Here is a 140681-nt window from a genome sequence, read left to right as displayed (position 1 = left end):
GATTATGGAGAACCTTTGACAGGGTTTGTGATGAAGGAAATTGAGGGGTGTGAGAGAGAATCATGTTTTTTCACTGCAAGAATCCACATATAGAAATTTGAAATACAATCTTATTTACAGGCTTTGTATTGTACAAGAACCTCTGAATGTTTCACCATTACAAACTTTCTGTTTCTGTCTTTCTTTCTGTTTTTTGTTTTTTTTGCAACAATAATGTTCTAAGGACATCTGGTTGGAAAGAAGAGTTTGAGGTGTAGGATATTTGAAATGGGATGCCACTGAGAGGATGGCGAGCCCCCCTCCCCCCTCCACACAGATCACCTTTCCACTACACAATTTGGTTCTAATGAGTCCTAGTTCTAGTGTAATATTGTACACATACACAAAGCTAAGAACACCAGTATTCAGTGTAAAACGGTGCTATGCTTACCTGTACTGTATGTATGTATGTATGTATATCCCTCCTTTTGCTCTTGAACTGTGCTCCTTTATCTACCCCAAAGTCAAATGTAATAATAATCAATATTTTAAAGCAAAAATGTTTGCTATTATATCCCCCCTCCCCCTCTTGGTCAATTTGAAAATAAAAACAGTTGCAAATATTATCCATGACATATGTCTGCTGCAATTTTGTCCTGTTTTGCTCTGTTGCCTGTGCTAGTCACTGTTGGATGGATTTCAATTATTATTATTTATTTATTTTTAAGTTAAGAGCCACAACTACTGGATAGAGTTCCATTATATTTTATGCAGACATCCAGGTCTGGAATAAATGTAGTAATTTGCTTATCCCCTGTTTCAAGATGCCAAACTGTTAATTTGTGCCGTCCAAATACCTTCACAACCAGTATTACATTCCCATCAACTTCAGTACGTAAGGACCACTTGCACAGTCTCTTTGTGTGAAAAACAGTTGAATTGTATTTTTCAAACATATCCGTCAGCTCTATTATATTTGCCATATAGGCTACCTACAGTACCTGTGCAATAAACTAGTTTCCCAGGTAGTCTACTACAGGTCCTGCTGCAGACTACACATTTAATATCTCAGAACACTGAAGAACCACGTTCAAGCACTAGAAGATATGCCACAGAGGAGCACACTGTACAACTACCACCTACTATTTCTGCTAACCGCCAGTTGGCCATAAGTTTTCCAGATACTCAAACGGAGCCGATTGTCCAAGGATGGCCAACGAAACCAGTCTTCACTTTGGTGAACCCTCTTGGCCATGCAGTGTTGTATGGATTCATGTCCAACCAAAAGCCCAAAGTTTTTTTGGAACAACACGGCAGCTGAGCCACAATCTACAGATGTTATGTAACCATCTGAGAAGAACACAGTGTTTGGTCTGTTTGCCTCAAGTTGTGAAGCCACAAACAAGACAAAAGTCAAGGCAGAGACGGAAATGTCAGAGATGGGGTGCTCTGGTGGGTGAGGGGTTAGAGAGCATGTCTCATATGGCACGTTAAACACCATGTATATCTGGGAAAAGAAGCAAATTGTCACATTTTAGAAGCAGAAATTAACAATGTTCTTGAATCTTAGCTTTGCAAATTGGCTGAAATAGTTTATTATTATAAGAACTATAAGAAATGTATTGTAATATCAAAGGTCTTTGACTTATCTATTTTGTAGCTTTTCAAAGTTTTAAGGTAAAATATCCTGTGTCTTGTAAAGATAAATAAGAGTGAAAATAAGAGGACACTTTCGAGGTGGTTCTACCGTCACAGGTACTTTATTATCACAAGTCAACCAACTGTATCAAAACTGCAAGAACCTCAAAACCAGTGAAAGCTCTTCTCTGGCGGTCATCTCCACAACAACCATGTCACAACCAAATGCATTCAGTATTAAAAAAAAAAAAATATCTAAAGGCACATCTCTATTGTATTTGCATTGCATACATGTTTGACATACATCAAGTAAAAAGAGCACACAGTCAGTCCTAAACACCAGGCCACAGTGGCTACGCTAAAGAGACTAAACTAAAGCTACCCCTAAAATATACACAGCAATACACCAATTAGATTTTATAAGTCACAGTATTCAACGCTACAACACACAGGTGGTAATCAGTGTTTCTGTAACTTATGGCTTTATTTTATTTTTTAATCAGGAGATATCGCTTGCATGCCACCTTGCTATGGCTCATTTAAGACTTTTGGGTCTCTTTTCTCGAGGCCTGTTAAAACCATTGTTAAGGTAGGCTTGGGGGCGACCTCAGCTTGCAGTAAATGAAGAATTTCAAAGGAATAGTTTGACATAGCGTGATATACACTTAGTTGCTGAGTGATAGTGATGAGTAGATGTCACAATAGGTTTCTTAAATGTGACACTGCAGACAAGATACATCTTAGTTTAGCAATAAGTAGCCTACACCTATCAGTGAGCTTCATCTTTTCCTTATCATTATTTGAACTAAACCAAAAAAATATTTCTCTGGCCTCCTGACTTAGCTAACTGCCTGCAGGTCTCAGCTCCCATCAACAAAGCACACAAGTGTATTTCCCAAAATACTCTTTAAATGGAAAACAAGTTCTTTGTTCTTTGTAGCTTTGACACCAGGCACAAACTCAGTTCATGCCTCAGCTCAGTCCAATATCACTTCCCAAGGTCAGGTATTTTCTTGTAGTCTCTGTTTTCACCAAAGCATTTTACAGATGTAATCCGAGGCTGGTTGTGAGCCAAGACTCCTCCTCCTCCTGCTGCTGCTGCTGCTGCTGCTGCTGCTGCTGATGTATCTGATGGGATGCAATGCTTGAGTCTACTTTGTATAGATGTGCAGTACGTGCACCTAAAATACCTACCACAGAGATCAATGGGAAGATTAGATAGAGGCCAATACTAAGAGCCCAGTGTAGGATTGTATATACAGCATCTGTATGCGTGTGTGTGTGTGTGTGTGTGTGTGTGTGTGTGTGTGTGTGTGTGTGTGTGTGTGTGTGTGTGTGTGTGTGTGTGTGTGTGTGTGTGTGTGTGTGTGTGTGACAAGAAGGTCAGCACTTGAGAGTTAGTTTGAGTGAATGTGTTTGTTGTTAGTAGTTTACAGTGTATTTGGCTCTTACACTTTGTGCAGTAAAAGGACAGAATGATCAGGGAGGTAGGGGGGTTGTGTATTTCATAGCATTGTATATGTGCATGTCAATGTATGTGTGTGTGTGTGTGTGTGAGTGTCAGACATAGTCCAGGAAGACATCAGCTGTGCTCTGCAGTAAAGGCTGGGTGGGTGCTGTCGTACTGCAGACAGAGCTCAACCTGCGTGATGGCGCCCTCTGCTGCTCAGGATGACCTGGAGTGTTGCTCAGCATCAGGTAAACCTGAGATGCAACACACACAGATTTTTAAAATCCTGCTGTTTCGTGTCTGTATTATCTACACTGTTATTCTTTAATAAGGACAAAATGTCAAGTTCAATTCCAATTCTATTGATCCTTATATACTTACGTTCTTGGTTTTTTCAGAGAGCAGTAGTTCAGTCCTCTCCACCAGTTTCCTGAAGGAAGGCCTTTTCAGGGGGTCGTGGCTCCAGCAGGACAGCATCATGTCGTACCTACAGAGGTTAGACTGGGTTTAGCTTCAGAGGAGATTGCGGTGTCCTTTATAAAAAACAGACTGTATGCAAACAAGTCCAGCCAGTATAAAACTAAACAAAAAGTGTGTAAAGAAACCTGTTTTATTACAGCTGTATAGCTGCTACAATCACACCTTTCTTTTCCTGCCTGCACATTTTGTTGTACTGATCTATTTGCATGTGGCCACTCAAAATTCACATTAATATAAGAGCAAATATTTTCAGAAAAGTGTTTTTGTTCATACCGCATATTTGTGAGCAAAGATGCCCAAAATCTTCAGGTCAATTGGTGATAAAATAATGTTGACAGCATTTTTACCTATATCCTCAAATAGAAATACTCACATTTCAATGGGAGCAAACTCAGGTCTGCTCATTCTGTGGCCCTCTTGAATCATCCTATAAAATGCTGCGCCCACCTGCATCCCAGGGTATGGGCTGCTACCTGCAACACCAACAGAAAATATACACACGCTTTAAATAACTATTTTTGTTGAAAAAAAAAACAACAACCATGGATTATATAATGCTTCTGATTCCTGGTGCTACATTATGTATTAGATTCACTAAGTGATGTTGCTGCTTGGGAGCATCATCAGAGCCTCTAATAAGGCCCCAGTCAGCTCAAATGGATGGTAATAATGGCTCAAGCATTATGAAACAGATGCACCGGCACTGCTCTAACTGGAAATGTTACCCAGAGAGAAGATTTCCCAGAGCAGGATGCCGTAGGACCACACGTCACTCTCGAAGGTGTAGACACAGTCGAAAATACTCTCAGGAGACATCCACTTGACCGGTAGACGAGCCTGCAGGAGGAGCCATAATTACATGGGTAATCTTCCCTTGTTGTCACTGAAAGAAAACATATGTATTCTACAAAAATGCTGTTAAGCATTAGCAAAGCTTTTCCACAAATGAGAATGTTTATTATTTTCCTCCTTCCAGTCAAATAATGCTTTGCATGTACATGTTACGCACATAGGCTACTACAGTATATTTTAGTATTCAAAAATAACCTTGAGATTATTTTGACACACATATTGTTCATACATAGTCAAGCTCACTGCTCCATTATTTGGAAAACTGCTCAGGAACAGTCGAGAACATGGGTGGCAATTTTCTATTTCAGGGATGGAGGGAAGGAAGGGAGGAAGGTCAGAAAGAGAGAGTGACGGACTCACATTTCCCCGGAGGACATAGTTGGCGTCAGTGGTGATGTCTCGTGCCAAACCAAAGTCACAAATTTTTGCCACCCTGCCGTGAGTCAGCAGAATGTTTCTGGCAGCAAGATCCCTGTGAATACACTACGCACACATGCACAAAGGAAACACAAACAAGGAAATGAGTGCTGACTTTGTAACCAGTTTCATCAGTGAATGAGTGACAAGACAGTACACACATGCAAATGAGGCGAGTTAAATTTCAAACACAAAAGCCAAACTGACAGAGCTTTTAGCAAACACAAAAATACACAGGAACAATATGACACAGAAAAGAGAATTTTAAAAAAGTAGGACAATGGACCATTTTTTTCAGTATTTTTCATGGAGGGACCATGCTTTAACAGGAGGACAGGGCACAGACATACGTGTTCTGTTTGTTTATCTTCTCATAGTTTATTCAAGAGTGATATTGGTTGCAGGGTCAGGGAGGAGATGCAGTTTAGGTTAATACAGTTTTGCTAGGTTTGAGGCGTGCAATTAAAAATGCTTAAATTAATTTGGCCTTTTTTCATTACAATAAATTGGATTCTATCATCAATCTGTATTATTAATCTGTCAAGTTTATTATGCTTCAATAACATGATGCATTGTAGGTACCACAGCACACTTCTATTCATGTGGGGGTCAGTATTAGATGATATGAGGTCATGTTGCCTTGAATTAATATTGCTAATTGTTTTTTATGGAGAATACAAAAGTGAAAACTATTTTCCTACCACTTAAATAACATAAAATATATTAAGGTACAATTGCAGGGGAAACATTTTGTGTAATTAGTAGTCTGGACTTGTGTTATTTAATAAAAGTAAAAAAAAGTATAGTTAGAGAAAATCAACCAATGGCAGACAAGAAAGCAAGAGACTTTTAATTTGGCTGAGTTTGTCTGTTCGCAGTTTAAGATCTGCAGTAAATGCAGCGTCACCGTGTTAAGTTATGACCCTATAAGCATTTCTGGCCGACATTGTACTGCCTGTTGGCGCTAAGCCATAATGTGATTTATTAACCAGCAGCGGCATGTTTAGATCCCCTTCATAAATATTAACGCAGTCTGTGAAAGCCTTACGTTCTTGGAAGTAATGTACTCCATTCCTTTGGCAACCTGGTAGGAGAAGCTGAGGAGATCTTCAGCGTCCAGCGACAGCTCATCAATTTCATCTAGACAAGAAGATTACATTGTCAGCTTTAATGCGAGAAACCTGGGTTTAAGTAGACATTGATGCAGTGTTGCAGTGTTGATGGGAAATGCACAGTGAGAGGTTTTCTACCTGACTGAGAAGGCCGCTCTTTCTCAGAGGGTCGCATGGGCATATATCCTGTACCAGTCAGCTCTCTACTGCTACACAATCACACACACAGACACACAGACACACACATGCAGGTATTACATTTTGACATGGTAATCAGTTTTTAATAGCACTATTAAGAAGACACACACACACACATACCTTGTAGGCTCATTTTGGTTCAAGACGTTGCGATAGTAACCATCACCAACTTGGGAATTGAGGAAAGAATTTCTTTTTCTGCGCAGGAAATTGAGAAGGTCGCCATAGCAACAGTATTCAGTGATCACCAAAATTGGGCCTGGCAGGATAGAGAGATAAAAAAGAAACCTCACTCACTGGTTTTGAAATCACATGACAACAAATAACAATGAAAAGGAAACAGAAACTGAAAGCTCTAATGATGAGGCAACAAAAGAAGCAACGGGCACCAGTTTGTGTGTGTGTTTTAAAGCTGCTCTCAAAATTTTGTGTTAAAACATATTTTTACATATCAATATCAGTCAATATCTTCAAATAATGTTTTTGGCACAATGCACATCTTCAGTGTTTCTCTGCAACAACTTACTCATGCATACTGGATTAGAGTATCATTTAAATGCTGCATTATAATCAATGTGAAGGGCCAGACAGGTAGATAATATTGATAAACTGCACAGTTAATTTGCGACCAGTCAAAGTGCATCACATCTTCATATCAATACTGACTGCCCAGTATCTGATTTCTAATAAAATGAACATATTGGCTGAGTGTAGCAGCAAGTCAGTGCATGATCATATAAATGTCTAAGTTTTCAACACAATCATGCAAACAGAACTCATTACCATAAAAGAGTCAATAAATAAATAACATAATCAAACTGGTGCAATAGGTTTGCAGGTTCCACTGTTTGTTGCCGTGGCTCCTCCTCTCACCTCCGATGGTGCAGGCTCCCAGCAGGTTAACGATGTTGACGTGGTTTCCAAGGTAACTGAGAACCTTCAGCTCTGACATCAGCGCCTCCTTCTCCGTGGAGTGAGCATTGGCTGGGATGACATCATCAGATCATTTACACACACACACACACATCCATTACACTGGTAAAAATACAAATACAGCACTATAACATTAGTCCATTAAAAGTCACTGTCACTAATGTTTTACTCTATACAACATTAGAGGGTTAATACTGATGCATCAATTAGTATGAACCACTTTTATTGGAACTGGTAAAGGCAGAGCTAGCTTTAACTACTTTATTTGTGTCTTGTGAGATGATTACTATCTTAGAGAAGAGGGACACTTTTTTATTTTACTTTCTTTTTTTTTTTTTTTTACCTCTTTAAGCCTCTAATAATTATCCACATTGAATTTTTGCAAGAAAAATTACTGCTGACTACTTACATGACAAAACACTGCTTTCTGGCTCAGTGTGTAGTTACTTTTTAAAGTACAGTACTTCAGTAAATACAATTAGCTTTTTCCACCAGTGTATGCATTCTTTTTAATGTTGTTAAAACACACAGACTCAGAGACAGACAAGCAAACTTACGTTTGAGCATCTTAACAGCGACAGTTGTAACGGTGTCTGCAGAGCATAGTCCATATGCTGTGGCCCTCACTACCTTTCCAAAAGCCCCAGAACCAAGGGTTTTACCTTTAGAAACAAACACACACACAGTTAACAATCACACTAGCTTGCCTACGGATGTGTTTTCTCATATGTAAAACGGCCTTACCGAAGCGTAGTTTTTGTCGAGGAAACTCCCATTTGGAGTCATACGGCAGCTGTGTGGGATCAATGTAAATGTAGTTGTTGCCGTGGATACTCTCAATGACCTTCCATTGGATTTGAAACTTTGGTTTCTGTTGAAGTTGAGAGAGGAGAGAGAGCAGTGATAGGCCTATACATAGAGAAAGTGAGTGCAGATGTGTTTCCTGGGATTGTTTGTTGTATAGTCCATGACTAGATGTTTGTGCTGCTCACATATTTGGCCTTTTCTCATCACTCTTCTATTCAATTTCAGATTACTCAGTGCACTTTAGTTGTCAGCCCTGGTCTAGACTTTCCTCTGATGATCCCTGTGTGAATTCATAAACTAGTTCTCAAGGAGTCTGACTCATCTGAGTGCGATAAGAGCAGCATGCTGTGGGGGCAAATTAATGGCTCGAGTCGTGATCTTGGTGTCAAAAAAGCCTTTAGCAGCAGCGTGTCTGCACTTTGAATGGTTGATTGATTCGTTTCAGATTCATTAGGACACATTCATATTGATTAAAAGGACAGGTTTCTACTGCTATTTGAAGAATATCGAATATAGCACAGAAACAAGTCTGATCTCAACAAGCTGTTTCTAACTTAAACATACTCAACAAGATGGAGGCATGAGTCCTTGGTAAAGGAGAGTGGGCCCTTTGCCAAAAACTACCAAACCATTTGGAGATTTATGTGAGTTAGGAGAGATTTATTACTCTTCCTGAGATTAAAACGCTTCTTCATTTCAGTAATGACTGTGTGATTTATTTTCCATCTTACCTGCATGTACTTATACAGCAGCACCAGCAGAATGAGGCTGAGTAAGACGCCAGTGGCCACCATGCCGGTCAGGAGAGGAGTGAAGAGTTTATGGGGGACAGTGCGTTCTGAGAGGAAACACACACCGATGAGCCCACAATCAGACCCCACACGGGGATTTCAAGTATACCCCACACACACACACACACACACAGCATCCTCTCCCTCCAGAGTTAAGACAGACAGCTGCAGCAGTGGTGTTTGTTTGTGTGACAAGGATTAGTGCGTCTACGCTACACCATATAATCCCAGCCTGCATAGTCAGCATACACTAATCTTAATCAGTCTGTACCCAGTAACCACACACCAGGTCTGTGCAGACACAGTGTCAATGGGTTTGTGTGTCTGTGTGCCTTTGTTTACATATGCAGCCATCTTTATGGTATGGTACAAACCAGATAAAATCCAAACACAAACTTGTGTGTGTGTGTGTGAGAGAGATTTTACAGTATCGTACCACTGATGAGGAAAAGTGTGTAGGCCTCTTCTCCCTCTGTGCTTGCCACACACTCCAGGGTGTGGTAGTGTGCGTGCTCCTTAGTGACGTTCAGTCGACTCTCCACCTCACTCTTACCAAACGCAGACTCTGTCACCATGGTAACATCCGGAGACTCCAGTTGGGTGACGTTGGGCAGGTGTGAGCATCTATTGAGAGGTTATAAAGTTCCTGATTACAGCAGAAAATAACTTTTTTTTTTTCTTTTAGTCATACAAAGGTGATTTTTTCTGTCTCTTCACTGACTGTTCTGTTTAATGAAGATGATTCCCATCTGATCAGGTCTAATCACTTCACTCTTTCTAAGTTTCTAACATCAATAGTATCCTAAATCAGAGGAGCAAGATGGCGGCAGGGTGACTTTTTAACATCCGTCTGGGGACTACAGATGAAAAATAGCCTCTTGGCTAATTCTGGCGCATTTACAGTGATGTTATTAATGTGCACTGTCCCTGTTTTCAAATAAACGTATTATTATTAAATCACACAAATGTGCTTTAAAAAGTGAGATGGCCACTCCAAGGCGTCTCCTGCTGCACCTCAAAACACAGTTATGCAAATGAGCACTGATATGTTCTGTAAACTTGAGCTGACAAGTTGAGAGGACTGCACTATTCAATGCCACTGAACCCTGTATCAACAAACCGGGTGGAGCCAACGGCCAGGTTTGACATATTTAGAGAACAGATAAATAGAGAATCTAACAAAGCAAGATAAATGGGATACAACAACATACCTAGTGTGGGGTGGCGCACAAAAATACCAGCTGATTTTAGGGACTGGGTAACCTGCAGCAATACACCGCACCTGTCCATCAACAGGCCCCTCCTGAGCGATGATAACAGGCTTACCTTGCAGAGACAAAACAGAGAGATTTTACAAACATGTTAAAATAAATACTGTATCCAATAGATATGAACGTAAGGTAGATTTGTGTTATTTTTATTCTTTTTTTTTAAGTATATTTTTTGGGGCTTTTTTGCCTTTAATGTACAGGAGAGTCGAGAGAGAGACAGGAAATGGGAGGCAGAGGGGGGGGGGGGTTGACACGCAGGATAGGGCCGCTAGGCACGGGATTCGAACCGGGGTCGCCTGCAGTGAGGACTATAGCCTCAACACATGGGGCGGGTGCTCTACCAACTGAGCTAAACACCGCCCCAGATTTGTGTTATTTTTTAATGGCATGTGTCGTCATTTTCCAACGTTCCAACGAAATTGTGTTTTAACTAAACACATGTGACAGCTGTGAGAGTACTTACTGTTGACGTACACGTGGAACGACTGGTCGACTGACGCATCCTCATGATTGGCTGAGAGCTTATAGATGCCGCCCTCTGAGCCGAGAACCCTCACTAGTCTCAGCTCAGTGATGTATCTGATGAGAAAAACATACATTTAATAGAGTTTGTGTGTGCACGTGCACATGCACTTACAGTCGTTTGCTTTGACACACTTTCAACTTACTGTACCTGTACTTGTGGTGATGGATGGTGATGACGTGCTCCGTGGTGTTGAGGAGCCGCTTGCCATTGTAGGACCAGAACAGGGCGCTGAGTGAAGGATAGGCATCAAACTCTACTCTGAGAGTCAGGCTCTCCCCCTCTTTAACATCTGCCTGGATTGGACCTGGACTCCCTAACATTGTGATGAATCCCTGATCTGGAGAACAGGAAGTTGTATGACTAAAGGAAAACATTCTTGATATGTCCGTTTTCTGTGTACTCCATACACTTGCGTCAATTTCATTTAATATAAAAAGCAACAACTATCGTATGTGTCATTAGTTCAGTTCAGCAGGGTCCATTCACTGTATTAAGGCATATTTTTCTTATAGATGTACTGTTATCTACCATCTTAACCCCCCTCCACGCACATTTACATCTAGAAGCATCCCAGTACAACTACAGCTAGATCTACTCCAGATTCCTCACCAGTTTGTAACGTTTACTGACAAATACCTCAGTGATGTATAATTAGACTTGTGAACTTTGCCTGTTATGCCTCAAAAACACAACACATATGCAGGACTCCTGTCATGTAATCTCACAGTGTCTGTCGTTTGAACAGAACATTTTCACAGATGTGACTGGAATGACTCACAAATCATTTAAGTTAATACAATAACTGGTTTACAATAACTCACTTTGAATCATGATAAATGTTTCTCTGAGGCATCCACTCACTAATATAGAGAAGATGCAAATGAAAGATGATAACTTCTTGGAAAAACATTTGTTCTGTGTGTGAATACTTGGCTCCATTCTTTGTACAAATTTTTCCAGATCACATTGTTGACAGTTTGTCTTCAGTCTGGTTGTTGTCAGAGCAATGAATGTCCATGAATGACCTCAGTGCATGTTGGGAAGCTTCCAAACATACCTGCCTGTATCCCTATGTTGTATTTCATTCTTTGTAACATTATGAATTTAGAAACCACTGAAGTATTTTTCTGTTTTGTCTCACACACATGCACAAAGGTACATGCACATAATCCACTCACCACGGATGTCCAGCTGCAGCATCATGACACTGGTGCCTCTCTCATTGTGGGCATAGCAGCGGTAAGTGCCTGAATCTGACTGGTTGACAGCTGGGATTAAGAGCATGATGGCTCGTTCATAACCACGTGAGCCAGGCAGGATGTGTGAGGCCTGAGATTCACTAGTATGCTGTGGAACATACGGGTCAAAGGTGAAATACAACACAGATCCAGTGCTTTACATACAGTATACTGTATCATGCTTTACTTAAATGTGCTTAAACAATACTCCAAGTTATTATGTTTTAATGTTGAATTGATTAAATTCACTTAAAAACAAATGTCGGTGGCTCAAAATTACATGTTTAGGTGTATTTTCCATGAAAGAAAATCCATTTGTTACCTTAAAATGGCTTGGACGTAACTCTACACCTTTGACCTCATTTAGTATTTGCGCTACCATTAACATGCAAATTAGCCCTACCTCTGTATCGCCAACATAGAGTTCAAAACATATGTTTTTCTACACTTTTTACGTTATTGTAAGTCTGTCCTTATTTACTTAGTCCAAGTCTATTTTCAAAATAATTTGTCTTACAAATGCCAGAAACAGTCTTTAAGCATGTAACCCAGCATAACTGTACAATATAATGTTATTAATAAAATTTGAAATATCAATACTACTCAGTCTTTTGCATGATTTCAGTTTAGATATTTAACTGTATAAAAATATATGAAAGAAAGACAAGAGTGTTTCACTTTTAACCATTCAGCCACCCAGAGGAGCAGCTGTCTGTTTTGCACACTGATCCGTATACATCTGTCTCACCGCTGTTTCAGGGACGTCCCACTTGAGACTGAAGTCGGGGTTGACGTTGGTAGAGCTGCAGGTGAGCTCAAACCGCTCTCCTTTCCTCAAGATGACAGTGTCTTTCTGGGACAGCGTGATCACTGGAGGTACCACTGGAACTGGATCAAGAAATGGAAAGGTGTCGGTATAATAACTGGTGAACCTGGTCGAGCTCATCCAAATCAGTACACTCATAAAAACTCTTTCTTGCTCTGAATGTATTTGCTTCCAGGACATTTGCTCCTAAAACAGTCACAGTAACACTTGGGTGACTCGGGTCATGACCTTTGCCCTTCTCATTTATTGTTATTTTTTGTTTTATTCCTATAATCATTGTATTTCTCTTTTAATCAAAAATGTTGCTGAAGAAAAACTTATGAAGCAAAAAATTACTACAGTAATGAAATACCTTATTTGTATGCTGTAATGACTGGGCCTGCAGTCCTGCACAAACACTTGCTAATACACATTTATATTCACATGACAGTGCACACAAGTATAGTGCTTGCATACCCATGATTAATTCCCGCCAATAAATCCATGCTGACGTCACTTCAGTGGCTGTGTTTGACGAAGGCTGCAGTAATTCTATTTACCCCAAACACGGTTTTCATGCACCGTTACCAAGCTTTGTTCAGTATGGGACTCTAATCCCTCTACTCCTCCCTCATGTCTCCTTTCTCCGTCCCTCTCTCCATCAGGCGTGAGGACACTACCCCATTACTCCTCCCAGCCTGTCTCTGTTTGCTGTCTTCCCACTGCAGACCAGACTGAAAATACTGATGCAGTGCAGGGCCAGAAATGTGATCAGTCTCCACTGACGTCTACTTAAACTGCTTTCATATTGTAAAAGACCTAAAACTCTTCCAGCATCTGCAATGTAGATGGTTAGGTAGTTTGATTGCTGTCTGATGGCTTCCATGATGATAATGATGTCTGATACTTCATGGCCTCTAATGTAGATGTTCAGCTGCTAGTGGCTCTTACAACGTCAGTCTGTCTGTTGGTCAGTTGGTCCGGCTCTGTGGTCCAGATTGAAATATCTCAATAACTATTTTGTGGGGCCTTTAATGAATGATGCATTAAAGGCCCATAAACCCATTCCCTTAAGATGAATAAACTAAAATAATATTTTCATCTTAGTTTAAACCGCATTGTCCTCAGTGGATCAATCCCTCTGGCTTTGAAATCCCTTAACATTATCTCATGCACGTCCATAACATTAGCTTACAACTAAATACAACTTTTAAGCAATTTCTTCTTTTTATTTGTCTTTTTTTTTTGGTTAAAGTCTTGGTTCCGTATTGACACTGTGAAAGTATCAAAGAGCTAAGTCCACAGAGAAATGTACACAGCTTGCATTTATAAACTGAGCGGAGCCATCAGGACTTCTGTAACTTTGTGAACTCACAACAAAGCAGCTACTAAGTATACCCTAAGCCCAGCCCTCCCGGACCCATTGTCCGACCTTGCAGGATTTGGTTTCTCTGAATGTTTACCTGAGAGAGGTCAATTACATCTTCTAATGAAAATGAAAAATGGCAAATTAAAGTACCTTGGTATTTTAAATTATTATTTTTCTTGTGAGATTCATTTGAACACTCCCTGTTTTTCATTTTGGAAATTAACGTTAATGTTTTTTAACATGTTTTAAATGTAAGAAACAGCTGCTACAGCTTTACTACTACAGTAATTGGCGAGTGTTTCTTGCTTAACGGACTGGCTGCCTTTTGTTTACAGAGTCAGTTTTAAATGTGCTCGTGCCCTTTATAGATCCTGTTTAATCTCAGATGTCAGTACTCTTTCCTATTCAGTGCCACAAAGCTTGAACTTGGAAAAAGGTCAAGACAGATTTCAGCCTGAGGGAGAAAACACTTCTGGGACAATTTGAGAATTTGACTTACTGTTTTTTTTGGGTTTTTTTTTACTGGGTTGTGCTTTGGTAACATGGATTTTTGGTGACTCTCTGATTTCACCTACTCGTTATTATTTCTACTTTGTTGTGCCAATTTAACATGAATGTGTGTCTCCCTTGAAAATGAGATCTCAATGGGATCTCATAAATTAAGGAACTGAACTGAAAATGAACCAGCCCGAGCTTTGTGTATTAGTGTGTTTACTGCAAATTAGCAAATGTTGCCACAGTAACACCACAACTCAATTAGCACAGCAAACATAAAGCACTTTATACCTGTTAAACAACAAACTGCCGTCAACGTACTGACTTCACATGTGATTTTTCATTCCTCCACACACAAGCAAGTTCTCGGACACACTGACCACCCACTGCCTTTGTTTTAAACATCCAGCTGCAAGGTTTTGAACAATTTTGGTCTTAACCCCACTGTTTACTTTGACACAACTGTAGGGACATAACTGTAGGGTCCCCAAAGCATCAGAAAAGGGAAATGCTTTGGCTTTTATTTCCACTAAGACCATCACTCGGAGCAAAGAGCTGCTTTCAGGCTGAGAAACAAAACTATCCTTTGTGACACCACACTGATATAACAGGCACGCCTTTTTCTGGCTATACAAATTGTCTGTCAGTGCAACAGAAGCCTTTCTCTTGCTTAGTTTCTCACAACAGCTTCACATACTGTACAACATTCAATATATCTCATTTCTTCCCTTTTTATCTTAAATATCTCCCACTAAGCCGTAATTCAGCAACATGAATCCGGCTCTGGTAACACTTTACAATAAGGGCCCCTTAATTAACGTTAGTTAGTACATTATTAAGCATTGATTAACTGTTTACAGATATATTAACAATCATTATTATGTATTACTTAGGATTAGGAAACACATTAATTAATGTAGCCTATTAGTAAGCAGTTAATTAATGTTTACTACTCAAAGTTAGTTAATAAATTATTAAGTAATAATAAAAGTTGAATAATATAATTAGTTATCATTATGTATGCCTTACTCAGCATTAATTAACACATTAGTTTATATATTAATGTTTAATAATGTACTAACTAACGTTAATTAAGGGACCCTTATTGTAAAGTGTTACCTAGTCTTTGACTAGAATATATTACAACTCTGCCCTGGCCATCATATTTCTTCCTTACCAAGTCGTACGTCCACGGTGTATTGGGTAGATGTCACTTTGAGTCCACCGAGCTGCCCCACACATATGTAACAGCCCTCATAGTCCTTTCTCACGTTGCTGATGATGACGCCTCGCTGGAGGTTGCTGTGGTAACTCATACCGAAGGGCAGAGATTGTCCGTCACAGGTCTCCAGAGCCAGGAGAGTGACCCCAGGGTCAGTCACAACACAGGGGATGGTGCAGTTCTCACCTGCGCGCACAAGGATGTTGTTCACTATGGTGCGCTGGAAGGCATGCTGGGGGTCTGAGGAGAGGAAAGAGAGACGGATATTTGGTTTAATAAATGTCATTTGATGGATACACACATGTACAATCACAAGCTACATCTTCGTCAACAACCCACCTTTCACATAAACATAGATGGAGCTGTGTTCCAGCGTGCTGTTGTTGACACACACATAACGACCCATGTGGATGGCCTGCACTGACGGCACCTTGACGTACACCACCCCACCCTCCTCCACCTCTCCCTCCAGCCTGCGAGGCCTCTCCCGCTGCCACCTCAAGCTGGATGGGGCGCCAGGCGTTGTGGTGTTGTCATGGCAACGCAGTTCCAGCTTCCCCCTCTTGGGAACAACTATGTGGGGACCGCTGGGCGAGATGACTGGATCGCTCCACACTGGAACAGAGGGCAAACAGTAAGGCTGATGAAAGGCTACGGCTGAAGCTTGTATTGGGTTCGGGTAAAGCTCCAGTGCAGATGAAAAAGAGCAAAAAAACAGGAGGGAGTGAGTAGAGGAGCTTAGACTGTAAAATAGTTTTAAAAAATAATGAGAAATTCTCATCAAAATTTACTTAAAGACCAAGATGGTGTAGGAAAAGCAGCAAAGCCTCACAATAGAGAGGCTGTGACGAAACAGTGTTTGGTAGCCTACTTTTGGCTCAAAAAATGACTGATATGATAAATGATCTTTGAAAGTTTACTTGAAGATTTCAAGTTGCACATTTTTCTTTCAATCAGCTAATCAATTAATCACTTCAGTCCTATACAGGGGGTAAAACAGGATAGAGTGCCTAATGTGATGGTTAAATAGAATGGTACGATTGGCACAGAGCCCCTGAAGACAGAGTGCTATCTAACCACGATGGCGCAATTGAACAATCAATAATTATGAACTGTCTACCCCCTGAGTAATCATGCATTAAAGGCCCATAAACCCACTCCCTTAAGATGAGTAAACTAAACATTTCATCTCAGTTTAAAACTCAACAGCTAACCCCCTCCCATGTTTTTTTTTCTTTCCATTTTTTGTGCTGTTTTCCACATGATAGGCGCCATTTCAAGAGCAGGATTTTCATGTGACTGTTGTGCCTTCAGGCCTGGCAAAACTGAAACAGCAGGGAGGAGACCCAATGTGGGTGCAAACAGACTCCCCTTTAAAATACCAATCTATCTTTAACAATTTGTGTTTTGCAACAGTGGGTACAGGTTTCATGTGTACATGTAGAGGACCCGGTCTTGGCTCCCTCACTATGTTTTTGCATAAAACATCTTTTTTTCTGCCTCAATTTAGCCTATGTGAAAACATTGTTCAATTTTTCTTTATTTAAAGGAATTCAAAAGATTACAACTAAAATAAACAATGGACTAGCTTTACTAGAAGCCTCTTATAGATATCATATGTCCTGTAGAAATAGTTAACAATCTAACAAACAATTCAAAAACTAACCTCATGTTAGGGTAAACTGACTTGGTTTTGAGACTTCAATGAAAAATGTCTTAGTATTGAACCTTGTCCTCTATGTTGTTTATGTTTACACTGTTGCATCATGGGGACTTGTCTTTCCTTTAGAGACAAAAAGGACATCCCCATACCAAGAGTTATTACTTTTTACGGTGAAGTCATGTTAGGGTAAATGTTCGTGTTATGCAGGGACTGTACTAGCCCAATTATGGTTTAGGAGTGAGTCTCTGTAAATTAAGTGAGCCAGTGTCTGTGCATGTTTGTGTGTGTGCGTGTGTGTGCCTGTGTGTAGGATTTAAAAAGGATTTTAAAGATCCAGTGGTTGTATGAAGTTGTAATTCATATTCATATGTTTCACATTTTGGGAGTAAAGAACAAACAAACAAATGTTTGCTGTAGATTCAGAGAGTCATCTGAGTAAAAGAGAGGTTACACTCAAAACCTGCGGCTGTTGTATGACTAAACAAAAACAGCGCCCATCTCAACAGTCCGGGGCTGTTGGATGTCAGAGAGCTGCAGGGCTGCAGGGCGTGTTGGCATTGAAAGATGCGCCTCTTCTTTGTTTCTTCTGCCTAAGATAAGGCGCACAACCTAATCCCTTTTATTTTGGTGGGATAAATTATTGATCGTCCTCAACACAGCCCCACACTAAACGCTCAGGCGTTCACACGCACGCACGCACGCACGTACGCACGCACACACACACACACTTGTTGCCTGCCAAGACTAGAGCAACCCAAAGGCATCTACAACACGTATACCTCGAAACACGGTTATGCAAATGAGCCCTGATATGATCTGTAAACTTGAACTGACACTGCACCGATTCAATTCCACTGAACCACGTGTCCACAAACTGTATGACAGAGTATTTCCTTGCTCTACACCTGAAAAACTAAAACATGCGCAGATACGGACTGGTTTTTATTCTCGGCGGGTTCCACCTGAGTTTGGTCTAATTAATGACATAGGCTACAGACTTTAATAGTGGCATTGGAAAAACACATAGGAATAACTTCTGTACATGAAAATACTTAGGATATAGGATATAAAAGGACTTCAACACAAAAGCAGAACATATAGAAATATATAGATTGTACATTTTAGCACGGGCAAACACATTTACAATCATCATAAACTCTCTAAGAAAACTCGTGTAGGCTATCTAAGACTACGATAGCAGTGACATAATTGATAAGGTCCTAACAGAGTCACTGTGGGAAACACAGACACACCACCAGTCACTAAAGCGACACAAGGTTGTAAGGTTGGAGTGTTTTTCTTACCTGTTAGAGGCAGCAAAAGAAGATGCGAGGCAAACACAACCCATTGACAGCCCATGATGAGGCGTTTTCGGAGCCTTTTACTCAGCTCCATGCGCTTCAACCATCCTGCGCCTTTGACAAACACACAGAAAACACTAGATCCCCAGATCCCATCCACCGCAGTAGTAACACAGAAACAGGTCCCGCCACAGCGATGAGCGCACAGCACAATGATAGTTTGCACAGCGTCTCCCCCTGATGGAGTTGACTGGAGCTTAAAGACACAGTGCAGCGCGGCCTCTCCTCCCTGCCCTGGATCCCTGCCACTCCTCTCTTCCTGCCCCGCATTGGCTGGAAACCGGCCAAGATGATGAGTCGGTCTTTACCGGGAAAAACACGGCTCTTCTCTATAGCCACCTTCACCGTTTCTTACGCAGTGCGAGGAAGAAATTTAAAGAAATCATCAAAATTTGAAAGTGCTGATTAGCTGTCCTGATCACTGTAGAAATCCACGACGTTATCACAAACATTATCATAAAGTTTGTTCTGTTTTTTTTTTAATGCCTAATGATCTCTTCTCTCTTCTCACACTTCTCTGTCCTGTTGTGATGATGGCAGCTCACAGTTGGCAGGAGTTTCCTTGCAGAAGCTCAGTTTGTGATGCACTCCACAGTCTCAAGTTTCCCAGCTCTAATCAGCATTATCTCAGATGTCTCACTTTTCCCCAAGATTTAATCGAGTTTATATCCTGTAAGAGTCAGTCAAACACTCAGGCTGCAGTAGTGGTGATGTGCTGCAGCAAAGTTTAGTTCTGCAGCATTTCATATAGGCTAACCAAGCTGAGAGTAAAAGGTTTGCAAGTTTCACAATCCCCAGTCTGTCTTCTGTGGTAATTCAACCTGTTCACACTAGGTATGAAATTCAGTGGCCCTGAGATCTCTACACTCCAACTTAAGAAAACACATGCAAAAGCACAAATTTGATACAAATTTAGAAAACAACTTCATCAATTTTCTGCAAAAACTCAGGACACAATGGAAGTGTTTCCAGGGACACAAAAAAGTGATGGACAGTGGGGTGCACTTTTGTTAATGATCCTTGAGTTTGCAAGTTTTGAAGACAGCTATCTGTTAGTGGTGTTTGATAATAAGGTGAGTTTGTTCAGTTTATTGTAATGTCAATATCACATGATTAAGATATCTATTATTTCTAATATGAACTGTTAGTTTAGCATTAGTCCATGGCCAGATCCATCATTGTTTGGAGCACTTGTGTTGTCAAAGTGATTAAGTTATTTTCAACATTTTGTAGCATGTGTGCATAAAATTGGTAATTCACATTATAAAAACACCATGGGAGCCTTAGCCACAGATAAACATTTGATAATACATTTTTGCACAGATTTAAGACTCCTTTGACTGGAAACACGCTGAGAAGGGATCTTAATGAGCAACAGGGATAATTGCAGCAAGAAAAATCTCACAAGCACAAACCTTTTCTTTAATTCAGTTTCAGTTCACTCTTAGCCTGGATAGTGCAATGTACTTCACCGAAGCCCTTTACATTTAACAAACAAAAACACTTCTGCTTGATTTTGTTTTGGTGCCCTCTGAAATTGTCAGAAAGAGGCAAGCAAGACAACTCTCACCAACATGCCTGATTATGAACTCTCCGTGTGTCTCTCTTTTTGCACATCAAAAGTCTAAATAAAAGTTATGTTAAAACCCCCAACCTCTGCACACTGTCACTCACTTGCATGCTCTTTATTTGGTCATATGCACTCACTTTTGTTTTGCTTCCAGACCTTCTACTGAAGCCAAACATCAATCCATCCGTTAGATATCCCACTTATGTGTAGCCTAGAGAGTCACAGTGGTGGTGGGAGGCTGGAGCAAACCCCAGCTGACATTTGGTGAAGGCAGGTACATCTTGGACAGGTGGGCAGTCTATCACAGGCCCACATACAGTAGGGACAAACAGTCTCAAATGCTCACATTGCAACCAAAACAATACAATTAAATACAATTATGAGGGTTGGCTGTTGTAACAAAATCAGAGGGTAAGAGCTAACTTTAAATAGGCTACTAAAATTATACCAGTGGCTCCAACACAATCTGTGGTTGACATTTAAAATTAATTTCAGCATTAATTTGCCAGTTAAACCACATAATTGTGTTTAAAGTCTGGGCCAGCTCAGCTCTGCATGTTTAAATGTGGCTGTGTGTGTTTGCACAGATATGGTTATTTGTGTGTTGTTTCATCTCATGGTCTATGTGTGTGTGCTTCAGTAGCTCCGGAGAAATATGCGAGAGTACACTGGGATCATTGTGTCTGTTCTTTTTTGTTTTTTACACACATGATTAATCTCTCACTGCAACGCCCTCCAGCTGTTTATGGCTTTCTCGGCACATGATGGCAGGATGAGGCTAAACAAACTAGAACAGAGGCAGAACATCACATTTATTGATTTTCTTCTTTTTTTATTTTTCAACTATATCTGTTCAATATCACCAGGGCAGGGGAATAACTGTAGGGTATAGTCACTCAGTTGACTTCCTTTTATGCAAAGAGGAGGGATGCTTTTTTATATTAAAAAAAGAGAAAGTGGAACCAAAAGTTCTGGCAGATGTAACCTGTCCTTGGGTCAGGTTGGTCAACATAAGATAACAAGACAATTTTCATGGAAATTCTGGGAAACAGATGCAGGATTAGCCGAGATTATGATAAAATAATCAGAAATATGCAACACTCTTTGGGGAGTGGGGATAATGTGAGTGGGGGGAAGGGGAGCACCACCCCAACCATGTGCTTGAGAAAAAGTGTTTTCTCAGACTCCTCTGATGCCCCATAGGGTTATTTCATGTCCAAGTACAACACAGTAAAAGTTTTGTTGTTTGTCACACAAAATTGTGTCGACTTCAAAATGTGGTTGCACATCTGATCTAAAAGTTCATAAAAACATGCACACCCAATTTGTATCTTGTATCTTGTCTGGGTGTTAAAATTAAGGAAACAGGTTTGTTCAATTTCTTTTTGAGACACAATAAAACACAGTGTCTTAGGAACCTGAATTCAGAGGTGCTGACTTGGTTTTATTATCATCAGATGCAACTACAGGCTATCTGTCTACCACTGTTTGCAATCTTCATAGCGTAGCTAAACTTTCTGTCTGTAACACACACAGATATGAGAGCAGTGACAACCTCGTCCTTCAGGTCTCTTCCAGAAACAGAGCAAGAGAATTTCCCAGAATGTCTGAGTTTTTTTTTACTGACAGACTTAAATATTCTGCACCCAGACAGAGGAAACCTGCGCCTCAGGGTGTCAAAGAACTGTACACCTGTTGGGCAGACCACAGACCAGCTGTCCATATGCTCCATGAAGATGTCACTGTGTTGTTGTGTCTGTTTGTGCGTTCATCAGGATCATCCATATGCCTAACTGTCCACTGGGTTCACATGTCATTTGAGCACTTTATATGCCTTTGCCTATTTCATTATTCATCACTGAGGTGAACGTGTATAGCAGATCTGGGCTGACTCACTGTGTGACTTGGTGTGTGTGTGTGTGTGTGTGTGTGTGTGTGTGTGTGTGTGTGTGTGTGTGTGTGTGTGTGTCTGCTCACAGCATGACTAACTCAGTGCTTTTAGACAGATGAGGACAGCGGTCTAACAGAGGGCAACGGGGGTTTTATACAAGAAAAATAGCCACTTAGATTAGATTACGTAATGAAAAACATTCCTCCCTCCCTCTCTCTCTCTCTCTCTCAGTCATTCTCTTTCACCTTCCCCTCTTTCCCCCACCCCCCTCTCCTTCACAATGACGCACATACACACACACACATACACACACACACACACACACACACACACACACACACACACACACACACACACACACACACACACACACACACACACACACACACACACACACACACACACACACGCGCATCCTAACTCAATCACCTACAAATGGAGCTATCTTCACACCCTCTGGCAGGCACGCACACTTTATCTGCCTGAAGGCACCAAATCACGGCAATAATACATTACACACACACACACACACACACACGCACGCACACACACATTTCATCTGAAAGCATACCTCACCATTTCTCCCTTCAGTGATTGGCCAAAAGATCAGCATAACCTTTTTTCCCCAGATGCAATCCAACACTTGTCTCTCTGCTGACTGGGCATTATAAACCTGATATCTGTCCATTTGTCTTTCCTATATACAGTCAGTACAGTGAAGGTTTTTTTTTAACCCACTCTGTGTGGTCATTAAGTGTCCATCCATGGTTCACTTGTGGTGTTTCTCATTTCAATTATGACCCATTGAACAAATTGGACTAAGAGCTCGGTTATAGAGAAAAAAACACTTCTTCAGAGGAGCATGATGAGGCCTGAGATTCACTCTGATGGAATTTACTTTGACTGAATCCTAATTTCAATATTAGGCTACAACTAAGATATATTTCCTTTTTTGCAACCTTAAGGAATTTTTCCACAACTGGGAAAATATGCATCTGCTTTCTGGCGGAGAGTTACATGGGGAACTGGTCCCAATCTCATGTTTGTTTTACGTAGTAGCCTAATCTGCACAAAACCCAAAGTACAAACATGGCAGTTTTCTGTTTTGGGCAATCATGTGCCGCACCAAGTTTTTGGCCAGGCAACTTCCTGGAGTCTCTGCTAGTTGCCCAGCAACCACTCATCGCCAACAATTAGTGGGACGAATAACAACCTATAAAACCTTGTCTTTTTTTAGTCTTTGGTGTTTGTTCTGATGAAATAAATGAAAAGAAAACATATATTTGTCAAGGCAGAGCCAGGCTTTAAGCTGACCAGACAGTTTAACACTTGCACAGTAAAAAAATCTCCACTTCTCCAAAATCTAGCATCTTTCCTGCACTGTCAAACCATTGCCTTAAACTTTATTTTAAATAATAGGCTAGGCCTATATGAAATTGTGTGGTGAACTTCTAGTGTAAAACAACAGAGCAAAGTCAATTATTTCTAACTTTTAGTCTAAATTTTAAATCAGCAAAAAATAGCTAGGCAATGCACATTTACAATTAGGCCTAGGCCTATCCCATATCTGAGAATTTATCTTAAAATAAACATAATTTACACAACAGATGGATCTTTGTCCTGCAAAACAATGGAGCACAGCCATGTTCAACTGTCACGTATGGCATCACACTCTTGAGATAACCATATGTTTGATCCACAGAGATGATGTGGATTGAAAATGTGCCAAGGCACATAGCCTACAGTCCTATCTGAGTAAGCTAATATCAGCGTGTGTAATTACTGATAGCCCAATGATCGCCCTCTGTCTAAGTAAACCTGATTAGCATCGACTAGGCTATAAGCCGCCCTAATCCACCGTAAGGAGAGAGGGATGGACGCAGGGACGGAGGGGGGCCAGAGACAGACAGGATGATACAGGGGCTGAGGACGGAAGGAATGAGAAGGCAGCAAAATACGTCAGAGCAGGTCACAGCCTGAGGGAGATAGGAACAGCACATGAAAGTCAACTTTACTCTTTCCATAGCTGACTACCCTTTTGATCTCTATTTTATCATCCTTTTTTGCATGGTCTTCTTCAAAAGAAGTGGAGAAAAGATGGAATATGAATGTGATGTTAAAAGGTTGACTAAAAGACAGACAGGAGTAACAGAGACTGAGAGAGAGAGCTGATGCTGAGGGAGACAGGGTGAATAAATGTGAAGAAATAAATGTGATTCGTTTTAACCCAGACACCATTTAGCATCCCTCTCTCTTGCAATAGCGTTCCCTGCATGTAAAGTGTACGTGCATTTAAATGTGTGTAAGTGAGCATGTAGTGTCAACACACAGAGATCCACACACGTACAGTACTTGATATGCACCATGGTGTGGTCCTTATGCAGACAAAAATCAATGCTTACTCACAAATATAATATTACCACTGTGTGTGTGTGTGTGTGTGTGTGTGTGTGTGTGTGTGTGTGTGTGTGTGTGTGTGAGCATGTAGCCTACATATTTCCCAATTGATTAGTTCACTAGCCTATCAGAAGATCATGTGTGAATGATGTCTATGTCTGATAATAGCTAAAAAGGAAGTGAACGGAGAGAATGAGCAAATCCACACATTTCCTTGTCATTTACTGACAGAGTTAAAGTGGACCCACTTAACTGGCCAAATGCCATAAATGCATTAACTATCCACTTTGCATTAAGAGGCAACTCCATGTGCAAACAGAACCACAGCAGCAATCACTAAGATTATGATGAGTCATTTAAATTCCATATACACTGTTACAGCAAGTTTTGTGTAAATAAAAGATCTGGGTTCCTCTGCTACCACTCAGGATTGAGGGAGGACAAAATAAAACCATTCCTTTCATTTTTGACTTGACACCATGACTTATATTTTGGGTTTGAACTGTGGTTGGTTTTATTATCATGGGTAGAGTAATGTGAGTTAGAAATAAGGGAGTCGTAACAACACCAATCACCATTTAGATTCAGGAAGAATATTGTAAAAACAAAAAACTGCTTAGATCTAGTATAGTAAAATCTTCACTATATAGTACCTGAGGGATGGAAAAATTAAAGAGAGAGTAAATTGAAAGGCATTGATTGACTCCAAGCTCCAAGGCCCACATAAACTGACACAGGCAAGTGAACATGTGAACACTAGGTCAGAAGAAAACACTCCTCATGGCCCCTAAGTCAAGGTTTGCAACCAAGGATAGATGCAGTTACTTGGCACCAGACCTGCACTATGGGAAAAGTAGTAGCTACTGTTCACACAATCAACCCTGGTACTATTTAAAATAAAATAAAAAATACATTTTAAAACATTTCTAATTTTTTTGATTAATGAGTGATTAGTTATATGTGGGCTTCTTTATCTAGTTACCCTTGCTTCACAGTGTATTATTTCATTATGTGATGTTGCCTGTGTTAGTGCTTTGTGTAACTGGATCATAACTACAACAGGCTTGTGAACATGCTTGAAGTAGCCTATTCTATCTATGCCTATAAAGGTGTATTAGATAAATGAATCCATGAAGAAGAAAAAAAGGTTATTACTCATTTACTTTTGCACTTCTGTAACAACAGTGAAGCTACGTTACGTTACCTTAAATTTATTATTGGTTCACTTTCCACACTTTGGGGCTGAAAGTAAGTGGACAGTGACTCTCATATTGTAGAGCAGCTTAGCTTCCATCATTTCCCATTCTTTCCCATAATCTGTAAATATCTGTATCAAGGGCAGGGGCTCATGAATATATTTACCTATACTTAACCACACAACACAACATGTATGTGGTCAAAAAACAGATAAATAGAAAGACAATCTTGATTTAGCGTTACCTTAACATAGGCCAGGGTGTAGTGTGTCTTGTCCTCCAGGGGGCGCTGTGGTATTTGACGCCAGGAGATGTTGACCTTTGAGCGCGACGCCAACAATCTCTTCCGGGGCCAACTCTGAAACGCAGCCAGGAGCTTGAGATGAACCCATGAAGTTATAACTTTCCGTTCATAAGTCAGTTTTCCCCGCTAAAGGGAGAAGTTTCACGTATATATTTAAATAAGTAGGAGTTTTGTTGAACATAGTTCTCGTCGAAACCTCGGTGGGTTCACGGCTCCGTGTCAGCTCAACATGTCTGCGGAAGAAGCGGACAAAACAACCACCACTGATGCCAGCGCCGGGGATGAAGAGGAGGAATGGCTGTATGGAGGTACAGACAGAAACAGCAGCTGCCTGCAGCGTCTTAATAATTAAAAACCTCTCTCAACCGACAGAGACGTGAGTCAGTGGCTGGCTGTCGTCGTAGTGAACCGCTAACTGACAGCACTGTCTGTTAGCATGAGGAGGCTAGCAGCTAGCAGCGCCTTTTGCAGCTTTGTGAATTGCTGCAACAACAAAAAAGGGGGGGGGGGGTAACTTTTCCCGTAATTATAACAGAGCATCCAGGGTAAAAAAAGAAAGAGAAAACATTTGCTCTGTTGTGCAATGGATGATTTCGAGCCCCGGTTAAACATACAACAACAGCCAAAGCCCTTGCAAAGGACATAAACTGGAGGAAATAAAACCTGCTTTTATTTTGTTTCAGATGAATCTGAGAGCAAAGAGGAGGATGAAGAAGCCAAACTAAATGCTGCAGTCAGGTAAGTTTATATTAAATACATATTATGAGTGATAGATAGTAGTGTCTATACTTTTGCTTTTTATTTTGACTTAATTCTCCATAAGTTTCCCTTCTCTGGCATTTATGAAGTACTGTGTCTGCTAATCTAATGGAAACGTACACTGTTTTGCAAAATGCAACGATAGGCTGACTGGTTTCATTAAATGTAAATGTAAATAAGTATTTAATGCATCTAATGCATAAGAAAGGCCTGTTTTCTGTGTTTATACAAATTGCAGCTATGCATAATGCTGTAAGAACAGCAGATACAGTGACTTATTTGCTGTCTGTTGTGTAGTTGCAGCTTTTAATCCTGTTGTGAATCGCCATCATGATTATGTCTTTAAATTAATTCAGTTATAAGTGAAAACAAACCACAACTTAACATGTTTATACTTGAATTTTAGATCCTGTGCTTATCAGCTTCTCAAATGCTGTTAAAAAGAAATTATCACTAGATTTCTTAAAACCCATTTCAACAGTGGATGTGGGCGTATCATGTTTTTCCATTCATCTTTTTCCAATTATTTTTCACTTGTGTTGGTTGAGGATGTACGTCGTCTATAGCCTGATACAATTTCATTTATCAAATGTTTTGTATCCACAGTGCGTCTGCTGATGCTCCCACGGAGGATGCTGCTGCTGCACATGCTACAGGGAATGGAGTGGCCTCTGAGGTAGGCAGCGTAAATGCGTTGGTAATGGTCATTACATAGTTGAAGTGTGTGCTGTGGTTGTTTTGTTGCTGTTGTGTTTCTGGAAGCACAGACTTACTCACCGGACAACTTTGGCATGTCAGGCCACAGGTGAAGGAGCAGGTGAAGATGTGGACAGTGACAGTGACAGCGATGATGACGACGACGATGTCCGAGTGACCATTGGAGACATCAAAACTGGAGCACCACAGTACACGTAGGTCTCAGTTAAAGTATGGCACTGTGCCCTGACTATTTAGAGGAACCTACAATTTAGAGGGAATTTAAAGTTTGCAGCTATTGAGTTTAAGCAACAAAGAAGCTTAATATTAAAGCTAAACTATATTTTGATATTTTCACATTTCATGTTAAGTGTGTTTTCTTAAACAAATTCTTTAAACAATACAGGCATAACACAGATACTGCTTTTTCCCTTTTAGACCTTATGGGGCTCCCCCTGTAAATCTCAACATAAAGACAATAGGCTCCAGACCCTATGGACAAGGTATTGCGCTCTTTTTATTTTTCTGGATAAGTTTTGCCAATGCAATACCCTCTTTTTCTTTGTCCTCTTTTGAGTTGTTCTCTTCAAACAACCTATGATATTATACACAGAGAGTAGTGAATAGTTAAGTTACAATGTATGTGATGTATATGTCCAGTAACGTGTTGTGCTGTTTATGTCTAGTGACCGCAAAGCTGAAGGGAGTGGATCTTGATGCTTCTGGAAACATTAATGGAGTTCCAGTGCTGGAGGTGGACATGGAGTCCTTTGAAGAGAAACCCTGGAGGAAGCCAGGTCTGTGTTTGCGCAGCTAAATTCTTCAAAAGAACAAAAACAATGAAATTACTTCAGGCACAGCATTCAGGTAAGTCATGGACTTAACACAGTTTTCTTTTCTTGTTTGTTGTGTTTGTTTCTGTATGTGTGTAGGAGCGGATCTGTCAGACTACTTCAATTATGGCTTCAATGAAGACACGTGGAAGGCTTACTGTGAAAAACAGAAGAGGTTGCGTATGGGTCTGGAGGTCTCTACAGTCGGCTCGGTGACGAGCAAGATCACTGTAAGAAACTCTGCTGCTCACATCCTTCTTGTCCTTTTGTTTCCTCTGATTCTCTCTCTACATTTCACTAGCTGTTTTCTGCACAAGCCCCTCACTACACTGACTTTCAAATCAACACTGTCTCTTCTATGATGAACATATCATGCATATTATTATTGTGCTGTTTCTGTCTCTTTCGTAGGTTCAGCAAGGCAGGACAGGCAATGAGAAAGACATATCCAGTTTACCTGTTCACACCTCAAAGCCAGACTTCACATCTCCTGTCAGCCTGTACAAGTCTGCCACCAGTCAGGTCACCAGGTAACACTTCAGCTTTTATCTTCACTTTTTAAGATATCTGCGCATAAACACACATTCAGTTTCCACTAGAAGTGTACAGTAGATAAGCCATCGTGTGTCTTGGCAGTAGAGGGCTGGATGCAGATTAGCAATACACACAAGTAGCTGGCCATCTCACGAGGAGAGGATACACTGTAGTCATGGCTGGTCTGTGTGGCAGCACAGTTGAAGTTGATTGTTGTTTATAGAAGGAAACCGCACAGCAAAAACATTTCATGTGTTATTTTTTGTTTTAAATGCATCATACTTAGACAAAAACACAAAAACACACCTGGCCACCTCCAGGTTAGCAGGTCCTTTAGTGTCCGTGTGGTTTATATAGGTCACCACCCCATGGGCTGTATGTATGTGTTTGTGTGTTAGGGCCAATGTTACTCTCATCTCCTTTACCCTTGTCCTTTGTCTCAAAATGGTAGGATCTCTCCCCCTCAGTGGACTGGCCCGCCTGTTCAGGACATGTCCTATTATACGTAAGTGGGCATGGCCTTGTCCCAGCAAGGTTAAAATGGGCCTGATGGGAAATGTATAGATGTTGAAAACAGCGGGGGCCTGGCGTTTTTCTTGACCATGAAACATGACCACAGAAAAACTCCCGGTGCTACTTCCAAGGCCCTGTAGATGCTTTCTTTCTCACCCATGTGTCTTCCTTTTGGGGCTGGTTGATGTGCATGTGTTATGCCGTAGAAAGTTTTAGAAAGAGGAACAGAATATCATCATGTCGGTTATGTGCATCTCTGACACGTCTCTGTTTTTGTTGGTCCATTGACAAATGTTGAGTATTACTTAAAACTAAATATAATCAATTGACAAATGCTGTTTCATTATTGCAAATTATGACCAATTTTTTTTCAGAAACACTGAATGGTGAAACTTGGTATCCTTAAAGACCCTTTGTTTTCTCAAGTCATCACCTTATGGGATGTTTAACTGTACTCTTCAGTGAACTCAACTGTTTTTGACACCTTCTATCACTGACTACACTAGACTACACTAGAAACAATTTAAAAGTTGAGTTGGCCTGATAGAATGGCCGATATATTTAGGGTTTTTTGCATTAGCTGCATTAGTTTAGCCAAAATGATGCGTCTCCACCACAGCTCCGCAGCGGGGCTGGCCATGCTGTGTTGCTGTGGTCTTGCTCAGCAGCAGGTCCAACTTTAGCAAACCTATGACAGTCAGATCCCCTTAGCTATGTCCTCAGCAGCTAAAACTCATGTGTCTGTGTTGATATTTTGAGAGAAGACTCTGTTTTTTAAAATTTTTTTATCTCAGTTTCTCAGTATTTTTGGAGTTCAGTTTCACTCATGTTGGTCTGTTTGTTTAGATGTCATGGTATTTTTTACTGCTCACTGATCAGTGGTCAGTGGGATCACAGCGGTGTTAAATTCCTACTGATACACACCAAACCTTTCTGCTGTTGCAGCTTCATCTTAAAAGCTTTTACCAGACTAGTGTCCTTTGTCTCAAAATAGTAGGATCTCTCCCCCTCAGTGGACTGGCCCGCCTGATCAGGACATGTCCTATCATACGTAAGTGGGCATGGCCTTGTCCCAGCAAGGTTAAAATGGGCCTGATGGGAAATGTATAGATGTTGAAAACAGCGGGGGTCTGGCGTTTTTCTTGACCATGAAACGTGACCACAGAAAAACTCCCGGTGCTACTTCCAAGGCCCTGTAGATGCTTTCTTTCTCACCCATGTGTCTTCCTTTTGGGGCTGGTTGATGTGCATGTGTTATGTCGTAGAAAGTTTTAGAAAGAGGAACAGAATATCATCATGTCGGTTATGTGCATCTCTGACACGTCTCTGTTTTTGTTGGTCCATTGACAAATGTTGAGTTTTACTTAAAACTAAATATAATCAATAGACAAATGCTGTTTCATTATCGCAAATTAAAATTATGACCAATTTCTTTCCCCCCCATAAATTAAAAAACCCCTTAAAGGCCCTGTAACGTCCATACCTCCTTAATATTTTAGTAAGAGTAAGTAAGAGAGTAAGAGAACAGGTCTGATGTTATAGGTTGTGGTGGAAGTTAAAATGTTAAAACAAAATTCAAAGCTGAGGGTTTTATTTACTGATATTTTTAGAAACACTGAACGGTGAAACTTGGTATCCTTAAAGACCCGTTGTTTTCTCAAGTCATCACCTTATGGGATGTTTAACTGTACTCTTCAGTGAACTCAACTGTTTTTGACACCTTCTATCACTGACTACACTAGACTACACTAGAAACAATTGTAAAGTTGAGTTGGCCCGATAAAATGGCCGATATATTTAGGGTTTTTTGCATGAGCTGCATTAGTTTAGCCAAAATGATCTGTCTCCACCACAGCTCCACAGCGGGGCTGGCCATGCTGTGTTGCTGTGGTCTTGCTCAGCAGCAGGTCCAACTTCAGCCAAACCTATGACAGTCAGATCCCCTTAGCTATGTCCTCAGCAGCTAAAACTCATGTGTCTGTGTTGAGATTTTGAGAGAAGACTGTTTTTTTTTTTTAAATCTCAGTTTCTCAGTATTTCGGTGGTGTTAAATTCCTGCTGATACAAACCAAACCTTTCTGCTGTTGCAGCTTCATCTTAAAAGCTTTTATCAGACTAGTGGGATACTGATACTATAGCTACGTGCTGATGACAGCTGTTTTCAGGTGGCCCATCTCACCAATGCTTCGACTGAAGTTCTTCAAATTTAGCACAAATGTTCTCTTGGACTCAAGGATGAACTGGTCAGAATTTGGTGGTCTACTATGACCTTGCAAATCATAAACTCACAAATTCTTACTATAACGATGAAATATATTAACAAAAATCTAACAGGATAAAATAAGGAAGCGATAATGTTTTATTTCCAGAAACATCACTGTGACATCATTCTTAAAAAAAAAAAAAAAAACTATGACCATTATTAGAAACTAGTACTAAGGAGCAGAAAGGGAGTTTGAGACAGTATCTCACGTTTGGTCAGATACTTTCACACTTCTCACCTTAAATCTCTGGTGACTGTATAGAATAGATCTTCTGTGGTGCTGGGTTGAAGATGTGTGTGAAACATCCATGTTAGAATTTGTAACTTCTTTCTAGCAACATTTATGTTTGAAACACTTGTCTACTGTCATTTCTACAACTGTTATTGGTAAAGCTTGTGAACACGTGCAAGGTATTTGACACGTTCTTTTCTCTCTCTTAATGAATTTACAGACTAATACGGTAAACGTACAGCAGAACAAGAATAACAAAGAGTAACAAAGTCAAGGCTTATCATTTATTTATATCAAAAATTTAAAAAAAATAAAATAACAACAAGAAAACAACGGATATAGATTTAATCTGCAATTCCACTGGTTGATGGAGTCATACAACCATGAGGCAGAAATTATTGTTGTGAAGAAGTTAATGGATATTACAACATGTGAATCACAAGTTAGCAGAATTTTATTAGCACTGATGAACTTAAACCTTACTGTATGATGCAGTGGTAAAAAACTCAAACTGCTCGTAGCGACTGCACCACGCACAATGCAGACACCCCAATGCAGATATCAGCTTAATTCAGATAAATGAGGTTTGGGATCATTTAGAAGCAGTGTCACCATTTACCTAGTTTGTCCATCATGTGTTTGCGACTCAGCTCATTGCCTTGATGTTTTATATTCTTCTCTTTTTTTAATCAGGAAAACGAGTGGTACCATAGATGTTATTGGTGGAGGAACGGCCACCATCAGCAGGGTCGAAGGGCGACGCAGACACAACCTCGAGGGGAATAATATTCAGGTATACAGAAAAAAAAAAAGTGACAAAATAACTTGAATCTTAAGAAACTGCTACGACTGTGTGTTCTCATCTCCACCTCTCCGTGTTGTTGTGTTGCAGGTGATCTCTGAACACTCCACGTCAGATGCAGAGCCCGCCCCCGCTAAGATGCCCACCTTCTTCCCTCCTGGGCCGCTTCCTCCAAACATACCGCCACCTCCGTTTCTCCCTCCACCACCAAACGTCAGCACTGCGCCCCCACTCATCCCCCCACCCAGTAAGTTCATCTTATTTTTCCTGTGTTCAGTTTTAAAGTCCCACTCCCGCGACCCTTTTCGGCCATTTTAAAACCAGCTCATTAGCCATGCACATTAGCAATGCACCTCTGGGGGGTGGGCGGAGACTGTGCTGCTCTGCACCCGCCCAGCCACCTCCTCGCACCCCACCCCCCCGCTTGCTGACAGCTGGACATTGTACAATTACAGATTCAGCGCGTTTAGCGTAAAACTCCACACTGGGATTCGATCCCAGACTGGTGCATAGTCCTTGCTCACAGTGCAAGCTGCTCTACCAGGTGAGCTATACCTGTTATACCTTGACAGCTACACCGAGCTGTGAAGGCTTTCACCTCTGAGCCAGATGCAGAGCGGGGCGGGAGCTTGTAGCACTAGTGCCCTCCCCTGGAGCTGTGACACCCTCAACTCCAGTCTTCCTGAAACTGCCAGTTTGCGTCTGCCATTGGTTCACAGCAGTTTGAAGGCAGAAAAACTCTGAAATGCAATTTTGCACTTCCTTCTCTGCTGATAAGTGCTCTAACACAAGAAAAATGCCACAGGAACATGTGAAAAGCTCAAAAAACACGATTTTCACGGGAGTGGGTCTTTAAGCAACCACCCTGCTTTGCTCTCTGTTTCCATAACTCTGTTTTATTTCTATTGAAAACTGATTACTCACTCTGCACCTCCCTTCTCTCTTTCTCCCTCACAGGGCTACCCATTACTGTCCCCCCTCCAGGTTTTCCTCCTCCACCTAGTGGACCCCCACCTGCCATTATCCCCACTATGGATGGGTACGTATATATACTGTATATTAAATTCAACACAACTGCACAAGTTAGATATGATAATAGAGCAAGATTTTTGACTGTATAAGTATATATTCAAATTAATTGACTCTGAGGTTGTAGACCAAAAGTTAAAAGTTAGACTGTGTCATTCATGGGGAAATTTATTTCTTCAGAGTGACTTCCAGACCCTATATACTCATACGTAAAAAAAAATGTCACTAGAATATTGTTTCTATTTTTGTACTGGGTTCTTTGACGTTTTCCTCAAGACTAAAAATGATGTATCTGACCTGTGTCAACGAGTAATTTTATCTTCCTTACAAAGTTGCAACAGCGTATGTGAACCTTTCAAGCTCTGACTTGCGTTATGTTGCCTTTGGTCTGTTTCCACAGTGGCCACCCTGGAGGTTATGATGGACGCTCTGTCCCTCCATATCCGTTCCCTCAAGGTAGTAGCTTGACAACATAATCTGATTTTCTAACCCTAGCAAAACAAACAAATGCCACAACTACGTTTCAATCCATGAACAGGACATGAGCTGTAACATAACGTGTGTTGTGATCTGTGTGATGTGGTGAGGATGGCATGTACATGCAGAGACAGGACAGACTCTATAAATCCTCATTATTCACACAAATACGTTGAGTGTTATTGCTGAAAGGATAACTGTCTGTATGTATAGGGTTTAACAAAACTCATTTCAGAAAACATGTCAACACAAAGTCACAACTAAGTCCAGACTCTTTGCCTCCTCAGGTGCTTACCCTCCACCCATGGCTGGAGGGGTGCCTCCTCCTTGGCCCCCAATGATGGACAACTCTAAACCCTGGGACTACTATCCCCGTCGAGATGACAAGAGAGACAAGGAGAGAGAAAGGCCCAGGGAGAGGACACATGAGCGGGAGAGAGAACGGGAGCACAGTCCTTCAGCTATGAGCTACACCAGGTGAGACACTACACACAGTATCACACACAGTGTTGGTAAACGAGTGCTGCTTTTATATCAAGTTATAACAGTTGCTACTGGCAGATATACTCAAATAATACACCAGATTAATGATAATGCTGATCGTCTAGCTATCAGCCATGATGTGACAGAGTCACATTAAATACATTTTCTTTCAGTGTCTGTATAAAATAATTTCTTCTTCAATCAGAACATCCCACCTGTTGTTTTTTAGTCCAATAGATTTCCCTGATCTCATGTGTCCTAATTATAACACTGGAGCATACCGACTTTATTTTAAGGGAAATTCCAAAATCAGATTGATACTTGGTATCAGCAGATGTCCAGAGTTGACATACTAGAATAAGTACATTAAAGGAAGCATGGTATATTGTTTTCGGAGCTTGTATTGTTTCAGAGCTTGTATTGTTTGCATGGACACTTAGTATAATAAACTGAAATATCTCCCTCCTTCTAACTTTCATAGCGACGAGGAGCGGTATCGTGGTTACCGTGAGTACCAGGAGCGTGGTTACGGAGAGCGCCATCGTGACCGATCAAGCCGAGAGAAAGAGGAAAGACACAGAGAAAGGCGGCACCGAGAGAAAGAGGAGGGACGCCACAAGTCCTCTCGCAGGTGTGATTTCTCTCCTACACCAACTGAAAGCAATAATCCAGTTATAACTTAGCATCTTTAAATAGAAACAGTGAGCTTGACAAGATTTGAACTTGAGACATCTGCTGTGAAGTATTTCATCCTGTGTGTTAATAAGATATTGTTGAGTTGAATCTCGATGGATCCCTCTCTGCCCAGCTCATTATTGGATTTGGTTACTTCCAGAGAGAATACATCTGTACTTTCCTCATAGCTTACTAGCTGTACAGTGCAGAAAAAGAACATACTCTTTCTTCATTTTGACCATTTCTCACAGATTCAAGTAGTGAGGGAGGATTTTTTTTACTTTCCGTGCGTCAGTCTATGCATAACATAAATGTAGCCATCAAGTGTAAGATTTTAGTCAGCAGGCGAGAGATTTGTTTTAACCAACTCATTGAGCTAATGTTTGATGTAGCTCATTAAATCCACCAAGACACATCTAGAAGCAGCTTCTCATTTCCTGTTTTTTTTTTTGGTGGGTGAAATGAGAATCTGTTTCTTTTAACTCTGAAATCAGAGACTGGTTTCAAAAATGGTTATGAATTTTTCGATGATAAATCCACAGTGGTTATCACTATAAATTGCAAGTCTGTCACATGAGAGCAGAAAGGTTGTTCACTGCAGCAACTATATGTCAATAGACAAACAGCACATTTCTGTACATTTCTTTTCTGTCTCTTCCACCTTGTCTTAATGTTAATCTCCTACCACACATCTGTACTTGTTGTTATCGGCACCGGTCTGTCTGTCTGTCTGTCCTCTCTCTCTCTCTCTCTCCATCGTTCTCTCTCTTTTGTCCTATCTCCATTTCACTTCACCTTTTATTTTTTTCCACCCCATTGATCCTCAACCCCATTGATCCTCCTCTGTCCTTACCTTCATCTCTCTCTCGCTTTCCGCCTTTCTTCCCTTCTGGATCTCCCCTCTCCTCACCTCCTCTGCCCTTTTTCTCACTCTCGTCTTTCCTCAATCAGCAGCAGCAGCAGGAGGAGGCACGACAGCGAGGAGGGCGACAGCCACAGGAGGCACAAACACAAGAAGAGCAAGAGGAGCAAGGAGGGCAAAGAGGCCAGTGAGGAGATCAGCGCAGACCAAGAGAATCAGGAGGCCATGGAGTAGTGATCACCATCTCCTGTCTTTCCTCTCTCCATCTGTCCATCTCCATTCCTGTCTGTCGCTCTGTTTCTCCCACCAAGATGAGAAGAGTAAAGAGAGGTGATGAGCGTAGACCAACAAAACCAACGTCCTGTCACTCCCCCCTCCATCAGTCTCCATCCTCCGTACTGTCGTTCATCCTCCCCATCACCTCAGATGGAGAATGGATGGAGGACAGGCGGTGGTGAGGGACAGATGGTCACGAGCTGACATCAGGCGGAGCATCAATCTTCCACCACCTCCTTCTTCTCTCTCTGCCCTTCTCTGTTGTAACAATGAGGTCACGCTCACAGATTTCACTGTATAGTCAGAGCGATCAGCAGAAACTGCTCTTTTTCTGTCATTTGGGTTGTTTGTTGTCCTTTTTGTTCTTGTCCTGTATGAAGACACCCATAGAGAGCTGTCAGTTTAAGTTCAATAAAAAAAAAAACACTTTTGATAAAATTGCTATTTGGCTTTTTTTTTGCAGTCACTTGTCCAGTAATGTCCTTTGCACTTAAAATCTGAGCTTCACACGTACATGCTAGCAACAGGATACCTCCAACAAATGTAAGCTGAGACAGGACTTTCCACTGAACACACAGGGTGCATCCAGCAGTCCAACTTTTTATACAAAAAAATGTACATTTTCATAATTTCGTAATTCTTGCAAATTACAGAATTTAACTTTTTTTGTGGAAAAAACACATCAGACATGCTATTACAGTAATATTTTTGTGTCTTCAAATGTAAGATCCTTGGATTCTTTAGAAATAAAACATGTTTTTGATGAGTAACTGCTCTGCTGCAATTATCTACGGCAGAGCACAGCTGTAGTTATCAGCAGGTCACAACTCGTCAACATATATTGTGGTAGGCCTACAGTACAGGAAAGTTACACAAAAAAAAGTGGGAAACATAGTAAACCTTTTTTTTGTACTGTTTACATGAGTTTGTGAGTCTGAGTGTCAGATTAGAGAGAATTATCAGAGATGAATGAAATACATTAACATACGTAACATGTCTACAAAGCTCTATGTTGTATTTGACTGGATCAAAATTCCTCAAACAGGTCAAAGTCCCCCCTGCCCTTTCCCCTGAGCTGTTTGCTCTGGTTACATCAGCTCACAGAAAAGTGAATATTTGCTGCTGAGATGCGTGTGGGCGAAACACTGCTGATGCGACGACAGTGAGACGGAGCGAGGATATACATAGTAAAAGCAAGAATAAAGGGAGACAAGAAGTGTGAGACCTTTATAAACAAGAAAACAGAGCCACCTGGAGGATGAAGTGTGTTGCTGTTGTTGCATTGCTGAGTCTTGTGTCATTTGGAGACACTGCTCCTGTGAACGGCTGTGACAGTCTCGTCAAACCAATAACCATCAGCAATGAAGATGTAAGTGCTCAACTGCTAAATTATTTTCAACCCAGCCAGGTTGATTTAAGAAGTATGCAAACTGTTTCTCATATTACAAGTGCAGTGAAGTGCATCAGCAGAAGTAAAGGCATGCAGGGACACTGTTTGTCATCATTAAATTATTATAATGTTAACAATCATCAAACAAACAAACAAAAAAGATACATCCTTATATTGCATCATGTACTCAGTTACTATTCTACTCAGTATTATTCTATTCTATTCTTGTAACTTTATCAAAAGCACAAAAAATGTGTTAATTATGCTAACTGCGTGAAGAGTTTTGAAAAAGTGTTAAAAGTAATGAAAAACGGGTCATAGCTATCATAAAAAACTTTGTTGTGATGTACTGTTACAACCCTTCTGTCCTTCACGTTTTGAAAATGTTGATTACTCTTGTCTGGCTCATGAATTTCACAAATCTCTTTGAAATTGATGAAAAGTCAACAGATACCTTCAGGAGACATTTTTAGTGCTAATATTCTGTGTTCTGTCTGTGCACCCCAGATGTTGGGTAGGTGGCTGTACATCGGGGGGAGCTCTGACCTCCCAGGAAGCCGCTCCCTGGGCCACTTACTGACCAGTGCCTGGCTGGACATCACAGCAACCACCCAGAGCAACGTCCTCAATATTGTCCAGAGTCAGAGAATGTAAACCCCCAGTCCCCCACAAAACACAGACACTACCTAACCACACCAACAGTGTTGAAGGGAGATGAGGCATCTCAATCCAATAGTCATCTCCAGAAATTCCCATGAGCTCTGATGGTTAATGGTTCCAGACTGGACCACATAACAACATGGAGCTGTTATTGTTATGAAAATATAATGGGAAGGAATTTATTTTTCTAGTTATATCAAAATATTGTTGTACAATACTGTATTTGCTGGTGGCAGGACTGACAACTTACAATTGATAACATATTTTATACATACCGGTACATACATTACATATTGTCATCTAACCCACATTATAACATAAAATATTGAGTATATGAGTTAAAACACAGAGTGCATCAATTAACAGGATGTATAACTGCTTAACTCTGCTTTTTTAAGACACACTGTGTCATCATCACATATTCAGATGCAGCCTTTGTGTTCCTCTTTACAGATACGGTGAATGCTCGAGCTTAGCATACAATGTGACTTTTGAAAACAGCTTCATGTTAATTGGTAAGTGAAGAGGAGCAACATCCTTCACCCTGAATTCAAACACACATGACTTCCTGATATTCTTTTGTTTGGGTATGCATGTTTTTTTGTTTTTTGTTTCCAACAGAGCAACCGTTCTACCTCAAAGAGGTCTATCTGAAGACTGACTGCTCAGACTGTCTGGTCGTCTATGAAGAAGTTACCTCTGGCAAAGACAATTTCACCAGCCTTTTGCTGTTTGGTGAGATATAAGATACGAATCATACACAATATCACAACTTTTTTTTTTTTTAATGATGAATGATGCTCAGACAGCTGCTGTAATGCAAATTCAGTCTGTGTATGTGTATTTTTTCAGTACAACATGGACATCTGACATAAAACTATAAAATAAGCCTGAGGTTTGCAGAGCATTTTAAGTTCAACCCAAAGTTTCTGACTCTGAGGTCTTTATTTCCAGGCAGGAGAAAGAGCACCACGCCTGCTGCTCTGGAGATGCTGAAGAAACAAGCAGAATGTCTCAGCATGCCATCACCCATAATGATAAACCAAAACTACGGTGAGATTTTAAACAGATTTTCTTGTGTCCATGTACTGCACCTCCATTGTATCCCACAGAGCAATTTGTTGTGTGATTTATTTTCGATGTATTTAAACAGAAATCTGCCCAGACAACATCCCACCCTCAGAGGGGCTGAGTGCCCTCAACTCCTTATTAGAGGCCAAGATGGGACATCGAGTTGCAAGACTTTTGGATTCTCTGTTTGACATGTTTGTGAACTAACCTGTGTTTTTATGCCATAATTCATTTTGAATGAGTGAGCAGCATTTTTTCAGATATACATCAGTAATTAAAAATTAAAAATGAATTGCAGGAACTTTCATATCGCCCTCTTTACTTTCTGCTGCTACTGCCATAATCATTATAATTCTGTGTACTGATTGTGGACACAAAGGACAAAAAGACTGTATTAAAGAAGTCCAATAATTTCACAGTCATATACATTATGAATGATTTGGCATGTGTCAATACAAGAGAAAATTAGTCCCTAAGTCAGCACATGTTGATATGGTAGCCTACAACACCATCATTCATATGAAGACATGTTTGGTGACTTCAAGTCCAATATTTAGAATTATACCTAGGAATATAATAATAAATAAACTCTCTTCCCTATTGCATTGCATTAAGTAACATTAGTAATTAGCAAGTACAGTGCTGAGTTTACTCTAACCTGAGTTTTCATTTTCTTTTTGTACATTCTCATGTAAGTATAACCAAAAATTAGTTGTGATTATAGTTGTGATCATATTATGTGACAAGGCTGGTACACAGTGGAGAGACTCAAGAGGACTCAGAACTCAGACACAGTGGTGGGGTAAAAGTCTTTACTGTCAATACTACACAGGAAATCAATCCAGAATACAACAAACAAATCCGACAGGCAGCTGAAAAAGGCAGAGTCCAGACTGCAGAGCAAAGATCAAAACCAGAAGCATGAAAAACAAACTAGGAAAAAATACTGGAACGCTTGACATGGAGGTACAAAGAGAAACTGGCATAGGAGGCTGGGAGCACACAAGGGTGGCAGCGATAATAAGACACAAGTGAAACGAATCAGGGCGATGCAGACAATCACAAAAGTGAATGAGGGCACCAGAGAACAGAAGTGGGAATCTGAAACGAGAGATGAATAACAAAAATAAAACAGGAAATAGGACAAATACCATGTGAAACACAGAAACATACTGCAACTTAAGGGGCAGGACGAGACATGACATTATGAATATGAACTTAAATATAATGTAAGATTAAAATAAGAAAAACTAACCCAATATATACATTAAAGCTACACACATTAATTCATCAGTTATTAAAATACAATAACATAATATGCATTCTTTAAAAAAAAAAAGAGGCAGACTGTATCATGATGCCACTTGCAGTCTGTTTTGATGCCATTACTTTTCTTCCTTAAGTCAAGTAACATCTTTAAAAGTAAGGAGTATGCAGTATTCATAAGTGTTTATACATTGTGCTGCACTTAAATGACTGGGCAGCTGCTCCATCACAGACTTTGTCCATCCTTGAACCAGATTGCAACACCAGTGTAAACAGCTGATAACTCCATATTAACAGAGCCTCTGATCTTCAGTATATCAGTTGCAGCTTGAAGAGGAAACACTCAGCTTCAAACTGCGATCATACACACAGGTTCAGGGTGTTTGTGTGAGCAGAGCCATGATGGTGGTTATTTACGTCGCTGTGGCTGTGCTCAGTCTTCTGTCTGTTGGACACTCAGCGCCTGCGACAAACTGTGACAGTCTCCTCCAAGCTGCTACAATCCAGGGGAGAGACCAGGTAAGAGTCTCATCTCACTTGTGATCATCCGCTCACTCTCACTTAGAAACAAACAAAAAAAATCTATTGTGACCATCTGTCATTTACACAACTGAGTAAGACACTGTCTGTTGCAGCTGCTGGGCAAATGGATATTCATAGCAGAGAGCACAAATGTAACTGGATCCAAAATGTTGACGAAGATGCTTGTGGACAGCGTCTGGGGCAGAGCCACTGCTGCTAATGAGAGTGATGTCATTAATCAGCTTCAAGTTCAGAAAATGTAAGCTAGAGCTTAAATTCAAGTAATGTATTAAATACTTTAAGATCACATTTCATTCCACAACAATTAAGACCATGTGGGGTCCGATGAGTGTATAAGATTTAATATAGTTTATTTATTTATTTATTTTTTTGGTGGACTTGCAAAAAGGTTTGGCCAGTGCTTCACAGTCACATCTAAGGCAACCTTGAAGAACAGCACTCTCTTTGTGGGTGAGTAGTAATGATGCAACTTTTGGTGCATCTGTGGGCTGACTACTGACGCAAAGTTAGACTTTGTGTCCAGCATTGCAACAGCACTGTGCATATGTTGATATTTTTCTGTGTGTGTGCTCATGTGTGTGTGTCTATTATTCCCAGAGGAACCAGTTGCGCTTCAAACGAGATTTCTGCAGACTGGCTGCCCCGACTGTCTTGTCACTTATACACGATTCACTTCTGGGGGAAACCACTACAGTGCTGTCGACCTCTTGAGTAAGACCAAAGACACAGGGACTGACAAAATCTTTTCAGTTTTCTGATAATCCAACAGCAAATTAAAATCCCTCCCAAATCAAAGTTTTTCATTAAATTAAGGCAAAACAAAAAACTAGAACAAAAAACATGTAGCTACAGTATCTGTCCAATAATGTCATGAAACAATGGTCACCTAATGAAAACAGAAACATTAAACTAACTTCATATTGACAGTTGCTACAATGAAATCCTCTATAGCTGGCAGATCAGATCCTCTCAGGTCATTCATGGAGAATAGTTATTTAATACAGCTTCAAGTACTTTAATTTGATACTGTAATCATTTTCATTTTACAGCCAGTAAAATTGGCTTTTACTTGAATACAACATTTTACATTAACCTACCTGTAGCCTACTATTACCAACTATGTCCCATTATAACCTGTCACACTGCACTTAGACACAGTGGTGCTTTTACCTCTAACCCTATAACAATGTTCACTTGTCAATGAAGAGCACCATCCATTAACCTGCCATTTGTGTTTTAATCTGACATCACTTGAATGCGTAAACCTGTAGCATTGTATAGCTCCTTTACATATACATACTTTATCCTACAGGCAGGAGAGAAAGGGTGTCTGATGCTGAGATACAAGAGTTTTTGAAGCAGGTAGAGTGCTTGAACTTACCATCACCTGCTATCATGAACCCAGAGAAAGGTAAGACCTATCACATGTCCCATGTCTGTAACAGAAATTTGGATATTGTTTTTTTATTTGTGGAGCAGGTGCAGCTGTATAAAGCTGACACTAAGCCAATGTTGCTGTAGTGTGTGAATGGTTAAACCTATATGGTTCGGATAAATCTCGAAGCAGTGATTTTGTCCTTGCCTTCATTTTGTTCATGAAATGCTCTTTTCCCTCACAGGCCTTTGCCCTGAGCTACCTTCCCAGGAAACAGACAGCACCGATCTTACCGGTGTGATGAAGGACTTTGGCCTTGGAGTTGCTGATGAATTCAACAGAATTATGAACAGTGGTGATGGGCTGAACATGCTCCTCAAACTGATTTCTGGCGCTGACCCAGCTAACCCTAAAAAAAACTAATTAACAGTCAACAGTGTCATAACATGCTTACAATGATGAAGATATCTGACTGTGTAAAAGCATAAATAATTCTGTCAACATCTGTATGATAGGCTACGGAGAAGAAAGAAAGTATTTTGGGGCAAAATATCCCTCTATGTTCACCAGGGACTGGAATCAGTTTTTGGCAGGTAAAATAGCCTGATTTTTACATGGTAATGTCCCTCTACTCGTTTTTCAAGTGGTAAACAGTACTGGTTGAGGTCAAATCTTGTAAATCCTACTCTGCTGAGTTATATAAAGTCATTTTTGGGCAAAATATCCCTCTATGTTCAATACCAGAGGCATCAATCAGTTTTTGGCAAGCAAAATAGCCTGATTTTTACATTGTAATGTCCCTTTAGGCCTATTCATTTTTTCAAGTAGTTAAAAGTACTGGTTGAGGTCATTTTTGGGCAGAAAAAAAGAAACCCTCTTGATGCCAAATATCCTTATTAGCCTAAATACAAGCCAGGTATAAACCACCAACTATCCAACAACGATTAGGGGTCACCAGAAATGTGTGATGTCAAAACGAGGTCACGAGCCAAAAAAGGTTGGGAACCACTGGCTTAAAGCAACAAATTCACCTGCCTTTGATGCTTCTTCGTGTCCTGTTACCTAAAACTTGTTGGTCTGTTTTACAAAACAGTTTATTTCCAAAAGCTTTCTTCCTTATGTATATTGACTTGTGCTCGGTCTCTCCTCTGCTCTGAATCATTGGTGTTAATAGGTTTTTAAAAAAATGTCCTACTTTGTCAGGGGTATAGACGAGTCCGCAAGCTGTAACGTAAGGACGTTCAGGTTGCTCATCCAATCATTTTATTTGGACCGAATGATTTGAGGCTTTCCTCAGAACCATATGGGAATGGAATAATGATCAGTTTTCTATCCATGGTGGATTTCTCTTACATTTAAGTGTGCCATCAGATTATTAATAGCATTTTAACTTAAACAAAGAAAAAAGTGTAAAATTCCCAAAAAGGTGTTGCTTTAATAGAAACTTTGTCAATATGCAGAATAGGTGAACTCACATTGAAGTTCAAACTGACACGGCCTTACAGAGGCAGATGTTCATAGCCTTGTTTATTGGTAGTTTATAACTGTACATACACCTGCTCATGATATGTACATCATATGTACATACCTTTCTCTCCCTCATACACACAGACACACACAGAACACGCAAGGTTATATAAAAATGACTCATTTTCTGTGCAGGGTTCAATCACAGTCTGAGATCTACTAACAATATGCATCTGCATACACCATGTGCATACACACATACACACATACCACAGATATCTGCATATGGCCTTGTGCCTTGATTTACACACAACAGAAAAGTGACTGATAAACCAACAGGCAGCCCAGTGGCTAATCAACAGAATATGTATCTTTTAACATATAAACCAGGACACTGAGCTTTGTGGCTCCTTGGTATATGTGCTTCCTTTGGTCTTTTTCTTATGGGCAGGTTTCAATTTCTAAACTCCAAATGCATAATTTCTTTTCAACTGGTCAAGCAAATTTGGAACATACCTGACAGTGAGATTTTTTTTAATGCTACATATTATTTAACTAGTGTAATCCCCTGAGTGTGGCCCATACAATCAACCAGAGCTCAGTGACCTTAAACCAGGTGGCGTTGTTCATATTCCTGCAATACAGTCCCACAGTCTGATTCAGTATCTGGGTATTTTCTAAATCAAGAGATGTGCCAGGTAAGAAACAATAAATCTACCGTTTTCAAAAAGGTTATCCACTTTCTCCGACTTGCTGGCAGGTCTATGTTTGATTTAAGTGAGATGAATTATATGATATGATCTTGTTGACAGTTTTTAAAAACAAGGCCCAGGGCTTTATCTCAAAGTGGGATTGTTAGTTATCTTGATACATGAACTGCATTAAGCCTGGAACAACTTCATTGTCCTACTACCTGTCTTATCACACATCCTGTAGAGACAGAGCGACATTTGCATTCACTTGGAGGCATGTTAATGTGTTCACCCTCCTTTAAGCTCCAAGTTTTGGTCTGTATTGTTTCCTGGGGGAAAAAATCAGGCCTTTCAGATGTTAAAATACTCCTGTATTTAGCAGCTTTGTTTGCTACGGCTGCTGCAAACAAGACTCAAGTGGGGTGATCATTTTCTCTGTTTCATCATTACAAGCATTACAAGCATTACAAACAACCCCTTTCACTTTACAGTTATTTTTCAGTGTTAATATAAAAATACTGCAGCTTTAAAGCCTATGTTCCTGATATTGGAGTAGTTGGATTCTGCTTAAATCTCAAACAGAGGAAGAGCCACATTCTTTACTTGGACACTTGTATGAGTGAGGAAAAGGTCAGTAGATGAGGAAGAGAGGCCATGTGAAGCTGTCAAGGGCAAAGCGATTGTGTGCTTTAGTGTTGACACATGACCATAGAGAAAAAAACAAAACAACCATGTTATAATTTTGCAGAAAAAAAGAAAGAATAAAAATGCGACCTGTTTCAAAAATGCACATGTAACATGTCGCTCATGCACTTATAAATTACTACAACAAAAGTAACGATGGACAGTTATGGCAAAGAAATACTTCAAAGAAAGAACCCTGCTTCACAGAGTAAAGAGTGAGTCTTCATGTCTGATTTGTCTTTTTTGCTTATGTTTGAATCTCAAACACATACAGTATGCACATGCACGCACACACACACAGACAAGGTGGCCAGGTTTGCAAGCACTCACTGCCTCTTTCACCAAAACAGTAAACAAAACTTGAGATACTAAAAAAATATAAAGAAACACAGAATTCTTTTCGTCGTCACCAGCGGCCATCGTTCCAGCTTAAATGACACATCACATCATAATGGTGAAAAACAAACTGTTAACAGGTTAACAGTGTAGCATAAAGGCCCATTCATACCATGGGGAGTACAGTCAGAGTGTGTGATTGTCACTGGGTTCGGGTGATGCACAGTAAATGTGCAGAGATACGAAAGAAGGTGAGGGGAGGAGAATGTCTGGAGAAGAGTGACATTTGTGAGTTCAGCTGTTTCGGCCACTGGCCCAACAAGTTCCAGTGAGACTAGTCAGTCGGCTGTAGCGTTGACTTGGATGAAGGTTCGTTTGGAGTTCTGTGTCGTGTTGCCTCCACGGCCTCTAGTGAGCATCTAGAGCACCAAACCAACTGTTACAAAAGCACTGGGGTGTCTCTTTTTTTGTTTTTGTTTTTTTGCAGGTGAAGTTGGCGGTGTGACAGTAGGTGACATATGAAAGGGTTTGTCTTATCATGGTCTGACTGTGCCATGTGCTTAGATTAGGGAACATACAATGATAAAATTCCAGTTGTAGCTCACAAAACTCATTTTGAGAGTCCGGTCTCCAGTTCAGGCTCCAAAATCAATAAAACACTGCCCATGGCTGGGTCTCCTGTGACATCCCACAGGCCCGTTCCAGCTTGCATGGCTTGACAGTGTGCCAGCTTATCCAATCACAGTCACGGGTCAATGGTGAATTCACTTCACACAATGCCAGAGTGGGGATTGCTGGATTTGTAAACAAGGGTGTACGTAAGGTATGGGTGGGATAGAGGGTCAAAGAGAGAAACTGATTGATGCTACCCTGTAAACAAAATTATTGTAGTATTTTGGGAAGGGTAGTTTTTCCAGGAGCTTTAACAGCCACTGTGGTTCTGTGACAGAGCTGGGCAGCAGTGGTGGTGGTTTGAGATCAACCACAGTCAGGCTAGTCCGGTCTGAAGATGGGGATCTTAGGTAGGAACTCTATTAAGATTACCTGAAAGTGAAAAGAACAGCAGCTGTTAGTGTGAATCAGGGCTGGATGTTGTGTGTGCCTATGTGTAGATACATACATGCATGCATATTCATATATACAGCTCTGGAAAAAATAAAGAGACCACGCCAAAATGTTCTTAATAAATCAGCTTCTCTACATGTATGGCAGCCATCGATTCCAGTTTCTATTGAACTCCAACACAAGCACACCTCACTCTACTTAGCTATATTTAATAAGGAAGAAAGAATTATAAATAAATAAAAAAAAACACTGCTGTGATTAAAAATGTTGATTTCTAAACTCTTCCTAAGTTTAAAAAGTACTGTTGTGTTGTTTTAAAATGAATATGAACTTGTTTTCTTTGCATTAAACAAGGTCTGAAAACACCAGAATTTTTTGTTATTTTGACTTGTTGCCATGTTCTGCAAATAAATGCTCTAAATGACAATATTTTTATTTTCAATTTGGGAGAAGTTTTGTCAGTAGGTTATAGAATGAAACAAAAGTGTTCATTTTACTCAAACACAACACATGAATAGTAAAACCAGAGGAACTGATCATTTTGAAGTGGTCTCTTAATTTTTTCCAGAGCTGTACATATAAATATAAAAATACAATGAGGGCACTGATGGCATCATTGCAAATCAGAGACTGCTCTGTTGTTGCTAAATCACAAAAATGCAGCAAAAGATCTGAACCTGGCTCTGCTGCAATGCAGTGTCGCGTCATCTGGTAAAGTTTAGCAATCAAACGCATGCAAGCTGTCATTGCGGGTAGATTTCAATGTAATGTGAGTGTTGTAACTAATGCTGTTGGTTAGTGTCAACCTGAGGATATCTCTGAATGGTGAACAAATAAATGCAGCCCTGGTGTTTTTTTGGTGGTGAAATTTTCCTTGCTGCATTATTAATTTAAGTGCTGTATTATGGTGTCTCATCTAGCTTCATATTAATACCAGCCTACCTGGATCCTCTATCATCATCTAACCTGAACCTGACCAACATGCACAACCCAATGCAGACCTTCAACTTTCTTTAACAACATATTTGTCTTGTGTGTTGAGTTAATATGTTTTTATCAAGTACTTTGGGACAGTTACAATCACAAACAAGTATGGAAGTCAAACACTACCCATAGCAGATACTTACATATTCCATCATATTGTTGGTCTCACACTTTCTTTTGCTTAGTCTCCAGTGCAAACACAACTGCAAACAGAGTGTAACAGTGATGATTAGACTGATTATTTGGCTACAAAAGTATGAATATGCAGACATGTGTATAGTCTCTTCTGCTCACCTTGTGGTAAAGTCTGCTGTTCTCCCATTCCAGTAGCTTCTCTATAGATCTTCTTGTCTGCAAGGCAACAGTGAGGTCAAATTATTTTTTTCATCAAAAATGTACCAAAGTCAGCGTAACTTGAATTCCTAATAGGTTTGGATTTACTGTGGGGTTGTTGCAAATGTGTCAGAAATCGGAGCCGTGGTTAACCATTAGGATTATATTCTTATGCAATGACAATAAACATAAACTTAATGTGAGTGAGGGACAGTGTGGATGGACATCTCACCCTCTTGCTGAGGCAGATGACAGGCCACAAACTGAAGCCCAACGTGCAGCAGCAGCAGAGGCAGCCACACAGGAGCCACCGCACATTCACCGGCAGCGTCTTCCTCAGGCAGCTGTTTACACGGTTGATACTGGCTTTGAATTCCTCCGGCGCCACCTAAAGGAAGCACATTTGCACAGTATGGTATGTCCCAACGAGGCTGGAGTGCAATGCAAGTCTTGAAGTGAAGCAAATGCCAGAATGCGATTTTGCCATCGTTAACATGCACTGAGAAATTCTGAGAAGATGCTCACCTTCCCCGTAAGCGCAGAAGGAAATTCTGACTCAAATTTGTTACTGAGCCCAAACCTGTGGGGGAGAGGGGACAAAAGAGGACTGTTATGCAAAAACTGACACACACTGTATTTGCTCAGATGGCTTGTTTAACAAACATTTGTCATGTGGCATTAAATCCAATACAGGTGCTATTTGTTAATGATGGCTAACATTTTACTATACTTCCCCAAAATTGTCCAGCAATTATTACGAGTTACAGCATTATTGTTAAAATTTAATATAGGCCTAAATCAAAATAAATGTACAATGTTGTCTTCAAGAGAATCCCATAACACAGACCATCCTATGTGTACTAAGAATCAATGATGACCAACAAGACTAATAAAACAATCTTAAATCCAATGTAGTATAAAGTTATGTGCAAAACAGTCACGACATGAGGGAATTTAAAATGATAACTTGATGCTGGTCGGGAATAAACTCAGTAGTTTATATCCAAAAGAGCAAAATAAAGAGAGTATGTGTTGGATGACACTTTGGATGCTTGTCACTACCAGACTGGACAAGATGCAACAACCACTAAAAGTTACAGTAAAAACAATTTACAGGTACAAAATATCAATTTCAGGTAGGAATACAAATTAATCATTAATTGCAGAGTAGGAATACAGATTTCTTGGCTCAATTTAGAAAAATGTCTACCCTTTGTTTCACATTTTGAAGCAACTGTCAAAAAAGAAATTAACTGAGTTATAACTATGATGATGATCAATCAAGCACTATTAGTGAAAATAAGATCTCACTTCAGCCTTACAATGTTAAGATTTGCTTCTTTCCCAGTCTCAAGATTAAACATTTTGATGTTTTGTTATGCACTTGGTGTGCATATGACTTTGTATGCAAACGTTTACTCTAAGATGTGTTACATGTATTTTCTATTTACTTTGGAGTAAAATGGTATATTTCTGTGACTGAGCTGTTATGATCATTGAAAAAAGATTAACAAGGAGGAAGAAAGGAGAACTAAATTGAGATCAATGTACGCCCAATCATCTCCTTGCAAGTTACCCAAATTATATGACCAAGTCGATTACATTTAGCCTATTTTAAATGATAATGCTAAATACAGAATAAATTCACATGACTGGATCGCAAACAATATGCCAATAAATCATTGTACCTGTACCTGCAGATATGCAATCACATGCTAATCCCAGCTCCTTTACATGTTATTTCTCTTTTTATTTCGCAATACCCTGAATATCTGAATATTGTTTATTAACTGTTATAGTAACAAAAAAACATTGGACTCTTGTGAGTTGTCAGTTTCAGTGGGCTTTTTATTTTACAATTTAGGATCGATGGGTTAACGATTAATCGGAAAGAATAACGAGTTGACTAGATAAAGGAAATTAGTTTGGAGTTTGATCCTGGGTCGACCCCCCCCCCCCCCCGAAAACAAAAGTCTGCTGACGTGAGAGCAGCTTGTAAAAACAGCATTTCAAACTAGTATCCAGAGTGAATATAATGTCGTAGGTCAACTTCTTCAGCTAAAACGAAAGTCTGAATCTAATCTGCCTGCCACTCCTTGCACAGTTAGCTCGATGCTAACTGTAGCTGCCTGGCTCCAGCAGGTCACCGGCAGCTGCTAACGGAGCTAGCCGCGAGCTAACCACCGAGCTCGGCGGCGGCTGTTGCTGCTGCCGGTGCTGGTGGTGGTGGTGGTGGTGGGCTCACGCCAGCGGTGAACCCCCCTCTCTCTCCTCTATCTCCACTGCCCCCGAGGCCCGCCGGTCGCTTACACAGTGACGTGGCCGGACCCTCGCACCACCACCGGGTCCGGAGCGTACTTGAGGAGCTGCTCCTCTGCGGCCCTGTCCTCGTCCTCCTCTTCCTCCTCCTCCTCTTCGTAGATCTCATCAAAGTCCTCCATCATCGCACGACTCGGCAACGCGCTCCCCGGGAGAGACACCGGGACAGACACGATGCCGACGGACAGCGAGACCTTACCGGGGAGGGGAGGGGGGAGAGTGTCAAAGGAAAAAAGAAAAAGAAAAAGAAAAAAACCGTGACGACAACCACAGAAAATATCAAGCCGTCCCGGAGACGATTCACTTCACATCGTACAGCAGCAGCAGCAGCAGCAGCTCCGAAACAAAACATCAACATCCGCCGCAGTAACCGCACGACACCGGAAGGGGGACAGGCGTGCTGACGTCAGAGGATACTTACTTTATTTATTTATTCATTTATTTATTTATTTATTCATTTATTACCTTGAATGTATTAAAATAATTGATAATAAAAAATGTATACACACTGTTAACCTAATTGAAGAAATATTTGGAGAAATTTAATATGCCCTGCCATTTTCTTTCTTCCTTTTATTTAATTTCATTTACTTATGCACTTCATCCACTTTATGTTTCATACTGTATTTGTTTATGTACTTCCTTGATGCCTGACTGTTTGTATTGTCCACGGTCAATGTTCTGACTGTGATTGGAACTTTTAAATAAAGTTTTGAAAAAAAATGTATTCATTTATTTACAAAAACATTATTGTACTCTACTTGCTTGTCAATAAAGAAAAAAAATCATTTATTTACAGAGGAAAGATTGCTGTGTCAACTTGGAAAACTTTTCACGTTTTTTTTTTCAGTTATGTTGAAGGATAAACACAACCATTTTTTGTCCATCATCATCAAATCTTCTTTCTTTCTTTAAATGTGAATAGCTACCATAGCCTACACACTTAAAAAAAATGTCTTTACTTTTTGCCTACAGTGAGATCAGAGACACTGTAAAATGTGCCATTTGTGTCACTGCCCTTCTGTAGCTTGTTGAATCTTTTTCCGATATGCTTGTCTCTATGCCTAGGATGCTTACAAAGTCAGAGATTTAAAAAAAAATCAAAAAATACCTTAATATGTGGATGTGTGGGGTTTTAGTTTTATTGTGAGAAGTGCTTAAATCCGAGGAGTGTACTACAGGAAGCATCTTGACGATAACGCAGCAACACTTCCTGGTTAAGAAGCGCCGAGAGAGACCACCGCCGGTTGGGTTGGGTGAATTCCGGGTTGACTTCCGTTTCAGTTTATCATTAGCCGTGAATGACTTTATATTGTTTGGTTAAAATGTTACGATCGGATTACGCTAAAATACTCTCACAAATTGTCCGAGACGCTGTTCCCGCCCTCACCAGCGGGATCGTGACGGTGCTCCTTGTGTCGTGTTTTCTGTTTGGCATCCAGACGGGCTTCAACTTCACTCAGGGAGTCTTCAGCGTCGGCGCCGCTGTCTTTCTGAACGGACACATCCACCGGCTTCTCCTGTACCCGTTTTACCACCAGACCCTGGCCCAGCTCCTCCTGAACACCGCGGCTCTGGTGGGTCTGGGTGGCAGCCTGGAGAAAGGTGTCGGCACGGTCCGGTTCCTGTCGCTGTTCGTGCTCCTGTCCGCGACCACCGGCCTGTTTTACAGTTTCCTGGATCTGGTGCAGGATGACAGCAGCCGTGCTCCCACCGAGGGCTTGGTGCCCGTGGCCCTGGCCTGTGTGGCTCTGACCACCATGCACACAAAGATGACCAAAGGCTTCCTGTGCGGGGTCAGCTTCCCCACCATGGCGCTGCCTTGGGTGTTCCTCCTCATCACCACTGCCCTTGTCCCACGCTGTGTGCTCCCCTGCAATGTGGTGTCCGTCCTGACCGGCTGGATGTATGGCAAAGGGTGGCTCTCCTTTCTGACCGTGTCTGAAGCCCGGGCCGGCGTTGTGGAGAAGCTGATGCCTTTCAGGTTGTTGAAGAACATCAGGGGCGTTGCGTTTGTCCCTGCGTCCACAGAGGAGAGGAGGAAGACCCTGCTTCCACAGGTCAACCCAACACCCGGGTCTTACCCAGTTCAAGCATATGCTCCATTATCCAGCATCAACACAGCTGCTGGTGGTGGTGCTGCAGCGATGATGTCTGAAGGCTGGCCCAACTCAACCAGTGCCCTGTCTGGCCCCACACCACCCGCTCATCTGCATGGACATGGTTCAGCAGCACAGAGCTTTGGACTAAATCATGGCCACAGCTGCAGCCACGCCCACGGCCACCATGGTCACAGTCATGCACAGTTTTAAGGATGCCCATTTGCTTAAATGCTTTACAAGGATGCCAAACATTCAGACAAGCCATATTCTATTAAAACTGTCTTTGTGCCTTCTCTGGACCACCTGCAGAAACTATGTAGTCATTGAACTGATGCTTGACTACAATGTCAAGTATTTGGAAGAGAAACCAACCGGCAGCTCACAATATGCTTTAAGCTTCTGTTTGTGGAGATTCTTATCTTCCTGACTTGTCAAGTGACATTTTTCTCAAAGTTTTATACATGCCAGTGTCTTTTGTGATATTAGTTGTTTTTACAAATAAATATACAAAGTGTACAAAGTTTTGTGTCAGAAACTATGCCACTTGTTGCAGAAAGAACATTATTGGGCTAACACCATCTTCTAACTGTGAGTTGTGTTGTGTGTGGTTGGAAAACTTTAAAAAGTAATATTTCAACCTAACCAGGCCTTCTTCAGCTGTAACAAACAACAGGATGTAACAGTATGGGAAGAAACCATATGACATTCTGATGTCAGGGTCACATAATGAAAAAACTGAAGTACTTCCAATGTGAACATCTAATTTTGGTTAGTTAATCATCTAATTTTGGCATTCATTGCTCATTTAAAAATATTTTTAGGTATATATTCAAATGTCATATTATAAATTGCTGTACTAATGTCACCAAGATGTCTAATTGGCCATTTAGTTGATGAAAACACCTCACTTTTCTTCTCCTACAAAGTTTTGAGATATTTCATAATTTCCTCCCATTCAAACAAGTTTTTTGGTTTTCAGCTCTAAATCTTTTTGTATACATGCCCCTAGTGTTCTTTAGGGAAAATAACACTCATTATAATTCAAGCTGGATGCTATTTGCTGTAAGATGTAGCTTCGATACAGCTTTTTGGTTTTGCTATTTACATGTTGTGCTAGTGAAGATGGGGAAAAAAACAATTCAAATCAGTGGCAAAGCAAAGAGAGGGACAGTTGTAGTCCTAAAGCAGTTTGGTTTAATTGACTCACTCACAAATATATACTGATCATACAGCTTCATGACACCTGAGGCTTGGTCTCACTGGAACAAAGTGGCGACTAAGCTGATGTTGTTCTGTAGTGTCTGCGATGTCAGAGTACAGATCACATCTTAAGCTGAAATAAGGACTCATTCCTCCCATGCGTCTCCATAGATGTTCTTCTTCACTGTAACGTGAAAGAAAAAGAGAGTTTGTCAATAGAACAGTCAATTCAAAGGAAACAGATGCACTTGAGTATCAACTCCACAACACAATTTAACCCAGCAAGTGTTTTACACATCTCTGCAGTTGCAGCGTACCCTCTTTCTTGGGTCGTTCTCGTTCCTTCTCAGGTGCTGATTTGAGCAATGTCTCGGCCTTCTGGGTGAGGGTGACCTCATAGTTCTCTCTGTTTTTGAGCCTCAGGTCCTCATAGAGGATAGCCTTCTTTCTGGGCTCATCCTCTTCCACATATGACTGGGCTGAAGCTGCTAGGGATCAGGACAGAGAAACAGATATCTAATATTTGTAATAATCCATTAAGTATCCGTTTGGTTTACTGTGGGTTTATCATACAACACACTAACAGCATCTTGAAAACAACCGAACAAAAAAAAATACTGATCAGTTAAATCATCGTCTTTGCCTCATGGTTTATCATTTTAAAACTTTAACAGTGAGAAATGGTTTGTTTTTTATCAGCTAAATGAGTTTTTACCCATTTCACTGATTATATTGTTGCTTAGCAAAGGTAGTGTTTCATTGCTGGTTTACATTGAACAGCTGGTTTAAGAGCTATGAACATTATTGCTCGTTTCTGCAAAGCTCATACACCGGCTCTCTTGTCTTACCTGGAGCACTGAAGTCATCTGTTCTGCCTCCCTGCATGGGTTCATCTGGCCTGAAGCCGTATTCATAATCTCTGGTTTGGCTGGACATCTGGCTGGGGGCTTCTGTTGGCTCGAACATGGGGTCTAAAGACTGGGTGTCTGAGACTGAGTCACTCAGCTCTGACTGAGGACCCTTGGAACTGCAGAGGACAACAAGACACTGGTAATGGGTTTTTTTTTTAAATATTTTTTTGTAATGTGTTTCTTTTTTACAGCTACCTGTTTATTTTTTCCTACAGTTTCAACTACTGTGCCCGCAGTCTTCTTCAGATGTGTCACGTGATGTTGTGGTGACCTCCAGTGTGTAGCCAGGTTGGTTTTTCCACCTGAATGGTGGGGGAAAAAAACGACTCCCATTGGCAGCAAGAAGCTCTTCTAGCTGCCAGGGATTGGGATGTCTGGCTGCTTGATGGGAGTCCGCCGGCGTCTGGAAGGGTTGGGGGGCGGGGCAGCCGCCATCTGACGGAGGTCAGAGGTCAGTCTGATGGCCTGGATATACACTGGATGTCACCACAACATCACATGACACATCTGAAGAAGACTGCAGACACAGTAGTTGAAACTGCCAGGTAGGGAAAAGTAAACAAGTATCTGTTAAAAAAACAAAACAATATACAATGTTAAATTTGAAGGCTAAAATGAACCTCTTTGGCAATGGGGGATTGTTGGATTAAAAACATGCAATAGTATGCAAGTGTGTGGTACTCACTATTGTTGAGGCAGTCCTCCTGTCCTCTGTCTCAGAGCTTCTCCCAGAGGAGAGTTCTCCAACCTCTTGAACTTCTCCTGGCATGTTTTCATGTATGACATCTTCCCAGCCAGGTATCCACAGAAACCAGCAACTAGGAAGACAAAAAAACAAAACAAATCATGGACCATACAAATAATAGATACATCTTACCTAATAGAGGCTATATTCAACACATGTGAAATACTGAGTACATTTTATCTTCTTGGCTCTAAATTCATGCTTTCATAAAATATTTGATTTCAATTTTCTGGCAGATGATATGAATGGCACTGTAACTAAGCAGATTAGACAGAAAGGTAGTTAGAAGAATACGTTCAGAAAGAGCACTATAGTGCAGCTTTCAGGATGTCTAGTCTCACATTTAACACATTCATGAAAACAACCAGTTGTAGATACACCTAAATTTATCAATCCAGCCTTTACGTAGGTTCAATGGTTAAGTGTCAGTATTATTAAAACTAGTTTACAGATGTGTAGCGGCTATGTGGTGAGGTCTCAGGGGTGTTTCTAATAGTTAGTTTACTCAGTAATAGGAGGCATCTGTGTGCGTTAATCTTCCAGCTTTAGCATTTATAAACTCACAGGCCACTTTGGGTAGTGATCCAAATCTCGGGGATGCAGACAGGGTTCCTGCAGATAAAAACAGAATAAGGTACAATCATTAAAATTCAAGATAAATGTATCTGTGTTGGGTTGCCTTCCTCTTCTACATGAAGGTTACTATTACCTTTGGCAACTAGGGCTTGAGTGATGGCCATGCTCACCACAGAGAAAGGCATCGCTGTTGGGGAAGCATAGAGATGTCAGTGAAACCTTAAATACATCAAGGTGATTTTATACGTGCAGGGCATTCACTTACATCTGTACCAAAAGCTCTCCTGGTTGCACTCTCGAAACACCCTCCTCTCATCCTCTGTGGGGATGTAGTCCATGCCCACTGGACCCTGCAGGTTCACACAGCCACCAGCAAAGTCGTCAGACAACAAGCAGTCGACTCCAAACCCACACAGACAGTGGCTCCACTTTCCAGACACACTAACAAGATTAAAACGGTACTTGCCACCTATACGCGTCGCTGCTGGCACCACCTGCAGCTCAGGTTAAAGGTAGTGCAGCCAGCTAACACCGTAGCACATTGTTAGCCTGCCTGGATAATGCGTGTTGAGGCGTCGTGCTGCTCACCTGTGCTCCTCTGCGCTGCTGCTCCTGCGAAAACCCCGTAGTGGTGGATGACATGTTGACCACAGTGTCAGTGTTAATGTCAGCTCTTCAAAGCATGTGAAATAAAAACGTGGGAGCCACTCTCCAGGCTGACTTCTTCACTGTTTGGTACAATGTCATTGCTCCTGCTAACACTGACATAACCCGGAAGTTAAAAACAAAACAAAACTGGTAGGTGAATAACACGAACTGAGGCATGTGCCGTTGTTTTATCGTTTTCTTTAATTTTTTTTAGTGAATAGTCAATGAAGACTAAACAGGGTGAATTGCTTTTTAAAACACACATTTCTGTTTTGTTCTTACGGCCTTTCAGAGCACAGAGCGGAGGATGTAGAATTTTAAACACGATCTTTTATTTTGAAAGTCCAGGCTGACAGTGAAGGTATCACAAACTTGAACTGCGCCCTCCACTGGTTGAAATGATAACTACAAAAACTCCAAAAGGGCAACTTTTTCAGTCACATCAAATAGCTTACAAATCCCCACTTATAAAATCATTTAACTAACAATTTGAGGACCAAACACGTAGGGGTATATAATATATATAAGTAAGAGAAAAGATAAAAGTCAAAATGAAGTGAGATGAGACTATTCTGTTGCTGTAGGCTACTACCTCATACAAAAATGTATAGGCTAACTATGACTTGTGGCCCCATATCAAGGAAGATGTTTCTATGTTACAGATCATATACATCCCCTATATGAAGTAAGTTACCAATAATAAGATAACTATAAAATGTTGTCATAGCCTTGTATGGTGCCTAGGTGACGCTGTTGCACTTTTATCGTGCATAGTATAGGTTACTTGTGCTTGACAATGAAGACATAAATTGAATCTTGCAGTTTAATAAGGTATTATAATATTAATATTTATGCACAAAATTCAGTAAAATCTTGTCAAGAGGATTCCTGGAATACATCTGTTTTTCCAAAGCTGATCAGGAAGGCAGAGATCAAGGGGAGAGACAGGATCACAACCAATAGTGTAACGTTTATTGATAAACCTAAAAATAGAGGTGTGTTTTTTTTTTTCTTTTGTCACCCTTATCATCCATTCAACTTAACTGGCAACATGACATGACAGGAGACACTAGACTGGAAATCATTTGTGTCTGATCTGGGCTGATGTGCATGACACAGTAGGCTACCTCTTCTGTAGGGTTAAGGTTCAGTTTTGGATAGCTAAGGTTACACCCATACAGTCTATGGTTACACCAGAGAGGCAGAGCACTTGGGTTGATCATCACAGCTGTAGGGGAACATCACTGGTACTAGTAGTGGCATGTGAGTGTCATCTGGTGTCATTATTATTGAAAACGTCTGTTATTATTATGTTGGACCGGGATTGCAAATTACCTCCTGACCTAATAGGTGTTAAAAAATATAACTGTTAATTAATGTGTACTGCTCCAACAAATAAATATAGACTGAGTTTCCAGTTTTTTCCACATATTTCACATATTTAGTAGCCTACATGGTATTGTGTTTATACTCTCTATAAAATTGATCTACATACAACATGTAAACGCCTCTCAATGTATTGCAATACAATTTAACAACACAACAAATTGCTGATTATACATTAATACAAACACCTCTCCCTCTAGTAAAAGTGGAACCTTATGTTTAGCAGCTGAGTGTATAAATCCTAGGACATTCCCATGATAACTGAAGTTTAAAAGCATTTTTAAAAGTGCAGTGGTGGTCTATCTCTCTCTCTCTCTCTCTCTCTCTCTCTCTCTGTGTAGCATCAGGAGAGAGAGTGAGAGAGCAACAGAGGTTGTCAATGAGGATGCTGAATTCCCCTCCTGTCCTCGCTTCACATTGTCAGGTCACAACTTCCATGGAAATTCAGTGCATCCCTCCGACCCAGTCTGACTTTTCTCCTCTAAGTTCTCTTAGCTGTTTTATCAGCCTAAACTTAGGTCATTTATATTTGGATGTATTGACCAGCGGATGGCTGAATTAAGAGAATCAATAGATGGCTACAAAAGAAAAATATACATCACTGTGCTCCAAAAATAGAACGTACACACACACATAAATGAGGTGAAGTGGTGCCTGAGTGACACACTTCCTGTACCCCACCCCCACACAACAACCCACGTGGTCGGTCAGTTAGTGGCATAAACCTTTGCCAGGGAGCCGTCCTCTCTGCCACTCCTCTCCTATGATTAATCTCAGGGTCCACCAGCTGGGACTATCATCGTGCAGGACTGATGTAACATAGTATTAGGTAACAAGTTGTAGAAATAGTCTAATTCAGAAAAATGGATGCATTTATAAATCAGACTAAATTCTGTAAAGCATTTAGATAAGGTGTGTCCAGCAGGTTAATAAGAGCAGGTGTGGAGGTGCAGGTGAAGATAGACTCTATACTGTCTTAAGACTTATCAGGTGCAACATGAGCTGGTTTGCAACACAACCTGAAGAGAGATTACAGCAGTGAAAGGTAAGGCCTGACACAAGTTTGAAAGGTGTGTTGAGCTTATCTATGGGACGGCCCTCTTTCCGGTGATGTGACGCCGACACATCACTTGCCCTGCTGCACACCACAGACCCCTACCCCTCCACTTCACCAGTGTGGAGGCATTTCTTCACCTGAAGCTCAGGTGAGCACAGCCAGCACACACGGAGCATGGACTCACTACACCCGCCACAGGTGAGGACAAGCATGGCTTCTATCAGTCTGCTGTCACTGCATGATGCTTCAGTTTCAGTTCAGGATATGTAAGTTTGAATAAATCGAAAAACAAAAACAAAGATTTTCTAATTAAGATAGATTATCATCAATATCTGAATGATACACTTTTATTCTATTTTAACTTATACCTATAATAATGTATAAGTTGAAATAAAATATGTGTATCAGTTCAGTTCAGTGTCTCATGTAAATTTGGATTTCTCTAAGTTTTGAAACAAGAACCATGTCTGATTTTAATGGCCGTGGTGTATATGTGTGTAGGAACTAGAATGACATGAGCCACTGAAAGACTGGTTGGGACAATTGATCTAAATGAACACAGAATTGTGTTGTGATTACAGAACAACATTTGACAAGATCAATTCTTCACTATTTACATTTATATAAAAATTCATATTCAGTAAAAAAAAAAAAATATTGTAACTGGTATCATAAAATATGTTGTTTTTATACAAGAACCCTGATAATAGAAAAAAGGACACTGGTAAATAATACTTAACGGTTTATAATGTATATACACATGAAGACGTAATATTAGTACTTTTATGTGTGAGAGAATTGGATCAGAGGTTAAGACTTTAAAATAACAAACTTATACATAGCCTATCTGTATAATAATATTTTTTAATATCGATTTAGCTGCTACCTTCGGCACTGTGTCGTTATGTTGTGTTAATGGAATTTTACTGCAGCTTCACCATGTGATGTGATGATAAGATCAATACTGTCGCATGTGAGGGCTAGTGTGTGTGTGTGTGTGTGTGTGTGTGTGTGTGTGTGTGTGAGAGAGCGAGAGATATCTAATATCCTAATGTCAAACAGATTGCCAAGGTAATTTTGATTTTTACATTTTTTAATCAGTTTATTCACCAGTCACCATTATGATGTGTTGCAAACTTCAATGTACACAGTATAGCTCTCATGAAAGATGTTGTGTTATGTTATGTTATACTATGACAGACTATTAAGATTATTACAATCATCACTTAGGCTACTTCTATGCAGTTCTCAGAAACCATCCTTTGAGACCTGTTGATAATAACAAATAAACCTTGGAAAATAAACCAATTTCACAATAGACAAATAACATTTTTAAATTCTTAATTCATCTTAATCAATCACCCCATACAATATACTGTGTATATATATATTTTTTCTTTTTTCAGGAAATGGATCCTCAAAACAAAGGCGAGGAAGACAATGAGGAGAAAAATGGAACTGCAAGCAAAGGTATTTGCTGCTGATGAAATTAGGTAGCAGTTATTTGTAATGTGTGAAGCTACATTAAAACAGAGACAGAAAACAGATTCAGGTTTGTCTGCTTGTCTTGACAGTTAAAGCGAGTCCTGCACATTCCACTCTGGCTTTGATTGAGCAGGAGGATGTGGACCCATGGGACCTTCCCGAGCTGAAGGACACCGGGGTCCCCTGGTCAGGTAAGAGCTTGTCATGTACTTGTAACTTTGTTATTAGTGCCAGTTATTAGTGTTGTCTTGCCCTTGTATTTTCACAGGAACGTATGTCCTGATTAGATATGCATGTGCAGTAAGTTATACACTTACACATGATTTATTAGTCTCATATATCGTTACACAACATTAAGATATTCACAGTATGCAGGGCAGCAATTATGATGACACTCCTTGTTATATTGCCAATAAAAAGGGTTCTCCTCTACTGGAGGCTTTTATCTAACAATAATTAATAGATTTAATGACGCTTTCTATTTCACTGAGTTGTTGTTCCTTTGTTGTCAGATCTTTCCTAATGTATACTTTTATGCACACTGTCTGCTTAAACGCCCAAGACATATTCATCACAGTGTATCTAACCTATATAATCAAAGTTACTGATGTAATTATTTAGCCAGCAAAAAAAATAATGGATGTGGTCCAAATGGTAACTGATAGTTGTCTGTGCCAACAAACTGGTCATTTGTGGATGTTGAAGATAAAGTGAATCAATCAGTGAGTCAATGTTCACTGAAGTGAGCAACACTTTTATTTTCACTGCAATATAACGCAATAAAGGCAGTGTATTGTCTATTCACGATTTAACGGCTAATTTTATTTTTTATTTATTAATTTCATCTGCACAAAAACTGGTGTGAACTGTGTGAAAGAAAAAGTTATGGTTAATAGACTTTTTAACAGGAGACATTTTGACATGCCAAAGAAGCTCTACATGTGTACAGTCCATAGTCTCTGACATGGACGTTTTCATGTCTGTCGTTCTGTCTCTCATCCACTGTGTCAGCCCTGGACACCAAAGGGAAGGTGATGAGAGTGGCGGTGTCCGTGGTGAAGTTTGTTCTGCTGCTGGGTTTCCTCTACATGTTCATCTGCTCCCTCGACATCCTCAGCTCAGCTTTCCAGCTCGTTGGAGGTAAACACACTCAGGCTCATCTGAACTCGTGTGTGGCGTCTAATCTCATAGATTTATCTCACCTGACACTTTGTCACAGCCAGGAGGTAAAACAGGAGGAAATGTTCATGCTCCTGTATTCACCTTATTTAGGTAAAACAGCAGGTGACATCTTCCAGGACAACTCGGTTTTGGCCAACCCGCTGGCTGGTCTGGTCATTGGTGTCCTGGTCACTCTGCTGGTGCAGAGCTCGTCCACTTCCTCCTCCATAGTTGTCAGCATGGTCTCCTCTGGATGTGAGTATGAGGCACACACACTACACACACACAAGCCCATTGCACAGAAAACACACAGTATAAATGACTGATAATGATGTTAGAATTGTGGAGGAGTGGGATGATGAGGAAAACATGTGTGCTTTGGCAGTGCTGACAGTCCAGCTGGCTGTGCCTATCATCATGGGGACCAACATTGGCACTTCTGTCACCAACACACTTGTCGCAATGACACAAGCTGGCGACCGCAGCACCTTTCGGAGGTAATCATCTATCAAGAAAAGCCCACAAGCCCAACATGTGTCTTTATCTGTGAATAACTATAATGTACCCATTAACCTTCTGTCTATCAGTAATTAATATAGTAGCAATCAGGTAATTACATTGCCTGTTGTAAAATGAATTACTCACACCCATAAAATTGTAAAACATGTGCAGATAGATCCGACACTGCAACTTTTGCTGAGCAAACAAAACAGCTCTTTTACAACGCTGTATTTTTCTGAGTTTCATTAGCCCTAATAAGTAGGGGAAATGTACAACCCGTAATGTCATCGGCATTTAATCTTTCTCTTTATCTAAAAACGACAAACACATCATATTTACAATTAAGTTAAGCTCCAACTAAATGAATATATTAACAATCAATAAATCTATGGTCATCTTACTTTGCATTTATCTGCCTCCTTTCACAATGTGCCCAGGGCTTTTGCAGGAGCCACAGTGCACGACTTCTTCAACTGGCTGTCAGTGTTGGTGCTGCTGCCTCTGGAGGTGGCCACTGGTTATTTGTACGAGGTCACTAAGCTCATCATAGAATCTTTTAATATCCAGAGTGGGGAAGCCCCTGACCTGTTAAATGTGATCACAGATGTCCTCACTGAGTCAATCATACAGGTAAAACGTTGGTATCAGTTATTTATTTTTTCATCAGTAGTAGTGGCTCATTAAACGATGACACAGGCAAAACAAGATGCCGATGTAAAATATTTTTGTCTTCATCATAGTTGATCTTCATGTTCCTTCTTCTTATTTTGGTGTTAGTTGGATGAGTCTGTCCTCAGTGGCATCGCCACTGGAGACGAAGAAGCCAGGAATAAGAGTCTCGTCAAGAGGTGGTGCCAAACTTTCACCAACGCAGTAAGACACAAAACATTTTCACTCCTTATCAAACATTCAAAAACATTGAGATTCAGGTCTTCATAGTCAATCTGCCACTGTGTTTCAGACCTTAATGAATGTTACAGTTCCTGGTCCAGAGAACTGCACCTCTCCATCTCTCTGCTGGTCGGACGGCAACTACACCTTCACACTGAAGAATATTTCAGAAACATATAATGTCGAAAAATGTAAGACCACACACCTCAAACAAAGAAAAAGTACACAAGACAAATGTAGTCGGCCTCATTTCACATGCCACCGTACTATAAAGCTTTTTTTGTTTGATGCAGAAATTTCAGGTGTGTATTTTGCATGTGTGCTCAGGTAAACACCTGTTTGTGGATGTGAATCTACCTGACCTGTTTGTGGGTCTGATCCTGCTGGCTCTCTCTCTACTGGTGCTCTGCTCCTGCCTGATCCTCATTGTCAAGCTGCTCAACTCCATGCTGAAGGGCCAGGTGGCTTCAGTCATCAAGACGATCCTCAATACCGGTGAGCTGCCATGGCAGTAAACTGGATGTAACTGCATTGGTTACTAACACTTTAATGTTTTATGAATGTTTACACATGTGTATCTGTTTATGTGTGTGCAGATTTCCCATTTCCATTTGGTTGGGTCACTGGTTACATTGCCATAATAGTTGGAGCTGGAATGACCTTCATCGTGCAAAGCAGTTCAGTTTTCACATCGGCCATTACTCCACTTGTTGGTAAGGCCAATCCTCCATCGCAACATGTATCCATTTTATTCCTCCATTTTCTTTTATGGGTAAAGGCTTTATCTATAATTTTTTGTGTACTCATAGGTAGTGAAATCTGTGGGACACAGGGAAGGTGTACAGACGTTTACAGTCAATGTGTATGTGACACTGTGTATATTAACCCTTGTCTCTTTCGTTTGTATAGGTATTGGTGTCATCAGCATAGAGAGAGCATATCCATTGTCTCTAGGGTCAAATATTGGGACAACCACCACAGCCATCCTGGCAGCCATGGCCAGTCCTGGAGAAACACTGGCTGATGCATTACAGGTCAGTAATTCACACAAAACATGTAGAATGACCAGATAGTCTTTTTTTATGTGTCAGGTATAAAAGAGACTGTTTCCCCCTACTTTATGCTATAATTATAAATATATTTACCTTCAGGAGAAAAAAAGATTTTGTTACTGAACACATTTCTTACTAAAATGCCAAATGGGCTCTATGCACAGCTCCACTTCTTCCTGAATTTAAGGCAGGTCCTTCATTTCCTGTCTTACATTATTGGACACACTGATTAATCCAGGTGTGTCTGAGTAGTCACAATGGTCAGACACACCTGGATTAATCAGTTTGTCCAATAATGTAAGACAGGAAACAAACGAGCAGCACTACTGTAAGTTCAGGAAGTAGTGGAGCTGTGCACAGAGCCCATTGCCTAGCTTGAATAGACAACTTCTGAATTATATCATTGTAATAATTGAAATAATGAGTAATAATTAATTAATAGTGAAATCCAACAGGTAATTTATTAATTTAAATCTCTGTTTGATCAGAAAAATGGGTGCTTTATATATTAGTATTTACAGTAATAGTGCTCTACGAGTCATCGATACCAACAAAGTTTGTTGATTGCTCCAGATTGCCCTTGTCCACTTCCTGTTCAACATTTCTGGCATCATTCTGTGGTATCCAATCCCCTTCACCCGCATCCCGATCCGGCTGGCTAAAGGTCTGGGCGACATCACTGCCTCCTACCGCTGGTTTGCTGCTGTCTACATCCTCTGTTGCTTCTTCGTTTTACCACTCTTAGTCTTCAGCCTGTCATTGGCTGGCTGGCAGGTATTGGTAGGAGTGGGTGTTCCTCTAGTCGTCTTATTGATCATCATCATACTGATCAACGTGCTGCAGAAACGGAAACCAGGGTGTTTGCCTGCAAAACTGCGATCCTGGGATTTCCTTCCCCTCTGGGCTCACTCCCTGGCTCCCTGGGACAAAGTGGTTGGTGTGTTTACTGCCAAATGCTGTTGCTGCTGCAAATGCTGCCAAGGTGCTGCTGACGACCCAGAACACAGAGAGAACGAGTGTGAAGAAAACAACAAGCCACACAAAGAGGTGTATGATAACCCTGCGATGAGTGCAGAAAAAGAAGTGGAAAATGAGATAAAGATAGAGCTAAAGATTCTGAAAATGACCCAACTGTGAGATTTTTCTGTTACTTGTGTGTTTGATAATGTGTTCATGATGCAAAATAGCATATTGCTCATGGCACAAGATCCAAAAACATTCAAGAAAAAGCTACACATTCCACAATATTTATATGTTGTTATTTTTGATAGGTCTTTTCATGTCGCACAAGCAATCACTGTCTGGGGATTTCTCACACTCAGAGAGGAAAATGTTGGTCTTCCCATTGTATAGTGTCAAATGAATTGGCCACTCAAGGATATGGCTGGCAATATTCCACATTTCTGTTGTAAGTCAGTCTTTTTTTTATTTCTTACTTTGCATACCAAGTCCATGGCACTCAGCCTCAAGCAAATTGTAAATCTTAGAAAAAGCGCATAAATATACACTTTCATTTTTGAACAAGGCTGACTAATCCTCTAAAGCAGGTGAGCACTTGAGTTTTTACCAAACATCATTCAAACCCAAGCCAACATAGAAGAGGAAACTTAATGATGTTGGTGATTGCTGGACGTTTTCTCTAGTGCTAACATGTTATAATGTTAGTCAAATTCTGTTATTTATAACCAAACTACTTCAAAACAGACATTGTCAGCCATCTCATGCTGTACTTTGTGTTTATGTTTAGTGCTAACTAAAAAATTCTAGCGTGCCAACGTGCTAAACTGAGATAGTGAACATGGTAACCACCATGCAGCTTAACAACAGCATGTTGGTGTTCTTTCTATGAGCATGTAACCAAGCTGATGCAGTTTATAACCATATTAGAAGAATATTACAAAATGCACCCTATAAAACTTGAGTTTCCCATTTCACCTCTTACGGTATATGCTGAGATTATGGTAAATTTACTGTTTTCAAACTGGAATGGCACTCTGAGCACATGCCTCCACCAAGGACAAACAATCTTACACAATTCTGTCAAATAGGTTAGTATCTGGATAGGCACAGAATTGTACATACTCATAGACCTCAACAACTTAGACATGTCAATGTTTAGGAAAGAAGTAAAAAAAACAAAAAACAAACTTCCACTGCTTTACCTAGATTTACACCAAAAAGGGTCCTTCTGTGGCCCATGCACCATCCTTCAACCGAATTTGGTCCAAACTGGTTCTACCTTTTTGCATAATCCTGTTGGAAGACAAACTAATGAACGGGCATGGAGAAAAATATGACCTCTGTGAGATAGATGTAAAACAAATCAAAATGGGATTCATAGATTGTATATTCTAATGAGAATTAGGTGTGTGTAAATCTAATGTTGAACACAGTCAATACTGGTACTCATAACAAACAGTTATTGAATGAGCAGAGAAGTGTAAAGTGCATATATTTGGCTGAAGGTCTGTGCGCTAGTATCCAGTATAGTGTACAGGCCGAGCAGTTTTGATGTGACAAAGGCCTGTTTCCACATGCTTCAAAATCTTTATCAGGTTTAATCTTTTGTATTTTTTTTGTATTGTGTATAAAATACATACTTACATCCTTAATACATCGTTTTAAGGTGTAACAATTATTTTGTAATTGAGATGGATAATTGTATTCAAGGAATATGTAGATTGAAATGAGATGAATCTGCCTTAAAATGTGTAATGCTGGCTTGTATATTGTTTTCCCATGATACCGACATGACAATTAAAAATAAAAATAAAAGATGAAAAATTAATCCAATCAAAAAGTTTACCTCTCTTCTTCAATTCACCTGGGCATTTCTCAACTTATTGTGTTAGCAAAAATGTCTACCTGTTATGAAGCTTTCATAAGAGAATATTTATTACGCTCTTATCAGTGTTATCTGGAGATTTTTGAGATAAAGCACAGTGAGCACAGAAGATAACAATAATGATACACGGATGAAACAGAGTTCAGAGTGTAGAGTTCAGTGTTCACAAACATACCCTAGCCTCAAAAAATGATACCCTTCATAAATACTATAATTCATAATATCTATCATTTTAATGCTGACAGACTGTTTTTCAGAGTTCAGACAGATATTTTTATTTATCTTTTTTATTTTTTTCCCGGGACAGCACAGCCAATGTCCAGGAAGTTTCCAGTACTGCATGCGCTGACCACTATCCTGTCACGTGTCAGTGAGCCATGTACAAAGACCATGAGATGGATTATCAATATGTCAATATTGGGGGCACATAACCGTGCCAAAGCACACAACACGGTAATCATGAGACACATTTTACTTTAACTGTCACTTACCATTAGAGGAACTCTCTGTCTCTCTCTCTCTGTCTCTCTCTAGCACAGACACACACGCACACGTTGCTATGTAGCACTGCAGCATCATCTTGATCCTTTGTTACTTAAATGTGTAGTTTTATTTTTATGGAAAGAAATTACAAATTCACATATCATGACTTTTTAAATAATGTATACAATTTAATGTCGCAGAGTATTTTTATTCTAACCCTACTGGTGATATCATTCATGAATGAGCGATGTTACATTTATGTTGTGAAATGCAATTACTGTAACATCTTCCTGTACATAATAGTCACGCAGCATTTGTCAGGTCAAACTGACCATTTCTGTCTCACATTAGCATCACACTCATATTCACATACACCAGTTATACCTGCAGTTCATTTCCCCTAAGTATCTACTGTAGTAGCTACTTAGTTGTCTTTTTGTTTCATTCTTGTTATTGCTAATTCATGGCTCTTTGTTCTGCCAGCAATCTATGACAAACCAAGATAAATGCTAATAACATGATAAGATAGTATGACGTATAGATTCCTAGAACAGAGTGACACAGAGACAGATTACAGTTTTTTTTTTTGATTGTTTATACACATTTTCTGAAAGCATGCCTCATACTCTCACTACACACAAATCAAAAAACACAACTCAATTCTCCTGCAAAATGAAACTTTACACTCAAAACAATGTTCTTTCTTGTCTGGTTCATGGTATTTTGTTTTCAAAAAGCATCATATGAATAGACATTTATAAGAACCAGTTGAACACTTATGTGCTCCATGTAAAAAACTATGATGAATGGAAAACACTTCTCCATTCATCACAATGACTTAGGCCTTTTTTGTGCAGTGTTACACTTAGCCTACTAGTGTGTTGTAAAAAAAAAAAAAATATATATATATATATATATATATATACATACAAAACAACAGAAGAATGTACTGTAAAAAATAAAAATAAAAAGAAAAGAAAAAAAACTATGCTGCATCCTCTCTTCTATCAGAAGAGCTGACCTGTTGCCCTTTTATATAAAGCTCTGATTGCTAATTGTAAAACTGCATGACAGGTGTTTTCCAATGTGCTGAGTCATTGTTTATAGCAGGGCAATTAACTTTAGAATTCTGAATGACAGTGTGTTCCTTGTGAAAGCAAGAGATTAAAGCAGGAGTTGTGCTTATAGTTTAGCAGAATTGGTTCAGGGTGTTGGTCCATATGTTGTGGTCATTGTGTCCCAAGTACCAGTATTTGTGTGTAAACGATTGAGAAAACTGTAATATATCTATCAAGCAATATCATATTCATATTGAATTATATTCACACATACACCTCTCATCTTCACCCGTACCTTCTTCAAACATGAATACATTTACACATGCTCACCTAACATCAGTTCTCTGCCCTGTGTTCCTCATTGGACTTCACCCTTTCAAGTTCCACCACGAGTCCTTATTGGTCTAATAGGGCATCATAAATTTACTTCCATACCTCACTGATTTAGACATATTTACTCTACATTATTTAAATGACCTTTCATATATTCTTCTCATTTCTGTGAAACAGTGTCCTCACCAGTTTACAGTAAAACGAGCTTCCGAAAAATGCAGAAAAAAAACAACTGCCGCACAGGATATTATGTTCAGCATTCTGTTTTGTTTAATCTTACATATTTTTATACTGTAGCTGTTTTCACTGTCTTATAATGCCAAATATTCTAAAAAGCCAACACTTAACCGATACCCCTCTTACCCCAATACTCAAAATGTGTTTGTTTTGACTTGATTTCTTTGTTCTTATCAATATTGAACCTTATTTCTTTCAGCTGAGTAGCTCGAACATACAGCCCTTTGTTATTTCTCATTAAGCAGGTCCATGGTTATCTGACAGTGTCATACACTATATTCTGAATCAGCCTCCAACACTTGATTAAGGCTGTAAATTGTGTGAAATATTCAAACCCAAGAATCCATATATATATCCATAGCATAATTTTACACAAAAGTTCATTCTTGGTATCTATCAATGACTAGTGTGAGTAGTGATCTTATATAGCATAGTTTAAAATAATGGTCTGTGTCTTTGAGTTGGACGGCATGTGTTTGTAATGACTGACACAAAACAACATTTATTACAGTAATGTACAGTATATGACAATGGTCCCAAGCTGTTAGAGGAGAAAGTCATGTGGTTAAGTCTCAAGTCTTGGGACTGAACTTGCAGGTCAAGCTCATAGTCAGGAATGTACAGCAGATATTGTCTTTAACTCAGACCACTGTCATGTGCTCATGATTTCTAATAACAGTAAATACAGATTTAAGTGCTGACTTTTAGTGAAATCTGTTTGATTGACCAACACTGACTTCTGGTGGCAAATATGGGAACAGCACAGGCATTTGAGGACATCGTAACACTGCAGGGGGGAAAAAGGAGGAGATTGGAGATTGATGATACCATTTGGATGGTGCAGGGAGGATAATTTATTACATTAAAGAATATGTTTCAGAAAACATTACAGGCTTTCAACTTTTTTTTTTATTTTTTACAAAAAACAATGGCTATTTCCAATGGCAACTGGAGCAGTTTAACATGGAAAAACTTTGATAAATCAGATGCAGCTTCACTGTGAACTGTGAACATAGTGAAGCCTTCAGCAGCTAAAGCGCCTCATACCCCCGCAGAGAGCTAAAAGACGGTGAGCAGACCCACCGACACAACTAAATGAATGAGAGATGATTGGTAAAAGGTGAACAAGTTCACCACTAGAACATACTGAACACAATACAACAAATGGACAAAACAAAATAATTTATTTTCAAACCCAGAGGCAATTTGTGGTTACAGTCATTACAGATAACTGATGTGCATTTAAAACACACTGTACACTACCACTACCACTACCACTACTGATACATTTCTACTAAAACTGCTATCTCTAAGAACTCAATACTACACCTACTACATCCTAGAACTAGTAACTCTAAGACTAGAGCACAAAATAAAAACACAAACACATTAACAAACAATACATTTGCATCTGTAGCACCATTCATTACATTGTACTCAAGAAGAGAAGAATAATTTAAATTTGTCTGGGCTACTGCATTCTTCACAGGCTTGTGTTTCCATGTGCCTCTCTCTGGAGGAGGGATACAGGACCACTAAATCTGGTCACTTGTGCAAGGATTTGTGCCTTAAAAAAACAACCAAGAACAAAGAGAAATCTCCATCTTGCATACATAGGCCAAACCCGTTTTTTCTTTTTCTTTTTGATTGCCTGCTCCTTGTTTAGATTTAGGGGAGTTATTGCACTATTACAAAAAGGACAAAAGTAAAGAGTTCACTTGTGGATGCAGGTCTTTAACTTAGAAGGGGACAGGTCCGTAGTAGGCGGTGTAGGCAGCAACGATGCCTGCTGTGTCGGCCATCTCGTCACAGGCGTCGTTAACCTCACACACCTCTCTCAGGCTGGATGGAGGAGGAAAGAAAGAAAGACAACATTTAGTATTTTACTTCTCAGTTTTGTTATTCGTTTAGTCTTTTTAATGAATTGCAGCAAAGGTCAAACCAAACATTTGTGAATAGTGCTGCTGCATTGTATATTGTTTCCCAGTAAGCCGGTTTTGTCCAGTCAGAGTAAGTGAGCGTACCTTTCCAGCTGCAGAGGGCTGAGGCCTCCTGCTGGGGCTGCTCTTCTTCTCCTCAGGAGAACAGCAGCCAGGTCTCTCTTCATCACCACCACCTCCGGAGCAGCTGAAGCAGCTGAGTGGACACATCACAAATTCAGTCTTTCTTCAGTTATAGTGTTTTACAGACATATGGAAACTCGCAGTAATTTTTTTTTTTTTTTAAACATGTGAAAAATGTCTCTCTGGTAAAAGTGTACATACCTTCAGTGCTGGCTGACTCGGATGAAGATGAGGAGGATGAAGAAGAAGAAGAGGAAGAATCAGATGCAGATGAGTCGGAGGCAGACTCGGAGGAAGAGGACTCAGAGGAGGAGGATTCAGAGGACTCAGATGAGGAGGACTCTGAGGAGGAGGATGAGGATGAGCTGGATGCTGATGAGTCAGAGCCAGAGTCGGAGGAAGAGTTGGAGTCTGATTCAGAGGATGAGGCTGAATCGGACTCAGAGGAGGAGGAAGAGGATGAAGAAGAAGATGAATCAGAGTCTGCGGCTGCGGGGTCTGTAGCTGCAGCGTCTGCTGCTTCGGGGTCGACAGGTGCAGCTTCATCAGCAGCTGTGTCGACATCAGGGTCCACAACAACCTCTGGTTCCACAGCTGTCGATCACAGAAAATAACATTTATTTTAAAAGAAACACAAGAACTCTGTGTGAGCACACGAGTGATGAAATGAGTTTAAGTTTGAGCTTACCTCCCATGGACCAGCACACAGACAGAAGGGCGAAGATGGAGAGGAGAGTCAGAGTCTTCATGATGCTTTGTTGATAGGTTCTTGTTGTAGACAAGTTCTTTTGGTTGCTTGCTCTTCTTTGCTTTCCTTCGATGGTTTGCTCTGTTTCTTTCCCCAAATTCGAGGTCAATTTATACTGCAGTCCACCTCCTGTTTCAGACCAGACCCACACAACGGGATAACCCTCTGATTGGCTGGGGAGTCAGATGTCAACGTTTCCGCTTCCACTTGTCATGAAAGCTCCTATAAACACCCACGCAACCTCTGGCACTGTGTCCAAAAACTCATTCACCCGCGCAGAAACTTGCACAAGCCGCAAACATTCCTGGCATTTGTCTACACATACAGTGCACAATACTGTATGTAAGACTATATGTATGTAACCTGCACTTGACATAAAGGTCACAAGAGGAGACCAAGATGCACTTAGAAAATATGCATCAGAAATATTCAATTTGAAAGAACTTATATAACCTGAAACTTCATATAAAATCAAATTACTGAACTGACACAGTAAAAAAAATTAAAATAAAAAAAAGTTTTTCTCTCTGGCTGTTGGGTCAACTGACCAATATTTTTGTCTTATTTTCTTGCCATAATTTCTCTGTCAATCATGTGTGAGGTCAAACCAATCATTTTTATACTTGTCTTGTATACACACCCCTTTCAAATTCCTTTCCATCCATTCCTCACCCCCATCACTGAAGTATAAATAATCCAGCGAACCCCTGAAAGTCTAAACCAGTGGTGTTACAGATTTCTATAAAATTCCCTCAAAATGTGATTGGTTTTTAATCAGGGTGACCCACTGCAGGGCTGCCTCTATAGCATCGCTATCGCCAATGCTGTTATGTTGCTGTGCTCCTTGCCCCAGATGCGATCTCCCACCCCCACAAACCCCAAACTATAGCCTGAGCCGACCACAAGCTACTAATCGAGTGACACGGAACAGCAGTGGGCCTCGTTATGCGACAGAGCTTAATTAGAGTGTTGCAGAGTCCCACCAGAACCGCAGTCAGTCACTATTTACAGATCCATCTCGATCCAGGTCTGGGCTAGATCCAGGCATGACCACGGTTTACCAATGGCAACCAGTGGCCCAACACACAGCCTTGCTTGATGTATTCCAGCATACGTAGAGCTAAGTATAGGAAACCCCCTTGGGTTGGATGCACGGCGTTATGCATGCGGATTCGGATGCAGCTGTCCTTTTGAGTGATACGATTCAAATGTGGCTTCAGTCGTGGTTTTCAGATAAAAAATGTGTTTGTATCTGTAATCTAAAGTTAACCATATTTGAACTTAAATACTGTTTGGATAACCAAACACTTATGCACACATATCACTTCATGTATATATTTGTCTCAGAGGGGCCCCCAAACAGCCCCATCTATCATGTAGTGATAAACGCAGTGCTGCAGCACAGTGACCTTGGTGTCCTTCGTGTTTCTTTAAGTTTTGTGTTATTCCTGGTGTCAGGGATTTGTCTTGGACCATGTGCTGTGTAATTTCAATGTCTGGTCTAGTGTCCATTTTTGTGGAGGCATTGTAGTGCGTGGGGGACACAGTTGGAGAAAACAACAAGGTCTCTGGCAGGAAACACACAGCCTAAAACATTTCTGCTTTGGATCATTCGATTTTTCATTGTTGCATCTTGGCATTGAACTCACTTAATCTGGACGATAAGTAGTGCTCACTTTTTATGGATGATTTGGTATACACATTTTATTGTCTGGAAGACACTGAAACTGAGCAGTTTACCTGCTGGTTGTTATTTATTATTTTTGTGTATTCTTGTTTGGACTGTCATATTAGGGGAGAGAAGTGATACCATGGTGGCACATTTAGTCATTTTATGAATTCTGCCGAAGAAAGTTCTCCACTTACACATTGTGAGACAACATTGGGCTCTGACACAGCTGGACCCAAATGCTAAAAAATCTAAATCTACCATAAATCTACCATCAAGTTTGGAACCTCAACAATCAGATCAGGTAAATTTGGTCTGGTACATTAAACATTAACAATAACAACACAGAGCCTACATCTATTGTAATGCTTGTGTGTTAATGTCCTTCTTTTGTCTCTGCCACCTGTTTTACTCTTGCATGATACACATGCATGATATAATTGCAACAAAACCACCTTGAAATTACCAGTTTCATCACTGAGCATTTTTTAAAACGCCTACCTCAACGTGCGTGTGGAAGCTAACAACTCTGACACAGCGTGTAAAATTCAAACTTACAAACATGATGCTTTATATTTGGACTTATGGAGCAATGTATCTAACACCCAGATATTGTAACAATTTAAAATATTGACATAATGTACCTAGTCATACATGTTTATGTCCATAGGCTTATATGTTATGTGTATATAAATATATATCCTAAAGGCTTTTATGTTTAAACATTATTTCAAATGGATAAGGATTTAATGCTGGATTGAATGCTGTTTTCATAAACTTATTTGTATATGAATGAGATAAATATCATTAATAGCCTATATGACTACAGTAACTCATACAAATAAAAATGATTACATAGAAATTCTTTCAATATATGTACAGAAATTTTTTTGTTTTCCGTCAAATGCATAATGACCTTAAAGGGACAACAAGGAGTTTTGGAAGTGTAGTGTTTGGAAGTGTAAATGTATTCTGTGATGCTGGGTGTTTGTCTGTTTAAACATCCCTGTGGAATATTTTAATATTCACTGTCCAGCCCCTTCTTACACAGGCAAATTCATTTCTTGCATTAAAATGTAAGAAAACTAGATTGTGTGTTTAGTGCTACTTTTTAATCTCTTATCACACAGTTTGGTCCTTTACTGCAGTTTTTAATGTTTACTCATACAAACAGAACAAACAGATTTAGGAGTTTCCAAGTACATGAAATCCAAATGAGTCTATTCAAATGATCAAAACTAAACCACACAAATTCACATGAAATCCTATTGTATTGACCAATAATCAGTGACTGTTTAATTACTGGAATATATTATATTAGGATATATTAATGTTGTTAATTTAAACACAAGAATGGTCTAATCATTTTACAAAGCCAGTAGTTTATAATTTGCTCTGTATAAAACTAAAAACACTGTCATGTCTGTCACCCTGTGACCCCCATTAGACCTTTATGTAACACTGTCTTGTCCGTGTCCACCCTAGTTGCGGCTGTAAACAAACTCAGATCACAGTCAACATGTAGTATATATTTCCATCTGGTCCACCTGCCAGGCTTTCCCAATTCCGCCGGATGCATCCGGCTGGCAGTACAATACCACTAATTATACCAATCCCAGTCTGGGCCTTGAAATTCCCATCTTGCTTGGGAGAATATTTTTGGTACAGGCCCAAACGTTTGTGCTCTTGATGTCTAACAGCCCATCTGTTGTTCTTTTACAGAGCTTTTATGGCTTTTGTTGCTAAATTCTCTCTCTTTTATCCCATATTTACACAGCTTGATATGTCCCAATGTCAGATATATTTAATTGGACTTTTGACTAAGATGCTCCACTTTGTTTCTGTGTGTCTCTGTGATCCCCAAACACTATTAGGGATTGTTCTCATAGTTTCTAATGCACAGATGATGTTTTTCACTTTTCTTAAATGTTTTTCTATCCACAGTGAATCATATGAGAAAGTCACACCAACAACAGTGTCTGAACTACTTAGATTCAGAGTTTTTTAGTCTGCTCTCTGTCAGTCTCTCTGAGGTCGCTGTGTTGTGGTTCTGACAATAACATTAGTGGACAGACTAACAAACTCCGCCAGATGACTACGACTTGTGGTCACTGACCCTGTGGTTGGCGAACCTGACAGCAGACGGACTCACACTTAGTTAAACAGACAAAACATAACATACATGGGTAAATAAGTGAGGGCACACACATGCACATGCTCACTTTGCATAGATTCATTTATGTTTAAGGGAAGAAGTTGTAGGACAGGAGAGTGCAATACAGAGTTGCTGTGTTTCCACAGAAGGAAGAATTCATATCAGTCGCCCTTTTTCCATTTGGTTGTTTATTTCATTACGATTTCATTTACATTTGTCCTATAGCTCTGTCTTGGCTTCTGCTCCGGCCTGCTTCACACCCTGAAACATAAATGGTAGTGGTGAGCCAAATACAGTGGATAATACATCACCAGAACAGTACAAACCTGTATACACCAAGTTTATCTAGTATTTAACATTACACAGACCTGGACACAGTCTCAGAATAAAGCTCAGAGACTTCACTACACCCACACTAACTACACTTAGTTGTGCGTCAGAGTCGAATCTATTTGTGTTCTGGTTAATTTGTCTCTTTCCAGAAACTTAAGTGCAGAAACATGAAGATTCATTTATTCATTAGTTTTATAAGTTCAAACAGATGTCAGGCAGGAAAAAACTCACAGAAGTAATGAACCACAGTTTAGAAATTATGCTGAAGAAAAAATATCAAAACAAATTGCAGCATCAAAGGTGTAGAATTGTTTGTGTGACTGCTGAGCTTGTTGTTTTAATTTTGACAGTAGATGTGTGGATGTGTGGAAATAAGATGAATGGATGGTATCTTAAAGAAGTACAGAAGTCCAATGATAATGACAGTTCTTTAGTTCTGGTCATTACTTTTGTGAAGACAGTACTTGAAAGTTATGCAAACTTGTTTCATTTGTTGGTTTTTAGGTACATCTACATGTGCTCAGGTTATCTACTGTAAGTACAATTTTTAAATACTTTCAATCTTAAGATATGACCAGTATATTTCTGTATTACACAGGAAATCTAACATGATGTAGTAAGTAGTATGAAGTAAGACAATAACATAATAAACATTCTGTGATTCATTCATATTTTATATTAAACAGTTTTACTCATAAGAGATTTACTGTAAATACTTTCCCCCACCCAATACCATGTATTGTGATAACAGACTGCAGAGGAAATTTCCTGTTCATGATCGTAGTCATGACTGGTCACCTTCAGTTCTCCTTGGAGGAAGGACTGGCAAAACTCCCGTACTCGTTCGGTGGAAATCTCTCCCTCGGGAAGGAGCCACTTCATGTCAGATGCACCATCATAGAGGCCAACCCGCGGGAGGTCCTTAGAGTTGAGGCCGAAGTAGGCAAGTGACCGAGAGTTGGACTTCACTGCTCCATTAATCAGCACGAACAACAACTGAAAAACAGATTTGGTTTGATTTAATGGCTTATTTTAAATCGTTATGGATCAAATCAAGTAAAAGACAGATATGTGAAATCTTGTAGAGCCTTGGTCCTATTTGATTTGTGGTAGAGTATGAACACACAGCTTGTCTGTAGTGTTCACAGAGCTGTAAGGCTGTTTAAGACCCTTTTAATACCACAGAGAACATTATTCAGCAACTCTTGTCATGATCAGCAGGCGAAGATTGACGGAAAAGAAGAAGTGAGAGAATTATTTATCAATTTAATGAACTCACAGTTACAGTATATGATTAATCAGTGAATGTGTTTCTCCATTTATCTATTGTTTGAAAGGTTCATGAGGCTCAGATCCATCTATCTAATAAAGGCATAAAAAGCCCAAAAATATACTTGAAAAAAAAAAAAGATATTTGATGCGTCTGTTGATGTCGATATTTGTTTTCTTAAGAAATTATGGTAACCCTTCCTTTTACGGTACAGTAATTACTGGGTATTTACAGTAAACACATGGTAACAAAAATGTGTTACTAGGTAATTACTACTGGTAATAAGAAGTTAAAATGAAACTATGGCAAAAAAATAAAAATACTGGGTATTTATCTGGTAACTGTTTGGTAAATTTTGAAAGTGAGTTATTGGGTTATAAGGTGGTAATAAGCAGGTAGCTACAGTCCCCTAATTTCATTTCTATTGTTCATTGTTAATATGTTATGTTTATACACTACAACGTTGTTTGGAAAGCAGTTTAAATCAGTCTGAAGTCTTTTGTCACTGTCCAAGATTTCCAAAGACTAGTCAAATGTTTAAGTATACAGCAGGTAAGAAAAAAATAAGACTAATGTGTTTTTTTTAAGAGAGAACTAAATCCAGTGTTTTTCAGACATTAACAGATCTGCAGATACCCTGATAAAGCACCATGAACCTGCTTTAAGTTTGCTCTAGTCTGGTAGCTGGTTGCAGCCATGTGAACTTACTCAACCTGTGAATTGATTTATTGTTCAGCTGTATTAGGTCAATGTATAGGTTCTTACCTTGCCTGTGAACTCTGGGGCCAGAGCTCCGAGTTTGTCTTTCAGCTCAGTAAATTCTTTACTCCCCCTGTTGGCAAAGAGCAGGAGGTGTGACTTCACCTCTGACTCAAACAGGCCCACTGCTGTCTGAGGGGAAACAAAACAACATACAAAAAGAGTGAGGATGCTGGATATTTAATGGAGAATGAAAAAATGTAAGTTTCTTCACTTTCTGCTTTTTTGTGTGTCTGTTTTGCATTTGTCTTCATTTCTACATTTTGATGAGAGAAGCAAGCCTTTCAGGACTCAGTGACTGTTGATGAGGAGGCAGGCCTACCACTTGGTTGTACTCTGTGATGTATCGGACCTCGTTGATAGAGATGAAGTTTACAAGGCCATCGGCGTCTAACTTCTTGGCCTCCGAGAGAACAAGATTCTCTTGGTGGTCATCGGCCTGCATCACACGACACACCATTCATATCATAAAACTCATAGCACTGTCAAATGTATTATTGAAAAATATGTAATGTATATGCAATGATGTGCAATACCTTTCTGAAGAGTGCAACGGTGTCTGAGGGGATGTTGTATTCAGGCCACACTTCTTTCACAGTGCAAATGGCTGCAGGGACAGAGTCAACGCGCTTTGCAGCTGCAACAAGCTCCTTATAGCCACGACTCTCCTCTCCCTGAAACACCAAACACCAGGAGAGAGAGTTACACAGTGAGACAGTTCAACTCAGGGACAGTCTTCTCATTTTCTTTTCAGATTTTTACCCACAACTAATTTGAAAAAACTAATATGTCCTCCTTATCTATCTCTCTAAAAAGGTGTGTGTTGTGCATTATAAGGAAAGTAAATATATACATTTACTCAAGGTAGCCTACTTATACTGAACACTTTGTTACCTCTTTGGGATATCATAAAAATTCAAAATTTTAGATATCATGAAGGCTACAAAACGTTATATATGCAATGTATTTGTTTCCAAGTGGTAAACAAGGAGATGACAATATGTAATTTTATTGTTTTTTGGTAAAATCTAGAATTTAGAATTTTGTTACTTTGACAAAAAAAAAGAAGTTGCAGTTTTTACTGTAAGTAAAATATCTTTGCACTTGTTCATTATACAGTATAATGTTGTTGTTTTTTTCCATATTTATTAAAGCCTTTGCCTTCTTAACCATGCACGTTTTATATTTTAGATTTAGGACCATCAATTACTTTACCCTTACACAACAGTTTGTTTTCAAAAGAAATGTTAACTTGAAAACAAGTGCAGGTGTCTGAGAGGGAGATGGAGAAACAAAGAAATACTTTAAACTGGCAGGAGATACGAGGCTGAGTCAAAAGAAGGTGAATCATGCCTATTTCCGAAACAATGTTGCATGAGCTCTGGCAATCCCTTTTATCATTTTACAGCCTGTAATATATGTTCATTCCCAGTGACTCATAGCACCAATATTTTGGTCTCTTTTTGCCTTCAGCATCACGGTCCAACTACGTTACCCTCTTGTGCTCTCCCTCGCTCTCTGCCACTCTCCTCTCATGAACCCTCTCCCTGCCTTTGCACTTGTTTATGAGAGGGTCAATGGAGCCAATCCCACAAGACTACAGATACGTATGTATTTCCTGTCAAACGACCCGCCATCTTCCCACGCACACCGAGTCTGGCCAAAGGACTCGCCTCTGTGGGACAGCTGGCCACCCTCAGTCCTTACAGCACCGGCGCTGCCAAAGGTGTGGCCACGGGAAATATATCCCTCTGAAAGATCTGTTCGTGAGAGCAGCAGCATCACAGAGACCAGGGTGCAAACAGATGCTGTATTTGTGGAGCTCTTGCAGGCCCACTCACAGCTGATTTGTCTGATCATGTCTGGTGTGCCACATGCATGTTAACAAAATAAACTGAGCCATAAAACAGCTCCTGTGGGCTTGTTTAAGAGATGTCTGGGAGCATATTTGAGTCCATGGTTCAGACGTGTTTTTTTCTGTGTAATTTTCTCGTCTGACCTCCAGAAATCCGATGAGCACCACTTCAGCAGAGTCTATGAAAGCCTCAACAGCTTTGGTGTCATTCAGCCGGAGAAGAGCAGCATCTGAAACACACAAGTATGAAATCTGATCATTAATCAAACGGAAATATGGAAGTTTTGACGGGATAATAGTAGCAGATGGAAGCCTGGAGAGGTAGTCATCCAAATTGCAACAGTTTACTTTGAGAGGGATTTAATGACAATCTGACTTTTATCAAAAACTTCAAATATGAATGTCTTGATAGAGCTGGTTGTAAGCAAAATGGTCAGAATTCAACCTCTGGAAACCGTGAATATCTGTACAGTGTTCAGTCCCTTCAAAAGCGATCCACTGAACAACATCGATTTCTGTCTGTGGAGTGACACAGCTGGCACGGTGCAAGAAAGTCATATTATAGTATGTTTCATGTATGTTTCCCATTGAAAGCAGAGAGAAGAGTAATTAGCAAGACACAAAAGTCTACTTAAACCAATTTACCTTTCTTTGTGGCAGAGACAGAAGACACCAAGAAGGCAAGAATCAGAGTGATCAGCATGTTTGGACTGATAGACAGGCAGGCAGCGAAACAAAAGGAAAACCAAGGGGAGACCAGAGGACTTTGTAGCTGTTTGACTCTGTCAGCAGAGTCGTGTAACCTGTGCTCTGTCCCTGTCAGTCGCCACATGGCAGCCGCCTGCAGCTGCTGCAACTTTCCTGGGGTGTGATTGGAGGCTTCGTGGGAACCAGCAAGGTGTTCTTGATAAGACAGGGGATGCTGGGATATTGGACTACGTGTCACTTTAGGACAGGGGACAGATGTATGTACATGTCTGCACTATGGAAAATAAGGACACTTTTATTACAGCTGAGCTTTACTTGTGTGAAACATCAAATTCACCTTTTCTTGTGTCTCTTTCCTCAGTTTTGTGCTGCAGTGCGTTACATAAGCGTGTTGTGGGTGGGAGTCTCTGCTGAAATAGCAGCTTGGTTAATGCTCATGCTTTGTCCTCAGGCAGATTGGAAATAGCCAGTGAGGGGTCTGTGTTACCAGTGAGGGACTTGAGATTAACTGGGCTGCACTTTGGTACATTCACCACATGAGGGACACAGCTCCTGTCTAATGCAGTCATCATGATGCTGACAAGCTTTAAACCTTTAAATACAGTATAGGAAATGCATGAAGTTCAGAGCTCAGTATTTGAAAATCCTAATTTTTATGCATAGGTAAGACTCTAGGTGAAAATCACAATCACAATTAAAATACCCATGACACCATGAAGTCATGGCAGAAAATGATATCTGATATCATATCTGAATGATATGATATCTTAATTGTGAAGGGATCAGTCAGTTTACATAGATAGATTTTAAGTGGATAAATGCACACAATTCCAGCATCTGAATACCAAAATAACAAATTAATTTTAAAATGGAATAGACACCATGATGACATAGCATCATGGTGTTTACAATCAAATCAATATAAATTATGGTTTCAAAAATCTAAAATTGTGAACTAAGATGGACAAAGAAAATGAGACACTTTCCCAGAACAGTATAAAACACTCCCACAACCACCACAGAAATGTTTCATTTTGCCCTCATGTTATAACTAAAACATTGGGCATCTGAAGAGCACATTTATCCACAAGAGTGCCAAGATATTTTTTTAAACTATACTGAAAATAATAAGAAAAAAAATTACATCTAGTTTGACATTTTACACAGAGATTTTCAACATTGTTCCCACAGGAAAACAATCTGCCAAAAAATGCAGCGACGTAACAGCTCAGTCAACCACAGAGCAGAAAAACAAATGCTCAAAAATACAACTAACTAGGCTAGACAAGACAGTTTTGGTCTGAAGCCTGTAAACTGTCTCTGGTGCCTCAATAACATCCAATTTGTTTTGCAATTCTAAATATATATTTATATTTTGTATTTTAATGATGGGCATAAGATTATTTTTTAAATTTATGGAGTGCAGATTTTTGTCTGACTTGATCTGAGGAGAATAGACATGAACACTTTGTCAGATGCCTAAATAATCCAATCCAAAAAAGAAAATAGGGGGAATAATTGCACAAACAGGATGATGACAATGTTCGGTAACACTATATTCTTATGTCTCAAGTCATTGTGTGGTTCACATTTCATGGCAAATAATGTAGTGTAACTGCCACCTCCAGACAGATGCCACCAGCATGAGTGAAATACTTAACGGATGTGCAGCTCCAAGCAGTGACAACTCTGACCTTATTTACTGGGCAGCTGCGTATGATGTACTGTAGGCTACGTTCACAGGGGGCTTAAAGGTGAATTAGAGAAACACCAACGTCACAGACTTATGACTTCTGTGAAATGTGCACAGACGTCAAAGCAGTGAACAAGTAGGCTCTTTGAGGTGACGACCACTTGAGGAAAATCTGCTTACAAACACTTTTTATGTCTCTGTAGTGTCACAGTACAGTGATGACGAGGATTGCAGCCCACACCTTACTCTGTAAATATTTATTGTACACAAGGAATCAATATAATGGCCTACTTATTGGGTATGATGTATAAAAAACATGAAAATACAAGGAAAGAAGACAAAAGGGGTAGGCAATAAGCAGGCAACAGTTTTGTGTATCATATCATATCATATCATATCATATCATATCATAGAACTTAAGTATTATGTATACTTTACTAGTATGTGTAGGCTACCTTAATTTGACTACGTTGAATACATTTGAGGACAAATATCTATACTTTTGTGCCAAGGGCAAAGGAATTTTTTTAAAGCACTTTAAAGCAGCTTTTAATATCTGGAATAAATTTCCTTATTTTGAAAATGGGGTTATATACAGTTCTGGGGCGTAACACATATACGGTCATATACACCCTACATGCACTCAGTCAGTCAATGTTTAAGTTAGAGTAGAGATTGTTTAAATACACTGTTGAACAATACAACGTGTTAAAGCAGAAGTAAGTGGTCTGGTCGTTTTGGCTAATGCTGCGTTCCAGGCAGGCTTTTGAAATCGTAAATTACAGCTTCAAGTCACGACTTACGACTTTGTAGCATTCCAGGCAACCCACTCGTGTTTTTCCGACCTGTTTTACCGGTGAAAGTCACTATAACGGCCACTCGTAACTTCTGACCGGTGAACTCGTACCAGATCGAACTGGTACCACTTCACGGTCGGAAAAATATGAGTTTCCTTGAACGCACCATAACAGTCCTCGTCCCTACGTCACCACATTCACGGCGTCCCTTGGCTGCACACACAGCCCTGCATGCCGTTCTCTCTCCTCATTGGATAAAAACTGTAGGATACGATAAATGTTTTCTCCTCGGCTCAGAGCAGAGCAGAGTGACTGACAGACCTGTGTTTCGGTCCAAACACTCTATGTAAGTGATTGCTGTCGGAAGATATAACTATTTAAGACTTATATTAACACAAATATATCACTTACTTCTGCTTTAACAAAACTGCATGCAAACTATTAAATACATTTTTTTTGTGTTGGTGTTGTTTTTGTTTTTTTAAATCAATTACTCCAGTACTTTAATGCAAGTAAAAAAAAAAAAATTAGAGCCTTCCTTACTCCTGTGTATTTTAGTGACATGAGTGTTGCACAACACTGGAATTCAAGCATCTTAGCCACATTTCCCTCAGTTTTCCTGTCAGTAAATGTGAAATAGTTTACTGACAGGAAAACTGAGGAAAAATGTTTAATCCAGTCAAAAATAGTTTCAGATTGTCTATAGCTATACATAAATGTCTGCTTTGGGATTTTATGCCAGAGTGCTGCTTTAAGACCGTAAACTATAAGTAAATGTGTTGTGTGCAGCAGTCCTGACATAAGCAGCATGCCAGATAATGGTAGAAAAATGAAAAGGGTAGAGCGAATTGAAGCAGGAAGGACTAAAAAAAAAAAAAAAAATTCCTTTGGGGCAATTTCTGTGTCCGTGTGGACAAGTGTTAAATGTTCAATGGGCTCAGTGAGGATGCAGTTAAGGTTGAAATTACAGGCCCAGTTGCTCATATAGCTGCTGCTACAAATAAACAAAGCAAGAGTAATGATTACAATGCACAGTGGCACAAATGAAAACATCAGAATCATTACACAGGCTTAGTGGTTTGTGACCTATTTCAGGGCAACTTTGTGACCTATTTCAGGGCAACTTTGTGAGCAAAAAAAAAAAAAGTAGAAACCTCTCAAGTTGCACAAGAAACTTGCATTATTTTAAAATCTGTTAGAATAAAATGTTATTCAGGACAAATGACTGATGCAAATGATAAAACCTTAATTAGCTTCACAGCTTTGACACATATGATAATGATGATGATGAAGGGAGTACAACACTAGATCTTCATACACATTGATGATCATTATATAAGAAATGTGAATCTGAAATCTGATATTAAAAGATTATACTATTAAGAGAATCTTGGGTTCACAAAATTGTTTAGGTTTACGATTGAATGAGGCGAAAAATTACAGTGTTATTTAAGTGACTCATAATTTCTGCAAATCATTACATGTAATAAGAAAGTTTGCAGCAGATAATCACAATTATTTCAGTTCTGATGCCAGTGAGAGAGCAGATGTGCACTGAGCTGTATATAATGGTGTTTTGGGTTTATACACATAGGACTGTGCTGTGTTACATGTGACATTTTAAATGCATCTGTAAACATGAATGCATCACTTTCTTTCTCTTCTTTATTCACTTACTGTATATACTTGCTTTCGCATTTCTTTTTATTTTCATTTTTGGTTATTTTACTTAAGGAGGGCGTTATACCATTTTTGGAAGAAAAGAGCTTCTGATATGAGCCTTAATGTCATGTTAACTTGTTTCTTCCATAATTGACTTCAATTAATACATACTGTACAGCTTAATAAGTTGAGGTAGATGGCTGCCCACCCTGAGCCTGGTTCTGCTCCTTCAAAGAAAGCTCGCCACCGTTGCCCTATGTGCTTGCTCTTGGTGAGATCTGTTTCTGTAAATACCATTATTAAGAGAAGGTGTACAACTTATCTTTTGTAAAGTGCCTTTAGATAACTTACATTGTGAATTTGGCGCTAAAATTGTCTTGACTTGACAAAGTTCAAACTTAAATTGAGGTCATTCTTAAATCCTTACATGTTTACAAGCTTTGTCTTTTGTTGTTAAACATGAATAAGCCAGTTTGCGTGAGTGCTCCAACAGGTCAGACGGTATTGACGATTCTCTCCAGTTTAGACGCAGACACTGAAGAGAGTTTAGAGGAGAGATCAGTGATGTCATGCAGGTAAATCTGAGGCTGATGGATTACTGGTAGTCACTAGTTATACAACCTTTAACCCGGTTTAGCTTTGACACAGCCCATGTGTTTGAAAGTCTCACATCATGTGGGAAATAAATCCACAGACCCTGTGGCTGAGCTGCCTCAGACACTGCTGATGGTTCACTTATGCAATGTGCACATGCAAACACATGTACATCATGCAGCTGTGTTAAGAAACAAGAAATGTCTTCAAAATCATAAAAAATGAGATTATTTATGTAATGTCAACAGAACCTGACATGTATTGTTAAGGAGAGGAGATGCTTTACCCACAGACAACTACAACCAAGGACAATAAGAAAACCACTGCATAGATAGTAGGTATATACAAAAGCAAAATATCTGTATCATCCAAAAGGATCACTGAAGAGAACTTCAAAAATATCTGTGATGTTTGGTCTGGAGGATTAATATGATGCAGGTCACGGTTACTGTGTCAACTCTGTGGGAGTATTTGCAGTATGGATTTTATGCTTACAGACTGATGTCTGATGGTTATGTCAGGGGTCCACTGAGGATGGGGAAGCCCTCTGACACTGCAATCACCACTAAGACAGTGTGTAATTCTTCACCTGTGCAGGAGATACATAATCAAAACCAGTGTTCACTCAGGGACTTAAAATATGGCGTGAAACTGAAATTACAGTGCAGAAATTGAACAGTAATCAACAAGTAATTTGCCCTCTAATGGAATCCAACTGCAAACAGTTAGTGTGGGGAAGGTTTTGAAGCATTTCCTTCCATCAATGCATGTACGTCGTTTTTTAAAATAATGTTCAAACCAGCTGAAATATATAAAGAAAAATGCAGTAATGTTTATATATCTGTGTCACATACAGTGGCACAGTGGCATGCAAAAGTTTGGGCACCCCTGGTCAAAATATCTGTTAATATGAACAGTTAAGCAAGTGGAAGATGAAATGATCTCTAAAAGGCATAAAGTTACAGATGACACATCCCCTTTACATTTTAAACAATATCTTTTTCTTTTTTTAAATTTTCATCTTTTACATTTTCAAAATGATAGAAAAGGAAAAGGGCCAGCGGCAAAGAGTTTGAGCACCCTGTATAATTAGTATATGAAATGTGCTAAAAGAATAAAGGTGCCTTGCCAAAGAAGAAACAACAACAACAACACAATGACTGTGTGCATGCATGTTCTGTAAATAGCGACTGTGGCCAACTTCAGGCGAAGAAAGCCCTGACTTGGACTCAACACAACACTCACGTACTGGATCTGTCTGCAGTGGCCCAGATGGATTAGTCCCAATCCTATTGCAGGCTGTAAGCTGCCAGCTCTGGTATGTCTCAGAGTGAAGAGCCACAGCTTCACGTCAGAGCAAAGAACAAAGAGGCAAACAGGATCTTTTGGTCAGTACCTGACAGGTGTCACCTGAGACACTCACACAGGTTCTGCACTGAGGTTTCTGAGTACTCTCAGTCTTCAGAGTTGTTGTTTTTGTTTTTCTATTCCTTTCTCTCTCTTTTTTGTTGTGTTGCAGACCAGTTGAATTTGAGAAGAAAAAAAAATATATATATATATATATATATATACACACGTATATTAATATGTTTGTGAAGTCAGAGCATTTATGATTGATCCAAGTCTAAAAAACAGACAACCAGGGACATAATATACGCAGTCAACATGTTTGAGTCACATGGCCTTTCTCATCCACTCTCTCCTTCTAGGAACTGTATTTTAAACCACATGCACATACTTGGATGGATACATGGATGTATGGGTTGCTATTTTGGGAAAGACTTGGTATTCATCATTGTCAGCAATATTTAAACACAACAAAATACTTTGCAGAACTGTGTCTTTGCACTTAATGCTTAACAATGGGTGGCCTAAGCTAAATTTGACCAGTCCCTGATTCTACAGATCTGTGCATTAGACGCATTCTGTTGTGATATGTTTAATACTGAAATGTCTGCTTGTTTCTGTTTGAGCCTTTCAGGCTTTCTGCCACTATGGTTTGACAGTAATACATGTGCCTTGTCATTGTCACATTACATTGCATTGTCCCAAAAGCATTTTCATTTCTCTTACAACTTGAGAGATATCTTGGTTTGGATACTTGAAGAAAAAAAAAAATCCAAATAATAATAATAAAAAAGTATTATTATTAGATCACTGTGCATAATTTTGTCCATCATTTCCTATATTTACATTTTAGGAGAATTCGTTAAACAACTTGTGCTCAGACCAGTGCTGGAAGTAAGTCATATTTAATTATGTTTGAAATGAGGACAAGAAAAAAAAAAGTATGTGGCAGTAAACGTAGCCGATTGAGTGGTGACTGAAGCTTGGACTCCTATACGGATGATAAAAATGTGATTTCAGTGAACTCCTTACACAATTTATAATAACTATATAATTAATCAATATGCATGTGCAGCATATCTGAAAAAAGTAATGTGGCACACATAGGCACTAGTTACATTATACTGAATATAACAGAAGCATATTCATGAACGGAAAAAATGTGATTTATCAAAAAGATTATGGTGTTGTGGCGACACTAATTTATATTTGTTTGCATTTTGGAGAATTAAATATCCTGAATTGGCTTCAGCCCCCGGAAGAAATCCTAAAACCCTAATGATTCGGACACATTCAAGTGCAAATCAAAGCACCAGAGCAGCAGGTATGAATGTGAAGGAACTAAATGTAGACACGATAAAGATAATTAGGACACAAAACAAGGTGCACAGTCAAGATAATTACTGTACATGTGCTGTCTGTGACTTTGCAAACTCTAATCCTGCCACCAGAGGGTAAAAATAGAGAGTGGAGGATCATTTGATTCCACCTGTAAAGACAAAGGAGCTGTTGGGTTTAAGAATAGAAAAGAACACAAAACACTTAAATACAACCTGGTAGCATCCTGGTAATTAGGGCCGCGGGCAATCGCACCGGGCACTGGTCCCAACAGCTATGAAATAGCTGCAGGGACCAGTGCCCGGGCGAAGCCCGGGCACTACTGTTATTGTGTGGATTTTTTCTTCTTATTAGTGTGACTGCTGAAGCAGTCACACTATTGTTCTTCTGTTTGGCCATTTTCTTCCGCCTTTTTACGGTCTTCTTCTAGTCCTTCATACTTTGTGCTATTTCAACAATTCATATATCAAAACGTGCAGCTTTTTTTGAACTTTATCGGCATTACTTTTCTCTTTTTAACTATTTATACTTTTTAAAATATTTAACTTTTTCACAAAAAATCTCACATTCATCAAAGTCTCAACCTCTCTTCTTCACAACTCCACTGTAGTGTAGGGGGTAGGGTAACTGCCTGCCAACCCTAAGGTCACTGGTTCGAATCCAAGGGAAGAACTCTTGTTATGTTATGTTGAATTCTGCTCTCCTCCACCGCCTTCAATTGGTTACAGGTGTTTGTTATCTCCTTGATTACTCATACCAGTTTGCAGCACATCATCACATTACAATGAATGACAACAGTTTTGAAAGCAGTGTGCTCTCTGTAGCCGAGTGGCAGAGTAAAGGTTTAGTGATCATATGGTCATGGGTTCGATTCCTGCCTCAGTCTTTTCACTTCATTGCTTGACTTTTGATTCCAATCATTCAGCTGTCATTGGACAGTCTTTGATTCCTCATAGTATAAAGCTCATTGTAACTCAGGTTCTCTGTGGCCATATGGTTAGTGCTCAGCCTGAAATTCACAGACATTTTCATTGTAAGTCATTCAAGCTTGACTCTCAAGCTTTCTTGATGTTGACAGTGTGCAGATCATTAACAGACAACAGTCTCTGCAACTGTGTGTGCACTGTGGCCTAGAGGCAGAGTGGAAGTCTGATGACCATGAGGATGTGGGTTCGATTCCGACCTTGGTCAAACATTTGTATGGTGATCACAGCTTGCACTATTTGCTAATTCTGCAACAGCGTTCAGTTGCTATCAGCAGTCACACCATTTCCATTCTTGGAAATGCTTTTTCTAGTTATTTTTCCACTTCCGGCCAACTTTCGATTCGCTACTAGTCCTGCAACTCGAAGAGTTGCAGGCCAAATTATATATCAAAACGTGCGGCTTGATCGGGATCGGTGTGCTATTACTTTTCTCAACAGTGTACGAATTATTCGCGACGTAAGTCGCGAAATACTGCGCAAAAATTTTGCATGTAAGTCAATGGGACGGGCGGGAAAAAAAGAGCGAAAAAGACCAATCATTGGAGTTTAACAAACGTCTACTGCTCAGGCATACTTTCACCTAGAGACTCCATTTAAACTTTAAACAGTAGACACAAGTCTTGTGTATTGTCGTATTACTCCACGTTTTGATAGGTCATATAGTTTTTGATCAATCCCTGATCAATGACCATGATCATTTTTGGAGAAATTATGAGTTTATAATGGGTGTGTATTGCATGGAATGTTCGTGTCAGAGTGCGTGACATCATCGGTTAGAGTGGGAGAGAGTGAAGAAACATTCTGTATTTTTTCTGGATAAACTGTCAGCACGGCCACAATTTACACTCTACAGACATAATTTTTTCAGAATTTGTAAGACAAACTTGTTATCTCTCATGTCATGTGCTCAAAATATCAGAGAGACTTACAGAATTGACAGAATCAGCCTCTGAGTGCGGCCACGTCTGTCTCTGCTCCTCATTGAGTCCAATACAAATATTTTCTGAGAGAAGCAGAACGGCCTGATGTTTTGAAACTGCCAGCGTCGCCAAAATATTTACTGTAGAAACACCAAATCGTACCGAAATTTTCAGTAAGTCCTTAGAGCAACGTTGATCTGTGTTTTGTTCTGATAGGAGTTACCGTTTTGTCATGCTAAGCCTAAATGTGAGACCGGTTTAGAGGCAGAAAATGGCTGTTTTTCTCCACGTTTCTGTCTGTCTCAGCCTGCGGGGGCCCCTATCGCCGTGGTAACCTCTTTGATCCTCAGGCCAGAGCTCGTTAACTTCATAAACAATCCACCTGGCGCTCGTTTAAATGTTTATAAACACAGACACAGCTAAATCAGACTGACACAGGATGCAGCTACTAACTAACTATGTGTCAAGTCAGTCACACACACACACACACAGACACACAGACTCTAGAGCCAGCTTCATGTGATTACTGTCACACACACACAAACACACACCTTCATGTGATTAAAACACAGTTAACGTGCAACAGAATTTAAACTTAAACCATGATTTAATCTGGTTTTAAAGTTAAACCTTGTTGGTGTCACACACACACACACACACACACACACACACACACACACACACACACACACACACACACACACACAGGTAACCTAATGTGATTACAGCTCCTCCATATCAGTGCTTATAGAAAGATGATCATGTGTCTGTCTGATCAGCTCTGTCTTGCGCTTAAGATCGTGGGTTTGATTCCCATGTTGACAGAGATGGCAAAATCGGCAGTAGCCCCGCGGCCCATTCAAAATTTCCCGAGAGGAAATTTTCTAGTTCATTATACTCTCAACCATATCTGCAGGAGACACTTCATGTAGTAACATCTCACACCCTCATCTCCATATTTCCCCCTCAGTAAGCAGAAAATGTGGCTGTGGCAGCTCTGCCAACAACTAACAAACATATTACAACTACTGAATCACCTGCAGCAGGTTTCTCTCTCTGGCAGACGACTTGGCAGCAGACTGACAATCTGAAACACAATTAACATAAAAAGAAACAATTAATCATCTTACATAGCAGTCTATAAGCAGCTTACAAGTGTTTTATTCCTGAACAAATACTGTTGTTTCTGTTTTACCTGCATGCAGTGGAAATTACCGAAAATAATGATTTGTCATGTGGCAAAAACAGCTTCCCCCTCTTTGGATTATTAATAAAACTAAATATTTTGCATCCTAGAACTTCCACATACTTGTTTTCTCCAAAAGTGAAACCCCATGATATTAAAAAAAAACAAAAAAAACATCAAGCATGAGGCTCTTATGCAGAAACACTTTCAGACTTCGCTTTTTATTTATGAGGAACTGGGCTGATTTACTTCATCAGGAATATGCTAATTATTCACAGCCACAACCTGGTGTTACAGCAGGTGGCTGTAGAGCAGATGGTGTTGTATGGGCTTTATGCTACAGTATGAAAGAGTTAGTTCATCCAAATTACAAAAAGCACATACTCACTGATACTGGTTTACACCACGCTGATACGCTTGGTTTCATCTACAGACATCTGGTCCACAAGATTCCTGCCCACAAATCAGGGGTAATTGATGGTCACTGGTCACCACTGGTCATACAGTACTTGGACTTGAAGTTCAACAGTCTGGTGAAACACCTTAACTTCCCTTTTCAGTTTGAAACCCAAACACAGCTTGGTTATTATCTCCTTTCCATGTCTCCCCCTCCACACCCCCACTAATGAAGTGACCTAGGGTTTTTTAAAATGGTGTTTGTATGTTTAGGCCATATTGCACGAGGCGCTGTCCCTTTTTGTCAGCTCACTGTTTAAAGGCTTGTGCAGCTAATTGGTGCAGTGACACGAATGCACATTGATATCTGGAGGCCAAACACACACACACAAACACTGGCACTGACAAACAACAAAAACCTGACCAGAGGAGCTGATGAATATTTCATTTTAGGATTGCCCTGATGGATGGTGGTGTGTATTTAACACACTACTGTACTGAAGTTTGGTTTTAAGATAGCCTATTTGCAAATTTCCACTTAATTGTCTTTTAGATTCAAGCAAATATCTCAGTCCACTCTAACAAGTTACCAATAACAGTACACATTTAGCTAAACGTTTATAAAATGTGATGCTGTAGATTTAAGCACTCAATTACAGCTACATTAGTTGAAATTAGCTCTGTGATTGACATAAGACTGTTTGTTGCCCCCTTTCTTGTGGAGAAAAAGAGTGGTATTTGGTTGCTATGGCAATGACTGCTTCAGTTATTTTTGCAGTCTTTGTGAATTATGTTACATTTCCACATTATAATATACAAATGTGGCCACTAAAATAATGATGGCCACACTAGTCAATAATAGATGAGGTGTATTATTATGCTCATATTATATTAATGTAAACTGAATGATGCCAGACAACAGTGAAAAACACAAAAGGCCCAAACATGTGTGTAGTTGTTTGGTTATTGTGTTTTTCTGTGTTAATAATTGAAAGGACACACCGAGGTGATGGTCTAAGGAAAATATAGAGCTTTTATTGTACTTGTCTACTGACAAAATATACAGGGTAGATCTTTTTCATTGAAGAGAATGACAGATTTTCTCATGAAAGTAAAATCTGAATTAGCTGATACAAAACAGAGATCTTTGCGTGTCGAATCAGCAGCTTTGAGAAGACAAGTTGGGAAAAACAAGAAGAGCAGCACAGCCCTGAGATATCACGTCAACAGATACCAAACTCTCTTTCATATTTACAAAATATATAAAATATTTCCATTTCATATTCTCTCTCTCTTTCTTTGGAAATTACAAGCTGACGCGATCCGTTCTAAGAGGAAGAACTGGAAAAGAGAGACCCAGAGGAAAAAGAAAAGGCAGGGGTGAAGAAGAGAAATAGAAGCAGGTGATAAGGGAGAGGTGGAGAGGTAGGGCCAAATAAAGTGCAACAGACAAGAAGAAAAGTGCTGGATTTTTTTTCCAGGTCAAACCTCTAAATCATCGAGGGCTGCTCTCTCTCTACAGCACACAGGTGGCAGATTTCAGCTGTTTGATAAATAGTGGGGATACCTGAGGGACAATAGTGGCAATACACCGGTAAAAGCAGAGGAAAGCCAACTAAACAATTCCGTATTTTGCCAGGTCGCTGAGCTCCATGTCGCCAAAGGCTTCCCATGGGCAGACCACTGTGATGTCTGTGCCAAGACCCTCCATCCCGGGGATGTCGTCTCCGAATCTGAACAGGAGAGACGAAAACAGATCAGATGAGTGACAGTTCAGGACGGTGTTTTAATAGTGAAACTGGTGACAGGGAGGAAAATACTTGTTTGTATGTGTGATTAAATTCATCTTACCCCTTCTGGCCTGGTTTAGGGGCCTTGCTCTTGAAGGTGCGAGTGGTCCTCTGCTTGAACTTGGGAGGAGCCTTCTTGTCGGCGGGAGCTGCGACGGCTATGTCTGCCATTGCGATGAGTTTCTAAGAGAAGAAAAAGAGACGGTGTCTGTGAGCTTCCTGCTGCTCTCACATCTTTACAGCTTGTTTGTGAATTTAGTAACTGCAGCTGTAACTTCAAATCAAATTTCACCAGTTTCCTTTACCGGTATATCGCTTTGGTTCACTTCAAAACATTTAGTACTGTATTTCCTTGTTGCTGAAAGGTGCTTTAAGACCTTTGCAGACTCCTCCATCAACCGCTAACCTGCTCACAATGTATAAAACCCTTCCTCACTGTAAACACATCACTCTCTTAATTGTGTTTCTCATCCTGCTCAACAAGCTGATCCACAACCTGACTGGTCACCAAAGTGTGAGGCACTAAGATAAAAAAAAAATAAAAAAGAAGAAGAAAAAAAAGAAAAAGAAAAGAAAGAGCCAGTGTTCAAAACTGCTCCCGGTACATCTGGATCCATCAGGTAAAAAAGACTTGTGATCATTGTGAAGAAATAGCCGCTGAGCGCTGAACAGCAGCAAGAAGAGGTGCAGCACAAAGAACTACTCAGTGCAAATCACACATCTTATTTCAGCTCCATTTCAGTCATGATACTCAAGTAAAATAAAAGCTCTGAAGCCATTCCCTCTCTCTTTCTCCTCTGTAAGGAAATTGTTGCAAAAGCAGAGACGAGTCTGAGGCAATACATGCTATCAAAGCAGTAAGAGCATTAACTCGCTGTACCAGAGCTGAGAAAATTGCAATTTCATCTTACCTTTTGTTGGAGTCCCAAACGACTTCTCTGAAGCTGTCTGTTGAGCTTGTCAGTTCCTCGCTTGTGGCATTCCTCTCTCTGCCGGACCGTCCCTTTTTAAAGTCCTCTGAGCTGCTGCTAATCCCCCTCAGATGTTAAATCTGTCATTCTTTTATGTGCCAACTCTGCTTGGTCCTCTTCTGTACCAGCTTAGCCACAAATAGGCGAGATAAAGGATAAGGAGATATAAATACGAGGTCTGTTTCAATTTAGATGTGCCTGTCACAGTGTGAATTGAAGTGAATTACAGGGGTGTCATGTCTTGGCAGTAGCAAGTGAACTTAATTAGCACGACTATCAAGTTGAAGCCTTAAAAAGAATCTACTGACAGACAGTCATTGTGTGCCAGTCTGTCTGTCACGTACGTTGGCATGTTACCCACACATACAGTACTGTATACACCTCTGCATCGGGAAAACAGTGGTCTCTTTTGTTTAAATTCTGACTCTACAAAAACAGTGGTAAAAGCCCTTTAACACAGGTTTGTGATAGGAGGCTGCAAAACAGAGAAAGGTTATGAGAGAAGGTTTAATGTGGACACCACAGTGACAGTCACTAGACACCTTTTATAACTGTAAACTGCTTTTGTGTTAGCTGCAGCCTCTCCCTACAACAATTTAATACAAATACAGTATATATCTCATTCGATAGTAGTTGGCTATGTAGTTCTTAGTTGACTGATTTATATGTAGGGGAGACTGGGGTGCCCGTAACATGGGTCAGGTATAACACTGCTCATTTTCTCCTATTGGAAATCATCGAATTCACTCACCCTGTGGCTGACACAGACTGTTTTATAAGAAAACATATTGTTATTTTACCTCCTTTAAAAAAATAAAAAAAAAATCTTCTTTGTAGTTAAACTTGGTTTAGTTTTAGTCTTATGTTCAAATGTCTTATCATGGCTCACAGACAGCTCTTATGATGTGCATGCACACAGAAGCACACACGCACAAAGCTTTCAGTATCAAAGTTTTTGACATAATCCTTATATGATAATGTTAAATTTCCTCTAAGTGTATGTGGTTTCCATTAATCTTGACAATAGGATGGATTGTAAGCCTAAATCATATATGTGTCTTTATATTTCAGAAAATATACCTTCTTTATTTAATAGTAGACATGTTGAACTAGTCTGTATTCAATTTTCAACACACAGGAATTAAAGAGATTTAAGACAGAAAATTTTTTACAACCATCCCCAACACAGTTAATATACTGCCACTGAAAGTCGAAAAGAGCAGTTTCCCTAGACGATGTGAAGCCTCAGCAGTTCTAGTCACCATGACTCAGCACCTCACCACTTTCTGTTTGTTTGTTTGTTTTCTTTCTTTTTTTCTTACACACACGTGAGTTCATTTGGCCTTAATAGTCTGTGTTCAAACATCGGGGAGGTTTGAGAACTGTTGACATGTGAAAAACTGTAAGATACTAAAGACTGGGATAAAAATACTAAAGACTTGGCTCATTTGTAAACAAACGTGACCTCATGTAGAACGAGGATCTGGAGCATGTGATGTAAGAACAGAGGCTCCCAGGGCTGCATTTAGATTATCAGTCACTTAGTAGAAAATAAAGAGCGCTTAACCATTCAGTAGTTAATCCTTCGCCTCATGGCATGGACTGAGGTTAAAAAGAGTCAATACTGTGACAGATAGTTAACTCAGCAATTATTAATGTCAATGAAAAGAAGAATCTGACAGTCATAAAACAGTAAGAATTCACAACATAACTGTATTAACACCCAACATTTTCCACACGTCTGTAAAAAAGAACATTAATCTCAGCTTTCTAACTTTTTCCAGAGTTTTCACATTATCTAAAGCTAATCAAGACTTTTGGATGTCGGCACAATTTGTAAAATGCTAGACTTATTTATTTATTTATTGTGGATAGATAAATAGTGTGTGTGGATATTATACTTTCTTTAAAACTTCTCCAGACTAGAAAAGCCACATACTCATAAAATAATTAGAATTCCCTCAAAAAAAGGGCAAAAACTAGAAATGCCCAAAAACCCAATGCATTATGGTTTAATAAGGCATGCAGATCAAAAAGGCAAGAACAATTGAAAGCAAAGAAAATGCAGGGTTAGGGTGAGAAAGTAGCTTCTATATTAAAGCAGAAGTAAGCGCAATGTTTGTGTTAATATAAATCTTAAAGCAGAAGTAAGCAATCCAGTCGTTTTGGCTAACTTCTTGTCAGCGGATGGAGCAGCAGCCCGCGCCCTCGTCATGGATCTATTGGTCCTCGTCCCTACATCACCACATTCACGCGCATCCCTTGGCTGCACACACAGCCCTTCATGCCGTTCTCTCTCCTCATTGGATAAAACTTGTAGGATACGAGAAAGGTTTTCTCCTCGGCTCAGAGCAGAGCAGAGTGACTGACAGACCCGTGTTTCAGACCAAACACTCTATGTAAGTGATTGCTGTCGGAAGATATGACTATTTAAGACTTATATTAACACAAACATTCCGCTTACTTCTGCTTTAAATAGTTATATCTTCCGACAGCAATCACATAGAGTGTTTGGTCCGAAACACGGGTCTGTCAGTCACTCTGCTCTGCTGTAAGCCGAGGAGAAAACTTTCCTTGTATCCTACAACCTTTATCCAATGAGGAGAGAGAACGGCATAAAGGGGCGGTCCTCTCTGTGTGTGCAGCCAAGGGATGCGCGTGAATGTGGTGACGTAGGGACGAGGGCGGGGACTGCTAACTCCATCTGCTGACAGGAAGTTAGCCAAAACGACCGGATCGCTTACTTCTGCTTTAAGCACAGAGGGTTTATAAATAAATGTAATAGAGAAATGTTGAGTATAAAATTTAATAATCCAAAGCTCTTCTGGAAAATACTTACTGGCTCTAATAGAAATAATGAGAGTTGTCCAGTTCCACCTGAAAATGTCCATGGACATTTCAAAAGATTATCTGACTGGGAAGTGCAAAGAGACAAGATACCTGAAACCACTTAACCACTTACTGAATGCACTCATGGTGGTAACAACCTAAATTCTACAGTAGTTTTACTGAGCAAGAAATAAAACTGGTTATTTTAAAATGAAAACCTGGAAAATCAGCAGGAATTGACCAAAACTTAAATGAGTACATCAAATGTACAGCGGGTATCTTTATGTCATTATATGTTTCATGTCTATTTTAAAGGAGGGGCTACAGAAAGCAATAAGTTTGATGTGTATTTTTTGCGAGAAATGGAAATTATAGATCAATCTTTGGTTCTAGAAAAGCTGACACCAGCAAATTTAAGTGTACCTCTGACGGAGAAAATTTAGAGGTTGTCCATTGTTTTGAATTACCTCGGAATTACTATTGATGAGCTGTACAAGAAAGCGTCTCGTGCCACGTGTGCCCTCCTTTGTAAAAGTAGAACATTTGACTTACCTGTAGCTGTCACACTATCTCTTTGACAAGTTAGTTTCACCGGCCATGAGGTTTGGGGGTATAGAAAAACTGATCTGTGAGAAAAACTTCACCTTAAATTTCTTAAATTTGTCTTAAAAGTTAAAACAACTTGTAATAATATGGTCTGAGCTGGGGAGGTACCCACTTTGTGTTGCAGTCAAAAAGAGAATTATCAGTTATTGGGGGAGACTGATAGGTAGGTAAAGTAAAGTAAATTGAATAAAATAATGTACAACTGTCTACTTAACCTGTATAACTCAGGTGTATTTAGCAGATATTGGATGACTGCAGTCTGTCGTACCTTTGGCTCATTCAAAAATGTATTAACCCTGACTGGCTGAAGCTAACTGTTGAACAGAGACTGAAAGATCAGTTCCTGCAAACATGGGAACGTGAACTTGGTAGCATGACGTCATGTGACAATTAAATAGAGCTTATACAAGAGTTTAATTTACAAAAGTACCTATTGTGTCCGAATTCAAAGTTTAGACAGGCCATCTGCAATTTTAGAGTGAATACCAAAAGTCATTGGAAGGTATAAAGGCCGACATAGAAGTCAGAGGTTTTGTAACCTTTGTGACGATAATTGTCAAGGCGAAGGCGATGAGTTTCATATTTTATTTGAGTGCAAGAACAAAAGTAAATTTCAGAGAAAAATATCTATATTATGTTAAACTTCTTCTTCTTTTTACTACGATCTGATAAAGCAAAAGTTATTCATACATTCTCTCTGAAGAGCATCCTTCCTTTGTTTAGGTGATATTTTATTATCATGATTGTTTATTTAGCTATGGTTTTTTCTTTTCTGTTTTTCTTCGATTGTCAGAGATGGAAAGCATGTACAGCCTTGCTACTGGCTTGATTATTGTCCTGTTTGTGCTCCATACCATGTGCTTGGTCGTGAGTTGAATAAAAAAAAAGTGAAAGTGAAAAGTGAAAGAAAAGAATAATGTATGTTGTTCAATATATCAAACTGAGTTTTTCTCAGCAGTGCTTCATTATGTAAGGTTGTGCTCATCTTCACGTGGCATGACACCTTATGAGCCCCCTCCTTAAGCTCATAGAGCAGAGCGGCTAATTAGAGGGTTAGGGTGTAAAAAAAAAAAGGAGGACAGAAAATTATGGGTGAGCATGTCAGGGGATTAGCCGAGGGTGTATATAAGAAGATGTCTGAGCAGAGAGAAACACTGCAGACAGAAGAACTGAACTGAACTGAACTGAACTGAACGGTGCTCCTGCACAAACCAACAAGGTAAGATCAAACTCTGACATTCACTCAGGTTCGATTTTCAATTCTGGATGAAGGATAAAGCACAGAGCAGACTGTAAAGTGCTGATAGAGCATGACTTCAGATGGATACTGTAAGCGATTCATTGATAAATGAATCAGCTGTTGCTGCTCTGCAACTTTAGAAAAGGCCTCAGAGATCTTTAAGATACAAAGTCAGTGCAACTGTTTTCTTTGGCTTTATTAAGTTGTTTTTTTCACGGCTATACTCTGTGGTATTGCTCTTTGCATCTTTGGCTTAGTAAATAATTATTGACTTTTTAATAAATAGAGAGCCTGAGGTCCACATTGGTCACTTTTGATTCTACATGTGTCAGACACAACAAGGAGTTATGTCATTTAATTTACATAGACTTGTGCTGTTCAGTGTCAGCACAAACAAGTCTAAGCAATATTTTACAAATAAGTTTTCACTTGTTTTAGAGGACATTTTATGTGGTTATGAATGTGTTAGAGTGTAAAAGTGAATTTGTCCTGCTTATCAGACAGAATGTGACTGTGTATCAAAAATAGTGTTTAAGAGAAAAACAAAACACAGATAGATACCATATTTGGCATGTATCTAATTATTATAAGAGCTCAAACCTCAGTGAGCAAATTGATTGTTAAATTATATTGTATATTTGCATTTCATTTTCTATGCAGAACCTGCTTTGATTTATACAACATAATTCACCAATTATATGTTATAATGTATGATGTAGATTTCCTTGAAAACAGGATGTAGTGCTCAAGAAGCCAACCTGGTTAAATGAAAAATAGATTACAATTCAATGATGATAAAGAGGATTGGAAATGTCCTTGTATAGATCATTAGTGTGTGTCTGTGTTGAAAAAACAGACATGGTTCGTAAGGACACATGGTGAACTCTATTATCTGCAGGGAATAGATAATTGTATCATGAACTGTGGCTTCGGAAAAGCGGAGATGTAGGAAATAAGGAAATATACAAAAAATATAGTGGGATGTGAAATTTAAGAATGAACCTAATTAAGATCTTATAACCACCACAAATTAAATGGCTTGTTAGCGTGAAACCATCAGTGTGGTCAAAGTAAATTTCTAGAAATTCCAGAGCATTGCTGAGCTTCCTTGTACGATAACAGTCAACCGATGTCAGAAATAGTTCAGATTAAAGCAAGTTGAAAATAAGTTGCTCAGGGCCAAATCTTCTTAGACTCAGAGTTTATTATCTATAACACGCAGCAATGTGTCTTGACTTCAGACTAACTGAGGAATTAGGTGAACTTAACTCTATAATTGTCCCAAGATGTACAGTTTGTAACGTGGCCAAGAGTAATCTTTAAAGCCAAGGTGTAAAAATAGACAAAGCTGTTTGTGTAACGGGGTCTTAAGAATCTCTATGTCAGATTTAGACCATAATTTGACCTAGTCTGGGGATGTTATATCATCCAAGGGTCTTGCACAAGGTTCTTGGTCATCAAAACTAACTTGCTGACTTTCAACTCTTTTGCTCTCAGAAACTAAAAGATGGCAGACACAGCCGTTGCAGCTCCCGCCGACAAGAAGGCTCCTCCCAAGTTCAAGCAGAGGACCACCCGCACCTTCAAGAGCAAGGCCCCTAAACCAGGCCAGAAGGGGTAAGAAACTGAGCTCATCTTCCCAAGTGTTTTTCCACTGTTGAATCTATACCTTTAGTTGAGGATGCAAGTGTTTCCTCCACCACTGAAAGTCACATTTCAAATGACACACCTTTGAAACCGACACGTTTCTGTTTCTCTCTCAGATTCGGAGACGACATCCCCGGCATGGAGGGTCTCGGCACAGACATCACAGTGGTTTGCCCATGGGAAGCCTTTGGTGACATGGAGCTCAGCGACCTGGCAAAATACGGAATTGTCTAGAAACCCTCCTGCGTTTTTCGGTTTTACCTCCCTGCACTGATTTTCCTTCACCCAGTCTACCTCCTACTCCCATTTGCCCCATTTTCATTCAAATCCCCAAAAATTGTTTAAGCCCCCACATGTTTTGGGAAACATTGCACAAAAAATGATCCTCAAATCTGACAAAGAATATAGATCAATTGGCCCAACTAATTTTAAAAGTGCATATCTTATTAATTTATATATGCTTCACTGAGGTGTGCATGCTTCAAGCGATAACTCCAATCTTCCTCCCCGATACTTTACAATTGGGTTGTGCATTTCTGAGAGACAATGGACTAAATCTGCTGCAAGCAGGTTTGATTGCTGTTGTGACGATGTTGCACTGCTGAACCCTCTCCTCTCTCCTGCCTTTTCCACTCCACACTCCTGCCCCTGTTTGGAGCTACTCCTGCCTAATGTACAGCTATTTATGAAAGAGATATATTTATGATGAAATATATTTTTATTTTTATGAACTATGAATGTAAATTTGTGTGACCGGTCAATAGAAATTGGGTAGAACTGTTGAACAAGAACTGTCAATAAATATTTTCCCCAAGAAGCAATGTTGTCTTGAGCATTCTGTTTAAATTTTTGGGGCTCAACACTAGCATAGACAATTTCTCTATAATGTAATAAGACTAATGCTGGTTTGTCTTACATAAGCCCAGTTTTGGCATTTATATTTAACACCCACATGCATTGTCATCTGCATTATCAAACCTATTACCATGTAGTATATTTTTTAACAATGCCTGCAGCACAGCTTTAAGGATGTCAGTTGGACCGTCTTTAGTCCAGACTGAAGTATCTTAAGAGTTAGCTGACGGATTGCCATTAAAAGTTTGGACGACACACACAGGCAAATTATATATGAAAACGTGATGCCTGATTGGGATGTATGTATACAGCTTTATTTTTATTTTTGATGTCACAACCTGGAACCTACTTTTCAAAGGAAAGGAACGTGATGTAATGCTGATTGCTGGGCTTGTTATTAAAAGAAGCTTGCAAACACAAACCAATTAAGGTAAGATTTGAACTTGCTGACCATCAGGGCCAACAACATCAGACCAGAGCAGAAGTTCAAGTAAGGTCAATGGTTAAGGTAAATCTACATAACAGCAGGCACAGAGCCTGGAAAAGTTCGCGAAAATGAAAAAGAAGCTGTAACAGCATGACACACTCAACCCCTGCAACTCATTCAGGAGAAAGAGGACCTCTGCTGCAAGGTTGATAAGACTGAAAGACATGAAATCTCTCAAGAAGAGACAACCAAGAACCTCAAAGCAGAGTTTGCCAGTAAGACAGTCTCCTGGTTGAAGGTGATAGAAACGTGCGACTGGAACTGCAGGCGGAGGAAGGCCAAGAAAAGTTAAAGGAGATGATAGAGAATGTCAAACAGAAGGACGTTCTTATCCAGGACGCTGAGAAGACCTCAGATCAGCTGAGGAGCCTAAAGCATGACAACAGTCTTGAAAAAGAGGCAGAGCTTGCCAGGATAGAAGACTCCTGGATAAGGAAAGTCAAAGAGTTGGAGGAGGTGAAAAAAGACGACAGAAGGAGACACAATTCCTCAAGGACGAGAACAAGAAACTGCAGGCAGAAAACCAAATCCATAGGGACGTAGAGAAAACACTGCAGGTAGAGAACAAAGTCTTTAAGAGGGAAGGGAGAAGGAGAAATGAAGAGGAAAACACTGCAGTCAGAGATGTCCTAAAGACGGAGAACAAAAACCTGCATGCCACCAATAATGTGCTGCACCTGCACAAAAACCTTGTTTTTTGTCTAGCATCACCGTGATGTTGAAATTTGATGCTTTGATTGAATGCTGGGCCAGGATGGGAGGGGGCTTGGCTGAAACCTAGCTGTGACATCACAAATTCCTGACTCTTGTTTCAAGGCTCAGTTTCTGAATATGAGCTGTGTGAATATCTGTGTGGACTGAGGCTTTGATGCATTCAAAGTGCCGAGACCTGCTGGAATAGTTAACAGATGGGGTGTTGTCGTATAGCTGACTGGGTTGAGCAGGCACCCCACATACAGAGGCTAGTCCTCACTGCAGTCAAGGGGGTGGATCGGACTACGCGCAGACGTCACTCACAGGCGGCCATATTGGGTCAGGCAACCTGCTCTGGCTGCAGCAGATGGGTGATCGTGATCCAATCATCTGCACTAAAAAAAAACTATTCACAACTCTGTGAAATTTTGTCCGTATATAGCTATTACTTTAACTATTTGCATAATGTTACTATAATGTTATTTTCATAGAAAAGTACATGAATAAAATTATTCGTGATTTTAAGAATGTAGTATCGTAACTGCATTCCTGACGTTCATAACAAAATAAATCGTTTGAAAATCGGTCAAAAAGTTCATCTGACTACAGAGAGGGAAATCTCATAAGAGCACCAAATGCCTGATGAAGTGAGCTACAATATTTTACTCATGTTTTAGAATTTGTGGAGTTGGAAGAGACCAAAACAATGTACACTGACCTAGTATTCAACATAAAAATCAGCACTCACACTGGCAATATGTGTAAAATAATGTGAGAAACTACAAAATATGCTCATCCATTTTACTAAATAAATACATTACCAAAATAAAACAACCTGAAAGCTTGATCACAACAAAACATTTTTATATAAAACATTTTATATGGACATTCAATAACAAAAAAACGGGCAAAATGGCAGTCAAGGGGATATAGACATGACAGAGGGGTAGGACTGGTCATTGAGAAACCATAGCAACTATGAAGAATGGCCACATAGTTTACTATAATACAGTGGCAAGATAAACCACGACATGAAAATGATCTTTGTGCGGCAGCCATTTTGTTTGTCAGCAGGCCTTTTTGCCAAACAGCACTGTGCTCTTGGTTGTGTTAACTAGCTTCAAACTGCTAGCTGCCTGTCATTCTCCATGGAGTTTAGTGGTAAAGAAGAACACATCTGGGCTCGGCTGCTCAGGAGTCAAATATGAAAGACACAAGATTCATGCAAAACTTTTTTTTTCTTTTTTAAAACTTGACAAGACTCGCTCATGCTGGTTTGTCCATGCCTTCAGTGTCTCCAAAAGTCCATCTTTGTGTTTTTTTTTGTTTTTTTGTGTAGCACTCTTCACCTTAGGAAACAGAATGTGCTAGGGGGCTGTTAGTTAGCATCTTTGGCTAGGTTTTCTTTCTTTTCTTTTTTTTTTTTTCCTTTTTTCCCCATTTTGTCCAGAGCACATACTATATTAATATGGAGATTCTGAAAAAGAAATGTTTAATGTCATGACTTGAGCAAATGAAACAGCAGCACATTTAATAGAAAAAAAAGCATCTTGTTGAACTGTATGTTTTTCCAAGCGTGAGAGGTGGAAAACACAACAGTTTGAAATTGATTGATAGTTTAAAAAAACAAAACAACAACAGCAACAACAACAAAAAAAAACGTAGCATTTCCCACCATGACTTTTAGTTTGTTTTTTGTTTTTTTACCGAAATATTAATCTGGGTATGTAACAACTTTAGACATTTTACTGGATATCTTCAAATAAAACTGGAGCGACCACACCGGCCAAGCTGACGTATTTAACCACTGAAATGTAAGGACTCTGCATGATACAAAACTATTGGAATATATGAAAAACAATAAAAGAAAAGATCGCAGTTGGTTTTAAGCAAAGTGCTACAGGCCTATGTTCATTCGTTCCTAATGTCTCAGTCACTTGCAAAATATAGACATGACAAGAAAAAACAAAAAGCCGTTCCAGCCGTTCCTGCATATTTTGAAATACACTTAAATGTAATGCTGGCAGATCCTATAATCAACCAAAAACATGACAAAAAACAAACAAACAAAAAACACTGAATATTTAACTGAGAGAACAAAAGTTTGGTAGTGTTACATGCATACCTCTGCTTTGTTACTAGTTGGGTACGCTCAGGGCTCAAGACCTTGCACCTTTGTGAGGAAGGAATAACAGATATAAATAAAAAACTGAAGATGGAATCAGGTAAATAAAGACAGCAATAGGATTATCAAGGATAATGATAATAACAAAGATTATATATTTATACATACGGCAGAAAAAATGTGCTTTCTACAAATCTTTGGAACAAAAACAAAAAGCCAAAAAAGCCACATTTTGGAAATACAACAGTATAGAAATATGCACAATAGTAAGATGTTTTGCATTTAAATATTTTCTATTAACTGATCGACAGAACCTTTCTTGCTCTTGCTCAGTAATTGCTGTCGGCAGCATCGCGAACACAATTACCAACTAAAGTATGTTTCAGGAAGACTCAGTCAATGTTGAACTTTGCTCTATAAAAGATGGAGCAATGGGGGGTGGGATCCAAATAATAAGTCCCTACATTAAAAGGATCAACAAATACTTAAATTCCCCTGGATTGTGGATCTGGATCTAAATCTAAAACTCAAGTAAATGAGAAATGTTTTTGAGTGTAGTGTTACACTTTCTGTAGTGTTTAGTGGTGACTGCACACAGAGTGTAGTGAAATCCTGTGCATGAGAAGGATGAAGTGAGACTATAGGCCTAGTTGTGTGGTATAGTCAAAAGGTGGAGTATTGGTTTGATAGATGCTCTTTGTCTGATTTCACTGTTTGATCTACATGTCCCATTAACAGCAGTGGCTGCTATGTAGCTGAGTCAAACAAAAATAATGGTTCGAAAAGAATCATAATGAGAATAATTACAATAATAACAATAATAATAATAATAATAATTTGGTAACTTTTTTCTCTAAACTAATTTCTTTGCATATTATAACAATTTTAAGTTTAAAGGTTCACCATTTCCACATACTAAGAAAACTTGAGGTAAGGAACAGCTCTAATAACCCTCCCTCCTTCAGGTTTCGGACGTGATTTCTGTAGCGTTACAAGCCGCCATGTTCTCGCTCTACCAGAACTCAACAAGAATAGAAAACCTCACTCATTACAATCCACCCACGTTGAGGAGTTACAAGATCCCTCCGTGGGTGTTTTATCATTTTATTGACTCTTCTCTTCTGGTTCAAAAATGTTGTCAGATGCTCTTTTTGATGCACCTTCCTGCTTCCTACTGCTCCAACGTTATGTGGACACCTCGATTTCTGGCCTCCCTCTCTTTTCTCCTTTAAACTTGGAGTGCGCATAAGCCACACAGCACTGAGCTCTGTCTCATACATGGTTGACAGCTGTTTAAATGTCAGTTATCCACACACAGCCTTTGGAAGAACATCTGGGCTCCATCCCGAGTCTTGTGCTGCTGAGTGCCGAGGGAATAAGAAGGGGGAGGGCAGGAGGGGGACTATAATACAGCCGTGCAATAGGGAAGGTGGCCATTATAAGTCTTTTTTTTTTTCTTTTTTAATGTAAAGGCCATCCAACAGTCTTTAATACAGCATTCCTCTATTTCTGTAGTAGCGAATATAAGAAAATGTGGGACTGCTCTGGGGAGGGGTCAGATTTTTCTTTGCTGTGGATGACTCCACACTTTTAAACTGGGTGCAGTCCACCTCCACGACAAAAGAGGGAGCTCTTTTAGAGTAATTCAATGGAAGAGATGAGCTCCTGGGAAATGTAGTGTCCTTAGTAAGGGGCAAATCTACTGTAGCCTCCCCTGTACAGTGTGGCCTGTAAAACAACACACATACATTTAGTGAGATACATTTTTCATTCAAGATAACACTGTTCATGAAAATTAATTGACCAAAACCAACAATGAACTGATCTCACACTGGCCTAACAAATCAGAACCAGGTGTGATGATACCGGAAGGTAAACATACTGCCCCCATGGTGCATTGCAGGTAGAACAATGGCTGCCTCCATAGGTAAAAATATATACTAAACAATGTGGATTTTTACAGTAGTTTATGTGTTTCTAAAAACAAATTTACATAGAAGATAGCAATCATGGTTTATTCAGGCCTACAGGTCATCATAGCCGTGCTTGAAATATAGTGTTTTTGTTTTGTTTTGTTTTGATTTCAATTCTGTCTTAATTCATTCACTCATCACCCACTTTTTTACAGACAGGGTAGGGAAGTACTCAGGTGGACAAATGCATTGTTAGTTTTGGTGTATTTACTGAATTTGTTGACAATAAGAAAAAATATAGAATAAAGCAAGATATGTGCTTTAAATATCGGAAATGATATGACTTACCATGGCTCCAACACCATAGGCAGCTGGGGCGAGTGCAGCATGGTAGGGATCTGCCGTGTAAACTCGTCCGTAACTGTCCGAAAAATAATAAACGTTATTCATCTAACACTTAATGCTTCTTCTATGTATGAAAAAGGAGGAATTAAAAGAGCAAATAAAAGACATCATAAGATAAGAGCAGAGAATAAAAACACCATGTGTCAGCTGTTACGTATTGCAGCTAATCTAACCAGGGAAAATAAGTAATGTATTTCTGTCTAAATAACTAATGTACTACAACCTCAGGAAGGATGACGGATATTTTTAAAAGTCACTTTCTGGCCAATGCTTTGTCAAAGGCACCAAAAGGTGCAGGCGCTGGCCTGTCAAAGATGCACCGTCCACTCACCTGTCACTGTAAGCTGCCGCTGCAGCTGCTGCTGCTGCGGGGGTCGCTACTGCAGCCGGCTGGGCGTAACGATACGCTGCATAGCCACCCTGTGAGGGGCCGATGGAGAGGAAAGAGATGGAGAACAGACAGAGCGAAGAGGGCATTGTGTGCAATAGAGGAGAGAGAGAAGAGAGAGGTGGGAAGGGACAGAAAGAAGAGTAAATTCTTGTTAAGAGGGTGCTGTATTTCTTCTGCTGACTAACAGACTAGTAGTGAATCTAAAGGGTTACATTGTGAGAAAAACTGCTGAGAAGAGAGCGGAAGATTAACAAGCAGACAGTCAGCAAAACTGGCTAATCTGGTGCAGTACAGCATTCACAAGGATGTAGCTCAGGCTGTGTGCATCTCCCCCTCCATGGCTAACAAGGGGGGAAAAAAAATTACAAGTACTTTATGTATTTTACTGTTTTATCGTCATTCAAGTACAATATTTTTTCCCAGTGTGCGTTGGGCATGGAGGGAGAGAGATTTCATACCCATTACTGTGCCCCACCCCACTTTCCCTACCAAAAACACACAGTTAAAGAAAGGGGAAGGGGTGGCAGGATGATTGTGTCATTATTTATGTTTGGATGGACAGCTGATGAACAGACACATTAAACTACAGGTGTAAGAAGGCAGTCAGCCAGTCAGATTAAAAAAGGAAAACACACACACGCATACACGCACATACACACACACACACACACGCTCACAGGGCCAGCGACCAATCACTGACAGACACAGCATGCTTTCCCAAAACTCAGAACATACAGTGTATTAGGCCAAACATCCCTATGAAAAAAAAGAAGAATGCAAAAAAAACAAAACACACACCGCTGCATTCTAACCTAGAGAATTGGTCACGACCATGTCCCCACATTCAGGACCACACAGTTGCTGCTATGGGAAGAAGGCTGGACTGGGGGAAGGTGGGGAGGGGGGGGCGGGGGGTAGGTAGGGTGGGTGGGGAGGTTGTGACTGCAAGGAGAAGATAATAAGATGATAAAGACAGAGGAGGAGATAAAACGTGACCCTGAGAGTGGGATAGAAGGAGGAGAAGTAACAGAACAAAGCAAGAGGAACTACAGCTACTGATTGAAGAGGAGACAGAGTGAACAGGGTGAAGGAGGTAAAGAAAGAGTGACAGAAATGGGAGGGAGGGGTCTAGAGGAAGAGAGGAAAGCAAGGGAGGAAATAGAGAGGACCGGGGATGGGGGTGGGGTGGGGGGTGGAGGGGGTCAGCCTTGTAAGTACGTCTGCATGCCGACACTGATTCGGTTAGCATGCCACAAGTGAAACAGATAGGGAGATTCCTGGAAGGGGTCTGAATGAACTGCTGAGAGAACAAATTTTCTTGTCCTACATCCCTCTGACATCTGACTAGTGGATCTCCTCAAGTTTCATTGTCTTATTTATTTCATGTCCTGTTTGCATTTCAAGTATGACAAGTGCAGCTTGCTAATACGTTAGCAGTTGTTCCTGTGTGTGTGTGTGTGTGTGTGTGACATGTATTGTAATGTAATTACATCTTTTAAGGGAAAGTGATGGTGACAACATGTCCTAGGATGGCATCATCTATTTCCCTTTCTTTCTTTCTTTAACCCAAATTGCCCTCACTTTTACATGTTTTGGAACAAAAGTCTGCAAAAATTGGGGAAAGGAAGGAAAGGAAAAATTAAATTGTCAGTTTCTTTGAACATATCTTGTTTTGTATTAAACAAAATGATTATAACACGTTGATGATGCCAAAATGAGTCAAAATACCTTTGTTTTCACACTGAGGAGAAAACATGCATTGCTAGCTGAATGTATTGTCATGGGATAGAGTGGATCACTTGTAAACCACCAGTGCAAAATGTGGCTGAAGAAAGTGGCTGTGACTGCTCAAGTACTGACTTTCCCTGAATCTAATTCACCCAAAAATGTAGATCCAGTTCTCCTGAACAGATTTTGTGAATGAACATTTATATATTGTATGCTCTTTATGAATTCAGATTTAAACTTAATTATTTTCTTCCCCCTTCCGCAACTCCACCCTTGTCAGAATCCAGTGAGTTAGTAAGAAGAAGACAGAGAAGGCATTTCAATCTCAGATGGTCAATAATGTCTAGCAGCACGCAGTCATTGGAGACGAGGAGGATGCACACTGGTTCTCACACAGAGTGTGTAAACCCTACCTGGGGCAATCTGCCACTAATGTCCTGAAACACTAGTCTACAGAGAGAACAGAAACAGCTATTGTCAACCTGGTCTCTCTCTCACACACACATACATACATACATACATACACTCAGAATCACACAGACACACGCTCATAATCACATTGGTACAAACTAGCTCACAAATGCACTGAGACAAACCCTAGAGGAGTCTACTCATGAATGAACACATGATTACAGTAAGTGTGTGCTGGACTGTTGGTGTTGCTATGTATTTGTATGTATAGAATGTACTCTATGAAACTGGGCATAATTTGACAATTTAAAATTGTGTATGAAGAATATTAAATGCAACAAAAAAACACCCAAAAGTACACATCTCTATGGGTTTGGTCTGTGCCATTTCACACTTGAAAAAAAAACCCACAGGCAAGAGGAGGAAAATGTAGGTGAGCGGTGAGGCAGTAGAGGAGAGAGGTATACTTACATAGAGATCGGCTGCACCGTAAAAACCATCCTGATAGGCCATCACGCTGAGAGAGAGACGAGAAAGGAAAGGAAGAAGGAAAAGGAGAGAGGAGCGGTGGTGGAATGTCGAAAACAAACAAAAAGAAACAAAAAAAATGGTGTGATGCGCCACCATGTGGGCATTGCAGAAAACAACAAACAAGAGTGATGGTGGAGGGAGAGAGAGGCGAGAAAATGGTGCCAAACAGATTGTGAAAGAGAGAAGAGAAAGAAGGGTGAGATTATTACACACCGTGCAACATGCAAGACAAAATACCACCTCTTTGTATAGAAATGCGCTGACTTCAGAGTGATACTACTGTTACTGCAGCCGCTGTGACAACGGCCCATTAAGGGAAATCCTATTCTACTTGTATCTATCTTGTTTGAATCCTTACCACTTTTGAGGTACAAGGAAATGGTATTTCAGCTCAGCAAGCAATCAATGTCATTATCTCAATGAAAAATCTATTCAAACACACAACATGCACAATTATCAAGTACTAATTTTAACTATGTGAAGACATGCATTTTAGAGGAACATTTCGGTACGTCTACTTTTCATTGTCATTAGTGCTTTACTGGTGTAGTTATCAGTTTTTATTGATTGCTGATGTGTGCTTACCCCGGGTATGTAGGGATGGCAGGTTGTGGCACAGCTGCCCTGACTGCACTGTAGACCGGCCGCGCACGACCTCGGAGATGAGCGCCCCGAAAGGTCGCAGCAGTGGAAGCAGCTGCTGCCGCTGCTGGGTATGGAAACCCTGGTACTGAGTGAGAGAAGGAGAGAGAAAATAATCAAGATGGATACTGCCGTTTGTGATTTAAAAAAAATAATATTTCTTTTACCCACGTATAACAACAATAAGTGCTGTCCTACCTGTGTAGAGCTCAGGACTGTACATCGCACCAACCATGGGACTCAACTTCCATCCAGCTGGAGTAAAACAAAAACAGCAAGTCAGTGTTACCATATTAAACTACCTTTATTTCAAAGCCTCATGATTATGACCATGTTACTCATACAAAAAGTCTGCAAGTCAAATTTTGAATACAAGCAAACTGTACTGAAAAGAAACTGACAACAAGGATAAAACAATTCATAGTTTTAACACAAATTGGAGTGTGAACTGGCCATAGTGTGACATTTATACTTGAAAAAATAACTGATTTTGTGATATTGATATCGGCCACACGACAGCTAGAACTGTAAAAAATGCAGTACCATATGGAAGTGCAGCGAGGCCCTCTCCGTTAGAGTATGGTGTAGTCATCTTCTTGTTCGTCATCACTCTGGCTGTAGCATTATTGACCTGGGCACCAGAAAAAGTGATCAGTGGCTGATTTAACCCGCAGTATTGAGGAATGATCAGAAAAATGATGCACAGTCCAATTATATTTAAGTCTGTGTTGTATGTTGTCTAAAGCTGAAGAGTTCGCTGACACATAGTAGATATATGATTGGAGTTTTCATATTAATCTTGTACTTGAAGTGTGAGGTGTCATTACACTTTATACGGTTTTCTTTTTCTTATGACAGGCTAATTCTGTTGATGAGCAGCGATGGTATTTGATGCATGCACTTCTTTTGAAGGAGAAAGACACTGAAAACAAGGATCCTGGTGAGTAGTCAGGCAGTTTTGCACACAAACAATGCAACCATTGGCAAACAGAACAAAGAAAACAACAAAATATTTCAGAACAAAGGCATTCAAAAAGAAATCCAAGACCATTATATTGCTACCTTTAAAAAAAGGAGGGAAAAAGAAGGTGAATTAAGCGGCAGATTCATCAGTTGAACACAATGCAAAAAACATCAATCGAAGAGTTCATACAAAATTACACGCAGCCAATCAAGAGCGCATCACATCACCAGAGGTGAGCAAAACTAGCCAATCAGCAAGCATCAAATGCAGCAAGAGACCAATCAAAAAAGGCTGGCAGCCCTCCCAATCAAATACACATCATACAGAAAAAGGAGGCAGGGGAGGGAGAGAGAACGACAGAGAAGAGACAGAAATATAGAGGGATGCAGGAGGAGGAGCCAGTCCACATGAAAAGACACAGAAAAAACATGTACATGGTGTGGAGAAGAGAGAGACAGAGAGAGTGGATAATCCATCCAAATGTGCAATTCCTCTAATGAACAAACAGAAACAACAAGATGCGGTACACACAAACAGAATACATCTGACCGCTTGCCTACATTGGATCTAATGAGCAACGATGGAGAAATGATAAATGGAGCAAGAACGAACACAGAGAGAGAACAGTCTAGATAAAAAGACGGAGAGGATGGGGGATGCAGATATCATTCCTCAGAAACAAAAAACAAAAACATTTCTTAAAAAAAGAAGAAAAAATAAATAAATTCAAATAAATCCATGGTTGTGAAACACTGTCAGGCATTCCAGATCAGTGTCGCACACAAGAAAAACCTCAAAGCACACAACCACCAACACACACCATCCAGAACCAAACTGATCAAAAAGTGAAAGAAGGACACCTCACTACTGAGATCATTAAGAAAAGCTGCCGTTAATTAATGGCTCAGTTTGCTTTGCTGGGGCCTACATCTTAGTTAATGGCAGCTTCTTTCAGTCTTAATAGTCACGGCTGCTAAAAGTGTTCATATTACAAGAACAGATTTGCTCCTAAGTGGAGTACGCTTGCATCCTCTCTGGGGCACACACTATTCACAAGATATATCTTGTATATTATGAATGTTACATCTTAAGAACGACACATCTATAACTGACTGCTGTCTACCGAGTGATACAGAAGTGCTAATGTACACCACGAGATACAGACAGCTATTATCCTCTCTCCGAGTAAAGCTAACATAGCACTCATGCTTCAGCATGCTGTCCCACTAAGGTGCAGATATGCAGCTACTGGCTGACACATGACACAGAGAGATGACATTGTACTATATGGCGTCATACAGATGACGAGAAAGAGAGTAAACCATGCAGGATACAGCTCTGGATATAAATGCTGAATGCAGTTAGAGAGGTGATTGGAATGAATGCATAAGAAGTGGTAGTCATAGTTGTTGCACTTGCAGATAGATGCAGTACATTCAGTTATACAAGTGGCCTTTATAATGCCATGCGGTCAATGGCTAATCTCGTAATCGTTTAATTCACCACCTCCCCGATCAATCACAGGATTAGCCAATCAGGTTCTGTCAATCAATCAATCAATCAATCAGGCTCCCTACAGTAAAGGAGTCTTTCATTTGGGTGTTGGGTGCATTTTATTTCATTTGGACGGATGGGGTGGGGGGGAGGGGTCATTCAAAGATGATGCCATGTGTACACAACTTACCGTTGCCAGGGAAACGGCGTGAGGACACGCGAGCAGTTACCGTGGAGACTGACAACAACAACAACATACAAAAATCATCAGGGAAATAGAGAAAATATATGTAAGAAAGAAATGATGAACCAAAAAAAAGAAGAAAACATAAAACAAAAACGAGGTAATGAAAAGCAACCCCCACCCTGTGGTAGAGAGGAAGTGGTGTAACAGGTCACGTGTCAACAGTCACCTACAAGCATCAGCCATATGACAACAACCTAACCTCTACTGTTGAAAACCCACTAAAACACAGATCATAAAGGTTTAGAAAGAAGGAAACAAATGGAAACAGAAGATGTCAGAAATTTTTATCTAACTTGGGAGGGAAACTACCTGTTATTATTGCCCAGATTATGATCAAGTAACTGACAAAATAAATCACTCAAAAAAAGAAGAAACAACAAAGAAACAAAAAAGAAATCAAACTTAATCCCATTCTCCAATGTTTATGCTACCTGACTACATCACAGGACAGGGAGATGGACAGAGATATGGAGGGAGGGATGGACAGCGGAAATGCAGGTGCAAATGGGGACACACAAACTGGGAGAGACGGACAGACAGACTGGCCTGGTGAAAAAGAGTGGAGAGAGATGGAGGAGAACCAATATATACGAAAAAAGTAAAAAAGAAAAAAAAAAGAAAGGAGAGGGAACGACAGCTATCTATTGCATTCTCTTCACTTGTTCATTCTCTCTCCACCCTCCGCATTTCTAATTCTGCACACCCACACACAGAGACAGAGAAGAGTGCAGGACATTCAAGACCATGCAGAACAGCTTTAGTAGCAAGTAGAGAAGAAGAAAAAATAATAATAAAAGCGTGATTTAAAATCGGGAGCCAGAGCAAATGGCAAAAAGCATGGTGTATTTGATCTCCGAGGCCATTTGCAACTGAAATCCAAGCTCATGCTGACAAATTAAAAGAAAAGAAAAGATAAGATGTCACCACAAAATGCACTTCCATGAGATCTGGTGTTCTTTTTCAGGAGTGGTGGATGCAAGTGTGTGCATAAACAATACTTTTTTTTTTTTTTTTTTAACCATCCATCTTTCACGTCTGAAAACAGCTTTTTGAAGCATCAGAAATGACACCACACTTCTCACGGCAGTCTCATTCCCCAAAAACTGCCCCCTGAAAACGCCCCCATCATGCATCAGTCCTCTTTAAAACATCACACATCAGACATACAAAAAAAATAATAAACCCAGCGACCCAGAGGCACCTGCGTAATATTAAGTGAAAGAGTGAAAAATTCTTCAGACCTCATGATCCATCCATGCAACATATATAGTAGCCTCTTACAGCAAGCACTTTATTTATTTATTTATTTTAGAGGAAAAATAACTGAGAGGCCACTAACAGCCCTTCCAATCATAAAGACAACCATAAACCATAAATGGCCACTTGTCATGATCATGGAAGAAGTGATGATGGTGATGGAGAAGGTGCAGGAAAACAAAAAACAAAAAAAGAGATCCTACATGCTGTGACAGAAGCGGATATCGTCAGCAAACGTTGTCATAGTGACGTCTCACCGGCCATGCCTGTTGTGTAGCCACTCCACCCAGCATGCTTTTTTTTGTTGCAAACCACACAGCTTTTTTTTTAAGATCAAGGTGCAAATGGACAGCCCACGACATCAACGACAAGAACAAACAACAGCATAAACATCGTCAGGAAGTGCCGTCAAAAAAGAGACGTCTGTGTGCGCGGCACCACTGCATCATGCTGCTATAGTGAAGCCAGAGGGGGTTAGAGTTGAAACACATACAGCCATCCGGAAAAAAACACAACAAAAAAACCTTCTCTGGGGCAGAAACAACCAGAACAAACTCATTCTCATTGTCGGACATGGAGGGGAAAACAGAGGAGAAAATGGTCACTGTTTCCAAAAAAAAAAAAAAAAAGAATAAAAAAAGAAGGGGGGGGGTCGAGGGTTGTGAGTTACCTCGATTTTACGTCCTTCCACCAGTGTACCGTGAAGTTTCTCTCTGGCCCTCTCTGCGTCTGCACTCGTCTCGAACGTTACAAAACCGAACCCCTGTGAGCACAAGACACACAAAGACAGAAAAGAAAAGGAAAAAAAAAGGAGGGGGAGAGTGAGAGGATGATGGAGATAGCACTAAGCTTTTTCCTAACATCATTCATGGTTGACAAACCTAAGAAATGAGGTGTTGTTCCAGTTGCACTTACCTTGGATCCCCTCTCATTAAAAATGATCTCCACGTCGAGGATTTTGCCATATTGCTGAAACAGAAAAGAAGAGGAGGAAAATGAAGACGCAAGGATGTAAATTGTACCAGATCTGGCCACAGGGTGTCAGCACTGTTCAGCCATGATGTGCTGGCGCCGAGCCAGCTCTAGTACTCCTTTTTATTTTTTCTCCCCAACATATCTTCCTTGCCTCTGCTCTTTTTGATGCGCCACATTTTAGAGACATTTGTCCTACAAAACAGCCAAACAGTTGTGCACCTGACTCTAAATAAGACAGTCCAAGTGATAGTTTTGGATATTCTGTCAAATGTGACAGAAAACGATTTCTTTTAACTGAAATAAACATGACAGATCCTTATATCTATTTTAAAAAACGTCTCTAAAGGATCATAGGAAATAAACAGTAAAAGGTAATTTGAGGTGAGGAGAGCTGACGTCACTGGATGGGTCCTTTGAGTCAGTATTTTGACGAACTGCATGTTTTTAATCCAAAGCTCCTTTTACCAGGTTGTTGTTACATGAAAGTGCATCGTGAGAAAGGGACAATGTCACACAGCGTACCCCAAACATCTGCCGTAGGTCGGGGTCTCGGAAACGGAAGGGGATGTTGGACACGTGGAGGCGTTTGGGGGTCCCCTTGGCGTCCGAGTCATCCACAGCACTTCCCCCACCCCCTCCTCCTCCTGAGCCGACCCCTGACTGCCCGTCAATCTGGGACGACCCATCAGACTGCAGGGACAGAGGAACATGAAAGGGACACAGAGCTCAGGACGGGAAAACAAATGAGTGATGTCTTAATAGGACTGTGAAGTATGACAATAGAGATGGGGGGAAAATGTTTTCTACTGTTTATGCTGTGGAGGTGTTTATGCCATTATACTGCAAGTTATTTTTGAATGAATGAATGAGTGTTTATTTCGATCACAGCATCAACTTTTCAACAAAACAAATTCAAGGGAGTAACAAATACTATATAGCTGGTCGAAAAGGGTTGCGGCTGAAGCAAAGCTTATAGCTGTGAAGCAAAGCTTATAGCTGAGCTATATTTCTTATATAACATAATGGAATAGCCTGTTTTCATTTGCATATATTGTCAAAATGGTAAATATTCATATTTAAGTAGCCAGAACCTCAACATATTTGTAATTTTTGCTTAAAGAGAGACTATTTATTGATTTTCAAAATAGCTGCCTATTAATTTTACATCTATGAGCTTGATATAATCCATTGACTCATTGCGTCTCTCGATGATCTAGTTGTCTTTGTCCAGGTGGTATTTGTGAAGAATTCCATTAGCCTTTTTTAATTGATAAGCTACCTTGATGAAGCATTTATTGGATTCATTTAATATCCAAACAACATAGTATTGACCATATTTAATCAGTTATTGATGAAAAAATATTCCAACAAGCCACCCCCCCAAATGTGAGGAACAGGATGTGAGCCTTTTCTGTTTAGTCCAATTTTAAATTGAAAATGTTAAGATTTTGTCCTGTTGGTTTCTCAATCAATTTTCAGAAAATTTTAAAATACCATGATAAACACTATATTTGTATTGCAATACACACTGAGGCTTTATTCATACCCCATAACTTGACCTTGCCGAAAACAAGATTAATTTTGTGAAATATGAGAATCTCTTTTTTGCTGAAAGGTAGTTAATAGCAACTCTCACTCTCACTCATATCTGTCCACTCAGGTGTAAAAACAACACAGGGTGTCTGCGCTCAGTAAGTTAATGATCTCGTATCATCGAAATGTCAAACTTGAATTGGGTTGTGTATTTGTAGGACATGGCCAGCCTGAATAAATGCTGCTCAGCTCTTTTAAAAAGAAAAAACATAAACATTTAACTAACAGTGAATCTAGTCTTAAGTTACAGTTTCAAATTTTCTCAAGCCTGAAAAGATGTTTGTATATCTGAACTCCTTACATGTGGTTCAAGAGGTTGAGGTAGTACATTATATTAATGTTACTTTATTGTGTTATGAGTTGATCGTGGTCACATTATATCATTTTAGTTGTTTATTTTAGTAGTTTTTCAATAAATTTTGTTCACTATACAACGCATTTTACTTTCTGTTCCCTTCTCCTGAGAAAGTGCAGAAATTCTTGAATCAAATCAAAAATTTGCGAGCAATCAACCGTGTCTGTGTGGACAGTATGACTGGTAAACTGGGAGTGTTTTGATTTACACTCAGCCACTGAGTCACTGAACGGCAATGGCATTGAATCACTGGGAAGAGTCAAATCAGTCCACCCCTACTTTAGGTTTCATTTATTTTCATTCACTCATTTTTTATTTTTATTTTTTTCAAATCTGTCAACGTATTCCCACACGGTTTCGCTCTCTGTGGCCTCCGAGGCAAAGACCTGATGTGGGCTGCACACCGAGGGAGAGGCTACAGCACTCACTTGGACACTGAGGCTGTTGGCGGCGTTGGCTGCACTGTTCACTGCCCCGCCAGCTTCCACGGGGCCCTGCACGGCCCCCGGTGCGTACAGGCTGCCCCCGTAATCCAGGGCCAGGCCGTTCTGGGGGGGTGGCGGCGGAGGTGGGGGGAATGCGGAGAAGGGTGGGGGTACGAGTCCCTCCTGACCGCCAGCACTATCCTGAGAGCCCTGTTGGAGAAAAGAGAGAGAAGAGTAAAAAAACGAGAGAAGGAAGGTGGGGGTGGGGGTGGGGGTCGGGGGGGTTTAAAGCTTAAGTAGCTGGCTGGCCAAATTCCACAGTATCTTTTACTGAGAGCATCACCCGAACACACAGAGACCACTTTCCTAAGAGCTTCAGTCTAAAAGTCATACAAGCATGGATATTATATTTCCATTTCCTCCTGTGTTTGTGTGCGTGTGCAAATGTGTGCATGTATCTCTGCTACCCCCCACTCATTAAATATTCACTGCAGCCGCATCTATTATTGAGGGTCAGATGCCTCCATGCTCAGAGTGTTGTACAATGGTGAGTGTCGAACGCCCGCACACACACACACACACGCACACAAACGCCTCTGCGCACAAACCACCTTTGACACACAAACACCCACACACCTAAATACTGGCACAAAGACCAACTGTTAGTGAGGGAAGCCTGCCCAAGTATTTTATGGACATTATTCTTACCCCCACCCCCCCCACCACCACCTCTAAAGAAAACACTTGTGTAAGTCGCCAGCGTTTGCGGCTGCGCGTGTAGGAGAACAATACAGGCACCCACAAAACACATGGCGGAGAGACACACAAACATCACACACACACACACACACACACACACACACACACACACACACACACACACACACACACACCACACACACACACACACACACACACACACACACACACACACACACACACACACACACACACACACACACACACACACACCACACACACACACACACAACACACACACACACACACACACACACACACACACACACACACACACACACACACTCCTTGCTGTTGGCAGTGGGGTATGGTTACCCTAAATGGTAACAGTTGTAGAGAGAGAGAGAGGAGGGAGACAGCAGGGACAGGAGAGAAGAGGGGGATGGATGATAAAAGGTGGTGACTGATAGAAGAAGCATGACCTGTCTCTGATCATGGCTGTGCAAGATAAACCCACCAGCACTTATTATAACCCACTTACAACAACAATGGATGCACACTCAGTTGATACCTATTGCTAAGAATGTTATGGACAATATTCATTTATTTATAACAGGACTACGAGTCTGCTGCCACGGCTCTGTGAGGATGTTTCTGAGTTGCCAACATGGCTTAGAAAACGCTACGTTTGCCGACTGATTTTGGTGCTTTAGCTTGAGATAATGAGATGATTAGCACTGCTAGCACCAAACACAAATACATCCTGTAGTTGTTGGAAGATATTTGAATCATCACCGTTGCAATCCCTAACGCCATGCTGCTAGCAGGGCTGATGAAAACACAACATATCAGGCTTCGTCCAGACAGAACACTAAAGTCCAGGACTTATTTTCATCGTTGCCCCCGGTGTTTACACAGGCCGGCATCCTTTATCAAGACAGAGACAGACCTTCATTGTCTGACATTAAGATATATTAAAAAACAATAAAACTCACAACACTCCCATAAATCACCTGAAATTCATATCATTAAGACAGCCGTTGTAAAACAAGTTTATGACGCAAATATCAATGAAGTAGAGGACAGAATACTAAAAACCCTACACGTCTATGATTAATCCTGTTTGACAGCCAGCGTTTAGCTTCTTATTCTTTTCTTTGTCTTATATATCCTTGTTCGTCTCATTCTACTTCTACCCCCAATTATAATAATCATTATCAACTTCAACATTAATTACTGTTACTATTATTATTAAGTAATAGTGGTATAGCAGAAAAGCATGCAGTGATAATAATGTATTTGCTACTTAAATTAATATTTTGCGACTTGTTTTAAATCCAAAATGATGAATCCCTCTAAAAACGACTTCATGCTCTACTTGACATCTGCTTGGCTACGCTGACTCTGTGTGTGTTTGTGTGTGTGTGTGTGTGTGTGTGTGTGTGTGTGTGTATCTGTGTTTGTGACTGACAGGCTGCAGCGATGCCCATCTGAGTTGCACAATAGATCTCTGTCCCTTTGGGAGTGCTAAAAGTGTGTGGGAGGATGTGTGTGTTTGTGTGTGTACGCGTGCGTGCGTGTCAACGTGTGCATGCCATCTGTCTCCCAGCTTTTGACCTTTCTCAGCGTCACACCTGTGACATGGCAGCCGGGCCCCTCGACTCAGTGACAAACCAGGGGATGCACACAGTCGACACGGATCACATCGATAGTGTGACATGAGAGCAGCTACAGCCGAGTCGCAGCAAGGAAATAGTGAGGAGAAATTTTGTGTGTGTTTGTGTGTGTTTGTGTGTGTTTGTGTGTGTGTGCATGAGTGAGGCCAACACAGATAAACCAAAGTAAATACAACTTGAGCTTCCCGTGTTGTGCTGAATATTTACAAGTCTCAAAAGAACGAGTCATTACAGTAATGAGCTTTGAACAGCTAGAGAGGTCAGATGTACTTTTACACTTTCATCTTTGTTTTTAATTTCTTGTCGTGTTGAGGGGCTGATGAGCAACAACAACAAATTCATTATATATTTTCTTTGAAATGCATCTATTTATCCTGGATTTAAACTTTGTCTTTGAATACATTTTCAGGGAAAAATAATTTACAGATGAACTTTAAAACCAGGACTGCCTTTAAATGTTTCAAAGTTCATTTAGCCCTTTTTTTTGCTAAATTGTTTTGTTCTCATATGCAAAGTGTTAAGAAAGTGAATATGCTGTGTATCCAAAAAATAGGAGTGAAGACACACATTTAATTGTAATTAAGAGGATCTTATTATGCAGATATTGTTTGATTTAATTTTAAGAAGGTTGAGTCTCTCAAAATCTATGGTAGATCAGCAACCTGTTTAAACATCATTCTTCATGTGTATATTGAATTCAATTCAGAATAAATCCCCTTTGGCATCAGAAACTACAGTACTTCAACTATTTCTTTTTTTCTCACTGATCATGTACGAGCAGAGGAAACAGAACCAGGTGTTTATTAATGCTTTGAACTCAACCTTATATGGCTGCAGTCCTGCTCTGCCTGTTGTGATTTCAGCAGGGTAATCACTAGCAGCAACCCAGTTATCTCCCTCCCTTCTCTACCCGATAACAGTAAATACATCTTTTGTCATTAATCTCAAAGCGGTAAATCTGGTACCAAACTGTGCTGCCACACTCATACCTAAATCCCCGATACTGCCGCTGCTCTCCTGCCAGGTGAAGAGTCTCTACCTCGACCAGAACAGAAACCATGTTCTCCATCTTCAGTGCCTGGCACTCGAACAATAAAGCCGCCAGATTACTGACCACAGTGTCCAAGTTTAACTTCATTCAAATTTTCAGATAGCAGCTGTGTCCGCTCATCTAAACCCTGCAGCTGTATGAACCTCTTCCAATATCGTCCACAAGCCTCCAAATTAAGATTTTGCTAAATGATAACATCTCTAACATCCTTGCTTTCCTGTGCTGCCTTGGTTTCATGGTGCAGCAGAACCATCTTGTACCTTGGTTTACTCATCATTTGCACAGACTGTTGCACAGCCATTATTATGACTTGAGAGGGTTTTGCTTATGTAATAGCAATATGTATGTAAATATACATCCAGGTTTGCAAAAATCACAGTCACTCCAGAGTGTGCAGCATCAAAAACATTAATCCAACAGCATAACAGTATTCGATAAATATCAATTTCAATGTGTTGCATATCTGTTAATAATTTACTTCTCCCTCCTGTTAATTTGTTTTCTGTTAATAATAGATTCAATTTTAGGCTCTAATTAATTAGCGAAAGATCAAAAATTAGACCGGAAAAATTTTAATATGTGAATGTTTCTCTTTGTTGCAAAAAAATCCAAGATCCAAAAGATCCAGTCTATTACATCACTAATGGTAATAATGAAAGCATGTGCTGCAATCCTCTAATGAGACACCCTGAATTCATTATATTTTCACAATTCAGAAAGACAGAGCGAGTGAGAGAGCGAGTGAGAGAGAGACGAGGTAGATGTGAAATCAGTCTAAATAGGTTTTTTGACTGCAGGAGACAGAACATAACAGGCAAAGTGATACTCCAGATGACGTCGCCTTTACACCATTACATTCAAGATTAACCGTGAAAATGATAGCGGGTGGAGCAAGTCATTCTGGGTCACCAGGTAAGAGCTAAAATGGATGACAAACAGAAATAGAGAAACTAGACCTGCCCCTGGGTCTGACTAGAAAAAGAAAGTTGATCACCCAGCTTTGGTTAAGTCACGAAACAGGAGAAGTAGAAGGGGTCGGCACATTTTACTGCAAGCAGTTAAACTCTCCTGTCTATGAGTACAATCAGTCTCAAACAGCTTCAATTCACAGCAGTAAATATATTTTAAAAAGTGTACGGCTTACAAGCAGTGAGGCTCCAAGACTGGTTACGTAGATCCATCTGTATCAATAATTATTAGCTGGATCATTATGAAATAATTTTACTGACGTGCTGTCATTAGCAAATATCCCAAAGCACTGTCCTGCCATGGTCGGGTTACTGTGGAAAAGAGGTAGTTTGTACAAACCTGATGTTAGTTCTGGGATGGTGCTTGCACTGGTTCAGAGTTGGTTCATATTGAGAACCTTTTAATAAGTCTGCCTTATACTGTATACGACAGGCTGGATTCATCACAGTAAACATCACCATATGCTTGGTATTCACAGCGCTACAACCAAGCACAACAGTGGCCGACCACATTGTCTGCTTCATTGATGTCATGTACTTCTGGTTTTTCTACTTCTTTGGATTAGACTAACTCTACTAAACTGCTGTTTGTTAAAGACAGTCAATAAGTTTTAGTTGGTCTTCTTGGTTCCAACAATCACACCCCCTGCTCCTGGTGTAAACAGTTTTTGGGTCTTGATCAGGAAAGTAATAATGCCGCTTTTGATCCAGATTTCCTCCCAGAAAGTCAGTTCTTTGTCTCAGTCCAGCTCTGAGTCGGACCTTAAAGGTCGAGTTGGAGATCTTATTCTGGAACATTTTTTAATGAATTGCTTGAAATCCATCCAACCAAGAAATTAAATGCTTTTGCACAAAAATGAAAGCCTGTAAAAACACCATCCAATCATTTTGAACGCCACGTTCAAGTCAATTGGATTGTGATGTGTCAATCAAACTGCCATCTCTGTCCCTCCCTCCTTCCTCTGCGTGTACTGCTCTTCGTGTACTAATCGTGGCGAGTGCTCAGAGTCTTCAACGAGTCACGCTGCGGGAAACACAACGCCAGTAACCCAATGTACCACACTGAAGTCTGGTAGGTGGCAATGTAGCTCTAAGCTGGATGCCGGATGGTTTATTATGATGTTAAATGTTTTCTTTCACGTGAATAAGCCATGAGAAAAAGCTGTCGGAAAGTTAGCGATGCTGTGCAGTGACGTGCCACGAAGGCGATACCTTCACGGAGGGACCCAATGTAATCCCAATGTGAGCGACGTGGCTTTCCACGATACTGTCGCGTATAGCGGGGCTTCACTGCACAGCGGCGCTTTCCTGTGCTCAGGAGGCATGGCTTTGAAGAAGTCTAAGGAAAGGGGCTTGGACTTTTGAATTGTCTATTTTTGAAATGTGGCTTGCTCAAATTGTTTTTCCAGGATCTCAAACCCTACCTCTAAACTTCCTTTGTGGAAAAGCAGTAATAAAGTACGGCAGATATGATAATATTTAAAAATAGACACAAAGGTCCCGAACATATCTGACAACCCAATCAGCAGTTCTGATGGATCAGCTTTATTGTTTATAACCTTAAACTACCATGAGTATTAGGTGTACCTACTTGCTATGAAATTAATTGCCTTTCATGGGACAATCAGCCAGAACTGGAACAATAAGCAAAACTAAGGGAAGGAAAACAGTTGAGGAAATCCTGGTAAACTTAACTCAGGGATCCCCGTGCCACAGTGGCTGGTACAGAGTATACTGTTGACGGATGAAAGCAGAGTTAAGTGCACTGAAGTTCTACCTTTTATCAAATGTGTTGGGAAAACGACCCTCCTACTCTGCATTAAAATATACAACATGGCTCCACTGTTGTCGTACTTGAGTCCCAACATTCATGACTCATGACACAACTCACTCGACTACAGATGAGTCAGCCTTGGACTTGACAGGTTGTGATGCAACTCAGACAGAATGATAGTGACTTGGATTTTAATGCAGAACACTTGGGAACTGAAATTACTTTTTTTTTTTATGTTTTGTCTGCAACGCGATGTATATCATTTTCTCCGTCTATACATCACATCAAATCATATTTCTGTCAATCATAACATCCCCCTCATTGTTGGTGCTCATACACAGAAACAGACTACAGCCTTGCAGAAGAATGGACAACGCCGGCTGTTGCTCCTTTTGCCAGACCAAAATAGAAGCGGGAAGCCGAGCCAAAAACAACCTTGTATTTGTGTTTGACGATTGGCCTTTTCAGAGGAGATCCATTTTAGCCACATCGCAACAGCCCTCTCTCTACCTGATACACTATGTCAACAGCTCAGTATCTACAGAAATAGTGTGCCTGCGTGCCGCTTTTTCTCCGCTCTCTCAAACCTTCAAGTTATGGGCCTTTTGCTGACTGCCAGTGGTCTTTGTGAGTCGCATCAGGATGAAAGCATCTACTGAATAAATGTACAGATCGGAGGATAAAAAGGAACACAAAGACGGAGATGGAGGGCATTCTTAGGCAATTGGAGAAGTGCTGCCCTGCAGACAAGCAAAACTGTGTGCAGTGCGTTCGTGTCAGCACTCAGGTTTGTGTATGTTTTGTTTGTGTACATGTCGTGTGCATGTCGGCGTGTGTGTGTTTTCGTGCACACGCTCCCCTGGCGTTAAGGCGTTAAGGGTTGTGTAAGTGTATGCGTTGGCCAGGCAAAGCCAGTGACTCAGAGCGGTAGCTGTAGCTGGCTTACTTTCGGGTCAGTTAGCAGCAGCAAGTGTGTCTGAGGAGGCATGTTATAAAATGTGCTTGTCTGCAGCAGTCTCAGTACGCTACAGGAGGAGGAGGAAGGGGAGAGGAGAGGGATAGGAGAGGGAGAGGAGAGGAGAGGAGAGGAGAGGAGAGGAGAGGAGAGGAGAGGATGGCTAAGAGCTAACTAGGGCAGCACTGGGTCATTTCACATGAATAATGACATTTCAGGATCTTGCTTTCTCGGGCCTCGAGCCATTAGTCTATAGCCTAATTCAACAAACTTGACGACGGAAAATGTGATTCATACCGTTAGCAGCAACAGCAGAAGCAGCAGCAGCAGCAGCTCACATTTGGCTCAATAATCATTTTAACTAGGGAAGTTGCGCTCAGCTCAGATCTTGGCTTTTGACTCAGTGTTGTTGTTGCCCAAGCTGCAAACAGCTGGAGAAACGTTTACGACGTGTCCGCGGCATACCGATGAGCCAGGAGACACCCTCTTGTTAAATTATTCCATCCCACGTCAACCCCTCCTTCTCCCTCCATCACTCGTCCTCCCTCCCCCCTCTTGCTGCTGTTCTCCCTTTCCTCCCACTCTCTCTCGCTGCTGTGTGCCTCGCTTCTTTACGCTTCATAAAATCCAGACGGGACCCTTGCATACGTCCCGCCCCCACGCGTGTCAATCAAGACCATTTGCCACATAGCAACAGGATATCAGTTGTGCCCGGGCTCCTCCTCCCACACTCTTCTCCCATCTCCTTATAGGGTAACATGTCTGCTTGTCAAACAAACCCCTCCCAGTACACCCCCATCCTTTTCCTTGTAAGGTGTCATGTATGACTCCTCTTCCTCACAGGCCTTTTCTGGGAGACTCCCCTTCAACATACATGTGTGCAGGAACACACACATGCACAGGCCTGTACTATACACACACACACACTGACACGCGATCCCTGACTTCCCCTGTCATCTCCTCACTGACTGTGTCAATGGTTTGTTCTGCCCCGCTGCAGCGTTTTATGAAAAATAAACACAAACAACAAAAAGATGATGACATTTTGTTCCTCATTAAAAGCCACAGGCCCCTGCACGGACAAACACACGTGCAGGTGAGCACACAAACTCGCAGACAGGTATGTATTTACTCACTGTGGACACACCTCTTACAATACATTAAGCATGACAAATGAACGAGTTAAGCTTGTTTAGGACTCGGGTAATGCTTCGTAATAATATGAGGCTGATCTGAGCGTCCAGTGTATTTTAAACATATGCACAGGCCAGCCGTGGGTCGGTGTTGTCACTGTCAACCGCACCGCCAAAGAGTCAGCGGGGGCAATCCCTATCTATTTCAAAGGCAGGTTCTTTTGAAAGCCACACAGATGCCTCACAGCGAGCGCTTTTAGAGCCATTAGAAATGCAAATAGCTGCTAAAGAGGCATAACGGTTATGGCAGCTCGAGGTTGGAGCAATTTCATAACAACCTCTTTTTCTTTTCTTTTTTTCCAAGGCATAGTGCAAAAGGTGTTTACCTCACATGGCTCTCCCATCGACGTTTCCCTCACGCCTCGAACCATCTAACAATCTGTACAAAATGAATGACTAATGCGAGTTGCCACGGCAACATGGCTCATTGGGATCATTTAACGGCCATTATTGTTAACCCTGCAAAGAATCAATAACAAGATTTGGGAGGTGGAGGAGGCGGGCGTGTGGGTGGACAGGGTGTGTGTGTGTGTCTGTGTGTGTCTATGGGGAGGGGGGTGGATCCTCACGACCTGATTACAATTTATGCAAGCGTGGCAGCGCGTGTGTATAGTTTTGCAGCAGGTAGGCATCGCTCCCTTGCCTCAGGGCACACACTTAGGTGGGGCCTGAGAAAATATTTCAGTGTTTTGCACCAGAGCTGTTACTCCAACTCTCTCGCTCTGCACAGTCCAAAAATATTAGCAGAGAGTAACACTGTGAGGGAGCTAATAAATCACGAGGCAACTGTGAACACTTACACAGACGCACACGAATGCAAAGTCAGCTTTACAGGCTGAAATTGCGTCACAGGGTGAGCCGTCTTCCTCCGGTTGACCTACAGTATTGTCACATCTCTGCGCTGCTCTCCATCTCTTCCACCGCACCGCGTCCATCTCTGCATGATTCAAGCTTCCTTATCTACGGGCTTTCCCTGGTAACTGACCGAGGGTGTCCCGTCACCTCAAAAAAAAATCAATTTTCTATTCTCCCGCTCCCATTCTCTCGCTCTCTCTCTCTTTTCCAACCCATCCCCCCCTCTTCCATAGACTCTTAAAGGAAAACATTGAGATAACAGCTGCCAGGGCCTCGGGGAGAGCAAGAGGAGGGAGAAAAGAGGTCAAACAGTAAAGAGAGCAGGAATCCAAGGTACAGCTGAAAGAGAAATACACACACACACACACACACACACACACACAAAAAAAAGCCTGACTCGTACCGAATGAAATGTAATGATATGAACGAGACACTTCATGCACCAACTTTGCAGCCCACTGTGTGCTTGAGCTTCTGTGTGTTTGTGAAATGTGTGACACAGAAATTACAGTGAGGAGGTGTTGTTAGCTGAATAGAGGAGACGCAGAAGCGAGAAGGGAGGAGGAGAAAGAAAGAGAGAGCAAGAAGAAGAAGAAGAAGAAGAAGAGGAAGAAGAAGGAGGAGGAGGAGGAGGAGGAGGGGACAAAAAAGGACTGAAACAACTGTTCTATGGACACCTGTCCCTTTCCCTCACAGGCTTGAGCGATGTACAGAGACAGCTGCAGGGGCAATAAAGAAGAAAGACTTTCTTTTTACTTACCTCTCCTCCCCCCGCCCCCTCTGCTCCTTTACTGCTTGCCTCAGAAATATCTAAAAAAGAGTTTATCGCAGAGGCAACACACTACGCTGCTTCATCCAGCTGCACACACACACACCAACATGCTGCACTATATGTTCACTTAGATTCTTCAGAGCATACATAATACATGGCAGAGCACAGTTTCTGGCAGTAACAGCTCTTGATGTTCAGATTGCGTGCGCTTCTAGCTCTGGGCAGGGGAACAGATGCCACAACAACAGCGTACAATAATACATCGCCGCTTGTGCATCTCACCATAGCGAATCATGACTGTAGCGATACAATCTCCCGTCTGTATCTCGCTGTCATCTAACGCCTACTACGCTAGTTTCAATGTTTATATAGCTCGTGGAGAACTGGCCGCCAAAGTCTTAACAGGAGTCTGAAATGCCCTGACTGGACCACTCCTGTAAAAAGGGGTCAAGTAGAGTCCTCATCTGTTAGTGGTTAATTAACATTTCATGCTCGATGACAGTGCTGCCTGCTCTGATGCCGCTTCATGTACAGTGGAGCCCCGTCGCCGCTGTGTCGGAGAGAGATACGGCGGACGCGTACACAAGGAGGAGGATATGAAAAGATATCAAGATAAACACTCACCGACAACACGGAAGGATAGTACAGTCCCATCATCGTATTCTGTGCAACAGCTCAAACTGTCGTCGCTCCTCTCTCTCTCTCTCTCTCTCCTCTTCTCACGCTGCCTCGCTTTCTCCTCTCCCTCTCCGAGTCTGTGTCACCTCACCAGCTCAGTCTTGTCTGTCTCAGAGATTCAAAATCTCCCTCTCTCTGCCCCCGCTCGCTCCGACTGCCCAGCCAACCACCCCCCCACCCTCCCTCCCTCCCTCCCCTCCCAGCCCCCTTCCCCTTCCCCACCTCCTCCTCCTCCTCCTCCGCTGGCCTCTGTCCCTGTCACTCTCCCTCGCTCGCTTGCTTGCTTGCTTTCTTTTCTCCCCCCCCTCTCTCTTTCTCTTGCTCTCTTTCTGTCTCCCACTCACTCTTTTCTTTCCCTCTCCCACTCGCTCCTTGCTTTCCCTCTACCCCCTGCCTTCTGTTTTGCTGCTGTGCCCTTGCCTGCTCATCTCTTCTGTCTCTTCTCCAGTCCTCCTCCTCTCTCACCCAGTTAGCCCGATGCCTCTCTCTCCCCCTTCCTACCGCTCTGCCTCTGTCACACCTGCAAACTTTCCCCTCCCCTCTGCTTTCCTCTCATGTCGCAGTCCCTCCCTCCTCTCTCTCTTTCTATCCCTCTCTCTCTCTCTCTCTCTCTCCCCTTCTGTTCTCTTTCTCCATGTAGGTGAGTTAACTGGGGCTGCTGGCACCACTGGGAGAGGAAGTAAAGACTTTGCTTCTTTCTCTCTAAGCCCCTTTCAGACATGCACCTTGTTACATAATTGCGCTGGCAATTTTACATCTTTGTCTAATGTTTGAATGCGCACTCGATTCACTTTTCACTAACAGTCACGACGGCAATCAGATGAGCTTGGACCTTGTTAAATTTAGACAACATTTCCAATGCAGTTTAAGTCTGAACACTGCTAAATTAAAGTTGTAATTATTACATTTAACAACTATAAAAATTGGTTCAATTGACTACATGTAATGTAAAAGAAGTCGTTCGAAGTGACAAACCCACAGATGAATACCACCTGACTCTGTAGTTCCCTTTAGCAGCTCTAACATACCCGTTTTGATTTAGTTTCACCATTTTCATCAACCTTGTGTCCACCCGCAGTCAGCAAAATAAAGCACTGCAAAAACCAACGTGCACCAAAACAGACCTCGTTGGGAAATATAGCAAAGCACTTAGCAGCTCAACAACCAGATATTTTTCTCAGACACATGAAATAGCATGTGTAATGGCCACTGGGGGCAGGGAAACATGCCTTGAGCAGCTCCTCTGCAACACAAGAAGAACGAGTTGTGTACATTCAGACAGCGAAGCCGAACAACTGTGAGCCAATAAGATTTTTCATGTCGCATCATTAAATGAAATAAAAAATAAAAGCAACACGACCGTCAATAACACCTTCCAACATGGCGATGCTGAACTCACAGACTGGTTTTTGTCTTCAGCACCACATCTGATGGATACATGCAATAAAAACTGCTCAGCTACTAGAGTGCAAATTATGCAACGTAAATGACGTATGTTTATGTTTTGATATGACAACAACTGTGCAAGGATTTGTTATCAAGTCGGATGCAAGGAAAATATAACATTATCTCGGTAGGCTACAGCACAAAATATGGTGAAAGATTTTCAGTCATACCAGTATATACAAACGTGTTTTCATGTATTTAAAAAAGTCAAATAACTTTTAAGCCCTTAGTGATTTTTTATTATCTGTGGATGCTGCTTGATAGAGGAAAATACGGAGTAGAATTCTAAATTTGCACTAATAAATGTAGAAATGGATAAAGAATTTTCATTAGGGTGAAAAGCAGTGGTAAATGTGGGGTCAAGGGTTGGGTTCCTTCGTGCTCAGGATGATCACGACAGTGTCAATGGTAAAAACAAGGCTTTAACATCCATCAGTGATGAAACCGATGAGCCTGTCAGCCTAATGATTATTTTATCTGGCAACTCACCGCTGCTTCTCAGCAGCACCACCGCTGCCTTGTGGCCCTTTCCGTATACAGTGTCATGTTTGAATAAAGCCATCATCAGATGATTTACCTATATATAGATAAGACCCACACACCCCACCCATGAAAAAAAACAACAACCTTACTTTAACCGACAGATGAAACCAGCAAAGTTTGATACTGCACGTCTGCAAACACCTCATCTCTTTCCTCACACATCAGGCTTCTGCTGCTCTCCAGGCTTTTCCTTTCAGGAGTCTTTGATCACATCATTCTCACACTGTTGTTGACAGTTTAGCACCTCAGTGTTGTGGGAGTCTCCGCTGCCCAACATTGTTTTCTTCCTCTCTGCCTTTTACTCCTGGTCAGAAGCCAGTTCACACTTTTGAGTCCCTGAAGTAGTCCTTGACTGACTTCTTTCCATCTCAACACAGAGAGCTGTTCACGCAAGGTAACGCTTTATGATTATTCTCCCAACATTATCATTCGGGAAGGAAACGGTTCAAAGCTGTATCAACTTACAATGAAATGAAAACTGGTTAATTGGCTTCCCGCTTACGTAACATCCTCCGAGCAGCACAAGAGCCAGGCAGGGGGAGAAAAAAAAAACAACAACTCTTGCATACTGAGGCAAATAAGAGCGTATGAGAGAAGGCTTACGACTGATAAAGTGCAGATAAGAAGCCAGAGGTTGCTGGGCATCACAGGGAGGGAGGGATGAAGGGATTATGGGCAGAGCATGAGAGGATGAGTGGATGAACGGAGGATGATCTAAGGATTAACCACATAAACTGAACAGTCTAATAACACAATCAGCAGGCTAATACAAACAAGAGTAAACAGATTGTAGCCTCAAAGACAAACACACACACACACACACACCAACACAATAACTAACACAACATGTAATACAGTTGGTTCTCGTTTGTTTTTGTTTGCAGGCAGAAAAGTGAGAGTATTAGCAGGGTTACAGGCGCTAAAAGAAATAACTAATTCGATTTACCAGCTGAGAGTTGATTAATATTTCTGCTGATTGCCGAGCACAGAAAGAAAAGTGGTGGGAGGGTTTGACTGGAAGAGTGAAGGGTGTGGAGGCATGTCTTCGTCTTCTACACGACTGACAAATTATAATCTACACCCCCACCTTGTGGTTTACAGAGCTTCACTGAGCCATATTAATGCTATGTAAACACCGTATCCACACAGGAAATGAACTTTAGAGGATTGGCTGGTGGGATATTATAAATCAGGGTATTTGACATGTGTTTTGAAGTGCAATTGTGTTCTTACCTGACTGTGAGATGGGTAGCCATGGTAACCAAGGGTCAAAGGGTCGTTATTCTGGAAGAGAAGAGTAGTTTTTAGATTTATGGGCAGCATCTTCATTGGCTAAAAAAACATTACCAAATGCTTTTTTTTCCATCACTGAGCAGAAGCAGCCTCCTTTATCCACTCAGTCTATATTCTTTTTAAGTGGCTTTACACTTCTGTGGTGTTACCGACTCCCAATCAAATTAACTCCACCACCGACACACTCCTGCTCCTCCTCCGGAGTTTTCCACCCAGCAGATCTTTTGTCCGCTTGTAAAGACATGATAACGGGGGCGAGTGAGATCATGCGAGCAGGAGATGAAAGACGGTTAGAAAGAACGAGTGTCACCGCCGCTCTTAAATCATAAATAGGTCAGAAGTGTCAGCGAGCATGAAGCCCATTGGTGTGAAATGCCATTGTGAGCACTGATGCAATCTCCCACCGCATTCCTCTCGATGTTCTGGGCTGTGTAAAGCAGAGATGGATACAGCAAACATCTGGTGGGTAATTAAAGTTAAACAAGACGCAGAAAAAAAAATCACATTTTGTTTGGAGCCAAATATTAAACAGAAATCATGTCCCCTAGTCCCTAAAATAGTTTATAACTCACTATTTGTACTCATTATGCTCTGTTCCGGCTTTTATGCTAATGTATTCCATTAAAAAGGAGCTTTTCACAGCAATTACAGCACACTTTGAAGGGGAAAACAGATTTGCCTCTCCCTGGCTTCATATCACTAGATTAGAAAACAACTCAGCTCCTCCCTCCTCTCTCTCTGTCCTTCCCCCTGATCTTCCTTTCATCTGGAACCAATGTCCCTTGCCTGCTCTGTCCCTAGGGGGAACACTTTGCTCTGTGCGCCTCACAGCTTGAGTTCGCCTGATTAATACTGTCGCCATCTAACTCCGGACCCCATGGGGGCATTTCAGTAAAACTAAGCACAATGTTTCCAAATACAAGAGGCCTGGTTAGAGATGAGTAGGGGTGGGGGTAAGGAAGTGTCTTTGTGATTGAAAAATGTATTTTTTGTGAGTCTATCTCAGAGCCAAAAATGTACTTAGTGAACTGGCTTTGGGAGGTAGAAACTCTAAATAATGAATCACCTCTAAGAGGCTTGAATAACATGAATAAAGTATAAACCTTATTTTACAGTGGTGCCTAAGTCCAGACGCCACGCACTGAAGGTATGGAGAAGATGGGGAATCAAAACAAGAGGCTACAAATAGAGATTTATTGGGGCAGTACACTGTCAAAGTGGGGGGTGTGGAGGGGGGGGGGGGTTGTTAAAACACACACACACACACATCTAGAAACATCTGGAATTCATATGAGTGAGAGACTGAGGGAGGAACCAGAGCTGGAAATACAACGGGAAATGGAAAGCAATGAAAAAAAAGAAAAAAAAACACCAAATGAGATGGAGGGAGCAAAGACAATGACTCATACATGAGCGGAGTCATGTGCTTAATTTCCTTAAGGAACTGGGAGGAATGAGAGAGGGAGGGCTGCAGGGACGCTGCTCAAGATGAGTGTGCATCAGTCTCGCTCTCTGCACCACAACCACTTGCACGCACATGAAAAACAAAAGATTTTTTTTTGCCCTGTACCTATTTCAGTTGCAGTTTAACATGTTTCATGCTTTCTTTTTTTGTTGCCTTTCTTATGTTGGTGACAAATGGAGCAGCCTATTCACATCTGGGGTTGGTGGTGCTGGTGTTTGAAGGGGTGGGGGTTAACTAAAACAAGCAAAGACACAAACTGCTGGGGAAAGACCCGGTGAGCAATCAGAAGAAAGTAACAAAATGATTTAAAGTCAACAGATGGTGAGGAGGGGAGGGGGAGGACACAGCAGCTCGGAGGGTGGGACAGCCCTCTAAAATCTGAGGAGAAGCAAAGGATGAGAAGCTTCATCACCTCCAAGTTTCTCCTTCACACCATCTTTAAACAAGGCAACAGTGATCCTTTATAACCATGAACCCTGCACCTCCTCTCCAAAAACTACAGGTAGCGGTAGGTGTGTGTGTGTGTGTGTGCATGTGTGTGTGTGTGTGTGTGTGTGATGTCTAATTTGGTCACAAGACTTGTGTCTATTCCTATCATGCCTTGGGACTGCTGCTCTTCTGAGGAGGGGGAGAAGAGGAACTACATTTCACTGCTCTGAGAGTCATCCTACCTAAACGGCAAAGCAGGGCACTCCACACACTCGAGAGGATGTGAATCCATTTCATCCACCGAGCACTTACGTGCTAAGCCTCAAAACATGCGGCAAGACGATCTGAAGTTTATTTTTCCTCAATATACCTCAGGTCTGTTCAACTTTCCACAGTAAACCTACAACGTGCGTTTTCAGGGGGTTGTTGGCCGGTGTAAAAGTGGATTTTGGAAGCCAGCTTGACAGTTATGGTGTAACAAAATCGTGCAGCAGTATCAGCTGGCAAATTACAGGCAATACATTCAAACCCACGTCCAACACACTGATCTGCATATGATAAAACTGTCATTTTTATCCCTCAATTTAATTCAGATCTGATTAGAAGGAGTTATTATTTTCTGGTAATTATTTACTGCACTACATAATTGCCTGTCATGATTACCCAACATCATCATTTCGTTGCATCTTTCCACATGAGAAACCAGAGTATAACACTGCTCTGTCAGGACCGGTGTCGATGCACATTTTTGGTAGTTCAAAAAAAATCCTTTTTGACATTTTAATTTTACCACAGATTTATTAAATTATGCCACTGAACCATAAAGTTACAGAGCAGGGTGCTGCTAGAAAAACAATAAAATAATGATTAAATTTCTACATTATATTCAGTGCATGTTGTCTAGGGATGAAACTAATGATTATTTTGATTATCTATTCAGATTAGATCCTTCATTGTTTGTTTGGTCTCAGAAATGTCCGAAAGTAGCTGCTAAGGATGCCCATTACAAGTTGGCCATTAACATTTCAAAACCCAAGGCATTCAGTTTCCTCAGCATTTAATGTAATCATGACAGACAAAGGAAGCAGATCTTCACATTTGATGAGCTAGAAACAACAAATGTTTTACCATTTTTGACTGAAGGATCATTGCCCTTTTATTTCCTAACTAGCTAACTGCCTTATCATTTTAGCGGTAATTACTCTTCATTGCTATTATTATTTTTTGGCACACAGGGTAACATATATATAGGATGTATACTGAAGCAGTGTGCTGATATATTGATGTGTAAAGAATTGCTAGACAAATAAATTCTTAACGAGAACTAATCATTATATTAATATGTTTCACCAAAACCAGAAATACTATAGTGTGTTTGATGTGTGAAGATGACTACACTTACAGCTCATCAGATCTGGCCCAGAGCAGAGCACCAAACCACACTCTTCCCTGTCTGCTGGTCTCTCAAACATAATTCAGTCAACAGACCTCTGCTAGCCATTTATCACAGAAAAACAGGAGCCCAAAAACTAAATAAATATTCTGAACTCGCAGCAAGAGTACATTTTTCTTGCTGACGTTTTCATTCTATTTCAGTGCCGGGCCTGAGATGAAAGTACAGAGGGGTGATCCACCTACATTAATGTCCTAGTCAAGTCATTTGTCCTCAGTGCTGTCACCCCAGGCAAGACCTTATTAGGTTAGAGAGAGCCCCGGTTCCTCCGCAGAGTGACAACAAAACATGGGCTGCTCAGCAGCACGCCGGATGGATATTGAAGCCGACAAGCTCCTCTCAACATTTGCCAAAATCTGACTGGAGCTGGAGACGCAGAGTGCTGTTATGAGTCTCCTGTCGTCCTGAAAAATGCAGGACTTCACCAGTTCAGCAGCAGAATGCAAAATAGACTCAAAATGTGTTTTTTATATTCTTTAAGGGAGGGCTCTGGTTGGTGGCCTGTTCAGCTTATTATCCACCTAAAATCTACACTATTTTGAATGAGTACAGTGTAAACGTCAGCATCTTAATTTCTATGAGCAGTGGTGAACATTTGAACTCGTTCTGTTGAATGCATCCAGCTTTCTTTCATCCACGGGCTTTATTTGTACGTGTTAGCTGAGCATTCAGTCATGTACTGCATGCTGCCGTGACTTATACATGCATTAATGCTCTGCCAAAACTTTACATATCTGACTTGACAGTGCAACCCACCCCCGCACTGTGATGACATCATACCCTAGCAGCTAATGAGAAAAGCAGCAGGGTCAATGGCCAAATGGGATAGATCTCATTATTGGGCTGCAGCGGTTCAAATGGATGCTCTTCACCACAACCACACCTCATTGTGTTGGCTTCAATTCCAGGTCAGAGTTCAACTCTTGCCGTGTTGTCGGCAATAAATCTCTTTTTTTTCAACATCAGGGATGGAAAGGGTGGAGGAAGGGAGACCCAGTGCTTCACGACAGCTGAGGGACTGTCTGCTGTAATAATTTCCATCCTTAACCCTCCTCTGAAGATTTGCTTTACAGAAGCACTTGTATGCATTTTTATAGACGTTTCATGGAAAGCCAAGTGCTTTAAAAAGCAGGAAAATTAAATGTCACTCAACCCAATTTGTTTCCAGAATATTAATGGTGTCACCAGGTTAAGGGGATAGAAATACGTCACACTGTTTTACTTACATACACACACACACACACACACACACACTGGGATCAGAGGATGAATAATGCATTGTAAAAAAATATATATTTACGTAGTTTTTTTACAAAAGTGAAACACACATTTAGGGCTGGAACTAATGATTATTTTCATTTATGATTAATTTGCCAAACATTTTCTCAATAAGTCAAGTTTTTTATATATATATATATACACACACACACACACACACATGTGTGTATATATAAAATCAGAAAATCTAAGAGTTTCTAATAGTCCATGGTGGCAGAAACATTAAGAATTATTTCAATAATATACAAAAGCTGGAAATCAAGATATCAATAATCAATACATTCAAGACACTTGATACCTTTAGGCAATTTGGCTTTAAAATCTGCTTTACCAATTAGTTATGTTACTGCTGATTGACTAATCAATTACTAACTGTTGTAGTTCTACACTCATTATTACACTAATCTTCATACCTGTGTGTGTGTGTGTGTGTGTGTGTGTGTGTGTGTGTGTGTGTGTGTGTGTGTACACATATGTGCATGTGTGTTGTAGAAATCCTCTGCCTTAGATAAGGATCTCAGAGATCAGTGTGGTTATAATGCCCCCTCCAGTATGAGATGTGATCCCATTAGCTGGAAAACAAAGCCGCTTTACTGCCAGTGATAGGGCAAATCTGTTCCTGCACCAACTGGGAGAGAGGAAGGGGGGTGGGGGAGGCAGGGAGGGAGGGGGCATCTCTCCCACTCTCATTTCCGGACTGTCCAGCCGGCTCACGTTCAATACATTTTAGGTGCTGAAGTATTGATCTGCGCCTCTCTCTCCAACGCAAACACACTCTTCCACTCACATCTGTGTTTAAGTGCATTAGGTTCCTGAGCCTGTCTGTCAGCACTCGCAGACAGCATGACGATGTAAGGCCAGCCATTTAGTTTTCCAAACAGGAGCAAACAAGCCACTTCACCTCCATTACTGGTGCTTTCATGGCGGCGAAAGAGCTTTCTATTGTAGAAAGGAGTGCTTCACCCTCCATAATATACTATAATGATGTCCTAAGCATCCTCCTGCCCTCCCCTGATGCTTTAATAAGAAACATTTGACCACCTTTGGATAAACAGAGGGGCAAAAACAGCAAGTTGAGAAAAGGGTTAACAGAGGTTATTAAATACAGAATGAGAGGCTATTACAAACACTGTGGTATTAATGTTGGTAAAAGCAGCGGCCTGAGAACCACGGTTGCTAATTGTACCCCAATAAAACTGGATGTATTTGTTTGCCCCCATCCCTCCCTCCAAACAAAAGATCACACAAGCAAACAGTGACATCGATTTCCATCCTAAGCCAAATGTTGTCCACACCATTTTGTCACATGGCAGAGGTGTTTTTGCATAATAAAAGGTCACGTTTGTTTACATTCCCCACCCTCAGCTGGAGCTGCACGGGTTTTACTGATATTCATTAAAGAGATGGGTTGTGAAGCAACAGGATGTCTGAGTTATTGCAACAAGCCACTTAAACATGCAGTTATACAAACTGCACTGCAACAAATTACTATTGCAGTTGCCTCTGAATCCTTTAGTAAATGTCTGATGTGCAGTAGCCTATGGCAGCTGCAGCGTTATGGCCAAACACTGCGAATTGAAATCAGTGAACTATTACAACGCTCTCTTAAAAGGTGAATTAACAGCATAGAGTCACCCCCAGCTGAGAAAATGTGGTGGTATTTCCTGCAACGCTGGGAATTAAAGTGAAGTGGGCCCATTGGTGGTCTCTGCTGCAGCTCTGCCTGCAACTATCTGCAACCAGCACAAGACGAGTAGCTACACATGTGTAGATACACATATTGCATATAGATGCGAACACAGTAAAACATTAAAAAGGGAGATTTGCGATAAAAACGACTACATCATCCATTTAGAAATCCCTGCACCACGGTTACGCTTCACCCGTCAAGTCATATCTGCAAATTAGCCTACTGCATTTGGACATTAAAGAGTCCCCCTCCTCACCTGACCAACCTCGCCGATTCCTCCTGAGCCGTCGATCCGGGGACGCTTGCACTCCGCTCCGGCCGAGTCCACCAGAGCCGCCGCGGTCTGTCCGTCAGGCTCCGGGTCTCCTCGCTTCATGCCCCGGACGGCTGCAGGAGCGCCGCCCGGGTTGGGATGCACTCCGGCCATGGTGTCCAGCTCTCTATCCCGGTCCATGAGACCCCGGGACACAGGCAGCATGATTGATGCAACGTCGGTCGACATTAACATTTAAAAATCTTCTTTTGTCTCCTCTCTAGACCTAAACTGGGGCTAAAACAGACGAATCCCGCGCACCTTTGTGCTTCCACCCAGCCTCTGTACTATGCACTTAAAAATAGCCTTTTACTGCTGCCAAGTAGCCTCCACTGTGTTTTCTACTGGGCCTTTGTATGACCCCCTTAAGAGTTGATGTATCTGGAAATGTTTTGGCTCTGGCCGAGCAACGCTGCGATTCGCTTTTAAAAGCAAATAGCCCATAAACACCGCCTTCAACTCACTGCAAAAAAACACACGCGGTTAAATTGATAACAGCTAATAAAAAAAGAAAAGAAAATGCACGTCCCTGAGAATACAAACAGGCTGGTCGGGTTAATTTCCTGCGTTGTAGCCCCCGTTTGCTGACCGGGTATTTATTTACTGCGGGGCTGCCTGAGAGGCCTTCGCTATTTCAGATCATAACAAACCAATTAAATAAACACCGATGAACACAATGGCTCTTGAACGCAGCCTACCGCCCAATTTCCATTTGTCACCCTTTTTCTAAAAAAAAAAAAAAAAAGAAAGAAAGAAAGAAAAAAATTCTCCACGAGAGCGAGAGTCTGTTTTTAAGAGCACAACATCAACATCCTACCGCAACCTCAAGACGAAAAAGCCCTCAACATGTCTTCCCTGTCGCTCCCCGCTTTCTTTCTTTCTTTCTCTCTCCCTCTGTCCTTTCTTTCCTTCTCCCTCTCTGCGCCTTATTAGCTTCGGACTTGTGCCACAGAGCAGAGGTTCACTGTAAGTCAATCCTCGTCAGGAGCTGTCTCTTCCCCCCATGATAGTCCGCAAGTCTGCGTTAAAAAGAAAAGACGATCTCTCGCCCCCCTCCCCCATTAAAAAAAACCACGGACGGATGGATGGATAGCTGGACGGACCGACGGACGGAGGGGTTGCGGTGTTTCCTTTTCTCTCTCTCTCTTTCTCGCTTATTATTTTCTTTCCTCGCTCCGTTTTCCCGGTGTGTTCTTGTAGCGTGTTACAGAAAGGAAATTGTCCTCCCTCCCTCTCTCCTTCCCTCCTCCTCCCTCGGTGTAGTCATTCCCCTCCTCCTATCTTCCGCTCTCCCTTTGAACGCTGAGCCAGGCAGCCATGCAGCCTGCAAATACACGCAGTGTGCCGCAGTGCTTCCATACATTTCACTCAGGGGAGGTGTGTGTGTGTGTCTGTGTATGTGTGTATGTGTGAGATGAGGGGAAGACCAGACCAACATGCTCAAACTGCTCATCCCGAAACATCAAGATCAAATGTTTCGTTCTGTTCTGTCTATTTTTCTACTGGTGCGCAAATCCTGGGTTTACGCGCCTGTGTTGTTTAAGGCCACGTTAACACGGCTGAGTCTTCAGAAGGGGGGTTGGTCTTATCGTCAAGTTTGAGCTGTGGAAGATTTCACTCCCAACTCATTACACAACGAACACACAGGCCAAGGTCTTCACACAAGCCCAGCTGTGAGTCATGCAGCATGGAGAGCCTTATGTTCCTCTGGCATTTTTATTGCTTGGATGACACCCAGTGGTCAAAGGCTACCAGGAGGTGCACATACTTCAAAGGCAATTTGCTGTAGCAAATTACAACACTAAGAAAAGCTAATCCTGATTTTGAAAGCTTTAGCCTACA

At 40.6% G+C, this 140681-nt stretch overlaps 14 protein-coding genes across 35 annotated transcripts in view; 7 read left to right on the top strand and 7 right to left on the bottom strand.

Annotated features, from left to right (window-relative positions):
- Window positions 1–605, top strand: part of clockb (clock circadian regulator b) — a 20896-nt gene extending 20291 nt beyond the window's left edge. For all 3 annotated transcript variants that reach the window (XM_085776299.1, XM_085776279.1, XM_085776289.1), the window contains exon 24: window positions 1–605. This exon is cut by the window's left edge and continues 2899 nt beyond it. The gene's annotated coding sequence lies outside the window, so the exon portion shown is untranslated.
- A 2316-nt stretch (window positions 606–2921) lies between these two features.
- Window positions 2922–18803, bottom strand: kitb (KIT proto-oncogene, receptor tyrosine kinase b). 3 transcript variants are annotated; one of them, XM_085776245.1, is made up of 21 exons: window positions 18551–18803; window positions 15923–16198; window positions 15539–15823; window positions 12441–12580; window positions 11633–11801; window positions 10602–10791; window positions 10392–10507; window positions 9869–9983; window positions 9094–9281; window positions 8598–8704; window positions 7804–7930; window positions 7617–7721; window positions 7000–7110; window positions 6247–6385; window positions 6067–6137; window positions 5865–5956; window positions 4760–4882; window positions 4273–4384; window positions 3921–4020; window positions 3449–3554; window positions 2922–3321 (listed from the first exon to the last, which is right to left on the bottom strand). In XM_085776245.1, exons 1-21 carry the CDS (start codon window positions 18639–18641, stop codon window positions 3178–3180), a joined length of 2907 nt encoding a protein of 968 aa, XP_085632371.1. In that variant the 5' UTR covers window positions 18642–18803; the 3' UTR covers window positions 2922–3177. The 3 variants fall into 3 exon arrangements, with proteins under 3 accessions (XP_085632371.1, XP_085632381.1, XP_085632390.1); XM_085776255.1 differs by having other exon boundaries at window positions 6067–6134; XM_085776264.1 differs by having other exon boundaries at window positions 6067–6131.
- A 7196-nt stretch (window positions 18804–25999) lies between these two features.
- Window positions 26000–36837, top strand: fip1l1b (FIP1 like 1b (S. cerevisiae)). 7 transcript variants are annotated; one of them, XM_085776175.1, is made up of 16 exons: window positions 26000–26273; window positions 26649–26703; window positions 27331–27400; window positions 27523–27635; window positions 27859–27923; window positions 28107–28217; window positions 28353–28483; window positions 28665–28783; window positions 29239–29292; window positions 32489–32588; window positions 32688–32844; window positions 33555–33633; window positions 34024–34082; window positions 34391–34580; window positions 35068–35217; window positions 36213–36837. In XM_085776175.1, exons 1-16 carry the CDS (start codon window positions 26195–26197, stop codon window positions 36355–36357), a joined length of 1677 nt encoding a protein of 558 aa, XP_085632301.1. In that variant the 5' UTR covers window positions 26000–26194; the 3' UTR covers window positions 36358–36837. The 7 variants fall into 7 exon arrangements, with proteins under 7 accessions (XP_085632301.1, XP_085632327.1, XP_085632310.1 ...); XM_085776201.1 differs by having other exon boundaries at window positions 33555–33636; window positions 34027–34082; window positions 36216–36837; XM_085776184.1 differs by having other exon boundaries at window positions 33555–33636; window positions 34027–34082.
- Window positions 36838–37515: 678 nt separating this feature from the next.
- Window positions 37516–39936, top strand: LOC146991648 (uncharacterized). The gene is made up of 6 exons (XM_085776163.1): window positions 37516–37768; window positions 38297–38439; window positions 38903–38964; window positions 39071–39184; window positions 39404–39502; window positions 39603–39936. The coding sequence occupies exons 1-6, from the start codon at window positions 37658–37660 to the stop codon at window positions 39725–39727; spliced, it is 654 nt and encodes a 217-aa protein (XP_085632289.1). The 5' UTR covers window positions 37516–37657; the 3' UTR covers window positions 39728–39936.
- Window positions 39937–41102: 1166 nt separating this feature from the next.
- Window positions 41103–43317, top strand: LOC146991647 (uncharacterized). Its single transcript, XM_085776150.1, has 6 exons — window positions 41103–41305; window positions 41422–41567; window positions 41718–41779; window positions 41927–42040; window positions 42642–42740; window positions 42949–43317. The coding sequence occupies exons 1-6, from the start codon at window positions 41186–41188 to the stop codon at window positions 43125–43127; spliced, it is 720 nt and encodes a 239-aa protein (XP_085632276.1). The 5' UTR covers window positions 41103–41185; the 3' UTR covers window positions 43128–43317.
- Window positions 43318–44214: 897 nt separating this feature from the next.
- Window positions 44215–50955, bottom strand: chic2 (cysteine-rich hydrophobic domain 2). Its single transcript, XM_085776137.1, has 6 exons — window positions 50576–50955; window positions 48791–48845; window positions 48498–48653; window positions 48227–48283; window positions 48076–48135; window positions 44215–46927 (listed from the first exon to the last, which is right to left on the bottom strand). Exons 1-6 carry the CDS (start codon window positions 50707–50709, stop codon window positions 46877–46879), a joined length of 513 nt encoding a protein of 170 aa, XP_085632263.1. The 5' UTR covers window positions 50710–50955; the 3' UTR covers window positions 44215–46876.
- Window positions 50956–51805: 850 nt separating this feature from the next.
- Window positions 51806–53168, top strand: rhbdd2 (rhomboid domain containing 2). The gene has a single exon (XM_085776122.1). It carries the CDS (start codon window positions 51886–51888, stop codon window positions 52894–52896), a length of 1011 nt encoding a protein of 336 aa, XP_085632248.1. The 5' UTR covers window positions 51806–51885; the 3' UTR covers window positions 52897–53168.
- A 695-nt stretch (window positions 53169–53863) lies between these two features.
- Window positions 53864–56881, bottom strand: LOC146991644 (OCIA domain-containing protein 1). Of its 3 annotated transcripts, none has more exons than XM_085776076.1 (8): window positions 56707–56881; window positions 56384–56468; window positions 56252–56305; window positions 56107–56154; window positions 55483–55615; window positions 54735–54913; window positions 54204–54374; window positions 53864–54070 (listed from the first exon to the last, which is right to left on the bottom strand). In XM_085776076.1, exons 1-8 carry the CDS (start codon window positions 56758–56760, stop codon window positions 54033–54035), a joined length of 762 nt encoding a protein of 253 aa, XP_085632202.1. In that variant the 5' UTR covers window positions 56761–56881; the 3' UTR covers window positions 53864–54032. The 3 variants fall into 3 exon arrangements, with proteins under 3 accessions (XP_085632202.1, XP_085632211.1, XP_085632220.1); XM_085776085.1 differs by having other exon boundaries at window positions 54204–54371; XM_085776094.1 differs by having other exon boundaries at window positions 54204–54365.
- A 3898-nt stretch (window positions 56882–60779) lies between these two features.
- Window positions 60780–65531, top strand: slc34a2a (solute carrier family 34 member 2a). Its single transcript, XM_085776063.1, has 11 exons — window positions 60780–60885; window positions 61706–61834; window positions 61967–62110; window positions 62241–62352; window positions 62794–62986; window positions 63134–63229; window positions 63318–63438; window positions 63575–63742; window positions 63844–63960; window positions 64157–64281; window positions 64873–65531. The coding sequence occupies exons 2-11, from the start codon at window positions 61729–61731 to the stop codon at window positions 65434–65436; spliced, it is 1746 nt and encodes a 581-aa protein (XP_085632189.1). The 5' UTR covers window positions 60780–60885; window positions 61706–61728; the 3' UTR covers window positions 65437–65531.
- Window positions 65532–70432: 4901 nt separating this feature from the next.
- Window positions 70433–72137, bottom strand: bglapl (bone gamma-carboxyglutamate (gla) protein, like). Its single transcript, XM_085791761.1, has 4 exons — window positions 72007–72137; window positions 71460–71912; window positions 71280–71391; window positions 70433–71097 (listed from the first exon to the last, which is right to left on the bottom strand). The coding sequence occupies exons 1-4, from the start codon at window positions 72065–72067 to the stop codon at window positions 70995–70997; spliced, it is 729 nt and encodes a 242-aa protein (XP_085647887.1). The 5' UTR covers window positions 72068–72137; the 3' UTR covers window positions 70433–70994.
- A 3924-nt stretch (window positions 72138–76061) lies between these two features.
- erp27 (endoplasmic reticulum protein 27) lies at window positions 76062–80914 on the bottom strand. The gene is made up of 7 exons (XM_085776050.1): window positions 80753–80914; window positions 80252–80337; window positions 78789–78926; window positions 78575–78691; window positions 78259–78384; window positions 77022–77219; window positions 76062–76151 (listed from the first exon to the last, which is right to left on the bottom strand). Exons 1-7 carry the CDS (start codon window positions 80808–80810, stop codon window positions 76110–76112), a joined length of 765 nt encoding a protein of 254 aa, XP_085632176.1. The 5' UTR covers window positions 80811–80914; the 3' UTR covers window positions 76062–76109.
- A 12087-nt stretch (window positions 80915–93001) lies between these two features.
- LOC146991640 (retinal cone rhodopsin-sensitive cGMP 3',5'-cyclic phosphodiesterase subunit gamma-like) lies at window positions 93002–94577 on the bottom strand. The gene is made up of 3 exons (XM_085776036.1): window positions 94436–94577; window positions 93586–93707; window positions 93002–93467 (listed from the first exon to the last, which is right to left on the bottom strand). The coding sequence occupies exons 2-3, from the start codon at window positions 93693–93695 to the stop codon at window positions 93350–93352; spliced, it is 228 nt and encodes a 75-aa protein (XP_085632162.1). The 5' UTR covers window positions 93696–93707; window positions 94436–94577; the 3' UTR covers window positions 93002–93349.
- Window positions 94578–98994: 4417 nt separating this feature from the next.
- On the top strand, window positions 98995–101152 carry LOC146991639 (retinal cone rhodopsin-sensitive cGMP 3',5'-cyclic phosphodiesterase subunit gamma-like). Of its 2 annotated transcripts, none has more exons than XM_085776014.1 (3): window positions 98995–99149; window positions 100668–100787; window positions 100934–101152. In XM_085776014.1, the coding sequence occupies exons 2-3, from the start codon at window positions 100678–100680 to the stop codon at window positions 101049–101051; spliced, it is 228 nt and encodes a 75-aa protein (XP_085632140.1). In that variant the 5' UTR covers window positions 98995–99149; window positions 100668–100677; the 3' UTR covers window positions 101052–101152. The 2 variants fall into 2 exon arrangements, with proteins under 2 accessions (XP_085632140.1, XP_085632150.1); XM_085776024.1 differs by having other exon boundaries at window positions 99082–99149; window positions 100678–100787.
- A 2547-nt stretch (window positions 101153–103699) lies between these two features.
- On the bottom strand, window positions 103700–140215 carry rbfox2 (RNA binding fox-1 homolog 2). 9 transcript variants are annotated; one of them, XR_015035827.1, is made up of 14 exons: window positions 138783–139902; window positions 132152–132202; window positions 118312–118518; window positions 116458–116628; window positions 115876–115929; window positions 115631–115723; window positions 111542–111629; window positions 111197–111253; window positions 110942–111086; window positions 110297–110342; window positions 109828–109864; window positions 107627–107715; window positions 107239–107311; window positions 106408–106705 (listed from the first exon to the last, which is right to left on the bottom strand). XR_015035827.1 is itself a non-coding variant. In XM_085775962.1 (13 exons), exons 1-13 carry the CDS (start codon window positions 139032–139034, stop codon window positions 106661–106663), a joined length of 1368 nt encoding a protein of 455 aa, XP_085632088.1. In that variant the 5' UTR covers window positions 139035–140190; the 3' UTR covers window positions 103700–106660. The 9 variants fall into 9 exon arrangements, 6 of the variants coding, with proteins under 6 accessions (XP_085632088.1, XP_085632097.1, XP_085632072.1 ...); XM_085775962.1 differs by lacking the exon at window positions 109828–109864 and having other exon boundaries at window positions 103700–106705; window positions 116458–116625; window positions 138783–140190; XM_085775971.1 differs by lacking the exon at window positions 110297–110342 and having other exon boundaries at window positions 116458–116625; window positions 138783–140053.
- Window positions 140216–140681: the final 466 nt, after the last annotated feature.

The sequence above is a fragment of the Trachurus japonicus genome, chromosome 1, assembly GCF_045865225.1.
Source record: "Trachurus japonicus isolate A0001 chromosome 1, Traja_1.0".
Lineage (NCBI taxonomy): Eukaryota > Metazoa > Chordata > Actinopteri > Carangiformes > Carangidae > Trachurus > Trachurus japonicus.
This window is presented reverse-complemented; position numbering and strand designations above follow the sequence as displayed.

Coding starts and splice junctions, on each gene's coding strand:
- kitb (XM_085776245.1), bottom strand. CDS start 18,641: ATGGAGCTGAGTAAAAGGCTCCGAAAACGCCTCATCATGGGCTGTCAA. Junction 4,883..5,864: donor AGTACATTACTTCCAAGAAC/GTAAGGCTTTCA, acceptor ATGTGTGCGTAG/TGTATTCACAGGGATCTTGC. Junction 3,555..3,920: donor GAGTTTGCTCCCATTGAAAT/GTGAGTATTTCT, acceptor TAACCTCTGTAG/GTACGACATGATGCTGTCCT.
- fip1l1b (XM_085776175.1), top strand. CDS start 26,195: ATGTCTGCGGAAGAAGCGGACAAAACAACCACCACTGATGCCAGCGCC. Junction 32,589..32,687: donor TCGAGGGGAATAATATTCAG/GTATACAGAAAA, acceptor GTTGTGTTGCAG/GTGATCTCTGAACACTCCAC. Junction 32,845..33,554: donor CCCACTCATCCCCCCACCCA/GTAAGTTCATCT, acceptor TCTCCCTCACAG/GGCTACCCATTACTGTCCCC.
- LOC146991648 (XM_085776163.1), top strand. CDS start 37,658: ATGAAGTGTGTTGCTGTTGTTGCATTGCTGAGTCTTGTGTCATTTGGA. Junction 38,440..38,902: donor ATTGTCCAGAGTCAGAGAAT/GTAAACCCCCAG, acceptor TCCTCTTTACAG/ATACGGTGAATGCTCGAGCT. Junction 39,503..39,602: donor AATGATAAACCAAAACTACG/GTGAGATTTTAA, acceptor GTATTTAAACAG/AAATCTGCCCAGACAACATC.
- LOC146991647 (XM_085776150.1), top strand. CDS start 41,186: ATGATGGTGGTTATTTACGTCGCTGTGGCTGTGCTCAGTCTTCTGTCT. Junction 41,306..41,421: donor CAATCCAGGGGAGAGACCAG/GTAAGAGTCTCA, acceptor TGTCTGTTGCAG/CTGCTGGGCAAATGGATATT. Junction 42,741..42,948: donor TATCATGAACCCAGAGAAAG/GTAAGACCTATC, acceptor TTTCCCTCACAG/GCCTTTGCCCTGAGCTACCT.
- chic2 (XM_085776137.1), bottom strand. CDS start 50,709: ATGATGGAGGACTTTGATGAGATCTACGAAGAGGAGGAGGAGGAAGAG. Junction 48,284..48,497: donor TCATCTGCCTCAGCAAGAGG/GTGAGATGTCCA, acceptor GTTGCCTTGCAG/ACAAGAAGATCTATAGAGAA. Junction 48,136..48,226: donor ACAGCAGACTTTACCACAAG/GTGAGCAGAAGA, acceptor CTCTGTTTGCAG/TTGTGTTTGCACTGGAGACT.
- rhbdd2 (XM_085776122.1), top strand. CDS start 51,886: ATGACTTTATATTGTTTGGTTAAAATGTTACGATCGGATTACGCTAAA.
- LOC146991644 (XM_085776076.1), bottom strand. CDS start 56,760: ATGTCATCCACCACTACGGGGTTTTCGCAGGAGCAGCAGCGCAGAGGA. Junction 54,914..55,482: donor GGAGGACTGCCTCAACAATA/GTGAGTACCACA, acceptor TGTCCTCTGCAG/TTCCAAGGGTCCTCAGTCAG. Junction 54,071..54,203: donor AGAACGACCCAAGAAAGAGG/GTACGCTGCAAC, acceptor TTCACGTTACAG/TGAAGAAGAACATCTATGGA.
- slc34a2a (XM_085776063.1), top strand. CDS start 61,729: ATGAGAGTGGCGGTGTCCGTGGTGAAGTTTGTTCTGCTGCTGGGTTTC. Junction 63,230..63,317: donor GCCAAACTTTCACCAACGCA/GTAAGACACAAA, acceptor ACTGTGTTTCAG/ACCTTAATGAATGTTACAGT. Junction 63,743..63,843: donor CAAGACGATCCTCAATACCG/GTGAGCTGCCAT, acceptor ATGTGTGTGCAG/ATTTCCCATTTCCATTTGGT.
- bglapl (XM_085791761.1), bottom strand. CDS start 72,067: ATGAAGACTCTGACTCTCCTCTCCATCTTCGCCCTTCTGTCTGTGTGC. Junction 71,913..72,006: donor TGTGTGCTGGTCCATGGGAG/GTAAGCTCAAAC, acceptor TGTGATCGACAG/CTGTGGAACCAGAGGTTGTT. Junction 71,098..71,279: donor AGCCCTCTGCAGCTGGAAAG/GTACGCTCACTT, acceptor TCCTCCATCCAG/CCTGAGAGAGGTGTGTGAGG.
- erp27 (XM_085776050.1), bottom strand. CDS start 80,810: ATGCTGATCACTCTGATTCTTGCCTTCTTGGTGTCTTCTGTCTCTGCC. Junction 78,927..80,251: donor TGCTCATCGGATTTCTGGAG/GTCAGACGAGAA, acceptor TTGGTGTTTCAG/GGAGAGGAGAGTCGTGGCTA. Junction 78,692..78,788: donor CCGTTGCACTCTTCAGAAAG/GTATTGCACATC, acceptor CGTGTGATGCAG/GCCGATGACCACCAAGAGAA.
- LOC146991640 (XM_085776036.1), bottom strand. CDS start 93,695: ATGGCAGACATAGCCGTCGCAGCTCCCGCCGACAAGAAGGCTCCTCCC. Junction 93,468..93,585: donor CCTAAACCAGGCCAGAAGGG/GTAAGATGAATT, acceptor TCTCCTGTTCAG/ATTCGGAGACGACATCCCCG.
- LOC146991639 (XM_085776014.1), top strand. CDS start 100,678: ATGGCAGACACAGCCGTTGCAGCTCCCGCCGACAAGAAGGCTCCTCCC. Junction 100,788..100,933: donor CCTAAACCAGGCCAGAAGGG/GTAAGAAACTGA, acceptor TTTCTCTCTCAG/ATTCGGAGACGACATCCCCG.
- rbfox2 (XM_085775946.1), bottom strand. CDS start 139,034: ATGTTAATGTCGACCGACGTTGCATCAATCATGCTGCCTGTGTCCCGG. Junction 111,630..115,630: donor TGGAAGGACGTAAAATCGAG/GTAACTCACAAC, acceptor TCTGGTGCCCAG/GTCAATAATGCTACAGCCAG. Junction 107,716..110,296: donor ACGGTGCAGCCGATCTCTAT/GTAAGTATACCT, acceptor GGCCCCTCACAG/GGTGGCTATGCAGCGTATCG.